Raw genomic sequence first — 144179 nt, 5'->3', positions numbered from 1 at the left:
TAATATAGATTATTGTATGTATTGAGGACTACTGTAGTAATATAGATTATTGTATGAATTGAGGTCTACTGTAGTCACATAGATTATTGTAAGTATTGAGGACTACTATAGTAATATAGATTATTGTATGTATTGAGGCCTACTGTAGTAACATATATTACTGTATGTATTGAGGACTACTGTAGTAATATAGATTATTGTATGTATTGAGGACTACTGTAGTAACATATATTATTGTATGTATTGAGGACTACTGTAGTAATATAGATTATTGTATGTATTGAGGTCTACTGTAGTAATATAGATTATTGTATGTATTGAGGCCTACTGTAGTAACATATGTTATTGTATGTATTGAGGCCTACTGTAGTAATATAGATTATTGTATGTATTGAGGCCTACTGTAGTAATATAGATTATTGTATGTATTGAGGCCTACTGTAGTAATATAGATTATTGTATATATTGAGGGGGTTATGGGTTGTTTAGTGTCAGTAGCAGCTGTGTCTTTGAACAGGAAATACTGAAACACACACACAGACACACACGACACACACACACACACACACACACACACACACACACACACACACACACACACACACACACACACACACACACACACACACACACACACACACACACACACACACACACAATCAAGGTGACAAACAGTGACACATTCAATTGGGAGATATAATTAAACAAGAGTTTGTATTGGACAAATTCAGGTAGGACCATCCCCGTTTCAATCCGTTTGCTTTCGTTTAAGAAACGTTTTACAGCAGAATCACCGGAATGAATACACCCCTGATCATCTGCTCACACAGTTCAATTTCGTAGCAGCCACATACAGCGTCATCACTTTGCTCGTTGTATAATTCCTTCTCGTATCTACGCACTACTCCTCTCATCTTTTCCCTTCGCTTGTGGACTTCAGTACACAATACAACAGCTGTCTGTGACCATGCAAAATAACCTCTCCAAGCCAAACCTTCATACCATAACCACTAACCGCTACACAGCCTACATTGTTGTCACCATATTAGCTAATGGCATAGTTAACATAGCTACTCAAACTAACCAAGAATCCATGTGTACAATCACACAGTATAGTGTACAGCAAGCAGTTAAGCAGTTACACTGGCGGGCCCCGGTGGTAAAACATTTTTTAAACTGAAAGCTTACCTTGACTTGGAAGAGTTGCAGTGTTGGATAGCTTTAGCCAGTTAGCTAAGATAAATAGCATTCATTTCTGTTTGAGTCAGGTAGGTTGAGTAGGCTAAATTAGCTGCATTAGCAAGCTAAGTAAGTGAAAGGTAAACTAAGAAGAAGGAAAAAATATATAACAAAATATAGCTATCTGAATATCTACAGTATTCTTTTGTCTGAAAGGGATAACTTTTCTAATGGTACACTCATTTAAAAAAAAGTTTTTATTCCCCCCCCACACACACAGATGCTCCACTGCCCCCCCATGATCTTTGATGGGGCTAGGAGCCTTAGAAGCCCTAGAAGAGGATGTCTACCACAACAATAGCAGAAATCGGTTGGGTTGTTCTGTAGTTCCGACCAGAGAAACCTCTTCAAGGGTAGAGGTTTGTATCTAATTGTAGTTTATACACATATGAAAGATTTAAACTTCTCTTTCAAGATCAAAAGTAAGTCTCACTACAGTTTTGCTATTCTTTTGCTTGAGAATTGAGATGTCCGTGTAGATTGGGCAGTGGGAGATAAAGAGGGAGAGCAGGGGAGGAGGTGGAGGAGGAGAAGAAAGAGGGGAGGAAGGAGAGGAAGAAGACCAAGAGGAAGAGGGGAAAAAGGAGAGGAGGAGGAGGAAAAGGGGAGGAAGGGTAGGAAGTTGGGGAGGGGGAGGAGGTGGAGGAGGGGGAGGAGGGGGTGGAAGGGGAGGAGGAAGAGGAGCAAGAGGGAGAGGGGGGGAAGATGAGGAGGAGGAGGTGGAAGAGGGGAGGAAGGGGATGAGGAGGAGGGGGGGTGAGGAGGGGGAGGAGGAGGAAGAGCGGAGGAGGAGGAAGAGGGGAGGAAGGGGAGGGGGTGGGGGGAGGAGGAGGAAGAGTGGAGGGGGAGGAGGAGGAGGAAAAAGACGAGGGGAGGAAGGGGAGGAGGAAGAGGAGCAAAGAGACAGACAGACAGACAGACAGACAGACAGACAGACAGACAGACAGACAGACAGACAGACAGACAGACAGACAGACAGACAGACAGACAGACAGACACACTGACATTCTTGGCTCTGATAGAGTGACTGCTAAGGGACAAAAAAGTCCTGAACAATGAAAGTCATCAACTTAATTCTCTATATCTTTCACCTATTACCAAGCTTTTACACTGCGTCTGCGTCTGCGTGTGTGTGTGTGTGTGTGTGTGTGTGTGTGTGTGTGTGTGTGTGTGTGTGTGTGTGTGTGTGTGTGTGTGTGTGTAGGGGGACTTTTCTAATTGTTTTTAGTTTGTCGGTCATCTGAGTCTAACTATAGCCTATGATGTGCTGCCCTGGCTGAGGGGGCGGGACACCCATTACACACACATGGACGCACATGTGTGTGTGTGCTGATAAACAGTTCTAGGTAAGGGCAGTGGAGTATCCCTGGCTAGCATATAGCCTAGCCACTCATGCTTATATGGTTCAATGGCTCCATCATGTGTCCAATAGGCAGAAACACAAGAAACAGCAGAGAGGAAATAGTTATGAATCAATGTATTAATAGTTCATCAAATAGTCAATTTATTGTTTGGTTCATTTATTGTCTTACTTTGAGCTTATTTACAACATGATGTTTAAACTCTATTGACAATTAACCACAATGTAAGAAATGCACATGTAAAATTGTCTTCAATGTATCTAAAATAGGTAATAATTACAAAAGTGATAATAAAACAAGCAATATCATGACACTGAACAATATGGTATTACATAATATAACATATTAATTGAGCAATAATGTCTGACAGCAATACAAAGTAAAACATCATTAAACACATCAGGAGAAACTTGGTCCAAGAGCAAAATATATTAAAAAGCTGTTATCAATATTATTCATATTAATCACTGAGAATGTGATCACAAATCATGAAATTGTTAAAATCACACAGAAAAAGAGCAGAAGCATAAACCAACCCATTTTTCACCAATATACATAATTATAATTACAAGTTAAGAGAATTCAACTAAAACGTTAAAGTCTGGAAAATATGAGCCTGGAAGGGATGAGAGAGCCAAGCCTATGGGTTCATCGCTTCAACCCCACAGCAAACACACACACACATGCACACACACACACACACACACACACACGTGCTGATTAATGGACTGCTAACAGATGCCCCTAACAGCCCCTAACAGATGATGTCACTCAAAACAACAGAATAACATTAAGATAACATTACTAAAACAGTTATGAATGAGACCTTACCTGCTACAGACCAGAGACCAACACACTTCCTGCTGTTCTCAAGGCCATTGTTGCATCTCCCACCCTGCAGTCTTAGAAACATAAACAACAACTCACTCAACAGCTGGTGAATAACTTTACATTGAAGTAGAAACTGTAAATGGGGTTCAGGGCCTCATTACTGAAAATGAACCAGGCTCATATTGTGTTGTGTTGTATTGTTCTATATGGTTGCCTATGTGAATACTGTTTACATTTACGTCATTTAGCAGACGCTCTTATCCAGAGCGACTTACAAATTGGTGCATTCACCTTATGATATCCAGTGGAACAACCACTTTACAATAGTACATCTATATCTTATTTGGGGGGGAGGGTAGGGGGGGGGGGTTAGAAGGATTACTTAATCCTATCCCAGGTATTCCTTAAAGAGGTGGGGTTTCAGGTGTCTCCGGAAGGTGGTGATTGACTCCGCTGTCCTGGCGTCGTAAGGGAGCTTGTTCCACCATTGGGGTGCCAGAGCAGCGAACAGTTTTGACTGGGCTGAGAGGGAACTGTGCTTCCGCAGAGGTAGGGAGGCGAGCAGGCCAGAGGTGGATGAACGCAGTGGCCTTCTTTGGGTGTAGGGACTGATCAGAGCCTGAAGGTACGGAGGTGCCGTTCCCCTCACAGCTCCATAGGCAAGCACCATGGTCTTGTAGCAGATGCGAGCTTCAACTGGAAGCCAGTGGAGTGTGCGGAGGAGCGGGGTGACGTGAGAGAACTTGGGAAGGTTGAACACCAGACGGGCTGCGGCGTTCTGGATGAGTTGTAGGGGTTTAATGGCACAGGCAGGGAGCCCCGCCAACAGCGAGTTGCAGTAATCCAGACGGGAGATGACAAGTGCCTGGATTAGGACCTGCGCCGCTTCCTGTGTGAGGCAGGGTCATACTCTGCGAATGTTGTAGAGCATGAACCTACAGGATCGGGTCACCGCCTTGATGTTAGCGGAGAACGACAGGGTGTTGTCCAGGGTCACACCAAGGCTCTTAGCACTCTGGGAGGAGGACACAATGGAGTTGTCAACCGTGATGGTGAGATCATGGAACGGGCAGTCCTTCCCCGGGAGGTAGAGCGGCTCCGTCTTGCCGAGGTTCAGCTTGAGGTGGTGATTCGTCATCCACACTGATATGTCTGCCAGACATGCAGAGATGCGATTCGCCACCTGGTTATCAGAAGGGGGAAAGGAGAAGATTAATTGTGTGTCGTCTGCGTAGCAATGATAGGAGAGACCATGTGAGGATATGACAGAGCCAAATGACTTGGTGTATAGCGAGAATAGGAGAGGGCCTAGAACTGAGCCCTGGGGGACACCAGTGGTGAGAGCACGTGGTGCGGAGATGGATTCTCGCCACGCCACCTGGTAGGAGCGACCTGTCAGTTAGGACGCAATCCAAGAGTGAGCCGCGCCGGACATGCCCAACTCGGATGAGTTGTTCAGTTCTTTGCACCCCATCACTGCGAGGTACTGTTTGTTTTGTGACACTTCTTTTGGAGCGCTGTTTTCCTGTGATTTACTCCTCCCGTTTATGATCGTTTTTGCCAGCCTCACTAACAATTCCTTTTGCCTACTCCCTGCCTGTACTTTAGCCTATCGGATTTCCTGTTACTACCTATTGCCTGATCTCCCGGACTACGTTGCTAGCCTTTTCCCTGCCTGTACTGTTGCCCTTTTGGACCCTCTGTGTATGACCTTCTGCCTGCCCCTGGACCCAGCTGCTGGACCTGCTGCGCCCTGCGCTTGAAACCAGCTCTCTGTCTCCCCTCATGTTCATTACAGTGCTTACATGTTTGTTGCAAGACTATCCAGAAGTTCACCTGGGCAGTCCCAAAGAAGGCAGAAAAGCCGGTCTTGTTCTCCCTCTACCCCAGCCAGGATGAATTTAATGGGGACACGCCTGTACGGGGTAAGAGAAACTGAAGAGTCAGTGGGAAACCTTTCACAGGGTAGCATAGATGGGATAATCATTATTGTATCAGGCATCTCTGTCTATCAGGATCATTATTCGCACGTGATATACACTACACATACATTTTCCTATCCAAATCCTTGCTTTTAAGTTGTCCTGATCCCACCCAAATAGTTTTTTTATTTGTGTTTCAGGGAAATTCAGGGATTCAGCTGGCTGTTCCAGATGCTCTCCTTTCCCATCTCACTTCACACACGGTGGGTCAAGAGTACAGCTTGCCAGACAAGCCGTACTCTTAATCTTAATCCGCTAACCGGTCAAGTCCTTAGGGTTTATTCATTGGTTTTGAATGTTGCAGAATCATCCAGGGCTTCTACTAACCAGTCCCACCTCCAGAGCAGAGACATTCTCCATATCCATCATGTTACTCCACCAGACAAGGTGAGAGCAGTTATCTAGTAACTAAAGAGCACACACAGACAACATGCACACGATGGGGACACGTTCGCATCAGTGCTAGTTTTCTTACAATGAGCAGAAATTATACACATTTTCAGTCTTGATAACCGAAAATGAAAACTATCCTTAAAATATGTATTGTGTGTAGGTTTACAAAAATCAAGTACTATTTATTTTTCTATTTACCTCTGGGTTGACACCGAGTTGGCTTTGAATTTTGTAGATTTTGAAGTTAACAGATAAAGAATGACAGACTAGAATGTAATATTTAAAGCAACATTTTATTTGTATTTGTCTTGAACTTTGAGCTCATTTACAACAAAATGCATAATTTACACTGAATTACACTATTGGAAATAATCATAAAAAATGTCACCATAAAACATGCGTGATTATGATATCAATATTCATAAATGCCATGGCACAATAATGTCTGACAGCAATACTAAGTACATCAATTAACGCATCAGGAGCAGCTACCGTAAATTCCGGACTATAAACCGCAACTTTTTTCCCACGCTTTGAACATCGCGGCTTAAACAATGACGCGGCTAATATATGGATTTCTCCCGCTTTAAAAAAAAATAAATAAACGAATTCTGTGACTTGCTCAGTTTTTTGGCGGCATGAAGCTTTCATTAGACCAATAAAATTGCCGAACGGGTTAAGGTCAAACAACTTTGTTTACTGTTTAGATTAAATTGAGTGCTCTCAAACTTCCCATTATTCTGATTACGGTAGTCATTTTGTCACCCTCATCATGGCAAAGACACGGAGAAATGCATATGATGCAGCTTTCAAGTTGAAGGCGATTGATCTGGCGTTGGAAAAGGAAATAGAGCTGCTGCACGGGCGCTTGGTCTTAATGAGTCGATGATAAGACGTTGGAAACAGCAGCGTGAGGAATTGACTCAGTGCAAAAAGAAAACTAAAGCTTACTGCTACATTTTTATTTTTTGTTACAAGCCGTGTTTTGTTAAAGCCTATTTATTTTTGTTACAAGCCGTGTTTCATTAAAGCCTATTTATTTTTGTTACAAGCCGTGTTTCGTTAAAGCCTATTTATTTTTGTTACAAGCCGTGTTTCGTTAAAGCCTATTTATTTTTGTTACAAGCCGTGTTTCGTTAAAGCCCATTTATTTTTGTTACAAGCCGTGTTTTGTTAAAGCCTATTTATTTTTGTTACAAGCCGTGTTTCGTTAAAGCCTATTTATTTTTGTTACAAGCCGTGTTTTGTTAAAGCCTATTTATTTTTGTTACAAGCCGTGTTTCGTTAAAGCCTATTTATTTTTGTTACAAGCCGTGTTTCGTTAAAGCCTGTGTAAAGTTAATTTGTTTCAATGTACCGGTAGGCACCTGCGGCTTATAGACATGTGCGGCTTATTTATGTTCAAAATTATTTTTTTATTTTTTTATTCAGTGGGTGCGGCTTATACTAGGTGCGCTTAATAGTCCGGAAATTACGGTAGGTCCGAAAGCAAAACATTAAAAGCTGTTTTCAAAATTATACATATTTTACAATGGGGAAATGTCCCATTGTAAAAGAGTAGAAGTATAATCCATCCAATTTATCTTCAATATATATTAACATTACAAGGAAAAAACATTCAACTTCAGTGTTTACGGAGAAGTTAAAGTTCATTCTCTGGAAAACCTTCTAGGTCCAGGTTCTGCATTGATTATTTTAATGCAAGTTTCTGTGGTGGTTTTCTTCAGTCCAGGTTCTGTGGTGGTTCTCTTCAGTCCAGGTTCTGTGGTGGTTCTCCTCAGTCCAGGTTCTGTGGTGGTTCTCCTCAGTCCAGGTTCTGTGGTGGTTCTCCTCAGTCCAGGTTCTGTGGTGGTTCTCCTCAGTCCAGGTTCTGTGGTGGTTCTCTTCAGTCCAGGTTCTGTGGTGGTTCACTATCTATATGAGGGGATGTGTCACTGGGTGAGTCTCTCACATTCTGAACAAAGACACACTGAATGAGCACTTCATACAACACTTCATAAAATGTTTACACACACACACAGGGTGTCACTCTGGTGACCTGGTATTCTTCTTCAGAGATGTGCACATGTCACTGTTAGGGTCAGGATGGACACTCTGTAGAGAGAAAAAGAGAGGGAGGGGAAATGCATGAGCACTTTGAGACACCTCTCTATCATTTTCTCTAAACAAACAATCAGATTCTTACTTCCAGAGTGTCGTAGTCAGGTGACCAGGTCTTCATGTTCAGACCTGTGTACGTGTCACTGTTAGGGTCCTGATGGACACTCTGTGTAGAGAGAGGGAAATAGAGAGAGAGAGAACATGGTAACAGTGAAAATAGTGTGAAAGAGACTGTTATGACACAGTAAATTAATGTCACCATGTGTGGAGGTGTAACTGATATAATCACCTGTGTGTCTGTTGTGGCATCACTTCCTCCTGTGGATCTCCTGTACAGAGGGACAGAGTGAGTTCAGATCTCTGCTGATCTCTAGTGGAGGTTTAAAATATGGTTATATTTAAATCTGTCTAGAAAATCCTCACCTCTTCATATAGTAGTAGATTGTGACTAGAAGAGCTCCAACAGTCAGGACAGCCCCCACCACCCCCACCAAAGGAACCCAGGGAAACACTGCTGCAGGATCATGGGTTGATAATACCAGTACCAGTCAAAAGTTTGAACACACCTACTCATTCAAGGGTTTTCCTTTATTTGTATTACATTTTCAACATTGTAGTATAATAGTGAAGATGTCCAAACTATGAAAAAACACATATGGAATCATGTAGTAACCAAAAGTGTTAAACAAATCAAAATATATTTTATATTTGAGATTGTTCAAAGTAGCCACCTTTGTCTAGATGAAGCTTTACACACTCTTGGCATTCTGCACTATTATTATTATTATCATACAATGTAGAAAATAGTAAAAAATAAAGGAAAAACCCTGGAATGAGTAGATGTGTCCAAACTTCTAACTGGTATGTATATCAGTCAAATCTGTCGTACCACAGAGCACCAGAAATAAGACACACCATGACATACTTACACATAACATTAATATGGACAGAGATGGAAGTCTTTGTCCCTTCAACGTTGCTAGCCTCACAGTAGTATTCTCCTCTGTCCTCAGAGCTGATGTTAGTGATGCTGTAACTCTGTCCTGATGCTTTTGGTGAGGCTACATTCTTCTTGTACCAGGTGTATTTGTCCACAGGTGGGTTGGCATCACTGCTGCAGGTCAGAGTCACTGAACTGCCCTCCACTATTTCACCAGAGGGACTGACTGACACGGAGGTGTTCCTTGGTCCATCTGGTGTAAGACAGTGGATTTAGTAAGAGTACAAATTAGGTCAGTTAAAAATATTATATTAACTTTCCACAAATGTAGTTGAAGTCGGAAGTTTACACACACCTTAGCCAAATACATTTAAACTCAGTTTTTCACAATTCCAAAAAGTACAGTCTTTGTCCTCATGTGCAGTTGCAAACCGTAGTGTGTCTTTTTTTAATGGTGGTTTTGGAGCAGTGGCTTCTTACTTGCTGAGCGGCCTTTCTGGTTATGTCGATATATGACTCGTTTTACTGTGGATATAGATACTTTTATGCCCGTTTCCTCCAGCATTTTCACATCACATTTTCACTTTGCTGTTGTTCTGGGATTGATTTGCACTTTTCGCACCAAAGTACATTCATCACTAGGAGACAGAACGCGTCTCCTTCCTGAGTGGTATGACGGCTGCGTGGTCCCATGGTGTTTATACTTGCGCACTATTGTTTGTAGAGATGAATGTGGTACCTTCAGGCGTTTGGAAATTGCACCAAAGGATGAACCAGGCTTGTGGAGGTTTACAATTTTTTCTCTGAGGTCTTGGCAGATTTCTTTAGATTTTCTCAGGATGTCAAGCAAAGAAGCACAGAGTTTGAAGGTAGGCCTTGAAATACATCCACAGGGACACCTCCAATTGACTCAAATGATGTCAATTAGCCTATCAGAAGCTTCTAAAGCCATGACATCATTTTCTGAAATTTTCCAAGCTGTTTAAAGGCACAGTGAACTTAGTGTATGTAAACTTCTGACCCACTGGAATTGTGATACAGTGAATTATAAGTGAAATAATCTGTCTGTAAACAATTGTTGGTTAGATGTCCTAACCACCTAGATGTCCTAACCAACTTGCCAAAACTATACAGTGCCTTGCAAAAGTATTCACCCCCCTTGGCATTTTCCTATTTTGTTGCATTACAACCTGTAATTTAAATTGATTTTAGTCAATAGTAGTCAAAATTGGTGAAGTGAAATGAAAAAAAATACTACTATAAATATTCAAAAAAATTAAAAACGTTAAAGTGGTGCGTGCATATGTATTCACTCCCTTTGCTATGAAGCCCCTAAATAATATTTGGTGCAACCAATTACCTTCAGAAGTCACATAATTAGTTAAATAAACTCCACCTGTGTGCAATCTAAGTGTCACATGATCTGTCACATGATCTCAGTATATATACACCTGTTCTGAAAGGCTCCAGAGTCTGAAACACCACAAAGCAAGCGGCACCACCAAGCAAGCAAGCGGCACCACCAAGCAAGCGGCACTATGAAGACCAAGGAGCTCTCCAAACCGGTCAGGGACAAAGTTGTGGAGAAGTACAGATCAGGATTGGGTTATAAAAAAACTTTGAACATCCCATGGAGCACCATTAAATCCATTATTAACAAATGGAAAGAATGTGGCACCACAACAAACCTGCCAAGAGCGGGCCGCCCACCAAAACTCACGGACTAGGCAAGGAGGGCATTAACCAGAGAGGCAACAAAGAGACCAAAGATAACCCTGAAGGAGCTGCAAAGCTCCACAATCGGAGATTGGAGTATCTGTCCATAGGACCACTTTAAACCGTACAATCCACAGAGCTGGGCTTTTGGGAAGAGTGGAGAGAAAAAAGCCTTTGCTTAAAGAAAAAAATAAGCAAACATGTTTGGTGTTCGCCAAAAGGCATGTGGAAGACTCCATAAACATATGGAAGAAGATTCTCTGGTCAGATGAGACTAAAATTGAGCTTTTTGGCCATCAAGGAAAACGCTATGTCTGGCGCTAACCCAACACCTCTCATCACCATGAGAACACCATCCCCAGAGTGAAGCATGGTGGTGGCAGCATCATGCTGTGGGGATGTTTTTCATCGGCAGGGACTGGGAAACTAGTCAGAATTTCAGGAATGATGGCGCTAAATCCATGGAAATTCTTGAGGGAAACCTGTTTCAGTCTTCCAGAGATTTGAGACTGGGACGGAGGTTCACCTTCCAGCAGGACAATGACCCTAATCTTACTGCTAAAGCAACACTCGAGTGGTTTAAGGGGAAACATTTAAATGTCTTGGAATGGCCTAGTAAAAGCCCAGACCTCAACCCAATTGAGAATCTGTGGTATGACTTAAAGATTGCTGTACACCAGCGGAACCCAACCAGCTTGAAGGAGCTGGAGCAGTTTTGCCTTGAAGAATGGGCAAGGATCCTAGTGGCTAGATGTGCCAAGCTTATAGAGACATATTCCAAGAGACTGCTGCAAAAGGTGGCTCTGCAAAGTATTGACTTTGGGGGGGTGAATAGTTATGCACGCTCAAGTTTTCAGTTTTTTTGTCTTATTTCTTGTTTGTTTCACAATACAAAATATTTTGCATCTTCAAAGTGGTAGGCATGTTGTGTAAATCAAATGATACAAACCCTGCAAAAATCTATTTTAATTCCAGGTTGTAAGGCAACAAAATGCCAAGGGGGGATGAATTATTTTGCAAGCCACTGTAGTTTGTTAACAAGAAATTTGTGGAGTGGTTGAAAAACAAGTTTTAATGACTCCAACCTAAGTGTAAGTAGACTTCTGACTCCAACTGTACTTCTCCACACAATGACTCTTAAATTCACACTTTTATTGAAGATGATCAATTCAAGTATCACGTGGAACTAATATCTGTCACTACAATGTTAAAATACCAAACTAAAGGTTTAAACTTACATCTGACCGTGAGAGTCTCTTCAGGAGAGGGGAGATCCTCATGGCCTTCTACAGCACAGGAGTATCTGCCTGTATCCTCACTTCTGACTGAGAATTGGCTATAGACAGGAGAGTAGGTTTTGCTGTTTGGTATAGGCTGTCCATTCTTATACCAAATAAATGCTTTGATTGGGTCCAGCGTACATTTGGTTCTACATGTCAGTGTGACACTCTCACTCTCTGACACAGATGTAGGATCCATCTCCAACACAACATCTAGAGTAAAAATAAAACAATTAATATACAGTGTATTCGAAAAACTATTCAGACCCCTTGACTTTTTCACATTTTGTTATGTTACAGACTTATTCTAAAATTGATCATCAATTCCCTCATCAATCTTCACACAATACCCCATAATGACAAAGCAAAAACAGGTTTTTAGATGTATTTATTTTTTACAAATTAATAAAAAAAATACTTTACTTACATAAGTATTCAAACCCTTTTCCATGAGACTCGAATTTGAGCTCAGGTGCATCCTGTTTCCATTGATCATCCTTGATATATATTTACAACTTCATTGGAGTACACCTGTGGTAAATTCAATTGACTGGACAGGATTTGGAAAGGCACACACCTGTCTATATAAGGTCCCACAGTTGACAGTGCATGTCAGAGCGAAAACCAAGACACAATGTCGACAGAATTGTACGTCGAGCTCCGAGACAGGATTGTGTCGAGGCACAGATCTGGGGAAGGGTACCAAAACATTTCTGCAGCGTTGAAGGTCCCCAAGAACACAATGGCCGCCATCATTCTTAAATGGAAGAAGTTTGGAACCACGAAGACTCTTCCTAGAGCTGGCCGCCCGGCCAAAGTGATCAATGTGATCAAGTGATCAAGAAGGGCCTTGGTTATGGAGGTGACCAAGAACCCAATGGTCACTCTGACAGAGCTCCAGAGTTCCTCTGTGGAGACGGGAGATCCTTCCAGAAGGACAACCATCTCTGCAGCACTCCACCAATAAGGCCTTTATGGTAGAGTGGCCAGACAGAAGCCACTCCTCAGTAAAAGGCACATGACAGCCCGCTTGGAGTTTTCCAAAAGGCACCTTCCGACAGGACAAGCACACAGCCAAGACAACGCAGAAGTGGCTTTGGGACAAGTCTCTGAATGTCCTTGAGTGGCCCACCCAGAGCCCGGACTTGAACCCGATCAAACATCTCTGGAGAGACCTGAAAATAGCTGTGCAGCGACTCTCCCCATCCAACCTGACAGAGCTTGAGAGGATCTGCAGAGAAGAATGGGAGAAACTCCCCAAATACAGGTGTGCTAAGCTTGTAGCACCATACCCAGGAAGACTCAAGGCTGTAATATGTGATAAATATATATATATTTTTTTATATATTTGCAAAAAAAAAGAAAAGTTTTTGTATTGTGTGTAGATTGATGGAGGGAAAAAACAACATAATCCATTATAGAATAAGGCTGTAATGTAACAAAATTTGGAAAAAGGTAAGGGGTCTGAATACTTTCCGCATGAATTGTATATTATGTCCTCTTATGTGCAATACTAAATTAGGTATTTTTCTGTGACATACCACTACCATGTCTGTAGGACTGCCCTGTTGGGGCTAGGGGGCAGTATTTGCACAGCCGGATAAAAAACTTACCCGATTTAAACTGGTTACTACTCTTGCCCAGAAATGAGAATATGCATATAATTAGTAGATTTGGATAGAGAACACTCTAAAGTTTCTAAAACTGTTTGAATGGTGTCTGTGAGTATAACAGAACTCATATGGTAGGCCAAAACCTGAGAAGATTCCATACAGGAAGTTCCCTGTCTGACAATTTGTTCTCCTTCTGTGGCATCTCTATCGAAAATACTGCATCTCTGCTGTAACGTGACATTTTCTAAGGCTTCCATTGGCTCTTGGAAGGCGCCAGAAAGTGGAATGATGTCTCTGCAGTCTCTGGGCGAAAAACAGCAGGAGTTTTTGTGAGTGGACAGGCAGGGAACAATGACACTGGAATGCGCGTCCACGAGACAACTCCATGTTTTTCTTTCAGTCTATGAATGAATATAACATCTACCAGTTGGAATATTATCTATATTTTACGAGAAAAATAGCATAAAAATAGATTTTCAACAGCGTTTGACATGCTTTGAAGTACGGTAATGGAATATTTTTAAATTTTTTGCCACGAAATGCACCCTTAGAATAGTGACCTCAACGCATGAACAAAACGGAGCTATTTCAATATAACTATGGATTATTTTGAACCAAAACAACATTTCTTGTTGAAGTAGAAGTCCTGGGAGTGCATTCTGACGAAGAACAGCAAAGGTAATCCAATTTTTTCTTATAGTAATTCTGAGTTTAGTGAGCACCAAACTTGGTGGGTGTCAAATTAGCTAGCCTGTGATGGCCGAGCTATCCACTCAGAATATTGCAAAATGTGCTTTCGCTGAAAAGCTATTTTAAAATCTGACACCGCGATTGCATAAAGGAGTTCTGTATCTATAATTCTTTAAATAATTGTTATGTTTTTTGTAAACGTTTATCGTGAGTAATTTAGTAAATTCACCGGAAGTTTGCAGTGGGTATGCTAGTTCTGAACATCACATGCTAATGTAAAAAGCTGTTTTTTGATATAAATATGAACTTGATTGAACAAAACATGCATTTATTGTATAACATAATGTCCTAGGAGTGTCATCTGATGAAGATCATCAAAGGTTAGTGCTACATTTAGCTGTGGTTTTGGTGACATATATGCTTGCTTTGAAAATGGCTGTGTGATTATTTTTGGCAGGGTACTCTCCAGACATAATCTAATGTTTTGCTTTCACTGTAAAGCCTTTTTGAAATTGGACAATGTGGTTAGATTAACAAGAGTCTTGTCTTTAAAATGGTGTAAAATAGTCATATGTTTGAGAAATTGAAGTTATAGCATTTTTAAGGTATTTGTATTTCGCGCCACGCTCCACCATTGGATATTGGTGAGGCATTCCACTAGCGGATCGTCTGTCCCTAACAGGTTTTAAGCAGGTCAACATTTACAAGGCCGCGGGGCAAGACAGATTACCAGGACATGTACTCAGAGCATGCGCTGACCAACTGTCTTAATTGATATTTTCAACCTCTCTGTAAAACCTACATGTTTCAAGCAGACCATATTAGTCCCTGTGCCCAAGAAAGCAAAAGTAACCTGCCTAAATGACTACCGCCCCATAGCACTCACGTCGGTAGCCATGAAGTGCTTTGAAAGACTGGTCATGGCTCACATCAACACAATAATCTTGGAAAACCTAGACCCACTCCAATTCACATACCGCCCCAACAGATTATGCAATCTCAATCGCACTCCGCACTGCTCTCCCACCTGGACAAAAGGAACACCTATGTGAGAATGCTGTTCATTGACTACAGCTCCCATTCAATACCATAGTGCCCACAAAGCTCATCACTAAGCTAAGAACTCTGGGACTACACACCTCCCCTTGCAACTAGATCCTGGACTTCCTGACTGGCTGCCCCCTGGTGGTAAGGGTAGGCAACAACACATCTGCCACGCTGATTCTCAACACTGGGGCCCATCAGGGGAGAATGCTTAGTCCCCTCCTGTACTCTTTGTTAACCTACAACTGTGTGGCCAAGCACGACTCCAACACCATCATTCAGTATGCTGACGACACAATGGTGGCAGGCTTGATCACCAACAACAATGAGACAGCGTATAGGGAGGAGGTCAGAGACCCGGCAGTGTGGTGTCTACAGGAAAAGGAGGGCCGAACACACCCACATTGACGGGGCTGTAGTGGAGCGTGTTGAGAGTTTCAAGTTCCTTGGTGTCCACATCACCAACAAACTAACCCCTTGGGTTGTGCCGTGGCTTAGATCTTTGTGGTCTATACTCGGCCTTGTCTCAGGATGGTAAGTTGGTGGTTGACGATATCCCTCTAGTGGTGTGGGGGCTGTGCTTTGGCAAAGTGGGTGGGGTTATATCCTGCCTGTTTGGACATGTCCGGGGGTATCGTCGGACAGGGCCACAGTGTCTCCCGACCGCTCCTGTCTCAGCCTCCAGTATTTATGCTGCAGTAGTTTATGTGTCTGGGGGCTAGGGTCAGTCTGTTATATCTGGAGTATTTCTCCTGTCTTATCCGGTGTGAATTTTAAGTTCTCTCTCTCTCTCTCTCTCTCTCTCTCTCTCTCTCTCTCTCTCTCTCTCAGGACCTGAGACCATGCCTCAGGACTACCTGGCCTGATGACTCCTTGCTGTCCACCTGGCCGTGCTACCTGTCCCAGACCTGCTGTTTTCAACTCTCTAGACACAGCAGGAGCGGTAGAGATACACTCAATGATCGGCTATGAAAAGCCAACTGACATTTACTCCTGAGGTGCTGACCTGTTGCACCCTAGACAACCACTGTAATTAGGTCATCTATGAACGTTGGTCATCTATGAACATTTGAACATCTTAGCCATGTTCTGTTATAATCTCTGGCACAGCCAGAAGAGGACTGGCCACACCTCATAGCCTGGTTCCTCTCTAGGTTTCTTCCTAGGTTCTGGCCTTTTTAGGGAGTTTTTTCTAGCCACCGTGCTTCTACACCTGCATTGCTTGCTGTTTGGGGTTTTAGGCTGGGTTTCTGTACAGCACTTTGTGACATCAGCTGATGTAAGAAGGGCTTTATAAATCCATTTGATTGATGTTTTCTGAACACACCAAGACAGTCGTGAAGAGGGTACAACAATGCCTTTTCTCCCTAAGGAGACTGAAAAGACTTGGCATGGGTCCCCAGATCCTCAAAAAGTTCTACAGCTGCACCATCGAGAGCATCCTGAACAGTTGCATCACCGCCTGCTATGGCAATTGCTCAGCATCTTAACCTCTCTAGGGTATGTGGGACGAAATCGTCCCACCTACTCAACAGCCAGTGGAATCCCGTGGCGCGTTATTCAAATACCTTAGAAATGCTATTACTTCAATTTCTCAAACATATGACTATTTTACACCATTTTAAAGACAAGACTCTCGTTAATCTAACCATACTGTCCGATTTCAAAAAGGCTTTACAACGAAAGCAAAACATTAGATTATGTCAGCAGAGTACCCAGCCAGAAATAATCAGACACCCATTTTTCAAGCTAGCATATAATGTCACAAAAAACAAAACCACAGCTAAATACAGCACTAACCTTTGATGATCTTCATCAGATGACACTCCTAGGACATTATGTTATACAATACATGCATGTTTTGTTCAATCAAGTTCATATTTATATCAAAAAACAGCTTTTTACATTGGCATGTGATGTTCAGAACTAGCATACTTCCGGTGAATTTACTAAATTACTCACGATAAACGTTCACAAAAAACATAACAATTGTTTTAAGAATTATAGATACAGAACTCCTTTATGCAATCGCTATGTCCGATTTTAAAATAGCTTTTCGGCAAAAGCACATTTTGCAATATTCTGAGTAGATAGCCTGGCCATCATGGCTAGCTATTTTGACACCCACCAAGTTTGGCCCTCACCAAACTACGATTTACTATTAGAAAAATGTGATTACCTTTGCTGTTCTTCATCAGAATGCACTCCCAGGACTTCTACTTCAATAACAAGTGTTGGTTTGGTTCAAAATAATCCATAGTTATGTTCAAATATCCTCTGTTTTGTTCGTGCGTTCAAGACACTATCCAAAGGGTGACGAAGGGTGACGCGCCCGATGCATTTCGTGACAAGAAAATTCTAAATATTCCATTACCGTACTTCGAAGCATGTCAACCGCTGTTTAAAATCAATTTTTATGCAATTTTTCTCGTAAAAAAGCGATAATATTCCGACCGGGAAACCCTGTTTTCGTTCAAAGACGAAAAAATAAAAACATGGTGTCGCCTCGTGCACGCGCCTCAGTCTCATTGTTCTCTGATCGACCACTATCCAAATGCTCTACTGTTTTTCAGCCAGGGCCTGCAAAGGCATCATTCAGCGTTTTGCCGCCTTCTGAGAGCCTATGGGAGCCGTAGGAAGTGTCACGTTACAGCAGAGATCCTCAGTTTTCAATAAAGAGAGTGTAGAAGCCCAAGAAATGGTCAGAGGGCACTTCCTGTAAGGAATCTTCTCAGGTTTTTGCCTGCCATATGAGTTCTGTTATACTCACAGACACCATTCAAACAGTTTTAGAAACTTTAGGGTATTTTCTATCCAAAGCCAATAATTATATGCATATTCTAGTTTCTGGGCAGTAGTAATAACCAGATTAAATCGGGTACGTTTTTTATCCGGCTGTGCAAATACTGCCCCCTACCCTAGAGAGGTTAAGGCACTACAGAGGGTAGTGCGTCACTGGGACCAAGGATCTATGTACTAGGCATGATCAGTGGAAGGCCCAAAAAGACCCCAGTCTCCCAAGTCATAGACTGTTCTCTCTGCTACCGCACGGCAAGCAGTGCCGTAGTGCCAAGTCTCAGTCCAAAAGACTCCTTAACAGCTTCTACCCCCAAGCCATAAGACTGCTGAACAGTTAATCAAATGGCCACCTAGACTATTTGCATTGACCCCCCCCCCCCCTTTGTTTTTGCGCTGCTGCTACTCGCTATTTATTATCTATGCACAGTGACTTTACCCCTAGCTATATGTACAAATTACCTTGATTAACCTGTACTCCCGCACATTGACTCGGTACCGGTACCACCTGTATATAACCTCGTTATTGTTATTTTATTGTGTTACTTTTTATTATCTATTTTCTTAAAACTGCAGTGATGGTTAAAAGGATCAAACCCTTTTCTTTTTTTTTCACCTAAAATGACATACCCAATTCTAACTGCCTGTAGCTCAGGACCTGAAGCAAGGATATGCATATTCTTGACACCATTTGAATACATCCAACTGTGGCTCAGTTGGTAGAGCATGGTGTGTGCCAGGGTTGTGGGTTCGATTCCCACGGGGGGCCAGTACAAAATTTCTTTTTTTTTAAATGCATGAAATGAAATGTATGCATTCACTACTGTAAGTCGCTCTGGATAAGAACGTCTGCTAAATGACTAAAATGTAAATCTAAACACTTTCAAGTTTGTGGAAATGTGAATATAACACGTTAGATCTGGTAAAAGATGCTTTTTACAATGTTTTTTTGTACCATCATCTTTGAAATGCAAGAGAAAAGCCAATATATGACGTAGGACTCTAGAAGCAATTTTGATTTTGGCCACTAGATGGCAGCAGTGTTTGGGCAAAGTTTTAGACTGATCCAATGAACCATTGTATTTCTGTTCAAAATGTTGCATCAAGTCTGGCCAAATGTGCCTAATTGGTTTATTGATCCATTTTCAAGTTCATAACTGTGCACTCTCCTCAAACAATAGCATGGTATTATTTCACTGTAGTAGATACTGTAAATTGGACAGTGCAGTTAGATTAACAAGAATTTAAGCTTTCATATCCCATATCAGATATGTCTATGTCCTGTGAAATGTTCTTGTTACTTACAACCCCATGCTAATCACATTTGACTAAGTTATCCTAACCGTCCCACGGGGCGGGACACCAATCCTGTAGAGGTTTTAAGGGCTTGTAAGTAAGCATTTCACGGTAAGGTCTACACCTGCTGTATTTGGCGCATGTGACAAATACAATTTTATTTGATCATGCACCTATCTAGAAATGTGGGCAGGGGAAGAAAATACATAATTTATGCACTTAAATAGCGAATGGAGGCCGCTTTTCCCATGGTTACTTTTCATGATAGCCAGGTAGGCTATACTCTTGCTGTAAAGGGCAGTAATGTGCTTGATATTTGGAAAGTTGAGAAATAAATATAGTAGGCCTAGCCTATAGAAAGCTGTTGGGATCCTTCTCTTTTTAATAGAGGCCATCACTCAGTTTTCTCACGCAATTGCATAGCCTATAGAAATGTTGCACAACATGAGCTCATGTTTGATTAGATTTTTGATTACATTTGCATTGATGTCAGAGTTATTAGAGGGGCAATAGATTGCTGAGTACCAGGCAGTTAGTACGTTTGGTAGGCTACTAATGACCATCAGCAGCATCTGAGCTTGGAGAAGGCTAATTACCGTGACTAAACAGTCACGTGGAATTTGACAGGCCTCATGACTCATGACTGGCTGTGTGGCGGTAAAATGGTCACCGTAACAGCCCTATGTGTGACAGATTACCTGTGACAGTCAGGGAGACAGGTGAGCCAGCAAACTTTTCTCCGGATGTTATCAATCTGAACCTGTACCCAGCAGAGTCACTCACTCTCAGGTCTGTGAGTCTCAGGGTACCCTCACTCTTCATATCTCCAAGGTACTCTATATGACCCTTATATCCTGGCACTGAGCTCAGATCTTCAGGATCCATATCTGACTCCCATTTAGTAAACCAGAAAGTATTTTTGATCTCATGATCACTAGGATATGTGTAAGAGCAGGATATGTCCACTGTTGACCCCTTCAAGGCGCAGATACTCTGATGGGTGTAAGTCACAATCCAACAGTTCCTACCTGAAATACAAAAAGACAACAGAACATCTTACATAAGTCTTTCATTGCAATACCTACCAGTATACACTTATGTTGTTAATAAAGTAGGAAAACAATAATTACAGTAGTGAAAACCATAATGATATGCTGTGAAAGTAACCAGGAAGTGACTACCCTCTCAGCGTTGTAGTTTCTAAACTTTAAAAATACATTAAAATGAATGGGTGTTCAATGTGCCAACATATTGAGCAAAGGTTTTCATAAAAGGAATCTGGTAGAAGTAAATTCACCCACAAACATGAATATAATTTAATATATCTTATGAATTTGATATACAATCTTGAAGCCCTTCCACACAGCGTGGGAAAAGATACGGAACTAAAGCAGAAGTGGACGGCACATTAACAAAAAATAAAATTATAATAATCTCACAAACTGAAACAACATTTTATTTGTATGAAAATTGTATTTAAAAAGTCCACACTCACACACTGCAAGAGAGTGGAGATCCTTGTGGCCTTTTACAGCACAGGAGTAACTGTCTGCATCACTAAAGTAGTCTGAGTACAGGCTGGAAGTGTCCTCCTTTACTTTGTGTCCGTTCTTGTACCAGATGTAGGTGGGGTTGTCAGTCAGAGTACAGGTGGTGCTACAGGTCAGTGTCTTACCAGTCACCTTCACCTGAAGACCTGGAGAAAAAACAGTATCACTGTACAGTCATGGCCAAACGTTTTGAGAATGACACAAATATTAGTTTTCACAAAGTCTCCTGCCTCAGTTTGTATGATGGCAATTTGCATATACTCCAGAATGTTATGAAGAGTGATCAGATGAATTGCAATTAATTGCAAAGTCCCTCTTGCCATGCAAATGAACTGAATCCCCCAAAAACATTTCCACTGCATTTCTGCAGAAGGCTTCAGGGCGCCCAAGAAAGTCCAGCAAGCGCCAGGACCGTCTCCTAAAGTTGATTCAGCTGCGGGATCGGGGCACCACCAGTACAGAGCTTGCTCAGGAATAGCAGCAGGCAGGTGTGAGTGCATCTGCACGCACAGTGAGGCAAAGACTTTTGGAGGATGACCTGGTGTCAAGAAGGGCAGCAAAGAAGCCACTTCTCTACAGGAAAAACATCAGGGACAGACTGATATTCTGCAAAACGTACAGGGATTGGACTGCTGAGGACTGGGGTAAAGTCATTTTCTCTGATGAATCACCTTTACGATTGTTTGGGGCATCCAGAAAAAAGTTTGTCCGGAGAAGACAAGGTGAGCACTACCATCAGTCCTGTGTCATGCTAACAGTAAAGCATCAAGAGACCATTCATGTGTGGGGTTGCTTCTCAGCCAAGGGAGTGGGCTCACTGACAATTTTGCCTAAGTACACAGCCATGAATAAAGAATGGTACCAACACATCCTCCGAGAGCAACTTCTCCCAACTGTCCAGGAACAGTTTGGTGACGAACAATGCCTTTTCCAGCATGATGGAGCACCTTGCCATAAGGCAAGTGATAACTAAGTGGCTCGGGGAACAAAACATCGATATTTTGGGTCCATGGCCAGGAAACTCCCCAGACCTTAATCCCATTGAGAACTTGTGCTCAAGCCTCAAGAGGTGGGTGAACAAACAAAAACCCACAAATTCTGACAAACTCCAAGCATTGATTATGCAAGAATGAGCTGCCATCATTCAGGATGTGGCCCAGAAGTTAATTGACAGCATGCCAGGGCGGATTGCAGAGGTCTTGAAAAAGAAGGGTCAACACTGCAAATATTAACTCTTTGAATCAACTTCATATAATTGTCAATAAAAGCCTTTGACGCTTATGAAATGCTTGTAATTATATTTAGTATTCCATAGTAACATCGGACAAAAATATCTAAAGACCCTGAAGCAGTAAACTTTGTGGAAATTAATATTTGTGTCATTCTCAAAACTTTTGGCCACGACTGTAAATCCCTTTATCACTGACGTATCACTCTAATACAAATATGGAAGAAATCCTGTTAAACAGACATAAATACAAACCAAGACAATTTTCCTGAACTAATTGGAATTTACAGTAACAGTTTAGCTATATTGAATGTAACTGTACCTGTGACAGACAGAGTGACTCCAGGACTGCCAATATATTTCCCTCCTGCCTGATCTGTTATTAATCTGATTTTGTACTCAGCAGAGTCACTCTCTCTCAGGTCTGTGATTTTCAGGATAGAGTCTTTCTTCTTATCTCCATGATACTCCAGACGACCTGCATACTCTGGGTCCTGACCTAGACTGTCAGGTTCTTTACCAGTCCCCAATTCAGTGAACCAGAAGGCTGTTGTAACTGTACCATTGGGATATGTGTACATGCAGGACAGCTCCACTGAAGACCCCTTCAAGACACAGATACTATTCTTGGTGTAAGTCACAGTCCAGCCATCCTGACCCAGTACCACTGAAAAAGTCACAACACAATTGTATCAAAATTAAGCCAAGGTCTGTTGGCACAGACTAAGGGACGGATCGAGAGACAACCGATCAAGGTGTGCCGTGCTACTATAGTTTGTGAGGCCTGGCCTACTGTAAAACTTCAATTAGTTTGGGCGTTTATTTGCTTACCTTTAAATAACGGAACACAACAGATGCTTTATTACAGACAGGCTTCTACTTGAGCCAGGCTTCTATTTCTTAATTTCCTTCACTAACGTGTTAGGGACAGATCACAATTTACTGGGGGGGTCCAAAATAGCAGAAAGAGTTGTCAAACTTTTTGTTGCTTTGGGGAGGGTTGTGTGTTTTTTTTATTGGCCACAGGGGAGGGTAGTGTGTTGTTTCTCTGGGTAAAATGCGTTATTTTTCAGGTTTACTATATAATGTCTTCTATGCTAGCCAAATGTCCTCCTCATCTTGTATGCGCCTCCACTATATCAAGGTGTTTTGGTACTTCCATTATGCACTACATTTTTACACGTGGTAACTTTTACTATACCACAGGTCAATATAGTCTACCTACCACAGGTCAGTATAGTCTACCAGTCTAACCATCTATCCTGCCCTCTGTTCACCATTCATAGTGACAATAGTGGAAGGTGGATTGTTAGTCCAAATCTGTAATAGGCTAATTAGCAATAATACCACAAATAACAATTTTCAAAGCTGCAGACATTTTCAATATGAATTCACATGAACAAATAGGAATAGCTGATATGCAGCAGAGAGACCAGGTGCATCATTGCGCAAGAAAGAACATGAGACACACAGTTTAAAAGCCCCCCTAATGATCTTGTTTAGGAACAATACAATGATCCTACATAGGCTAGACTACAAAACAACAATGCAATGAATAGTTTCAATATTGTTTTTAAGTGAGTACACAATTCTACTGTAGTGAAAATGTCATTTGAATAATGGCGCAAAAGCCCTGTGATTTGAATGTTTCCTTCCATTTGGATCAGCTGTGGGTCTACGACAGTTTATAAGGTCTAGTAAGGCACAGTAGCAGGCCAGTCTGACTGTGTTTCTGATACTGAGATCCGCTGTCTGTTTCAGAGCATCATTCTCCCATGTCCTCCTATAATAACGTGGCCATATATTCTCCCGGCAGGTCCAGTTATTCAGGAAATCTTAAAGCATGATCTGCCTCCTCTCCAATCCGAGTGGCTATTCCTCGCGTACCTAAGAAGTAAGGCTTCAATATAACCTAAATAATCATTTAAAATGTATTACCTTTTATATGTGGCATAAACACAACCAGTCACAATGTTGTAATCTGATTAGGCTACTTCAAAAGTCTCCTTTAGTCATGCGCACATTCGTCCAAAATATAATTCCAGGAACCTCAAAATGGCTCGACACTAACCCGGATCCAACCAACTTTTTTATGCAAATAAAGTACATGTTGGATAGAAAATGTCACAACATCATGGGAAAGCATTTATCAGGCTACCGATTAAATAAATGATGATGAACCTCACAAAGTGGTGAAAGTGCACGGTGATGAGCTTGATGCTCCTTTCAATAAATATCGAGGGTCTTATTCTGGTGACGTGTTGATTGATGCTTGGCTGCCGTTTGACAAATAAAAATAATTGTACACTTTTGTACATAATAATAGCATCATGTAGGCTACAGCTGCACTGTCTCTGCAAGCTGTTGGCTGGAGAGCACATGCCAATATCAGAGTTGGCACATTCACTATATAACTGATAATGGATAATGAATAATTAAGGTACTGAATGGTTAGTCCCATAAGGTCTAGTAGAGGCCCGGGACAAAATGTGTGTGTGTGTGTTTTAGTGGGCCTAAGAGAACAGTAGGCATCTGTTTTACCCGACCTAGAAACTTGGAGAGACTTTGGAGAAAACCGGGAGGTACCTCTCCAAGGTTTCTCTAATCTTGGGGGGGGGGGAGCACAGACAGCGCTGGGTTGTGAGAAATCCGAGGAGTGTTTCATATATCTAGTGTTTGTGAAGTTTGTATGTGCGTTAGCAGGGAGGGAACTATAAAATAAATGTCTTTGTTATTTGGACCTCAGAACGTTCTCTGAATAAAACTGTACAGATCTTTTGCAGAAAGTTGAGTCCTTGCCTAATTATTTAACCCATTGTCTTACAAAACCTGGGGATTAGTCAAGGCTTATTGATTGCTAATTATTATCATTAAGATAAAAAAAAATCCATTAACAATAACGCAACATGTTTTTGTGACAAAACCATCAGTAGGCCTGTAGTTTAAAATATTTATAGAGTTGAAAATGAGATGGAAACCCATTTAACTTGTATTTTTTATTTGGTACATGGGAAGTTAATCCCGAAAGTTATTTATATGTGCACTACGTATTTACACAGACTTTTATGCGCAAAAACTCAATTTGTTGGAAACACAACTCTGATGGGAAAATGTGCATGCTATTTCTATGCAGATTTTAAAATATTTGCTTCACCAGCAGCCCCAAACATCTAAAGAATAAGCTACAGACCAGCCAAAGGCTTGTAAGAATTGTACTTAAACTCCCCCTTCATACTCATCTGGAGGTCAAGCATTTTTGTCTGCATTTCTATAATGTGTCTGTATCTATGTAATTGTATATGCATTTATGTTAAAGATAGCGACCACAATGGAAATAAGTCCCTGACTGCATTGTGCAATACTGGTCACTTTTAAATAACTGTGTGTATATACATGTGTTTTTTTAACTGACAAATAAAATCAATCCATCAATCAATTTAAACTGTGAAGTGACCATTTGATGAATGGAAAGAGACATCCGTTACAAAACACCAAAAAGTTCAACGACATTCAGAGATTGTCAAGCCAAGCCTTCAATACTGGGTAAGACTACAAGATAAGGAGGGATGTAGTCTCTGTTTGTCCAGATTGAGATCGAGTATTGATTGTGGTGTTAAAAACGCAAACCATGATATTGAAGTGCTCGAAGTCATTATGCTTTTGCTTATTGGTTGTGTGGTGCATTGGCACAGAAACCTGTTGGTGGAAAATTTGTTGCATATATTTTATATACTGTATAAATAAATATGGCATCAAAATGTTGAAAATCTGATTTTCACCTAGCTGATCATTGTCTGCAGCAGGCTCAGATCGTAGTGTAAAGAAACAGGCAGGGAGAGTGATCTCGTCGGTGGTGATCGGCGAACCCTCAACCTTCTGGCCAGTAACTTGGCGTGGCATTAACTGTGACGCAAAATCATGCTGAAGTGGCGAAGTCAAATTTCACATTTATAAACATATAATGAAAATGAACTTGTCATGCCCTGATCTGTTTCACCTGTCCCTGTGATTGTCTCCACCCCCTTTAGGTGTCGCTAATTTTCCCCAGTGTATTTACCCCTGTGTTTCCTGTCTCTCGGTGCCAGTTCGTCTTGTATGTTTAAGTCAAGTCAACCAGCGGTTTTCCCGTTCTCCTGCTTTTTGCTATTCTCCTTTTTCTAGTCCTCCCGGTTTTGACCCTTGCCTGTTTCTGCACTATGTACCCCCCTGCCTGACCTTTCTGCCTGCCTTGACCACGAGCCTGTCTGCCACTCTGTGCCTCCTGGACTCTGATATGGTTTTGACCTTTTTGCCTGTCCACGACCATTCTCTTGCATACTCCTTTTGGATTAATAAACATTGTAAGACTCCAACCATCTGCCTCCTGTGTCTGCATCTGGTTCTCGCCTTGTGTCATGATATAACTGGGTGGGTTTGGACTAAATATAAAAGCACTAAAACTCTCTCTGAAAGCTTCACTTATACAAAAGTTTTACTTGAACCCAAAATGGTTCTCAAATAGATTACTAAGAAAAGCTCATCCCTTGTTTAAAAATTGCCTCTTTGTCTTTGTACAGATTGCCATGTCTAATTTTCAATTAATTGGAAATGAAACATTCTTCAAAGTATCTATTTTCCAAAAAAAGCATTGCAGAGCTGGTTTCAATTTCATCCCCCAGAAAAGACAGAACAAATATTACAACACATATTATGGCTGACCTCAAATGTGCTGGTTGATAAAAGACCTGTATTTATGGAACATATGTTTGAAAAGGGTATTTTGTTTTCAAATTATATTGTAAATTGGTAAGGTAGAATTATGTATTTCATGGAGTTATTGGAATTGTATGGGAGGGTCTGCTCAGTCCAAGATTACAACCAATTGATTACAGCATTACACAAATGGAGGCGGCAGGTGGCAGCGGCGGGAGGTAGGGATCTGGTGTGTCTGCCCAACATAAAGGATCAAAACTGCCGGAGGAACAAAAACAGCATAAATAGGAAAGTATACCTGTATGGTCAAAAAACTATACCGCTCCCGCGTCTAGCAAGGACTCCTCCCCCCAAAGGCCCAACTTCCTGCTTTTATCCTAACACACTTACTGCAGTACAATGAATGGGCAAGAGGGGGGGGACAAAACTAAGTTACACTAACAACAAATGAATACATCTCAAACAGGTAAATATAAATCATACAGGTACGTACCTAATATTTCATCATATACATTCATATTTACACAAATATACATGGAGCTCTGAATGTTCTGTCTTTTATACAAATATGTCCAAATCGGCTCTAACATACCGGCCCCTAATTGTTGACTGCACTGAATGGACAACAATTACTTAATATTCAAACGTAGAGCCAATACACAAAACATTCTATACCAGAGCACTATTACAGTTCATAGCTATATACAAATATACAAGGTGCCATATAGGAAAATAGTCTGTAGATCTCAGTCTGAGTTGAAGTGTTCAGGTGTTCAACTTCCAAAAATGTCAAGAGTATGACGTCCAAAAAATGTATGACTACGACATCAAAGAATGTAAGAGTACAACATCAACGAATCAGAGGTGCACGTGATTCAAAGATGGAGCACTGTGTGTGTGTGTGTGTGTCTCACTCCGCTGCCTCCAGGAGAAGACAGAGTTTATTGATAGGTCTCTGTAAGATATTGGTCTTGGTCTTAACCAAGACGCTCCGGACAAGACCTTTGGCCCCTGGCAAAGCCTCCACCACATGCCCCATTAGCCAAGAGTTCCTAGGGGCGGTGTCGTCGACGATGACCACAAGGTCACCAGGACTGAAGTTTCTCTTAGTTTTGTTCCACTTGTTCCGTTCCTGCATAAGTGGAAGATACTCCCTGATCCATCTCTTCCAGAAGAGGTCAGTAATATATTGTACTTGCTTCCATCTCCTTCGTGAGTATAGGTCGCTTCTCTGGAATAGTCCTGGTGGCAGGACTGGCTTTGCTTTCAGATGAAGCAGATGGTTCGGAGTCAGGGGTTCTAGATCATTAGGGTCATTTGTTACAGTTGTGATTGGTCTGTCGTTCATGATTGCCTCAACTTCACACAAGGCTGTCTGCAAAGCCTCATCATCCAGTACTTGCTCTTTAAGGACTGAATAGAGGATCTTTTTTACTAGTCTGATCAACCTCTCCCATACCCCGCCATGGTGGGCTCCAGAGGGAGGATTGAATGACCATGTCACTCCTTCCTTCAGTAATTCATTTTGAATCTTGTTGTGATCCAGCTCTTTCAGAGCTTCTCCGAGCTCTCTGTGTGTTCCAACAAAGTTGGTGCCATTGTCTGTTCTGATACTTGTGACTGGGCCCCTTCGACAGATGAACCTGCGCAGGGCATTGATGCAGGAATCAGTATCCAGATAACTAGCAACTTCTAGATGGACAGCTCGACTTACAAGGAAAGTAAAGATCACACCATACCGCTTCACATGAACGCGGCCTCGCTTCACCTATATGGGGCCGAAGTAATCTATGCCCACATGGGTGAAAGGCGGCAAATCAGGTGACACCCGATCTTGTGGAAGGTCGGCCATCTTCTGTTCTCCAGCTCTAGCTTGCATCCGCCTGCAGAAGACACAGCTCTTAAGGATCTTCCTTGCTAAGGAGTTGGCACAGGGTATCCAATATCGCTGGCGAAGTCTAGAAAGCATGTGCCCTCTCCCAGAGTGGCCAACCTGCTCATGGATGTGGAGTAAGATCAGTCTGGAGATGTAGGAGTCTTTGGGTAGGATCATAGGATTCTTTAGTTCCGTAGGCATAGCAGCTTTGCTTAACCTTCCTCCCACTCTCAGAATGCCATTGTCAACAATTGGATCAAGCTTACAGATTGAGCCATTTCTCTTGGCACATTGTTTTCCTTTCACAACTAGTGTAATTTCTTGTTTATAGTGCTGTAGTTGCTCAAATCGAATGATGGCCTTTTCTGCTTCATCTAGGTCATCCACAGACAGACTTTCTTTTCCAAATGTCAGTTTGAACTTGTCAATTTGTTCCTTCAGTGAGTTTGTCAGACTCTGATCTGAACCTGGATCAGTTTGTGTGAGAACTTTCCTTTTCTGGCTTAACTGTATAAGAAGTCTCTTCAGTTTCAGCATCCAGGCAACTGCTTTCTTCAAGCTGTTCCATGTTGAATAGTACTCGATCAGTTTGCTGGTCGGACTCTTTTCTTCCACACATGTACTGTTTACGATGACGTCTTTTCTCACCTCTGGATCATCTGAAGGGATGGAGCCAAGCTCCTCGGGGACTTCTGGCCATTGTGTTTCTGTTTTCTCCAGGAATTCTGGTCCTTTGCGCCATCTCTTTGAGTTCAGGAAAATTTCAACATGTAATCCTCTTGAAGCATCATCGGCTGGGTTGTGTTTGGAGTTCAAATACCTCCACTGTTTTGCTTTCGATAGGTCACGGATCATAGCAACCCTATTAGCCACAAAGGTATGGAATCTCTTGGTATCGTTGCGGATGTATTTTAGCACAGACTGGCTGTCTGTCCAGAAAGTTGACTCCTCAAGTTCAATCTGGAGCTCCAACCTTAACATCCTGTCCACTCTCACTGCCAATGTTGCTGCAGCAAGTTCCAGCCTGGGGATCGTCATCTGCTTGAGTGGAGTGACCCTTGATTTCCCCAGTATGAATGCAATGTGGACCTTTCCCATACCGTTTGTGAACCTAAGGTAGCTTGCCGTGCCATAACCTTGCTCACTTGCGTCACCGAAGTGATGCAGCTGTGCGGTCTTGACTTGACCAAAGTTCTCAGGCATCATACACCTGTCTATCTGGAATCTAGAAAGCTGGTCTAGCTCTGAGAGCCATCTCTTCCATGAAATAGAGTGTTCTTCGGGGATGACTTCGTCCCATCCACACTTTAGCTTGCAGAGCACTTGAAGAATTTGCTTTGCCTTTAATACGAATGGTGCGAGGAAACCTAATGGATCATAAACAGAGCTGACAGTAGAGAGAATACCTCTTCTTGTAAGGGGTCTGTTCTTGACAATGACTCGGAAGGTAAACACATCTCTTTCAATGTTCCATCGGATTCCAAGTGCCCTTTCAACAGGCAGCTTTTCTCTGTCCAGGTCCAGTTCTTTTATCTGCTTGGCTTTGTGTTCATCAGGGATAGAAGTCAGCACAGCACGGCTGTTGCCGACCCACTTGGTCAATTTGAACCCACCCTGAGAGCACACATCCCTGAGGTTTTTGTGAGAGCTATGGCTTGTTCTTCTGTGGCCACTGACTTGAGGCAGTCATCAACGTAGAAGTTGGACTTCACTGTTTGAATCACCTCTTCATCGTACCTCTCCCAGTTGTCTTCTGCAGTCTTTCGTAGTGCAAAATTTGCACAACTTGGAGAGGATATAGCACCGAAAAGATGTACTGTCATTCTGTACTCCTCCAATCTTTTGTTAGTGTCACCATCCGGCCACCATAGGAATCGCAGGAAGTCCAAGTCATCTTCGTGGACACGTACTTGATGGAACATTCCTTCGATGTCTGCCATCATGGCAATGTGCTCTTGCCGAAATCTTAGCAAGACTCCTATAAGCGTGTTTGCCAGGTCAGGGCCTTGAAGGAGTTCACTGTTAAGAGATGTACCTTTATAGGATGATGAACAGTCAAACACCACTCGTATTGTTCCTTTGCGCTTATGGTGAACGCCATGGTGTGGTATGTACCATACCTTGCCTTTCTCTCTGAGAAGCTGTTCTTGTGGTACCTTCTCGGCATAACCTTTTGTTATCATCTCTTCCATGAAGCCTTTGTACTCTGCAGCGTAACCTTCATCCTTCTTAAACTTCCTTATGATATTTAGAGCCCGCTGCTTTGCCATGTCACGATTGTTCGGCAGGACTACCTGTTTGTTGCGAAAGGGCAACGGTAAGTAATAGTGATGGTCTTTGAGGGTTATGGAGCTTGATACTATCTCCATAAACTTACGATCCTCAGCTGACATCTCACTCTTCTCTTCATACTCTCTCTCAGGGAAGTCATGGTTGTATTGATTTACAAGAAGAACCCCCAGGTCGGCCATTGAGATACGATTGGCCATCACCGTAGGACATCCAGATTCTTCTGCCATGGTACAATTGTTAAGAGGACCGTTCATCACCCATCCAAAGATGGTTTTCACTGCATACGGTCCGTTGCCTTGGCTATTTATGATTTGCCAGGGTTCCATTGCCTTTGGAGCATTTACGCCAATCAGGAGTTCGACGTCGGCATCAATTTCCTTCAACTGAACCCCTTTCAGGTATGGCCACCTTTTGAGATCTTTCTGAGTGGGAATGTTCTCTCTTGTCACTAGGATCTTATTTTGGGTGTAGACCTTTGGTAATGCAAGAAATGTGTTGCCTTCCACGTTGCCAATCTCTAATCCAGATATCTCAAAGCTCTTGGTAGGACTCTCCTGCCCCATTGTGCGTAGCAGAATTTCAGTCTCACTGCATTTAGCATTCAGCTGCCTCATGAGTCTCTCCGTACAAAATGTTGCCGAGCTACCAGAATCGAGAAACGCATAGGTTAACACAGACTTGCTTCCATTTGCCACCTTTACTTGAACTGGCACAATTGCAAGTGCACAATCTGTACCGGCCCCGGTATCGTCACCAGCTTCCAGTGAGACAAGAGCACTGCTGACAGTCTCCTCCCGCTTTACTGCTACACCACTCATATCTGCCTTTTGAGATCTAAATCTCTCTCTTCCTTCAATGTGCAGGATAGTGGGGTGCTTTCTTTGACAGCTCTGACAGGTCATCCTTCTTTTACATTCTTTGCTTAAGTGTCCTCTCATCAAACAGCCAAAACAAAGGCCTTTTGATCTCAGAAACTCAACCTTGGATTCGTGTGGCTGTGCCTTCACCTGTTGGCAGTCGACCAATAAATGCTCTCCAGCACAAAATACGCATGAGGTACTGGGAGCGTCAGAAGGATAGGTGCCTGGTCTCCTTACTTTTAATGTTTGTTCTTTTAGAGGTTTTTCAGAGTCACAATCTGCTGCTACAGCTACTGCAGTGGCAAAGCTGCTTCCCCTACTCTTGGACTTGAACTGCTGTTTAAAGTCAGCTTCTGTTCTGGTTTTTAAAAACTTTTTGTTGAACAGGGGATCTTGAATATCTCCATACAACGGATCCTGCAGTATTTTGGCCTGTTTTTCCATGAACGTCACAAGGTCACTGAACTGGGCCCTCAGGTGTCTTCTCTCTAAAATATCACATGCCGTAGACCTCCATTTTTCCCTTAGTTTGTAGGGAAGTTTTGACATGATCAACTTTATGTTGGAGGGAAGATTAAGCTCTTCCATGTTCTGTAGGTCTTGCATAGCATTACAGCAACCTCTAAGATAGAGTGCATAGCCACCCAGTCCCTTTCCATCATCCGGTTTGATGTTTGTCCAGTTCCAAGCTTTTTCCATGTAAGCAGTGGTGACTTTGATTTCATTGCCAAAGTGTTCCTTTAACAACCTCTTAGCCTCTGCATAGCCTCTTCTGGCTTCCATATGCAGACAACTACGTACCAGATCCTTGGGCTGACCAGTGGTGTACTGTTCCAGGTAATAGAGCCTATCCTGGTGACTGCTCGTCTTATCTTCTATACCATGTTCAAATGCACGCATGAATGGCCTAAAGTTTAGAGGATCACCGTCAAACATAGGTATCTCCCTAACAGGGAGTGTGGCCTGTTTGTGCTGTAGTACAAGGAGGTCAGCAATTTCATTCTGCCTTTGCATGACAGTAGAGAGGTTATCATGGCTGGCATTATCGCTGATACCTGCAGTGTTGATTCTGTGTTGATTGCTAGACCTTGCTGTTGGCTGCTGAAGGGTGTGGTTCATGACTGTTTTCTGAATAGGTTTTGATGGCTTTGTTGTCGGTTGTTGTAAAACCCTTTGTAGTGGGGTATTTGGAACTGCACCTAATGCAGCAAACTCAACAGGTGATGTTTCAGGTTCCACATAGACCTCAGGTACCTGGTTCTCAAAATAAGAGTTCATTCCATCTTCTTGGCTTAGTAAATGGGCTGCCACAGCATGGGATTGCGAAGTTGACTCAACACTCTCCAGGACCTTCAGTTTGGCATTATATGCTGCTATGTCCGTTTCCAGTGGCATTTTCTCCATCCTAACATTCAGTTGAGCTCTCTGTTGTTCCAGTTGAGCTTTCTGTTGTTCCAGTTGAGCTTTCTCCAGTTCCAGTGCATGCTTGTCCTGTAATGATGCTTGGCGAGCTAGTAGAGCTGCTCGTTCTGCCTCAGCTTTTAGGCGTGCAGACGACACTGAGGAAGCCGTCTTAGAATACTTTGTTTTACTTGATGTTTTTGACACATTGGAAATGCTGTCGTGTGGTTCAATGAGCGTTTGTGGCTCAACTTCAGCTTTTTTCCATATTTCCACCTCTTTCAGGAAATGTTCATAAGTTCTCATTCTTGGTTGATAATAGTTCATGCTCTCCTGTTCTTGTTCCTCCTCTGTGGCCAGCTCTAGCACAGATTCATGAGCATGCTTAAAGTCATTGAGAACAGCATCAAATGCTTCAAGACTCTCATTCACAGTTTCAATGTTTCCTCCATCAACAAGAAGGACTTTTATTTCATTAATTTTGCGTGTACACGCTCCAAGTTTGCCTCTCCGGGCTGCATATAGTGAATTTAAATGATCCTCTGCCCTCTCCAGTGGAGTCTTATTTGGGATTTCATCCTCCATCATTCACTTTTAGTTCACTCAATTTACAATGACACAGTTGTTGGTTTGATTGTTAAACGTAATGCCCCTTTAGACCTCCTTTAATGCTTTAAAACACAGTCATCCATTTCAGCATATTGACCCATTTTGAATTGAACATGTGCAAGTTCGGCATTTTAGTTGCGTTTTAAACATTTCATCCCTTTATACGTTTTGTCCCTTTAATGAAGTTTGAACACGCAGTATCATTCGTTGCGTGGATGCATTGCATTTCCACGTTAGGCCAAATATTAGACATATGATTAGGTTACATTGTGCATAGGATCTCAGTGTTTCCCAATCTTAAACATCTTAATTGTTTAATTGTCAAGCGAGCTGTCCTTATGGTACGAATGCAATTACAAATAGAATAATATCCAGTGTGTGTCCAAAACCGGAGATTTCCTTCCGATAGCAATCCTTCACGGAGTTTTTTGACTTGAATGTAGTGGCTTCTTTTCCTCTTTACCATAGCCACTGCCCAAGCCTGAAGCGGGGTTGTTTGGTACGCATACAGTCCACACTCAAGGTTTCCAAAAAGCCAAACATTCAATGTGATCCAGGGATATGGTGCAACAAAAATGTTTATTCTTCTTATATCTAACAGGAAAATGAATATCCAATCAACTTAAAACATAGGTTACTTGATATGGAAAATACACAATATGACCTGTCTGTATGTCTGTATGGTCAAAAAACTATACCGCTCCCGCGTCTAGCAAGGACTCCTCCCCCCAAAGGCCCAACTTCCTGCTTTTATCCTAACACACTTACTGCAGTACAATGAATGGGCAAGAGGGGGGGGACAAAACTAAGTTACACTAACAACAAATGAATACATCTCAAACAGGTAAATATAAATCATACAGGTACGTACCTAATATTTCATCATATACATTCATATTTACACAAATATACATGGAGCTCTGAATGTTCTGTCTTTTATACAAATATGTCCAAATCGGCTCTAACAATACCAGTTTCGTTTGAGGACCAGGATGTTGACAGCTGTGCCATACAGATTAAAAAAAACCTGGGAAGAGATTTTTTTTTGTACCAATTCCATGGTACAGGGTGTATGAGTTGATATATATACAGTTGAAGTCAGAAGTTTACATACACTTAGGTTGGAGTCACTAAAACTTGTTTTTCAACCACTCCACAAATGTCTTGTTAACAAACTAGTTTTAGTAAGTCGGTTAGGACATCTACTTTGTGCATGACACAAGTAATTTTTCCAACAATTGTTTACAGACAGATTATTTCACTTATAATTCACTGTATCACAATTCCAGTTGGTCAGAAGATTACATACACTAAGTTGACTGTGCCATTAACCTCCCTGGGCAAGGTGGGACATTTGTGTCCCACCTAGTCAACAGCCAGTGGAATCGCGTGACGCGAAATACAAATACTTCATAAATGCTATAATTTCAACTTCAATTTCTCAAACATATGACTACTTCTCCTGAATCGAACCACGTTGTCCGATTTCAAAAAGGCTTTACAGCGAAAGCAAAACATTAGATTATGTTAGGAGAGTCCATCGACAAAAACAACCACACAGCCATTTTCCTAGCAACTAGCATGCATCACAAATACCCAAAACACAGCTAAATGCAGCACTAACCTTTGACGATCTTCATCAGATGACACTAGGACATCATGTTACACAATACATGCATTTTCTGTTCGATAAAGTTCATATTTATATATAAAAACAGCATTTTACATTGGCGCGTGACGTTCAGAAAATATTTTCCCTCAAATACTGCCGGTGAATCAACGCCACAATTTACAAAAATACTTGTCATAAACATTGATACAAAATTAAACTATCATTCAAAGAATTATAGACGAACATCTCCTTTACGCAAACGCTATGAAAGATTTCAAAAAAGCTTCACGAGGAAAGCACTCTTTGCAATAATCTGAGTACTGAGCTCAGAAAAATACACCAGGCTATACAGATAGCCGCCATCTTGGAGTCATCTAAAATCAGACATTGCATTAGAAATATTCCCTTACCTTTGATCATCTTCATCAGAAGGCACTTCCAGGGATCCCAGGTCCACAACAAATGTTGTTTGTTCGATAAAGTCCATAATTTATGTCCAAATAACTCCTTGTTGTTCGTGCGTCCAGTAAGCTACTACAAGTGTAGAAAGCGCGTGGATGATGTCGCGACGAAAAGTAAAAAAAAGTTGTATTTACGTTCGTTCAAACATGTCAAACGTTGTAAAACATCAATCTTTAGGACCTTCAGAACATGAAGATTCAATAATATTTCAACCGGACGGTTCCTGTGTCTTGAAAAAGGTTTTGGAACGGGAGGATCCTCCCTCGTGAACGCGCTCCAAGAAGTGATGTCACCTCATGCCTCAACAACTTCCCCTCCTTGTCATTCGGGCTCTGTTCATCGTAGAAGCTTCAAACAACTTTGTAAAGACTGTCGACATCTTGAAGAAGCCGTAGGAAGTGCACAATTATTACTACGTCACCGTGTATTCAATAGGAAACGACTTGAAGAGAGCCCATGCATCCAGATTTCCACTTCCTGGTAGGATTTCTCTCAGGTTTTTGCTTGCCATATGAGTTCTGTTATACTCACAGACACCATTCAAACGGTTTTAGAAACTTCAGAGTGTTTTCTATCCAAATCTACTAATAACATGCATATCCTAGCTTCTGAGTTTGAGTAGGAGGCAGTTTAATATAGGCACATATTTTTTCCGAAATTGTCAATACTGCCCCCTAGCCCCAACAGGTTTTAAACAGCTTGGCAAATTCCAGAAAATGATGTCATGGCATTATAAGCTTCTGATTGGCTAATTGACATCATTTGAGTCAATTGGAGGTGTACCTGTGGATGTATTTCAAGGCCTACCTTCAAACTCTGTTCTTCTTTGCTTGACATCATGGGAAAATCAAAAATAAATCAGCCAAGACCTCAGAAAAAAAATTGGAGACATCCACAAGTGTGGTTTATCCTTGGGAGCAAAGGCCTGAAGGTACCACATTCATCGGTACAAACAATAGTATGCAAGTATAAACACCAAGGGACCACACAGCCGTCATACCGCTCAGGAAGGAGACGCATTCTGTCTCCTAGAGATGAACGTACTTTGGTATGAAAAGTGCAAATCAATCCCAGAACAGCAGCAAAGGACCCCGTGAAGATGCTGGAGGAAACAGGCACAAAATTATCTGTATCCACAGTAAAACAAGTCCTATATCGACATAACCTGACAAGCAGCTCAGCAAGGAAGAAGCCACTGCTCCAAAACCGCCATAAAAAAACAGACTATGGTTTGCAACTGCACATGGGGACAAAGATCGTACTTAAAGATCGAAATAAATAATTCTCTCTACTATTATTCTGACATTTCACATTCTTAAAATAAAGTGGTGATCCTAACTGACCTAAGACAGGAAATATTTACTAGGATTAAATGTCAGGAATTGTGAAAGACTGACTTTAAATGTATTTGGCGTATGGTGTATGTAAACTTCCGACTTTAACTGTATATTTAAAACGACTCAAGATTTCTTGCTTTTCAGCTAAAATGATTCTACAAAATTCTTGCCACCAACAAAGTGTTGAATATTTGGGGCATTCAGTTATCGTAGCTCTTCAGATTTTGTTGTGTGGATACAAAATCAATAGACCATTTGTTCTGTTATTGCCCTCGGGTAGCCTTTTGCAGGTCTCAGGTTCAGGAATGACCTGAAAAAGCATAACATTAATCTAAAACTGACCATATAAACAGCATCATTGGGAGATCTGGAGAGAACTGGTCAGTCAATTACTAATATACTAACACTCTTAGGAATCAACTCACAATCTGTGGATTCAATTTGATAACATATATTCAAATTGTATGTTAAACATCACAGCATAGTTGAAAGATACATGGTGTGTAGAAATCCAAAGAGTGTGGCCAGCAGAGATAGGTGGGATGGGCTGAAGGAAACTGAGAGTTGTGAGAGTAGAGATGTGGGAGTGGAGTTGCTGTGTAGGGGATTGAATGACAGTCAAAGATAAAAGTAAAAAATGATGTCAAAATAAACAAACAATACATTTTGAATGACACTGAGGGGCAATGCTGTTACATCCAATGCCTGTTTTGAGTGAGGTTGGTTGAGGGGCAGCTCTCGGGGAACTGTGGGAGGATCTTTGATGGTTGGTGGCCTGGCGGTTGGGAGCTTGGGCCGGTGGCCAAAAGGTTGTTGGTTTTGGGCCCATATTTGACATGGTCGGAGATCTGTCAACGTGCCCTTGGGCTTGGCGCTTGACTTCTGTTGCTCTGCATAGGATTGTCTGCTAGATGACTGACTGTAAATGTTTTGTTCACTTTGTTGAGTTGAGTGTGAATGGAAATCACAGATAAGCATCACTCAGTAAGGTGTGAAAGAAAACTATTTAACTGAAGTGGAGACTCCTAACAGAACACACCAAAATAACATTGTGATTCTTAACCTTTTAGAAATGTCTGTAGATTATTAAACAGAGCAAGTATAAGATAAGAATGAGACCATACCTGCTACAGACCAGAGAAAGACCACCAACAAACTTCCTGCTGTTCTCAAGGCCATTGTTGCATCTCCCACCCTGCAGTCTTAGAAACATAAACAACAACTCACTCTATAGCTGGTGAATAACTCCTCCTGATACATTGAAGTAGAAACTGTAAATGGGGTACAGGCCCTCATTACTGAAAATGAACCAGGCTCATATTGTGTTGTATTGTGCTATATTGTTGTCTATGTGAATACTGTCTGTCTGTAAGTCTATTGTACTATGTATGTAATGTGTGTGACGTGTTGCATGTCTGTCTACATCTGTCTATTTATGCTGACATGATGTATGATACAAAAATAAATTCTGAATGTATACAATAGTTGTCATCATTATCATCACCACCATTATAAACAACAACAATCACTTATTGAACAGATCTGTAGAACTGTAAACACATATTTCTACATTGATTGTTCTGAAGCTGTTTTGTTCTCAGAACCACAAATATAGGAGGATAAATGTTCAATCCTCTACGGTCCGTCAAGCTGTACAGCAGCCTAAAGACTGACCACCAGGTTCAATGACAGCTCCTATCCCCAAACTGTGAGGATAAACAGCAAGTGTCTCTCTCTCTCTCTCACACACACACACACACACACACACACACACACACACACACACACACACACACACACACACACACACACACACACACACACACACACACACACACACACACACACACACACACACACACACACACACACACACACAATCAGTAGTGAAGGCCCATGGGTTCTGTATCAAAGTCTAGAGAGCTGGTTGTTATGGATGTAGAAAAATTAAAACACACATCCTACACAGTATAGATGTAAACTTTACTCCCTATCAGTCTGGTCCTGAAGGGCCCTCAGATAAATCCACTGTTTCATTCACATACGCACAATGAGCAGAGATTCAAATCTTTGTTTGCATGTCTATTTTACCCTGGTTAATCATTTCTTCCCTATGCAGATCAACACTCCTACACTGAGACACTTTATAAATACTGGCCCTGATGTAACAACCAAAACACAGCTCAAAACATAACAAGAAGTAAAATGATAAATTACCCTCAAGTATATGACTAATAACTAAAAACAAATAACCAAATACTATATTTCAAGATATTGTCAAGAGTACCTACAGAGTGAAGTGAAGGGGAGAGGTCTTGAACAGTGAGTCAACTGGTTGATACATTTTTAAAGTAGTCGAGACACAAGTAGCTGATGCATAACTGTCCTTTCCTCTTTAAGTCATTAACATGCATGAGGACCAGAACAGCACGTCAGAAAAGGGAGGTTACTGTATTAAAATGGGCCCTACATTTCTAAAATGGACAAAATGTCCCACATTTCCACTTTTTATTAAATACAGAACCATGTTAACAATATGTTGACTATTCTATATGGAATGTTTATAATATCTTAGAATGTGTTGCCTTGTCCCTCTGAGTTCTACATGGAACAGGTCAAAGTTCCATTTACATTTGGTCAGTTCCATGATGTCATTCATTCTATTCTACAAACCCATTCAATTTGCACTCCTCATCAGCTTCATCATTGTGCTGCTGATGGTCCTAGAGCTCCTCCTACTGGCATCTCAACATTACTGCACCATCCAAATAATAATGTCCTCAATAATGTTGGGCTAATAACAACATTACAAACTGACAATACATCAGATAGAATGGTGAAACACATCACTGGCTATTACTTGATAAAGTCACATTTAATCACACAAACACTGATGTCTGTAGTATTACAACATACCACTATCATATTATGTTACACTGTTGACCCTTGTGTACAGTTCTGGTAGTAGCATTAGTTAGCAGAGGAATCAGTATCATCATCACCATAGCCTGCTGTATTGACTGCTGCTGTCCATATACTGTACAATCTAATGTAGCCTGTTATCCATATATAGTCTAATGTAGCCTGTTATCTATATATAGTCTAATGTAGCCTGTTATCTATATATAGTCTAATGTAGCCTGTTATCCATATCTAGACTAATGTAGCCTGTTATCATATATAGTCTAATGTAGCCTGTTATCCATATCTAGACTAATGTAGCCTGTTATCCATATATAGTCTAATGTAGCCTGATATCCATACTTAGACTAATGTAGCCTGTTATCCATATCTAGACTAATGTAGCCTGTTATCCACATCTAGGCTAATGTAGCCTGTTATCCATATATAGTCTAATGTAGTCAGATATCCATATCTAGACTAATGTAGCCTGTTATCCATATATAGTCTAATGTAGCCTGATATCCATATCTAGACTAATGTAGCCTGTTATCCATATCTAGACTAATGTAGCCTGTTATCCATATCTAGACTAATGTAGCCTGTTATCCATATCTAGGCTAATGTAGCAAGTTATCCATATATGTGACCAACCGGCTCAAATTGTTTTAACGTAGCAAAATTTGAAATTGTGTTTTTTTTTACATTGGATAAAAGTATAGACTACAAAATGGTACAGTTGAAGTCGACAGTTTATATACACCTTAGCCAAATACATTTAAACTCATTTTTTACAATTCCTAACATTTAATCCTAGCAAAAAGTCCCTGTCTTAGGTCAGTTAGAATCACCACTTTATTTTAAGAATGTGAAATGTCAGAATAATAGTAGAGAGAATGATTTATTCCAGCTTTTATGTCTTTCATCACATTCTCAGTGGGTCAGAAGTTTACATACATTGAATTAGTACTTGGTAGCATTACCTTGAAATTGTTTAACTGGGTCAAACGTTTCGGGTAGCCTTCCACAAGCTTCCCACAATAAGTTGGGTGAATTTTGGCATATTCCTCCTGACAGAGCTGGTGTAACTAAGTCAGGTTTGTAGGCCTCCTTGTCGCACACGCTTTTTCAGTTCTGCCCACAAATTTTCTATAGGATTGAGGTCAGGGCTTGTGTTGGCCACACCAATACCTTTCCTTTGTTGTTCTTAAACCATTTTGCCAAAACTTTGGAAGCATGCTTGGGGTCATTGTCCATTTGGAAGACCCATTTGCAACCAAACTTTAACTTCCTGACTGATGTCTTGAGATGTTGCTTCAATATATCCACGTAATTTTCCTCCCTCATGATGCCATGTATTTTGTGAAGTGCACCAGTCCCTCCTACAGCAAAGCACCCCCACAACATGATGTTGTCACCCCCGTGCTTCACGGTTGGGATGGTGTTCTACGGCTTGCAAGCCTCCCCCTTTTTCCTCCAAACATAACGATGGTCATTATAGCCAAACAGTTCTGTTTTTGTTTCATCAGACCAGAGGACTTTTCTCCAAAAAGTATGATCTTTGTCCCCATGTGCAGTTGCAAACCGTAGTCTGGATTTTTTATGGCTGTTTTGGAGCAGTGGCTTCTTCCTTGCTGAGCGGCCTTTCAGGATATGTCGATATAGGACTTGTTTTACTGTGAATATAGATACTTTTGTACCTGTTTCGTCCAGCATCTTCACAGGTTCCTTTGCTGTTGTTCTGCGATTGATTTGCACTTTTTGCACCAAAGTACGTTCATCTCTAGGAGACAGAACGCGTCTCCTTCCTGAGCGGTATGAAGGCTGCGTGGTCCCATGGTGTTCATACTTGCGTTCTATTGTTTGTACAGATTAACGTGGTACCTTCAGGCATTTGGGAATTGCTCCAAAGGATGAACCAGACTTGCAGAGGTCTACAATTTCTTTTCTGAGGTCTTGGCTGATTTCTTTTGATTTTCCCATGATGTCAAGCAAAGAGGCATTGCGTTTGAAAGTAGGCCTTGAAATACATCCACAGGTACACCTCCAATTGACTCAAATTATGTAATTTAGCCAATCAGAAGCTTCTAAAGCCATGACATCATTTTCTTGAATTTCCCAAGCTGTTTAATGGCACAGTCAACTTAGTGTATGTTAACTTCTGACCCACTGGAATTGTGATACAGTGAATTATAAGTGAAATAATCGGTCTCTAAACAATTGTTGGAAAAATTACTTGTGTCATGCACAAAGTAGATGTCCTAACCGACTTTCCAAAACTATAGTTTGTTAACATGAAATTTGTGGAGTTGTTGAAAAACTAGTTTTAATGACTCCAACCTAAGTGTATGTAAACTTCCGACTTCAACTGTACACCATGCCCTGCAGTTGAGGAACAATGGGAAAGTAATTTTGCTTTGAAGGTTGATAAACTTGTAAACTCATTTTTGAGTAAATGGCCTTTGAATAGTTTGGTGCCTACTGAAGAGCTCTTCTTTGTCTACACCAATTCAGCATCGGTCATGCCCTCTTAATTAAGCTTTAGCCCCACCCATCTCTGGGTTGAGCTGAGCGTTGTGTACTAACAACAGCAGTCATGCACCCAAGCTAACTAGCTAATATTGGCTAGCTTGCTAGCTACTTCCAGACACAAATGAGAGAACACCCCACTCTGACCATTTTACTCGCCCAAGCAGAGCTGGTTCGGCTGTTTTCATGCTATCCAGAGCGTTGGTGACTGTAACTGTGCTGCTGGCAACAATGTTTACTGACACCGGCCATATTCAACGGACATTGGGCGTTTGTAAATTCATCAATTATTCTGCGCTCTGGCACACTCAGACGAGAGTGCTCTGAAATCAGATTAGATGGCCAGACTGAATTTACGAATGCACCCAAAATGGTTACCTGCATAGTGGAGTCTTTTGTTAAGACATGTAGCTAGCTAGCTAGGTAACCAATGAACCATAATCCCAAGTCATGACTTTACTACCCTGCATGAATCTGCAGGTAGCTAACCAACCAGGTCCAATGTTAGCTAGCTAATATTCGGCTATAGCTGGCCAAGCAAATGTCTCAAATAATAAGATCATACACCTAAAGTTAGCTAGTGAGACAGGTTAAATGTTAGCTAGCTAATATCATTTCATTTAACCTGTTAGGGCTAGGGGGCAGTATTGACACGGCTGGAAAAAAAACGTACCCGATTTAATCTGGTTACTACTCCTGCCCAGTAACTAGAATATGCATATAATTATTGGCTTTGGATAGAAAACACCCTAAAGTTTCTAAAACTGTTTGAATGGTGTCTGTGAGTATAACAGAACTCCTATGGCAGGCCAAAACCTGAGAAGATTTCATGCAGGAAGTGGCCTGTCTGACAAGGTGTCGTTCTTCTTGTCTCTGTTTATTGAAGAGTGAGGATCTTAGCTGTCCCGTGACACTTCCTACGGCTGCCATAGGCTCTCAGAAGGCGGTAAAATGCTGAATCGTGGCTTTGCAGGCTCTGGCTGAAACAAAGTAGCGCGTTTGGGTAGTGGCTGGTTACAGTACTGTGAGACTCAGGCTCGTGCCCGCGTCGACCGAAAGCTTTCTTTTCTTTCCTCTGTTTAGCTAAATGGACATTCCCGGGCGGAATATCAGCGCTTTTTTACGAGAAAAATTGCATAAAAATGGATTTTAAACAGCGGTTGACATGCTTCGAAGTACGGTAATGGAATATTTAGATTTTTTTTGTCACGAATTGCGCCATGCGCAGGACCCTTATTTACCATTTAGGATAGTGTCTGGGACGCATGAACAAAACGCCGCTATTTGGATATAACGATGGATTATTTTGGACCAAACCAACATTTGTTATTGAAGTAGCAGTCCTGGGAGTGCATTCTAACGAAGACAACAAAAGGTAATCAAACTTTTGTAATAGTAAATCTGATATTGGTGAGTGCTAAACTTGCCGGGTGTCTAAATAGCTAGCCCGTGATGGCTGGGCTATGTACTTAGAATATTGCAAAATGTGCTTTCACCAAAAAGCTATTTTAAAATCGGACATATCGAGTGCATAGAGGAGTTCTGTATCTATAATTCTTAAAATAATTGTTATGTGTTTTGTCAACGTTTATGATGAGTAATTTTGTAAATTCACCGGAAGTTTTTTGTGGGAATACATGTTCTGAACATCACACGCCAATGTAAAAAGCTGTTTTTGGATATAAATATAAACTTGATTGGACAAATCATACATGTATTGTATAAAATAATGTCCAAGTAGTGTCATCTGATGAAGATCATCAAAGGTTAGTGCTGCATTTTGCTGTGGTTTGGGTTTTTGTGACATATATGCTTGCTTGGAAAATGGCTGTGTGATTATTTTGGTCTATGTACTCTCCTAACATAATCTAATGTTTAGCTTTCGCTGTTAAGCCTTTTTGAAATCGGACAATGTGGTTACATCAAGGACAAGTGTATCTATGAAATGGTGTAAAATAGTCGTATGTTTGAGAAATTGAAATTATTGTATTTTTGAGGTTATTGTATTTTGCGCCACGCTGTTCCATTGGATATTGGCTAGCGGAACGCCTAGATGCAACAGGCTAATGTAGCGTGTTGTTCATATACTATTCTGTGAATATAAAGTGGTAATGAAGTACAAACAGTATAATGTCCATGTAAAGAACTCTGATATGGTTCAGGCTGTAGAGGTCTATGGGTGACAGAATGGTGATGTTGGCAGTCCATAGAAACAAGAAGTAGCCTACTGTAAGTGTGAATTCTGTGGTTGATACATCTAAAAGTAGCCCAGTCAAGGCGTTAAGACATTAACATGCATAAACAACATGTCAGAAAATAGTTGCCTTTGAGGAGTGGGCCATACATTTTTTAGAGGCAAGATGTGACCAATTCCCATCACTCCTCATCAGCTGCTACTGAAGGTTCCAGTGTTGTTGAAGGCGCCGTGCTCTACCAACTAAGTTACAGAGGACCATACTCGCATAGTCTAATGTTTCACAATGTGTCTCATGTTAGTACTACTCCTAAACACAACCCACCATCACTGTTGTTCATGTTAATACTACTCCTAAACACAACCCACCATCACTCTCTCATGTTAATACTACTCCTAAACACAACCCACCATCACTGTCTCATGTTAATACTACTCCTAAACACAACCCACCATCACTGTGTCTCATGTTAATACTACTCCTAAACACAACCCCCCATCACTGTCTCATGTTAATACTACTCCTAAACACAACCCACCATCAATGTGTCTCATGTTAATACTACTCCTAAACACAACCCACCATCACTGTGTCTCATGTTAATACTACTCCTAAACACAACCCACCATCACTGTCTCATGTTAATACTACTCCTAAACACAACCCACCATCAATGTGTCTCATGTTAATACTACTCCTAAACACAACCCACCATCACTGTGTCTCATGTTAATACTACTCCTAAACACAACCCACCATCACTGTGTCTCATGTTAATACTACTCCTAAACACAACCCACCATCACTGTGTCTCATGTTAATACTACTCCTAAACACAACCCGCCATCACTGTGTCTCATGTTAAAACTACTCCTAAACACAACCCACATACACACACAAAAAAAACATGCACATGAATAAACTGAACTAAACTAAACACATCAACACAGTCCAGGGCCGGTATTCAGAAAGTGTATCAGTGTAGGAGTGCTGTTCTAGAATCACTTTTGCCTTTTAGATCATCATTATTTGGATGAGGTCAATCTGATCCTAGATCAGCACTCATATTCTGATACACTTTATGAATACTGGCCCTGATGTAACAACCAAACCACCAGCTCAAAACATTACAGAAAGTAAACGATACAGTAAGTCTTACCCTCAAATATATGATATATTTCAAGAAAAACATATGACAAACAATATTTCAAGATATTATCAAGAGTACTTACAGAGTGAAGTGAATGTGAGAGGTCTTGCACAGTGAGTCAACGCGTGGAAACAAGAAGTAGTCTACTGTAAGTATTAGTGGAAGTAGGCGTAGCCTAAGTGTGAGGTCTGTGGTTGATACATTTTAAAAGTAGCCTAGTCAGGATGTTAACATGTGTGAACAGCATGTCACTAAAGCGATGTTACTGTATCTAAATAGAAAATGGACAAAAGTCAGCATATTTGCATTTCTTTCTTTGAGGAGTGGGCCTACATTTTTAAAAGACCCATCATTCCCATCACTCCTCATCAGCTGCATCAATGTGCAACTGAAAGTTCCAGCACAAATGAAAGGTGAGTATGTTTGGCTCCAGTGGTCTAGACTAGACCGCACCCTACTGGCATCTCAACATTACTGCAGACTACAGTCTTCATATGTCTCTACTAGTCTAGGAAATCCCAGACCTAGTGAAACAGCAAGAACATTGTTAACATTGTGGGAGGCAACCTGTCTGCCTAGGGAGACTAATATATCCCAATCATATCCTCATTCACTTGGTTCAATGACAAAATAACAAACTGGCAATAAGGTGCCTGAGAGATCCCCATTCTCCACCCTTTCCCAAGTGTGCAAGTGCACACTTCCCATCTTGGAATTGGTGTGAACACTGGCTGGCTTGAGTTTCCATCTTTGTTGGCTAAATCCTTGCGAAAAAAGTATGAAAGTGCACGCTTCAGGAAGGGTGGAGAATCGGGATGCTGTCAGAAAGGGCTGTGGCCAGGGGGCAGAGAATAAGAGATGATGCTGAAATCTTTGCCAGGGAACAAGAAACAGGAAACCGGGTGAGGGATTCACATTTTCCAAAAAGTATTTCATCAATGCTGTTGTTTTTCCTCAATTGGTCCTCAATTAAAATTAATTCAAACAATCCAATCATAGAGCGACATATGCAAATCTATGCCGCTCATCCCGCCTATTTTTTATATCTGGCCAATCTGAGAAGAAATGAGCGGAGTCAGAGGATGCTGAGTAACGTGACCCTTATCGACCTCCCGGGGGCTGAGTTCTCCCTGCTGCTGAGGGATGAGGGTGGCTCCAAGACCCCCAAGGAGGCTGGAGGGGGGAGCAGATGGTGCTTCTTCCGCTCCTTCAACTTCCTCAAACACAAAGGTGAGAGGTCATCAACCAGAGGTGCACACACACACACATACACACACACACACACACACACACACACACACACACACACACACACACACACACACACACACACACACACACACACACACACACACACACACACACACACACACACACACACACACACACACACACACACACACACACACACACAAACCTCTTCTCAAGCACTGACACTTCCATGCTCACCTCAAAGTATCGGATACCCTCCTGCCCTTTTCACAATTTGATTTTCACAAACTTCACCCCAGAAAATCTAACACTGGCAAACAAAAAATCGATAGCATTGAATTTCACAGTTGATATCACTGGCACTGTCACACCATACCTATGACCAATGATACACATATTGAACTGTTTGTCTGCCTGCCTACCTGTCTGGGATTATTGTGTCAAATTGTGTGTGGATTGTATATGTGTGCCTTTCAGAGGGTGAATGGAAAAGTGTATCATGTTCCAAATATTTTCTACACTCAGTGTATATTATTATATCACTTAGTTTGAATATATGGGTCTATATAGAGCGTTTTTTTCAAACTTGTTGTGTTCAGGTGTTCTTGGTTCGTGGTTTGTTGTGTTCAGTTCTTCTTGGTTCTGGGTTTGTTGTGTTCAGGTCTTCTTGGTTCTGGTTTGTTGTGTTCAGGTCTTCTTGGTTCCGGGTTTGTTGTGTTCAGGTCTTCTTGGTTCCGGGTTTGTTGTGTTCAGGTCTTCTTGGTTCTGGGTTTGTTGTGTTCAGGTCTTCTTGTTTCTGGGTTTGTTGTGTTCAGGTCTTCTTGTTTCTGGGTTTGTTGTGTTCAGGTCTTCTTGTTTCTGGGTTTGTTGTGTTCAGGTCTTCTTGCACAGGATCGGTACATCCGAACATCACACCTGCGGGACAGGTACAGGATGGCAACAACAATTGCCCGAGTTACACCAAGAATGCACGATCCCTCCATCAGTGCTCAGACTGTCCGCAATAGGCTGAGAGAGGCTGGACAGAGGACTTGAAGGCCTGTGGTAAGGCAGGTCCTCACCAGACATTACCGGCAACAACATCACCTATGGGCACAAACGCACCGTCGCTGGACCAGACAGGACTGGAAAAAAGTGCCGTTCACTGACGAGTCACAGTTTTGTCTCACCAGGGGTGATGGTCGGATTCACGTTTATTGTCGAAGGAATGAGCATTACACCGAGGCCTGTACTCTGGAGCGGGATCGATTTGGAGGTAGAGGGTCCGTCATGGTCTGGGGCGGTGTGTCACAGCATCATCGGACTGAGCTTGTTATCATTGCAGGCAATCTCAACGCTGTGCGTTACAGGGAAGACATCCTCCTCCCTTCCTGCAGGCTCATCCTGACATGAGCCTCCAGCATGACAATGCCACCAGCTATACTGCTGGTTCTGTGCATGATTTACTGCAAGACAGGAATGTCAGTGTTCTGCCATGGCCAGCAAAGAGCCTGGATCTCAATCCCATTGAGCACGTCTGGGACCTGTTGGATCAGAGGGTGAGGGCTAGGGCCATTCCCCCCAGAAATGTCCGGGAACTTGCAGGTGCCTTGGTGGAAGAGTGGGGTAACATCTCACAGCAAGAACTGGCAAATCTGGTGCAGTCTGTGAGGAGGAGATGCACTGCAGTACTTAATGCAGCTGGTGGCCACACCAGAAACTGACTGTTACTTTTGATTTTGACCCCCCCTTTGTTCAGGAACACATTATTCTCTTTCTGTTCATCACATGTCTGTGGAACTTGTTCAGTTCATGTCTCAGCTGTTGTATCTTGTTATGTTCATACAAATATTTCCTTAAATATGTTAAGTTTGCTGAAAATAAACGCAGTTGACAATGAGAGGACGTTTCTTTTTTTGCCGAGTTGAAAAGCCTATGTGTAGTTATGTAAGATGTAACTTTACCTGCTACAATGATCATCAGAGCTGTAGAGTTCATAGATCCTCTTCCATTCTGGGCCTCACAGTAATATTCTCCTCTGTCCTCAGAGATGATGTTAGTGATGCTGTAACTCTGTCCTGATGCTTTTGGTGAGGTTACGTTCTTCTTGTACCAGGTGTATTTGTCAACAGGTGGGTTGGCATCACTGTTACATGTTTAGACAAGATGCAGTAGATGGTATAGAGTACAGTATATACATTTGAGATGAGTAGCGTAGGGTATGTAAACATTATATGAAGTGGCATAGTTTAACGTGACTAGTGATACATTTATTACATCCAATTTTTAATTATTAAAGTGGCTAGAGATTGAGTCAGTATGTTGGCAGCAGCCACTCAATGTTAGTGATGGCTGTTTAACAGTCTGATGGCCTTTCAGTCTCTCAGTCCCAGCTTTGATGCACCTGTACTGACCTCGCCTTCTGGATGATAGCGGGGTGAACAGGCAGCTGGTGAATAACTCCACCTGATACATTGAAGTAGAAACTGTAAATGGGGTACAGGGCCTCATTACTGAAAATGAACCAGGCTCATATTGTGTTGTGTTGTATTGTGCTATATGGTTGTCTATGTGAATACTGTCTGTCTGGAAGTCTATTGCACTATGTATGTAATGTGTGTGACGTGTTGCATGTCTGTCTACATCTGTCTATTTGACCCTCCTGCTGTGTTCCGGTCCAATTGGACCGATTTACAAGTTTTCTCTCTGAAAAATGAAGTTAATTTAATCTGATTGTCGTAATGTTCGATGACTTTGTCCACACAGGGCATCTGAAAACACAAAATACATTTTGGTGATTTTCATTACATTTTGGGTGTTTTATTTCACTTTTGTACACCTGTGGTGTTCCCGGTCAAAAATGACCAGTCATTAGAAATGAATGGGTGAGACTACAATTAGTGTATAAAATTGAGTTCAGGCACATAACCATTCATCAGATGGACACACTTCCTCTCCCGAACCCCCACATGCATGTGTGTTTGAGCACACACACACACACACACACACACACACACACACACACACACACACACACACACACACACACACACACACACACACACACACACACACACACACACACACACCTCACTCCCCTGGCAATCCCCATGGGAACCTTTCCCCACGGGAACACACCTATTGGCATTTTCACAAACAGTCGCAACATTGTTTCAATAATATATAGAACTTTTCTCGCAGCTCTGGTATATACAACTTTTTGGGGGCCTTGCTCACAATTCATTCAGTGGCAGCACAATGACCAAACGATATATATTGTGTGTGAGGCTCTTGATCATATCTTTGATCATAACACTGGTGAGGAGGAGGGAGTCCTTGTTAAACTTTGACACAAAGTAGTCTGTGATAAATAGCACAATATGTTTCATCTGATTATTTGTTATAGTCAAAATAATCCACACATTATGCTTTTTTACTCAAAAACAAGTTGTATGAGCTCAGGTCAATGAGCCCTACAGGCCATAAATAGCAAATAGAAGTTCAAAACTTGTAATGTTCACAAGAACTTAAGTTTATAAAAAGATCTAACACAACATTAGGTGATAATATATGTGTTATTATGGATTTATAATCAGCTATAATGGGTCGGTCATTTTGGACCGGGAACTCAGAATGAATTAACATGAAATGAACACAACAGGAGGGTTAAGATGACATGCTGTATGATGAAAAACTATTTCTGTCACATGTGCCGTAGTGGAGAGAAGACCAAGGCGCAGCGGGAATGTGGATACTCATCTTTTTAACCTGTTATGGCTAGGGGGCAGTATTTTCACGGCTGGATAAAAAACGTACCCGATTTAATCTGATTATTAGCCCAGAAACTAGAATATGCATATAATTATTAGCTTTGGATAGAAAACACACCAAAGTTTCGAAAACTGTTTGAATGGTGTCTGTGAGTATAACAGAACTCATTTGGCAGGCCAAAACGTGAGAAGATTCTGTACAGGAAGTACCCTGTCTGACCATTTCTTGAACTTCTTTGCCATCTCTATCCATTACAAAGGATCTCTGCTGTAACGTGACACTTCCTACGGCTCACATGGTCTCTCAGAAGGCGGCAAAAAGCTGAATGACGTAATTCAAAGCCCTGGCTGAAACACACGAGCGCTTTTGCTAAGTGGTCTATCAGAGGACAAAGGGCTTAGGCTCGTGCACTGGCCGCCCGTCTTTCTGTTTTTCCCTTTATTTGCCGAAACACAGATTCCTGGTCGGAATATTATCGCTTTTTTACGAGAAAAATGGCATAAAAATAGATTTTAAACAGCGGTTGACATGCTTCGAAGTACGGTAATGAAATATTTAGAAATCTTTTGTCACGAAATGCGCCATGCGCACGACCCTTATTTACCATTCGGATAGTGTCTAGAACGCACGAACAAAACGCCGCTATTTGGATATAACGATGGATTATTTTGGACCAAACCAACATTTGTTATTGAAGTAGAAGTCCTGGGAGTGCATTCTGATGAAGAACAGGAAAGGTAATCAAACTTTTCTAATAGTAAATCTGATATTGGTGAGTGCTAAACTTGGTGGGTGTCTAAATAGCTAGCCCTGTGATGCCGGGCTATCTACTGAGAATATTGTAAAATGTGCTTTCACCGAAAAGCTATTTTAAAATCGGACATATCGAGTGCATAAGGAGTTCTGTATCTATAATTCTTAAAATAATTGTTCTGCTTTTTGTGAACGTTTATCGTGAGTAATTTAGTAAATTCACCGGAGGTTTGCGGGGGGTATGCTAGTTCTGAACGTCACATGCTAATGTAAAAAAGCTGTTTTTTGATATAAATATGAACTTGATTGAACAAAACATGCATGCATTGTATAACATAATGTCCTAGGGTTGTCATCTGATGAAGATCATCAAAGGTTAGTGCTGCATTTAGCTGTGGTTTTGTTTTTTGTGACATTATATGCTAGCTTGAAAAATGGGTAGTCTGATTATTTCTGGCTGGGTACTCTGCTGACATAATCTAATGTTTTGCTTTCGCTGTAAAGCCTTTTTGAAATCGGACAGTGTGGTTAGATTAACGAGAGTCTTGTCTTTAAAATGCTGTAAAATAGTCTTATGTTTGAAAAATTGAAGTTTTCGGATTTTAGAGGAATTTGTATTTTGCGCCACGCCCATCATTGGATATTGGAGCAGGTGTTCCGCTAGCGGAACATCTAGATGTAAGAGGTTAATCAAAACACGAGAAAAGTATCCACAGGGGAAAAAAACAATAAACATTACTCACGACGGCAACAGTGTAGCAGGCTAACAAACGCAGTGCTCACAAACAATTACCCACAAACACACAGACAAACACACCCTACTAATATAGGACTCCCAATCAAAGGCAACTCAACACACCTGCCTTCAATTGGGAGTCCCACCCCAATTAACTATACATAGAAAACCATAGCTAGACAGAACGTAGACACACATACCAAAACACAAAAACCTCTGCCACGCCCTGACCAAAACTAATACAATTACTCCCTCTGCTGGTCAGGACGTGACAGTACCCCCCCCCTAACGGTGCATAAACCGGAATGCACCTTAAAAAAGAAAACACAAAAAATCCCCAATACCCCAACAAAACCAATAAACAATACCCCCTAAACAATAAGGGAGGGAAGGGAGGGTGGCTGCCGTCAACGACGGCACTGTGCTACACCCTCCCTCCCCAACCCACCTATCCTGGAGGTGGCTCAGGTGCGGGACGTGGACCTCGCTCCACCTTCGGCGTCGCCCACCTCGGTGGCGCCGATAGCTGCGCCGGGCAGGCGGGCCCCTCGCGCTGGGCCGGAGGGCAGCAGGGCCACTCGGGCTGGGCCGGAGGGCAGACGGGCCGCTCTGGCGGCTCCTGACTGGCCGCTCTGGCGGCTCCTGACTGGCGGGCGGCTCTGGCGGCTCCTGACTGGCGGGCTGCTCTGGCGACTCCTGACTGGCGGGCAGCTCTGGCGACTCCTGACTGGCGGGCAGCTCTGGCGACTCCTGACTGGCGGGCAGCTCTGGCGACTCCTGACTGGCGGGCAGCTCTGGCGACTCCTGACTGGCGGGCAGCTCTGGCGACTCCTGACTGGCGGGCAGCTCTGGCGACTCTTGACTGGCGGGCAGCTCTGGCGACTCTTGACTGGCGGGCAGCTCTGGCAGCTCCTGACTGGCGGGCAGCTCTGGCGACTCTTGACTGGCGGGCAGCTCTGGCGACTCTTGACTGGCGGGCAGCTCTGGCGACTCTTGACTGGCGGGCAGCTCTGGCGACTCTTGACTGGCGGGCAGCTCTGGCGACTCTTGACTGGCGGGCAGCTCTGGCGACTCTTGACTGGCGGGCAGCTCTGGCAGCTCCTGACTGGCGAGGCTGGGCTGACGCACTAGACGCCTGATGCGTGGGGCTGGTACTGGACGTGCCAGCCTGGAGACACGCACCTCCATGCTAGTGCGTATAGCAGGAAAGAGAGGCGCACTGGCGGTCTTGAGCGCAGGGTTGGCATCACCCCTTCAGGCTCGATGCTTACTTCGCCCTGGCACATGCGGGGCGCTGGTACTGTGCCTACCGGCCTGAAAATCCCAGGCCTCACCACAGCCCCAACCCCAAAGCACGGGACCTGTCCAGTCTGTCTCTGCCCTACAAGGGTACGGGGAGCTGGCCTGGGGCTCCAATCTCGCCCCGCCAAACAGCCCTTGTGCCCCCCCCAAAAAAAATTATTGGGGCTGCCTCTCGGGTTCCCTTAGCTCCCTTAACTTGTCCTCCCAGAATCTTCGCTCCTTCTGCCAAGTCCATCCATCAACGCTGTTCTCCTGTGGCTCCCTCCTCCTCCGCTGCTTGGTCCTTTTGTGGTGGGTAATTCTGTCACATTTGTCATAGTGGAGAGAAGACCAAGGCGCAGTGGGAATGTGGATACTCATCTTTTTAATCAAAACACGAGAAAAGCATCCACAGGGAAAAAAACAATAAACATTACTCACGACGGCAACAGTGTAGCAGGCTAACAAACGCAGTGCTCACAAACAATTACCCACAAACACACAGACAAACACACCCTACTAATATAGGACTCCCAATCAAAGGCAACTCAACACACCTGCCTTCAATTGGGAGTCCCACCCCAATTAACTATACATAGAAAACCATAGCTAGACAGAACGTAGACACACATACCAAAACACAAAAACCTCTGCCACGCCCTGACCAAAACTAATACAATTACTCCCTCTGCTGGTCAGGACGTGACAATTTCCCAATAGATAAAATGAAGTCATCATCATCATCACCATCATCACAATGAGAATAATCATCAACAACAGTCACTTATTGAACAGATCTGTAGAACTGTAAACACATATTTCTACATTGATTGTTCTGAAGCTGTTTTATTCTCAGAACCCCAAATATAGGAGCATAAATGTTCAATCCTCTACGGTCCATCAAGCTGTACAGCAGCCTAAAGACTGACCACCAGGTTCAATGATAACTCCTATCCCCAAGCTGTGAGTCTAAACAGCATGTGACACAGACAGACAGACAGACAGACAGACAGACAGACAGACAGACAGACAGACAGACAGACAGACAGACAGACAGACAGACAGACAGACAGACAGACAGACAGACAGACAGACAGACAGACAGACAGACAGACAGACAGACACACACACACACACACACACACACACACACACACACACACACACACACACACACACACACACACACACACACACAGGCTCACACACACACACACAGGCTCACACATGCACTGTATTGCGTCCAAAAATGCTGTAATAATGTTTATTTAGTGTATCTATGCATTTAACTAAAGTCATATGATGTACTAATGAGACTTGCTCCCTCTGCTAGAACACATCCCCTTTGTCTATGTGACTGACCTTTGGTTTTGGACTTACAGACAAAGTGCTGTTATTCCATATTTAGCAGTAGACTGAATTAAGCTGTACGAGACAAGCAGGACATATGGTTTCGGTTTCTTTTAGAACAGTGTAGAGACAATGAGCATTGAGAAATGGCGCAATATTTCTCAACAAGACCTCAGCACAGGCCAACGACAGTTTCTCAGTTCCATAGTCCTTTAACCTGTTGGGTCTAGGGGGCAGCATTTGCACGTCTGGATAAAAAAAATGTACCCGATTTAATCTGGTTACTAATCCTACCCAGTAACTAGAATATGCATATACTTATTATATATGGATAGAAAACACTCTAAAGTTTCCAAAACTGTTTGAATGGTGTCTGTGAGTATAACAGAACTCATTTGGCAGGCAAAACCCTGAGACATTTTCTGACAGGAAGTGGATACCTGATGTGTTGTATTGACTTTAAACCTATCCCATTGAAAAACACAGGGGTTTAGGAATATTTTGGCACTTCCTATTGCTTCCACTAGATGTCACCAGCCTTTACAAAGTGTTTTGAGTCTTCTGGAGGGAGATCTGACCGAACAAGAGCCATGGAACGATGATGGCCCATTAGACACCTGGCGCGCAAGTTCATGTTGGGTACCCTCGTTCCAATACGTTATAAAAGAGTATGCATTCGTCCACCTTGAATATTATTCATGTTCTGGTTAAAAAAGGCCCTAATGATTTATGCTATACAACGTTTGACATGTTTGAACGAACGGAAATATATTTTTCCCCTCGTTCATGACGAGAAGTCCGGCTGGCTTACATCATGTGCTAACGAGACGGAGATTTTTGGACATAAATGATGAGCTTTTTTGAACAAAACTACATTCGTTATGGACCTGTGATACCTGGAAGTGACATCTGATGAAGAGAATCAAAGGTAATGGATTATTTACATAGTATTTTCGATTTTAGATCTCCCCAACATGACGTCTAGTCTGTATCGCAACGCGTATTTTTCTGGGCGCAGTGCTCAGATTATTGCAAAGTGTGATTTCCCAGTAAGGTTATTTTTAAATCTGGCAAGTTGATTGCGTTCAAGAGATGTAAATCTATAATTCTTTAAATGACAATATAATATTTTACCAATGTTTTCTAATTTTAATTATTTAATTTGTTACGCTGACTTGACTGCCGGTTATTGGAGGGAAACGATTTCCTCAACATCAATGCCATAGTAAAACGCTGTTTTTGGATATAAATATGAACTTGATAGAACTAAAAATGCATGCATTGTCTAACATAATGTCCTAGGAGTGTCATCTGATGGAGATTGTAAAAGGTTAGTGCATCATTTTAGCTGGTTTTATGGTTTTGGTGACCCTGTCTTTGACTTGACAAAACATTACACACAACTCTTGTAAATGTACTGTCCTAACATACTCTAAATTTATGCTTTCGCCGTAAAACCTTTTTGAAATCGTAAAACGTGGTTAGATTAAGGAGATGTTTATCTTTCAAATGGTGTAACATAGTTGTATTTTTGAAAAATTTGAATTTTGACATTTATTTGGATTCAAATTTGCCTCTCTTGAAATGCACCTGCTGTTGATGGAGTGCACCACGGGTGGCACGCTAGCGTCCCACCTAGCCCCAAGAGGTTAAGGTCACCAACCAGTACTTCCTCATTGCTGTTGTTCTGTTTGTCACACCACCCAAAGGGAGGCTGTACTTTTCTTATATAAACTGACACCCATAAACTGACACCTTGTTCGTTGGGCTCTTAACCTATACAATTGATGTGTCTGTTAACCTGTTAGGGCTAGGAGGCAGTATTTACACGGCCGGATAAAAAACGTACCCGATTTAATCTGGTTATTACTACTGCCCAGAAACTAGAATATGCATATAATTATTGGCTTTGGATAGAAAACACCCTAAAGTTTCTAAAACTGTTTGAATGGTGTCTGTGAGTATAACAGAACTCATATGGCAGGCAACAACCTGAGAAGATTCTGTACAGGAAGTGCCCTCTCTGACCATTCCTTGAGCTTCTTGACTCTTTTTATTGAAAACTTAGGATCTTTGCTGTAACGTGACACTTCCTACGGCTCCCATAGGCTCTCAGAACCCGGGAAAAAGCTGAATGATGTCGAGGCAGCCCCTGGCTGAAAAACATTAGCGCGTTTGGATAGTCGGTCAGAGTACTATGAGATTGAGGCGCGTGCACAAGGCGACCCCATGTTTTTATTTTCTCTCTCTCTTTGTACTAAAACACAGATTCCCGGTCGGAATATTATTGCTTTTTTACGAGAAAAATGGCATAAAAATTGATTTTAAACAGCGGTTGACATGCTTCGAAGTACGGTAATGGAATATTTAGATTTTTTTTGTCATGAAATGCGTCGTGCGCATCACCCTTCTTTACACTTCGGATAGTGTCTTGAACGCACGAACAAAACAGAGGATATTTGAACATAACTATGGATTATTTTGAACCAAACCAACATTTGTTATTGAAGTAGAAGTCCTGGGAGTGCATTCTGACAAAGAACAGCAAAGGTGATATCATTTTTCTTATAGTAAATCTGACTTTGGTGAGGGCTAAACTTGGTGGGTGTCTAAATAGCTAGCCCTGTGATGCCGGGCTATCTACTTAGAATATTGCAAAATGTGCTTTCACCGAAAAGCTATTTTAAAATCGGACATAGCGAGTGCATAAAGGAGTTCTGTATCTATAATTCTTAAAATAATTGTTAAAAAAAGCTGGTTTTTGAAATAAATATGAACTTGATTGAACAAAACATGCATGTATTGTATAATATAATGTCCTAGGGTTGTCATCTGATGAAGATCATCAAAGGTTAGTGCTTCATTTAGCTGTGGTTTGGGTTTATGTGACATTATATGCTAGCTTGAAAAATGGGTGTCTGATTATTTCTGGCTGGGTACTCTGCTGACATAATCTAATGTTTTGCTTTCATTGTAAAGCCTTTTTGAAATCGGACAGTGTGGTTAGATTAACGAGAGTCTTGTCTTTAAAATGGTGTAAAATAGTCATATGTTTGAAAAATTGAAGTTTTTGCATTTCTAAGGTTTTTGAATAACGCGCCACAGGATTACACAGGCTGTTACGTAGGTGGGACGATTTGGTGCCACCTATCCTAGAGAGGTTAAGGAGTTAGATCTGTGGAAAGACAGAGTGGCTGTGGAATGTGCTGGCTGGACGGGTGGAGATCAGAGGATTGCTATAGGGGAGACAGATGGACATCTGTGGATTAGGTGAAGGAGGGGTTGAGGTCAGGAGGTGAGGTCAGATCCCCTGAAGGGAGTAATAAGGGTTTAGTATCCTGTTACCTTCTTCCTGTAGAACCATAAGATGTAAGGATTGGAGAGGAGGAGTGTCTTAAGTGGGATGTATATAACTGTGATGTGAAAAATGTTGGGTTGTCTGAATACAGCTGTACAGAACCTTTGGGCAGAAAAAAACGTTGTTAAAGCTTCTCTAGTGTCCGTGAGTTATTCACTCTGAAAAATAAGAACCTAACAATTGTTTGAAGAAACAACAAAGTCTCCCACACTTGATTAGAATTTCCACAACAACACACACAATCGCATCCTACACAGTATAGATGTCAACCCTACTCCCTATCAGTCTGATCCTGAAAGGCACTCAGATAAATCCACTGTCACACACACACACACACACACACACACACACACACACACACACACACACACACACACACACACACACACACACACACACACACACACACACACACACACACACACACACACACACGTAGGGAAGGCAAATAAGCCCATGGAGTCTGTATCAAAGTCTAGAGAGCTGGTTGTTATGGATGTAGAAAAGTTAAAACACACATCCTACACAGTATAGATGTCAACTCTACTCCCTATCAGTCTGGTCCTGAAGGGCCCTCAGATAAATCCACTGTGTCACACACATTTTAAATACTTTATTTGAATCCATCAATAAAATTGAACATTTCAAAAGTCCTTGTCTACATTGCAAAAAAGCACCTCCTTCTCCAAACACATAGGCTGCCCACGACAGCTGAAACAGAGCAGTATCTAGCCAGTTTCTTTGCCCTAGTTTTTGTCAGGCCCTCAATCTGGACCAACCACTGCAAGCCTGTGTCAGTGGCCGAGACAGAGAAATATCAGCTCCACCAGCTTGCACCTCCACCCAGGCTGTCCAAGCACCACGAGGGGCTGGTATTAAATCAGTTTCTCTGTAAAGGCCTGCTCCATGTAGCCATCAAATGAGCAGCCCACTTCCAAAATTAGCACCCCCCCCACCATGTATGCTGTTGGTGAGACTACTTGTCTCACCTCGCTGGCTATCAGGTCAACAAGGTGGTCTTGTCTGGCAATGTACTGCACTCTTCCAATGGTTAACACACATACCACTAATAAATAGAACCCTCTGTTCAGGAGAAAAGTTATTAGAAGTCATGAACCATGATCACACCGCGTACGACTGGTCCAATACTTAGAGTACTTCCGTCGTGAGGTTAGCTCCTCCATGAATAACATAGCTACGAAGTAGACTTCTTCATACCTACCGCCACTACAATAGTGGAAGACAGTGACTGGTAGTAAAACTACTACAGACTCCCTCGACACCAATTCTGACTGACCCCCAGGCATTAACCTGAAAATTACCTGACTACGTCAGACCCATTCTGAACAAGTTGTAATCTGCCAGGATACTTGGTTTCCTTCCCTTGACATGTGCGCTTGTGTAAGCATAAACGCACATGCACAACGGAACATCCAATTAGGATTTATGCTAGGATCACATAAGGGTCCGAGCAAAATACCAGCCTTAGTTAGTAGTTGAACATTTATTTTCAGAATATATCTATTCTACCCTGACTTTCTAAGGTCTTTGAAAGCCAAGTTAACAAACAGATTACCGACCATTTCGAATCTCACCGTACCTTCTCCTCTATGCAATCTGGTTTCAGAGCTGGTCTTGGGTGCACATCACCCACGCTCAAGGTCCTAAACGATATCATAACCACCATCGATAAGAGACATTACTGTGCAGGCGTATTCATCGACCTGGCTAAGGCTTTCGACTCTGTCAATCACAACATTCTTATTGGCAGACTCAACAGCCTTGGTTTCTCAAATTATTGCCTCGCTTGGTTCACCAACTACTTCTCCGATAGAGTTCAGTATGTCAAATCGGAGGGCCTGCTGTCCGGACCTCTGGCAGTCTCTATGGGGGTGCCACAGGGTTCAATTCTCAGGCCAACTCTTCTCTGTATACATCAATGATGTCGCTCTCGCCGGTGATTCCTTGATCCACCTCTACGCAGACGACACCATTCTGTATACCTCTGGCCCTTCGTTGGACACTGTGTTAACTAACCTCCAGGTGAGCTTCAGTGCCATACAACTCTCCTTCCGTGGCCTCCAACTGCTCTTAAATGCAAGTAACACTAAATGCATGCTCTTCAACCGATCGCTGCCTGCACCTGCCCGCCCGTCCAGCATCACTACTCTGGGCGGTTCTGACTTAGCATATGTGGACAACTACAAATACCTACAGTGGGGGAAAAAAGTATTTGATCCCCTGCTGATTTTGTACGTTTGCCCACTGACAAAGAAAGGATCAGTCTATAATTTTAATGGTAGGTTTATTTGAAGAGTGAGAGACAGAATAACAACAAAAATATCCAGAAAAACCCATGTCAGAAATGTTATAAATTGATTTGCATTTTAATGAGGGAAATATCTCCAATCCAAAATTAAATCTAGAATCGGCTTCCTATTTCGCAAAAAAAACATACCCTCATAAAACTGACCATCCTACCGATCCTCGACATAGGCGATGTCATTTACAAAATAGCCTTCAACACTCTATTCAACAAATTGGATGCAGTCTATCACAGTGACATCCCTTTTGTTACCAAAGCCCCATATACTACCCACCACTGCGACCTGTATGATCTCGATGGCTGGCCCTCGCTTCATACTCGTCGCCAAACCCATTGGCTCCAGGTCATCGACAAGTCTCTGCTAGGTAAAGCCCCACCTTATCCCAGCTCACTGGTCACCATAGCAGCACCCACCCGTAGCACGCGCTCCAGCAGGTATACCTCACTGGTCACCCCCAAAGCCAATTCTTCCTTTGGCCGCCTCTCCTTCAGGTCTCTGCTGCCAATGACTGGAACAAACTGCAAAAATCTCTGAAGCTGGAGACTCTTACCTCCCTCACTAGCTTAAACCTGTTTGGGATAGGGGGCAGTATTTTCACGTCCGGATAAAAAACGTACCCGATTTAATCTGGTTACCACTCCTACCCAGTAACTAGAATATGCATATACTTATTACATATGGATAGAAAACATCCTAAAGTTTCTAAAACTGTTTGAATGGTGTCTGTGAGTATAACAGAACTCATTTGGCAGGCAAAAATCTGTGAAGGTTTCATGCAGGAAGTGGCCTGTCTGACAAGGTGTTGTTGTTCTTGCTTCTGTTTATTGAAGAGTCAGGATCTTAGCTGTAACGTGACATTTCCCACGGCTCCAATAGGCTCTCAGAGCCCGGGAAAAACCTGAACGATGACGAGGCAGCCTCAGGCTGAAACACATTATCGCCTTTTCCAAGTGGCCCATCAGAGGACAATGGAATTAGGCGCGTGCCCGATTCGACCCAGTGATATATTTTCCTTCGGCTGTTTATCTAATTGCAGATCCCGGTCGGAATATTATCGCTTTTTTACGAGAAAAATGGCATAAAAATTGATTTTAAACAGCGGTTGACATGCTTCGAAGTACGGTAATGAAATATTTAGAAATCTTTTGTCACGAAATGCGCCGTGCGCACGACCGTTATTTACCATTGGGATAGTGTCTGGGACGCACGAACAAAACGTCGCTGTTGGAACATAACTATGGATTATTTTGGATAAAACCTACATTTGTTATTGAAGTAGAAGTCCTGGGAGTGCATTCTGACGAAGAACAGGAAAGGTAAGACCATTTTTCTTATAGTAAATCTGATATTGGTGAGTGCTAAACCTGCTGGGTGTCTAAATAGCTATCCCTGTGATGCCGGGCTATGTACTTAGAATATTGCAAAATGTGCTTTCACCGAAAAGCTATTTTAAAATCGGACATATCGAGTGCATAGAGGAGTAATGTATCTATAATTCTTAAAATAATTGTTATGCTTTTTGTGAACGTTTATCGTGAGTAATTTAGTAAATTGTTAGTAAATTCGCCGGAAGTTTGCGGAAGTATGCTAGTTCTGAACGTCACATGCTAATGTAAAAAGTTGTTTTTTGATATAAATATGAACTTGATTGAACAAAACATGCATGTATTGTATAACATAATGTCCTAGGTGTGTCATCTGATGAAGATCATAAAAGGTTAGTGCTGCATTTAGCTGTCTTCTGGGTTTTTGTGACATTATATGCTAGCTTGAAAAATGGGTGTCTGATTATTTCTGGCTTGGTACTCTGCTGACATAATCTAATGTTTTGCTTTCGTTGTAAAGCCTTTTTGAAATCGGACAGTGTGGTTAGATTAACCTCTATGTGACCGGCGGGACGAATTCGTCCCACCTACGTAACATCCACTGCCAGCCTGTGGCGCGATTTTCAAAATCTTCAAAATCCTATTACTTCAATTTCTCAAACATATGACTATTTTACAGCCATTTAAAGATAAGACTCTCGTTAATCTAACCACACTGTCCGATTTCAAAAAGGCTTTACAACGAAAGCAAAACATTAGATTATGTCAGCAGAGTACCAAGCCAGAAATAATCAGACACCCATTTTTCAAGCCAGCATATAATGTCACCAAAACCCAGAAGACAGCTAAATGCAGCACTCACCTTTGATGATCTTCATCAGATGACAACCCTAGGACATTATGTTATACAATACATGCATGTTTTGTTCAATCAAGTTCATATTTATATCAAAAACCAGCTTTTACATTAGCATGTGACGTTCAGAACTAGCATACCCCCGCAAACTTACGGGGAATTCGCTAACATTTTACTAAATTACTCACGATAAACGTTCACAAAAAGCATAACAATTATTTTAAGAATTATAGATACAGACCTCCTCTATGCACTCGATATGTCCGATTTTAAAATAGCTTTTTGGTGAAAGCACATTTTGCAATATTCTAAGTATATAGCCCAGGCATCACGGGCTCGCTTATTTAGACACCCGGCAAGTTTAGCACTCACCATAATCATATTTACTATTATAAAAATGTCATTACCTTTTGTTGTCTTCGTCAGAATGCACACCCAGGACGTCTACTTCAATAACAAATGTTGGTTTGGTCCAAAATAATCCATCGTTATATCCGAATAGCGGCGTTTTGTTCGATGCGTTCCAGACACTATCCGAAATAGTAAAGAAGTGTCGCGCTTGGCGCAATTCCTGACAATAAAATTCAAAGTATTCAATTGCCGTATGTCGAAGCATGTCAACCGCTGTTTAAAATCAATTTTTACGTCATTTTTCTCGTAGAAAAGCGGTAAAATTCCGACAGGGAATCTCCTTTTCGGCAAACAGAGGAAAAAAATCCCAAAGGCGGGGGCGGTCGGGGTCACGCGCATAAGCTAGTGTCTCTTGATGGGCCACTTGAGAAAGGCGATAATGTGTTTCAGCCTGGGGCTGGAATGACGACATTCTCTTTTTTCCCGGGCTATGAGAGCCTATGGACGACGTGGGAAGTGTCACGTTAGAGCAGAGATCCTTAGTAAATGATAGAGATGGCAAAGAAGTTCCAGAAATGGTCAGACAGGCCACTTCCTGTAAAGGAATCTCTCAGGTTTTGACCTGCCATTTGAGTTCTGTTATACTCACAGACACCATTCAAACAGTTTTAGAAAATTTAGGGTGTTTTCTATCCATATGTAATAAGTATATGCATATTCTAGTTACTGAGTAGGAGTGGTAACCAGATTAAATCGGGTATGTTTTTTATCCAGCCGTGTCAATGCTGCCCCCTAGCCCTAACAGGTTTTAAGCACCAGCTGTCAGAGCAGCTCTCAGATCACTGCACCTGTACATAGCTTTATGTAATTGCTATATTGTAATTCCTTTGCCACCACGGCCTTTTTATTGCCTTACCTCTCTTATCCTACCTCATTTGCACATGCTGTATACAGATTTTTCTACTGTATTATTGATTGTATGTGTAACTCTGTTGTTGTATGTGTCGAACTGCTTTGCTTTATCTTGGCCAGGTCGCAGTTGCAAATGAGAACTTGTTCTCAACTAGCCTACCTGGTTAAATAAAGGTGAAATAAAATTAAAAAATACAAACGTCTATAAATTCAGCTTTTTAAGATTTTCAAGTTAACAGATAATAAAGAATGACAGACTAGGCTGTAATATTTCACGCAACATTTTTTTTGTATTTATTGTCTTAAACTTTGAGCTCGTTTACAACAAAATGCATAATTTACACTGAATCACACTGTTTCGGAAGTACATAATCATGAATAATTTCATCATCAAACAAGCGTGATTATGAAATTCCTTTTCATAAATGCCATGGCACAATAATGACTGACAGCACTACAAAGTACATCAATTAACACATCAGGAGCAACAAAGTCAGAGAGCGAAAAATATTAAAAGCTGTTTTCAATATTATCCATATTAGTTGCTGAGAAAAGTACATTATGTCATTCTTTTGGCGGGAAATGTCCCATTGTAAAAGAGTAAAAGTATAATCCATCCTATTTATCTTCAATATATACAATTAACATTACAAGGAAAAAACATTGGTGGTTCTCTTCTCTTCGGACCAGGTTCTGTTATGGTTCTCCACAGTCCAGGTTCTGTGTTGGTTCTCTTCAGTCCAGGTTCTGTGGTGGTTCTCTTCAGTCCAGGTTCTGTGGTGGTTCTCTTCAGTCCCGAATCTGTGGTGGTTCTCTTCAGTCCCGAATCTGTGGTGGTTCTCTTCATTTCTCATAATCTGAGGGGCTCTGTCACTGGGGGAGTCCCTCACATTCTGAAAGAAGACACATTGAATGAGCACTTTACACACCACTTCATGAAGTGTTTATGGACACACACACACACACACACACACACACACACACACACACACACACACACACACACACACACACACACACACACACACACACACACACACACACACACACACACACACACACACACACACACACACACACACACACACCTACTGCCAGGGTGTCACTCTGGTGACCTGGTCTTCTTCTTCATAGCTGTGCACATGTCACTGTTAGGGTCAGGATGGACACTCTGTGGAGAGAACGAGAGAGTGAGAGAGAGGCAAAGAGAGAGTGTGAGAGGGAGGGAGGGATGGAGGAGAGAGAGAAATGCATGAGCACTTTGTGACACCACTCTCTATCATTTTCTCTAAACACATTCAAATACTGTATAAAACACAAACACATAATAAGAGACTTACTTCCAGAGTGTCGTAGTCAGGTGACCAGGTCTTCATGTTCAGACCTGTGTACGTGTCACTGTTAGGGTCCTGATGGACACTCTGTGCAGAGAGAGGGAAATAGAGAGAGAGAGAGAACATGGTAATAGTGAAAATAGTGTGAAAAAGACTATCGTGATATAGTAGATTAATGTCACCAGATGTGGAGGTGGAGGTGTAACTGATATAATCACCTGTGTGTCTGTTGTGGCATCACTTCCTCCTGTGGATCTCCTGTACAGAGGAACAGAGTGAGTTTTCTACTGACCTCTAGTGGAGGTTTATATACATTTTATATTTAACCCTGGCTAGAAAATCCTCACCTCTTCACATAGCAGTAGATGGTGAGTAGAAGAGCTCCAACAGTCAGGACAGCCCCCACCACCACCACAGGAACCCAGGGAAACACTGCTGCAGTATCATGGGTTTAAGTGTTAAGAGGTTAGAACATATATCTGTTTGTAGTTGTATTTATTATGGATACCCATTAGCAAAATTAAGGCAGTAAAATTAAGGCAGTTATTCCATTTTTAAAAACATTACAATACATTCACTACAGATTGCACAACACATTAAGTATATGACCTTAGACCCCTACTCTACTACCACATATCTACAACACAAAACCCATGTGTACATGTGTTTATTGTGCGTATCTGTTAAAACAGACATATCACAGAGCACCAGAAATAGACAGAACATGACATACTTACACATGACATTAATATGGACAGGGATGGAAGTCTCTGTCCCTTTAATGTTGCTAGCTTCGCAATAGTATTCTCCTCTGTCCTCAGAGATGATGTTAGTGATGCTGTAACTCTGTCCTGATGCTTTTGGTGAGGTTACGTTCTTCTTGTACCACGTGTATTTGTCCACAGGTGGGTTGGCATCACTGCTGCAGGTCAGAGTCACTGAACTGCCCTCCACTATTTCACCAGAGGGACTGACTGACACTGAGGTGTTCCTTGGACCATCTGGTGTAAAATACAGTGGATTTAAAAATAGTAAAAATGAGGTACTTTTCCACAAAATGACTTTTAGATTCACCCTCTTACTGAAGATGATCTATTAAAGTATCATGTGGAGCTAATATCTGTCACTACAATATTAATATACCAAACTAAAGATTTAAACCCCATGTACTTACATCTGACACTGAGAGTCTCTTCAGCAGAGGGGAGATCCTCATGGCCTTCTACAGCACAGGAGTATCTGCCTGTATCCTCACTGCTGACTGAGAATAGGATATAGACAGGAGAGTAGGTGTTGCTGTTTGGTATAGGCTGTCCATTCTTATACCAGCTGTAGGCTTTGATGGGGTCCAGTGTACATTTGGTTCTACATGTCAGTGTGACATTCTCCCTCTCTGACACAGATGTAGGATCCATCTCCAACACAACATCTAGAATAAAAGGAAACAAATCATTATTATCCTCCTATATATTTCCTCTTATATTAATTACTAGGTTTCTGTCACATACCACCACGGTGTCTGTATGACTGCCCTTAAGAAGGTAATTAGAGTAATAGATGTGAGATGAGTGACAGATTACTTGTGACAGTCAGGGAGACAGGTGAGCCAGCAAACTTTTCTCCGGATGTTATCAATCTGAACCTGTACCCAGCAGAGTCATTCAATCTCAGGTCTGTGATTCTCAGGGTACAGTCACTCTTCTTATCCCCAAGGTACTCTATATGACCCTCATACCCTGGCACCGAGCTCAGATCTTCAGCATCCATACCGGACCATTTAGTAAACCAGAAAGCTGTTTTGATCTGATGATAACTGGGATATGTGTAAGAGCAGGATATGTCCACTGTTGACCCCTTCAAGGCACAGATACTCTGAGGGGTGAAAGTCACACTCCAACAGTTCTTACCTGAAATACAAGAAGACAACAGAACACCTTGCATAAATCTTTAATTACAATACCTACCAGTATACACGTATGTTGTTAATAAAGTAGGAAAATAATAATTACTGCTAAACTGTTTGGTAAACCATAATTATATGCTGTAAATGTAACGAGGAAGTGACCACCCCTTCAGCTTTGTAGTTTTTCAATGTTTGTAGTCTTCACTTTTTGAAAATTGAATGGGTGTTCTATGTGCAAAACGTAGCGCAAAGGTCTTCATGAAAGGCATCTGGTAGAAGTAAATTCTCCCAGTGACATGAATATAATTGTATGTATCTTGTGGTATCCCTGAAGGTCTACCCCGGGGGAGGGTAATGGAGGGGAGGTACGTGCCGCAACGTTGGCGCCCTCTGCTGGGAGTACCCGAGCTGGGCACACCGACACGGATGGCTCCCAAGTGGAGGTAATTAGGGGAAAGTGCCAACCAGCCATGGAGGCTACAAAAAAAGGAGCACTGTGGCACACCGCGGAAAAGCACTGGGAGAGACCGACACAAAGCCAAAGCTGAGAAGAAGGGCTGAGCCAAACCTACGTAATTTTCTTTATGTGTATTTTATGGCCTAGTAAAGTCGTGTTTGCTGACTAAAACCTCCTGGTCTCTGTGTTAATCTCTGCAAGCTCAACCAAACACCCTAAGGATTACCACAATCTTAAATGACCGCATTTTCATGAATTTGATTATATAATCTTGAAGCCCACTCAACACAGCTTGGGAAAAGATAAGGAACTAAAGCAGAAGTGGATGTCACATTCACAGCAAATACAAATGATTGTCCCACAACTTGAGAACATTTTTGTATTTGAAAGCACTTAATTAACATTTGTATGAAATTTTGTATGAAATGTTGTTTACAAAGTCAACACTAACACACTGCAGGAGAGTGGAGATCCTCATGCCCTTTTACAGCACAGGAGTAACTGTCTGCATCATTAAAGTAGTCTGAGTACAGGCTGGAAGTGTCCTCCTTTACTTTGTGTCCGTTCTTGTACCAGATATAGGTGGGGTTGTCAGTCAGAGTACAGGTGGTGTTACAGGTCAGTGTCTTATCCTGATGTCTACCAGTCACCTTCACCTGAAGACCTGGAGAAAAAACAATATCACTGTAAATCCCTTTATCACTGACTAATCACTCTAATACAAAGATGGAAGAAATCTTATGTTATACAGACATAAATAAAAAACTAAGACAATTTTCCTGAACTAAATGGAATTCAACAGTTTAACTATATAGAATGTTACTGTACCTGTGACAGACAGAGTGACTCCAGGATCACCAGTATATAGAATGTTACTGTACCTGTTACAGACAGAGTAACTCCAGGATCACCAGTATATAGAATGTAACTGTACCTGTGACAGACAGAGTGACTCCAGGATCACCAGTATATAGAATGTTACTGTACCTTTTACAGACAGAGTGACTCCAGGATCACCAGTATATAGAATGTTACTGTACCTGTGACAGACAGAGTGACTCCAGGATCACCAGTATATAGAATGTTACTGTACCTTTTACAGACAGAGTGACTCCAGGATCACCAGTATATAGAATGTTACTGTACCTGTGACAGACAGAGAGACTCCAGGATCACCAGTATATAGAATGTTACTGTACCTGTGACAGACAGAGAGACTCCAGGATCACCAGTATATAGAATGTTACTGTACCTGTTACAGACAGAGTGACTCCAGGATCCCCAGTATATAGAATGTTACTGTACCTGTTACAGACAGAGAGACTCCAGGATCACCAGTATATAGAATGTTACTGTACCTGTGACAGACAGAGAGACTCCAGGATCACCAGTATATAGAATGTTACTGTACCTGTTACAGACAGAGAGACTCCAGGATCACCAGTATATAGAATGTTACTGTACCTGTGACAGACAGAGAGACTCCAGGATCACCAGTATATAGAATGTTACTGTACCTGTTACAGACAGAGAGACTCCAGGATCACCAGTATATAGAATATTACTGTACCTGTGACAGACAGAGAGACTCCAGGATCACCAGTATATAGAATGTTACTGTACCTGTTACAGACAGAGTGACTCCAGGATCACCAGTATATAGAATGTTACTGTACCTGTGACAGACACAGAGACTCCAGGATTGCCAGTATATCTCCATCCTCCAGTCTGATCTTTAAATCTGAACATGTACATAGCTGAGTCACTCTCTCTCAGGTCTGTGATTGTCAGGGTGTGTCCATTTACTTCATCCTTACGATACGTCACACGTTCTTTGTAGTCTGAGTCATCACTCAGACTCACATAATTCTCCACAGCATACATTTTAGTGAACCAGAAGGTTGTTGTGATTGTATAACCTCTGGGATATGTGTAAGAGCAGGACAGCTCCACTGTTGACCCTTTCAAGGTACAGATACTCTGAGTGGTGTAAGTCACACTCCAGCCATTCTGACCCAGTACCACTGAAACACAGTCACACAACACAATGGTATCAGAATTAAGCCAAGGTCTATTGACTCACACTGACAGTAAAGTTTTTCCGTACTTTGTTGCCGTAGATGCTGAGTGTGAATAGAAACCACAGATAAGTGTCACTCAGTGAGGTGTGAAAGATAACTATTTAAAGTGAAGTGGAGACTCCAAACAGAACACACCAGAATAACATTATGATTATTATCCTTTTAGAAATGTCTGTAGATTATTAAACAGAGCAACTAAAAGATAAGAATGAGACCATACCTGCTACAGACCAGAGAAAGACCACCAACACACTTACTGCTGTTCTCAAGGCCATTGTTGCATCTCCCACCCTGCAGTCTTAGAAACATAAACAACAACTCACTCTATAGCTGGTGAGTAACTGCACCTGATACATTGAAGTAGAAACTGTAAATGGGGTACCGGGCCTCATTACTGAAAATGAACCAGGCTCATATTGTGTTGTGTTGTATTGTGCTATATGGTTGTCTATGTGAATACTGTCTGTCTGGAAGTCTATTGCACTATGTATGTAATGTGTGTGACGTGTTGCATGTCTGTCTACGTCTGTCTATTTAATCTGACATGAAGTATGATACAAAAATACATTCTTAATGTATAAAATAGTCATCATCATTATCATCTCCATTAGAAACAACAACAATCAATCACTTATTGAACAGATGTGTAGTACTGCAAACACATATTTATACACTGATTGTTCTGAAGCTGTTTTATTATCAGAACCCCAAATATGGAAGGATAAATGTTCAAACCTCTACGGTCCGTCAAGCTGCACAGCAGCCTAAAGACTGACCACCAGGTTCAATGATAACTCCTATCCCCAAACTGTGAGACCAAACAGCAAGTGACTCTCTCTCTCTCACACACACACACACACACACACACACACACACACGTAGGGAAGGCAAATAAGCCCATGGAGTCTGTATCAAAGTCTAGAGAGCTGGTTGTTATGGATGTAGAAAAGTTAAAACACATATCCTACACAGTATAGATGTCAACTCTACTCCCTATCAGTCTAGTCCTGAAGGGCCCTCAGATAAATCCACTGTTTCATTCACACATGCACACTGAGCAGAGATTCAAATGTTTGTTTGTATGTCTTTTTTACCCTGGTTAATCATCTCATAACTATGTAGATCAACACTCCTACACTGAGACACTTCATGAATACTGACCCTGATGGAACAACCATAACACAGCTCAAAACATAACAAGAAGTAAAATGATACAGTAACGGCCGTCTGAAGGAGTAGACCAAGGCACAGCGTGTATCGTGCTCATCTTCTTTATTATATTAAGAGAACACTTAAACAACGGGAAAAAACAAACGACAGCCAAACAGTTCTGTCAGGTATACTCATAAAACAGAAAATAACTACCCACAAACCCCAAAGGAAAACAGGCTGCCTAAGTATGACTCCCAATCAGCGACAACGATGTACAGCTGTCCCTGATTGAGAGCCATACCAGGCCAAAACAAAGAAATACAAAGCATGGAAAAAAGGAAATAGAATGCCCACCTAAATCACACCCTGACCAAACCTAAATAGAGACATAAAAAAGGCTCTCTCAGGTCAGGGCGTGAGAGATACATTACCCTCAAGTATATGACTAATAACTAAAAACAAATAACCAAAAACTATATTTCAAGATATTGTCAAGAGTACCTACAGAGTGAAGTGAAGGAGAGAGGTTTTGTACAATGAGTCAACTTGCTGATACATATTTAAAGTAGTCGGGACACAAGTAGCTGATGCATAACTGTCCTTTCCTCTTTAAGTCATTAACATGCATGACGATCAGAACAACATGTCAGAGAAGGGAGGTTACTGTATTAGAGTGGGCCCTACATTTCTATAATGGACAAAATGTCCCCCATTTCCACTTTTATATAAATACAGAACCATGTTAACAATATGTTGACTATTCTATATGGAATGTTTATAATATCTTAGAATGTGCCTTGTCCCTCTGAGTTCTACATGGAACAGGTCAAAGTTCCATTTACATTTGGTCAGTTCCATGTCAATCATTCTATTCTACAAACCCATTCAATTTGCACTCCTCATTGGCTGTATCAAAGTGCTGCTGATGGTTCTAGAGCTCTCCCTACTGGCATCTCAACATTGCTGCACCATCCAAATAATAATATCCTCAATCATGTTGGGCTAATAACAACATTACAAACTGACAATATATCAGATAGAATGGTGAGACACATCACTGGCTACGACCTGATAAAGTCACATTTAAGCGCACAAACACTGATGTCTGTAGTATTACAACATGCCACTATCATATATGTTACACTGTTGGCACTTGTCTACAGTACTGGTAGTAGCATTAGCTAACAGAGACATCATTATCATCATCACCATAGCCTGCTGTATTGACTGCTGCTGTCCATATACTGTATAGTCTAATGTAGCCTGAAATCCATATATAGTCTAATGTAGCCTGATATCCATATATAGTCTAATGTAGACTGTTATCCATATCTAGACTAATGTAGACTGTTATCCATATCTAGACTAATGTAGCCTGTTATCCATATCTAGACTAATGTAGCATGTATCCATATATGTGACCGCCCGGCTTTTTTACATTGGATAAAAGTATAGACTCAGAGCTACAAAATGGTACAGTTGAGGTCGATAGTTTACATACATCTTAACCAAATACATTTAAACTCAGTTTTTACAATTCCTGACATTTAATCCTAGCAAAAATCCCCTGTCTTTGGTCAGTTAGGATCACCACTTTATTTTAAGAATGTGAAATGTCAGAATAATAGTTGAGAGAATGATTTATTTCAGGTTTTATTTCTTTCATCACATTCTCAGTGGGTCAGAAGTTTACATACACTCAATTAGTATTTGGTAGCATTGCCTTTAAATTGTTTAACTTGGGTCAAACGTTTCGGGTAGCCTTCCACAAGCTTCCCACAATAAGTTGGCTGAGTTTTGGCCCATTCCTCCTGACAGAGCTGGTGTAATGGAGTCAGGTTTGTAGGCCTCCTTGCTCGCACACGCTTTTTCACTTCTGCCCACAAAGTTTCTATAGGATTGAGGTCAGGGCTTTGTGATGGCCACACCAATACCTTTCCTTTGTTGTCCTTAATTAATGTGCTTCTTCTTGAGCCACTCCTTTGCTGCCTTGGCCGTGTGTTTTGGGTCATTGTTATGCTGTAATACCCATCCACGAGCCATTTTCAATGCCCTGGCTGAGGGAAGGAGGTTCTCACCCAAGATGTACGCTACATAGCCCCATCCATCGTCCTTTTGATGCGGTGAAGTTGTCCTGTCCCCTTAGCAGAAAAACACCCCCAAAGCATAATGTTTCCACCTCCATGTTTTACGGTGGGGATGGTGTTCTTGGGGTCATAGGCAGCATTCCTCCTCCTCCAAACACGGTGAGTTGAGTTGATGTCAAAGAGCTCCATTTTGGTCTCATCTGACCACAACACTTTCACCCAGTTGTCTTCTGAATCATTCAGATGTTCATTGGCAAACTTCAGACGGGCAGGTATATGTGCTTTCTTGAGCAGGGGGACCTTGCATGCGCTGCAGGATTTCAGTCCTTCACGGGGTAGTGTGTTACCAATTGTTTTCTTGGTGACTATAGTCCCAGCTGCCTTGAGATCATTGACAAGATCCTCCCGTGTAGTTCTGGGCTGATTCCTCACTGTTCTCATGATCATTGCAACTCCACGAGGTGAGATCTTGCATGGAGCCCCAGGCCGAGGGAGATTGACAGTTATTTTGTGTTTCATCCATTTGCGAATAATCGCACCAACTGTTGTCACCTTCTCACCAAGCTGCTTGGCGATGCTCTTGTAGCCCATTCCAGCCTTGTGTAGGTCTACAATCTTGTCCCTGACATCCTTGGAGAGCTCTTTGGTCTTGGCCATGGTGGAGAGTTTGGAATCTGATTGATTGCTTCTGTGGACAGGTGTCTTTTATACAGGTAACAAGCTGAGATTAGGAGCCCTCCCTTTAAGAGTGTGATCCTAATCTCAGCTCGTTACCTGTATAAAAGACACCTGGGAGCCAGAAATCTTTCTGATTGAGAGGGGGTCAAATACTTATTTCCCCTCATTAAAATTCAAATAAATGTATAATTTCTAACATTTTTTACATGCGTTTTTCTGGATTTGTTTGTTGTTATACTGTCTCTCACTGTTCAAATAAACCTACCATTAAAATTATAGACTGATCATTTCTTTGTCAGTGGGCAAGCGTACAAAATCAGCAGGGGATCAAATACTTTTTTCCCTCACTGTAAGCTTTAGCCCCACCCATCTCTGGGTTGAGCTGAGCGTTCTGTACTAACAACAGCAGTCAAGCACCCAAGCTAACTAGCTAACATTGGCTAGCTTGCTAGCTACTTCCAGACACAAATGAGAGAACACCCCACTCTGTCCATTGTACTCGCCCAAGCAGTGCTGGTTAGACTGTTTTCATGCTATCCAGAGCGTTGGTGATTGTAACTGTGCTGCTGGCAACAACTGAATTATAATTTTTTGCCGATGATTACTGACAACGGCAATATTCAACGGACATTGAGCGTTTGTAAATTCTTCAGTTATTCTGCACTCTGGCACACTTAGACGAGAGGCCTCTAAAATCGGATCAGATGGCCAGACTGAATTTACGAACGCACCCAAATTGCATAGTGGAGTCTTTTGTTAACCTGTTGGGGGTAGGGGGCAGTATTTGCACGGCCGGATAAAAACGTACCCGATTTAATCTGGTTATTACTACTGCCCAGAAACTAGAATATGCATATAATTATTGGCTTTGGATAGAAAACACCCTAAAGTTTCTAAAACTGTTTGAATGGTGTCTGTGAGTATAACAGAACTCATATGGCAGGCAAAAACCGGAGAAGATTCCTTACAGGAAGTGACCTGTCTGACAAGTTCTTGTTCTTCTTGGCTCTCTTTAATGAAAACTGAGGATCTTTGCTGTAACGTGACACTTCCTACGGCTCCCATAGGCTCTCAGAAGGCGGGAAAAAGCTGAATGATGTAATTCCAGCCACTGGCTGAAAAACATTAGCGCTTTTGGTAAGTGCTCTATCAGAGGACAATGGGACTGAGGCGCGTGCACGAGTTGACCCCATGTTTTTATTTTCTCTCCCTTTGAACCTAAACACGCTTTCCCGGTCGGAATATTATCGCTTTTTTACGAGAAAAATGGCATAAAAATGTATTTTAAACAGCGGTTGACATGCTTCGAGGTACGGTAATGAAATATTTAGAATTTTTTTGTCACGAAATGCGTTGTGCGCGTCACCCTTCTTTACCATTCGGATAGTGTCTTGAACGCACGAACAAAACAGAGGATATTTGAACATAACTATGGATTATTTTGAACCAAACCAACATTTGTTATTGAAGTAGAAGTCCTGGGAGTGCATTCTGACGAAGAACAGCAAAGGTAATAACATTTTTCTTATAGTAAATCTGACTTTGGTGAGGGCTAAACTTGGTGGATGTCTAAATAGCTAGCCCTGTGATGCCGGGCTATCTACTTAGAATATTGCAAAATGTGCTTTCACCGAAAAGCTATTTTAAAATCGGACATAGCGAGTGCATATAGGAGTTCTGTATCTATAATTCTTAAAATAATTGTTATGTTTTTTGTGAACGTTTATCGTGAGTATGCTAGTTCTGAATGTGACATGCTAATGTAAAAAGCTGTTTTTTGATATAAATATGAACTTAATTGAACAAAACATGCATGTATTGTATAACATAATGTCCTAGGTGTGTCATCTGATGAAGATCATCAAAGGTTAGTGCTGCATTTAGCTGTGGTTTGGGTTTATGTGACATTATATGCTAGCTTGAAAAATGGGTGTCTGATTATTTCTGGCTGGGTACTCTGCTGACATAATCTAATGTTTTGTTTTCGTTGTAAAGCCTTTTTGAAATCGGACAGTGTGGTTAGATTAACGAGAGTCTTGTCTTTAAAATGGTGTAAAATAGTCATATGTTTGAGAAATTGAAGTAATAGCATTTCTAAGGTATTTGAATAACGTGCCACAGGATTCAACTGGCTGTTGAGTAGATGGGACGATTTCGTCCCGCCGACCCTAGAGAGGTTAAGATATGTAGCTAGCTAGCTAGGTAACCAATGAACCATAATCCCAACTCATGACTTTACTACCCTGCATGAATCTTCAGGTAGCTAACCAACCAGGTCCAATGTTAGCTAGCTAACATTCGGCTATAGCTGGCCAAGCAAATGTCTCTGAGATACAAATAATAAGATCATACACCTAAAGTTAGCTAGCGAGCCAGGTTCAATGTTAGCTAGCTAATATTATTTTATTTAATCTTCATTTAATTAGGCAAGTCAGTTAAGAACAAATTCTTATTTTACAATGACGACCTACCCCTTCCAAACCCTCCCCAGACCAATTGTGCGCCGACCTATGGGGCCCCCGATCATAACCTGTTGTGATACAGCCTGGGATCGAACCAGGGTCTGTAGTGATGCCTCTAGCACTGAGATGCAGTGCCTTAGACCCCTGCACCACTCAGGAGATTAGGCTATAGCTAGCCAAGCAAATAGCTCTGAGATACAGATAATAAAATCGTTCACGTAACGTTAGCTAGCGAGCCAACCAGCTAATGTTAGCTAGCTAGCTAACAGTACACTAACTTGAAATGAAACCCCTTCCTGTCAAAATAAAAAATGTAACATCTGAAATTGTAGCGAGCTAGATTATCTTACTACATCATTCATGGATGGACATGTCTCCTGTCAGATGCCATGGTTGCCCTTAGTTTGAAGATTTAATCCGCTTACCTTGCGGTAGCAAAGAAAACAGTCTATGACTTGGGTGACTGGAGTCTCTGACAATTTTATGGGCTTTCCTCTGACACCACCTATTATATAGGTCCTGGATTGCAGGAAGCTTGGTCCCAGTGATGAACTGGGCCGTACGCACTACCCTATGTAGCCCCTTACGGTAAAATGCTGAGCAGTTGCCATACCAGGCGGTGATGCAACCGGTCAGGATGTTCTAGACAGGATTACCACGTTAGACAGGATTACCTACACATACTGACCAGCTCAAATAGACAGAAGAGGGCTCTATGGCAGACCAATCAAAACTCATCTCTCGGCATGTCCAGCCCACTCATTATCTCAGCCAATCATGGCTAGTGGGAAGGTTGCTGGCATTTTCTGTGGCTAAACCAACTAGGCTAGTAATTTAACCATTTTATTCGTATTTACAGTTGGCATACAAGTTTGTTATTAAGGCACATGAAAGTTCACATGTTCGAGAAGGCATTTCTACCAAAAAACTCATTTTGATAAAAAACATTTACCTTCAAATGGCTCTCCTGTGAAGTAGTGACCCGCGCCACAGGTCTAGTTTCCTGAAATGGGTCACATATAGTCCAATGTAGCATGTTGTTCATATACAATTCTGTGAATATAAAGTGCTAATGAAGTACATACAGTATAATGTCCATTTAAAGAACTCTGATATGGTTCAGGCTGTAGAGGTCTATGGGTGACAGGAAGATGATGCTGGCAGTACATAGAAACAAGAAGTAGCCTACTGTAAGTGTGAATTCTGTGGTTGACACATTTTAGAAGTAGCCCAGTCAAGGCGTTAAGACATTAACATGCATGAACAACATGTCAGAAAATAGTTGCCTTTGAGGAGTAGGCCATACATTTTTTAGAGGCAAAATGTGACTAAATCCCATCACTCCTCATCAGCTGCTACTGAAGGTTCCAGTGTTGTTGAAGGTGCCGTGCTCTACCAACTAAGTTACAGAGGACCATACTCGCATAGTCTAATGTTTCACAATGTGTCTCATGTTAGTACTACTCCTAAACACAACCCACCATCACTGTTGTTCATGTTAATACTACTCCTAAACACAACCCACCATCACTCTCTCATGTTAATACTACTCCTAAACACAACCCACCATCACTGTCTCATGTTAATACTACTCCTAAACACAACCCACCATCACTGTGTCTCATGTTAATACTACTCCTAAACACAACCCCCCATCACTGTCTCATGTTAATACTACTCCTAAACACAACCCACCATCACTGTGTCTCATGTTAATACTACTCCTAAACACAACCCCCCATCACTGTCTCATGTTAATACTACTCCTAAACACAACCCACCATCACTGTCTCATGTTAATACTACTCCTAAACACAACCCACCATCACTCTCTCATGTTAATACTACTCCTAAACACAACCCACCATCACTCTCTCATGTTAATACTACTCCAAAACACAACCCACCATCACTGTTGTTCATGTTAATACTACTCCTAAACACAACCCACCATCACTCTCTCATGTTAATACTACTCCAAAACACAACCCATCATCACTATGTCTCATGTTAATACCACTCCTAAACACAACCCACCATCACTGTGTCTCATGTTAATACTACTCCTAAACACAACCCACCGTCACTGTGTCTCATGTTAATACTACTCCTAAACACAACCCAACATCACTGTGTCTCATATTAATACTACTCCTAAACACAACCCACCATCACTATGTCTCATGTTAATACTACTCCTAAACACAACCCACCATCACTGTGCCTCATGTTAAAACTACTCCTAAACACAACCCACATATACACACACAAAAAAACATGCACATGAATAAACTGAACTAAACTAAACACATCAACATAGTCCAGGGCCGGTATTCAGAAAGTGTATCAGAGTAGTAGTGCTGTTCTAGGATCAGTTTAGCCTTTTAGATCATAATTATTTGGATGAGGTGAACCTGATCCTAGATCAGCACTCATATTCTGATACACTTATGAATACTGACCCTGATGTAACAACCAAACCACCAGCTCAAAACATTACAAAAAGTAAAAGATACAGTACGTCTTACCCTGAAATATATGATATATTACAAGAAAAACATATGACATAAACAATATTTCAAGATATTGTCAAGAGTACTTACAGAGTGAAGTGAAGGGGAAGGTCTTGTACAGTGAGTCAACTTACTGTCACTGCGTGGAAACAAGAAGTAGTCTACTGTAAGTATTAGTAGAAGCAGGCGTAGCCGAAGTGTGAGTTCTGTGGGTGACACATTTTAAAAGTAGCCTAGTCAGGATTTTAACATGTGTGAACAACATGTCACTAAAGCGATGTTATTGTATCTAAATAGAAAATGAACAAAAGACAGCATACCGTAGTTGCATTTCTTTATTTGAGGAGTGGGCCTACATTTTTAAAAGACGTAAAATGTGATTTCCATATAAATATATCTATCAAAAGATATTTTCGGGTGCAACATCTGCTCCCCTGAATTTGTATTACCATAATGTCATCATTCTTTTTAATGATTCTGTTTCTGATTGTCTTTTACTCTGAATTACATGATGAAGATCATCAAAGGTTAGTGATTTCAAAAAGGCTTTACAACGAAAGCAAAACATTAGATTATGTCAGCAGAGTACCCAGCCAGAAATATTCAGACACCCATTTTTCAAGCTAGCATATAATGTCACATAAACCCAAACCACAGCTAAATGCAGCACTAACCTTTGATGATCTTCATCAGATGACAACCCTAGGACATTATGTTATACAATACATGCATGTTTTGTTCAATCAAGTTCATATTTATATCAAAAACCAGCTTTTTACATTAGCATGTGACTAGCATGTGACTAGCATTCCCACCGAACACTGCCGGTGAATTTACTAAATTACTCACGATAAACGTTCACAAAAAGCATAACAATTATTTTAAGAATTATAGATACAGAACTCCTCTATGCACTCGATATGTCCGATTTTAAAATAGCTTTTCGGTGAAAGCACATTTTGCAATATTCTCAGTAGATAGCCCAGCATCACAGGGCTAGCTATTTAGACACCCAGCAAGTTTAGCACTCAGCAAAGTCACATTTACTATAAGAAAAATGTTATTACCTTTGCTGTCTTCGTCAGAATGCACTCCCAGGTCTTCTACTTCAATAACAAATGTTGGTTTGGTTCAAAATAATCCATAGTTATATCCAAACAGCGGCGTTTTGTTCGTGCGTTCAAGACACTATCCGAAAGGGTAAATAAGGGTGACGAGCATGGCGCAATTCGTGACAATTTTTTTTTAAATATTCCATTACCGTACTTCGAAGCATGTCAACCGCTGTTTAAAATAAATTTTTATGCCATTTTTCTCATAAAAAAGCGATAATATTCCGACCGGGAATCTGCGTTTAGGTAAACAGAAAAAGAAAATAAAAAATTCGGTCGACTCGGGCACGCGCCTAAGCCCATAGTACTCTGATCGGCCACTTGCCAAAAGCGATAATGTGTTTCAGCCAGAGGCTGCCTCGATATCGTTCAGCTTTTTCCTGGGCTCTGAGAGCCTATGGGAGCCGTAGGAAGTGTCACGTTAGAGCAAAGATCCTCAGTCTTCAATAAAAAGAGCCAAGATGAAACACAGCTTGTCAGACAGGCCACATCCTGCATGGAATCTTCTCAGGTTTTGGCCTGCCATTTGAGTCCCTCCGCTCTCCCTTTCCTCCACTGACACTGACCATAAAGGGACAACGTCTTCCAGCTGATGGTGAACCTCGAGTCGCACCGTATTACTTCTGCCTCATGCACAAATTCATGTTGTTACTCCTATGAACAGAGAAAGTGAAATATTCCTCAATATTAAAAAATACCCAAGCCGCTAATAATAACAACGCAAGCCTATAGAGACACTTTCCTACTCATTCTGCTTGTTGTACCTCTGAGTGGAAATAGGAAGAAAGTGCATTTTATTGCTTATAAAAATGTTGAGTACAAAGTGTTGACAGTGCTGAGTAAGAACTTAAACATGAAGTCACTTGTAAAAACAGCAGCTCTTTGCTGTATTCGTTGACAATCTCTCTCTAATCATGGTTTTAAACATTTTGAAATCTCACAGTATACATTTTACCGTAGCTTTCTTTGGTGCCTGCTACGTCATTGCGGACTTGGTCATCTGAACAATCTGATTGGCCAGCAGGTAAGCTTATAGTGCACTTGATTTCCTCTCCAGGCCCACCGGGAAGGCAGAGTTTGTACCTTCAGAAACATGAAATGGCAACAGTCTGCCTACTCGGTGTGCAGGGCAGTTGAATTGGCTGCACCTACCACCAACAGCCCAAGACTAATACAAAAAATAGGAACACATGGCTTTATCGTTGTTTTTTTAACGGAAATGTAAAAAAATGCCTTGGAGATCGACAAGTCGAATGCAATCGACTGGTTGGTGACCACTGGTTGGCTAATAACAAGGCCCAAAATATTTTTATTTTCAAACATTTTTTTTCAATCTATTTTTTAATACTTCGAGGTTTCTTTTAACTTTGTTAATCAAAGAGCTAAATGATCCTTGGGCTCCCGGGCTCCCGAGTGACGCAGCGGTCCAAGGCACTGCATCTCAGACCTCAAAGCATCAATACAGACACCCTGGTTTGAATCCAGGTTGTATCACAACTGGCTGTGATTGGGAGTCCCATAGGGTGGCACACAATTGGCCCAGCGTCGTCTGGGTTTGGCCAGTGTATGCCGTCATTGTAAATAATACATGAATAATAATAAATTCCATATAGGAGACACTCTTTCCTCTTGTCTAAAAAATAATAACCCCTAGAAGAAACACTCGTCACCATTGATCGGGCTCTGGGAAAGAGAGACACACAAACAGTATGAAAACACAAGCACCTGCATGCCTGTGCTCTATTTGTTTGTCCATTGTACATTTCAAAAGTTGATATGAGTTGATTGGTAACACTTTAGAATAACTCATAATTAACCCGTTACAAATGCTTGTATATGTTTATAAATGATAGCTGATGTTTTGACTGATGTACTTACCCTGTGGAGGCGTACTGGGAGGCTGAGGAGGTGTTGAGGCCTATAGGGTTGGTCCACTGAGAAGAGGGAGGGGTTCTCTGCATCCAGCAGTCTGGGTACCTGATCACCAGCCTGGTGCTCTCCAGCTCCACCCCCTGGACAGGAGGACAAACAGCAGGCACCAATGTTTTGGAGGAAACACTGTCGAAATGACAAACGAAGTCAGCTTGCAGGCGCCAGGCCCGCGACAAGGAGTTGCTAGAGCATGATGAGACAAGGACATCCCGGCCTGCAAAACCCTCCCCCAAGCCGGACGACCCTGGGCACAATGCCGCCTCATGGGTCTCCCTGTCACAGCCGCGCTGTAACACAGCCTGGGATCAAACCCGGGGCTGAAGTGGCACCTTAGCACTCATTGTTGAATTTGCGATTTCCAGCTTGTTGTGTAATGTTTATGTCCAATGGCCGATGAGCACCGATACGTTGTATCTCTAATTTCTCATCATATGACAAGGTTTGAGAAGGATTTGCCAGTAGATTGCCGATTTGATGCATGATGATGACTGCTTGTCTAGCTTGCTAGCTAAGATTTTAAAAGTATGATGTTGACATGAACAGTCCAATCAGAGATACGCTAGATATAATGTGATTTGACGTAATTTTGTCTGTGGCCTATGACCTTGAACCTTGGATGGGCACTTCTAATGTAACTCTATGGCAGCACCCAAGGGGCTTGAATTTTTGAGCTCTCTCCGTAGATTTTGCAGTGACGTAGTGTCCCCATGAGTGACAGAACACTGAGCCAATCACGGCGCAACTAGAGAACATTACCAACCCCTACGCTCTGTATTTTCCGCTGGCTGCCCCACCACCACAGAAAGCACTGAGCTAGGCTGAAACACCTGCATTTTGGAGCTACTTTACTCAAGAAAGGATAAAAGAGACCATGTTGGTATGTGACTTTATTAACTCAATGCTTTATTTATTTTTTTACATTGTTTGCAAACCGATATGTGTCATGTATTAATACCAAAATAACATTAAAAAAGCAACTAAAAAAAGCTAAACAGGTGGGGCTCAAAACAGATGGCGCTCTGCCACACCTGCCATGAATGATGTGTCGCGGCTGCACGCATCTAGAAATTATGGACAAGTTGACGAACAAATTGCCCACCAAAATGTCTGAAATGATAATCAGAAACATGTCTAAATCAGGCAAAAAATAAATCCTGCCCCCCTTGTCAAAAAATCCTTCACAGTCTTTGACTGTAGCCTGTAGCGAATTTTCTATATTTGCAGGTTAGTGAGGGCCTCAGATTTTCACTTTATCACATAGTCGTGAGGTTGCAGATGGGTTATTAGCAGTTACGGGCGGTTGCGGGTTAACAAACAGCTGACTGGTGCACCACTAGTGTGTGTGCGTGCATGTAGTTTGTGAGGAACAGTGCTGGGTGTTGATCTGTTCAATGGTGACATCATGTGTCCAATAGGCAGAAATACAAGAAACAACAGCAGAGTGGAAAAAGTTATGAATCAATGTATTAATAGTTGATCAAATAATCTATGTATTTCTTAGCTTGAACTTTGAGCTTATTTACAACATGGCGCTTATACTGTATTGACACTAAACCAAATTGTAAAAACTGCAAAGGTAAACATATTTAATGTATCTAAAATAGGTAATAATTAATAATTTGATAATAAAATAAGTGATATCATGATTCTGAACAATATGCTATTACCTAATATAAAATAATAATGAATATAAAAAGTGCAATAATACAAAGTAAATAATTAGGAGAAACCTGGTCCAAGAGCTAGAAGTAATAAAAAGCTGTTATCAATATTATCCACATTAGTCACTGAGAAATGTAGACCTATTTTTGTTATAAAAATCTGGAAAAGGCAAATCCCATAGAAAAAGAGCAGAAACATAATATTAATCTACTGAGAGTAAACAGAAAAGTGGGCTTTTTGTGTTACAGAAAATCTACAAATGGTCAAATCTCATAGAAAAAGAGCAGAAGCATAATCTATCTTATTTATCATCGATATACATAATTATCATTACAAGGAAAGAGAATTCAACTCCAGCATTTACTCAGAAGTTAAAGCTTAGGAAAAACTTCTTGACATGTCACCAATAAGCATAATTACATAAATCTATCGTTCTGCCCCTGAGCAAGGCAGTTAACCCACTATTCACCAGGCACCGAAGATGAGGATGTCGATTATGCCAGCCCCCCGCATCGCTCTGATTCAGAGGTGTTGGGTTAAATGCGGAAGACACATTTAAGTTGAATGCCTTCAGTTGTAAAATTGACTAGGTATCCCCGTTTCCCTTTCCTTAACAAGAAAATAAAATAATGACATCATTTTCTAAAACGTTAGAGCTCATTATCTGGAAAGCCGTTTAGATATGATAGCAATATGATAGCAGGAGAATAGAGGTGTAAATCCTAGCTTTGGTTTGGTGCTGAAGCTCTTCATCCAGGTTCTGTGGTGGTTCTCTTCAGTCCAGGTTCTGTGGTGGATCTCTTCAGTCCAGGTTCTGTGGTGGTTCTCTTTAGTTCTCATAATCTGAGGGCTCAGCATCTATCTGTGGGACTGTGTCACTAGAGGAGTCCCTCACATTCTGAAAGAAAACACAATGAACACATTACACACAACTCTATAACATTTTTATGGATACAAACACACACACAAACACAAACACACACACAAACACACACACTTACTGCCAGGGTGTCATACTCTGGTGACCTGGTCTTCATGTTCAGAGCTGTGTACGTGTCACTGTTAGGGTCAGGATGGACACTCTGTGCAGGGAGAAAGCGAGAGAGAGAGCGTTGTCACGGTAACAGTGAAAATAGTATGAGAGAGACTGTTGTGACATAGTAAATTCATGTCACCAGGTGTGGAGGTGGAGGCATAGCTGATATCATCACCTGTGTGTCTGCTGTGACATCACTTCCTCCTATGGATCTCCTGTAATGAGGGAAAGAGTGAGTTCTGCTCTCTACTGACCTCCAGTGGAAGTTGACATGTTACAAATCAAGTTTTGCACATTAATGAATGAATGAATATATTAATGCATTCATAACAAATCAGGGTGCTAAGGTGAAAAAAAATGTATGTCACCTGAACCACATGAAGCAAGGGAGACAGAGGATGAGAACCAGAACAACCACTGTGATTCCTACAGCTGCAGTCAGAACTGAGGTCTGTTTCTCTATAATAAAATATGGATGATATGAGTACATGGCATGATATAATAAACTAAAAACAAATATAATTTGGTAAAACCTGTCTCCTCCCCTTCATCCACACTGATTGAAGAGGATTTAACAAGTGACATCAATATGGGATCAAAGCTTCACCTGGATTCACCTGGTCAGCCTGTCTATGTCATGGAAAGAACAGGTGTTCTTAGTGTTTTGTATACTCAGTGTTTAATTATAAACCAAAGTAAAATAAGCCAAATTCAAAGTATTAACATTAGATTGAACCATGTAGTTTTGTATTGAAGTATTGAAGATGTAACTATACCTGCTACAATGATCATCAGAGCTGTAGAGTTCATAGATCCTCTTCCATTCTGGGCCTCACAGTAATATTCTCCTCTGTCCTCAGAGATGATGTTAGTGATGCTGTAACTCTGTCCTGATGCTTTTGGTGAGGCTACATTCTTCTTGTACCAGGTGTATTTGTCCACAGGTGGGTTGGCATCACTGCTGCAGGTCAGAGTCACTGAACTGCCCTCCACTATTTCACCAGAGGGACTGACTGACACTGAGGTGTTCTTTGGGCCATCTGGTGGACAATATGTAACACATTGTTCATACATAGAGCTTTACATGAGGTGCATCATATAACTTACTTATTATTAAAATAAAATAAATATTAATATAAATATGTGTAACTTACACATTAATGTAACAATACAGTGTTTGTGAAGTACTTGTAGTTCCCTACAGTAGTGAGATGAGTACAATCATGGAACTTGGACATAGATTGAAATAATAGATAGAAAGAATAGATAAGATGTTACTAAAAGAATACAACTGGAGGTGTATCACACATACTCACATGTGACAGTGAGAGTCTCTTCAGGAGAGTAGAGATCCTCATGGCCTTCTACAGCACAGGAGTATCTGCCTGCATCCTCACTGCTGACTGGCTTAAGGAACAGACTGTTAGATTGGGTGGTTACATGTCCATTCTTGTACCAGATGTAGGTGGGGTTGGGGTTGTCAGTCAGAGTACAGGTGGTGCTACAGGTCAGTATCACCGTCTGTCCCTCTGTCACAGTGGCAGGAGTCACCTTCACTTGAAGACCTAAATGAAAGAGGATTAAAACACTGAGTATATCACTAAGTAATCGTTTTCAGTATTGATAAGATGTGTCATGTAGTGTTACCTGTGACAGTCAGAGTTGTTCCAGGGAAGGTGGGCTCCCAGTTTGTCTGATCTGTTCTGAATCTAATCTTATACTCAGCTGAATCCTCCTCTCTCAGGTCTGTGATTCTCAGGGTGGAGTCACTCTGCATATTTCCAAGGTACTCCACACGACCTCCATAACCCAGGCTCAGGATTTGAGGGGCCTCATGAAGTTTTCCTTTTATATACCAGTTTGTTTCAGAGACTGTATGACCACTGGGATATGTATAAAAGCAGGATATGTTCACTGATGACCCCTTCAAGGTACAGATCCTCTGATGGGTGTAAGTCACATGGAAATAACTCTGAGCCCTAACAGCTGAAACACAAGTACATTTTTCAAACAGTGTACGTATTTAGAACTGTAAAATCAACAACCATTAATCTAAATGAAATAGTAGCCCTATTTGATGTCTGTTTCACTAAACATCAATACTGAACAATGATGTATCGGATGATTTTGACAGACTTTAAATAGTGTATTAGTCACACTCACACACTGCAGGAGAATTGATGCCTTTTACAGCACAGTAGAAACTGTCTTCAGTTTTGAAGTAGACTGAGTACGAGGGGGAGGAGGCCGCTTGTACAATCTTACTGTTCCTGTACCAGATGTAGGTGGAGTTACCAGTCAGAGTACAGGTGGTGCTACAGGTCAGTGTCGTTGACCACCATGTAGTGGTCACCTTCACCTGCAGGTCTGGAGTAGATAACAACATTAAACCCTCAATGACCTGTTATCTAGTTGAAATGAGGCAGGAGCGGACGTTCTCAAATCATCAATTCAGACATTCCTATTTTACATTTACATTACATTTACATTTAAGTCATTTAGCAGACGCTCTTATCCAGAGCGACTTACAAATTGGTGCATTCACCTTATGATATCCAGTGGAACAACCACTTTACAATAGTGCATCTAAATCTTTTAAGGGGGGGGTTAGAAGGATTACTTTATCCTATCCTAGGTATTCCTTAAAGAGGTGGGGTTTCAGGTGTCTCCGGAAGGTGGTGATTGACTCCGCTGTCCTGGCATCGTGAGGGAGCTTGTTCCACCATTGGGGTGCCAGAGCAGCGAACAGTTTTGACTGGGCTGAGCGGGAACTGTGCTTCCTCAGAGGTAGGGGGGCCAGCAGGCCAGAGGTGGATGAACGCAGTGCCCTTGTTTGGGTGTAGGGCCTGATCAGAGCCTGAAGGTATGGAGGTGCCGTTCCCTTCACAGCTCCGTAGGCAATCACCATGGTCTTGTAGCGGATGCGAGCTTCAACTGGAAGCCAGTGGAGAGAGCGGAGGAGCGGGGTGACGTGAGAGAACTTGGGAAGGTTGAACACCAGACGGGCTGCGGCGTTCTGGATGAGTTGTAGGGGTTTAATGGCACAGGCAGGGAGCCCAGCCAACAGCGAGTTTCAGTAATCCAGACGGGAGATGACAAGTGCCTGGATTAGGACCTGCGTCGCTTCCTGTGTGAGGCAGGGTCGTACTCTGCGAATGTTGTAGAGCATGAACCTACAGGATCGGGTCACCGCCTTGATGTTAGTGGAGAATGACAGGGTGTTGTCCAGGATCACGCCAAGGTTCTTAGCACTCTGGGAGGAGGACACAAGGGAGTTGTCAACCGTGATGGCGAGATCATGGAACGGGCAGTCCTTCCCCGGGAGGAAGAGCAGCTCCATCTTGCCGAGGTTCAGCTTGAGCTGGTGATCCGTCATCCACACTGATATGTCTGACAGACATGCAGAGATGCGATTCGCCGCCTGGTTATCAGAAGGGGGAAAGGAGAAGATTAATTGTGTGTCGTCTGCATAGCAATGATAGGAGAGACCATGTGAGGATATGACAGAGCCAAGTGACTTGGTGTATAGCGAGAATAGTAGAGGGCCTAGAACAGAGCCCTGGGGGACACCAGTGGTGAGAGCGCATGGTGCGGAGACAGATTCTCGCCACGCCACCTGGTAGGAGCGACCTGTCAGGTAGGACGCAATCCAAGCGTGGGCCGCGCCGGAGATGCCCAACTCGGAGAGGGTGGAAAGGAGGATCTGATGGTTCACAGTATCAAAGGCAGCAGATAGGTCTAGAAGGATGAGAGCAGAGGAGAGAGAGTTAACTTTAGCAGTGTGGAGAGCCTCCGTGACACAGAGAAGAGCAGTCTCAGTTGAATGCCCAGTCTTGAAACCTGACTGATTAGGATCAAGAAGGTCATTCTGAGAGAGATAGCAGGAGAGCTGGCCAAGGACGGCACGTTCAAGAGTTTTGGAGAGAAAAGAAAGAAGGGATACTGGTCTGTAGTTGTTGACATCGGAGGGATCGAGTGTAGGTTTTTTCAGAAGGGGTGCAACTCTCGCTCTCTTGAAGACGGAAGGGACGTAGCCAGCGGTCAAGGATGAGTTGATGAGCGAGGTGAGGAAGGGGAGAAGGTCTCCGGAAATGGTCTGGAGAAGAGAGGAGGGGATAGGGTCAAGTGGGCAGGTTGTTGGGTGGCCGGCCGTCACAAGACGCGAGATTTCATCTGGAGAGAGAGGGGAGAAAGAGGTCAAAGCACAGGGTAGGGCAGTGTGAGCAGGACCAGCGGTGTCGTTTGACTTAGCAAACGAGGATCGGATATCGTCAACCTTCTTTTCAAAATGGTTGACGAAGTCATCCGCAGAGAGGGAGGAGGGGGGGGGGGGGAGGAGGATTCAGCAGGGAGGAGAAGGTAGCAAAGAGCTTCCCTAGGGTTAGAGGCAGATGCTTGGAATTTAGAGTGGTAGAAAGTGGCTTTAGCAGCAGAGACAGAAGAGGAGAATGTAGAGAGGAGGGAGTGAAAGGATGCCAGGTCCGCAGGGAGGCGAGTTTTCCTCCATTTCCGCTCGGCTGCCCGGAGCCCTGTTCTGTGAGCTCGTAGTGAGTCGTCGAGCCACGGAGCAGGAGGGGAGGACCGAGCCGGCCTGGAGGATAAGGGACAGAGAAAATCAAAGGATGCAGAAAGGGGAGGAGAGGAGGGTTGAGGAGGCAGAATCAGGAGATAGGTTGGAGAAGGTTTGAGCAGAGGGAAGAGATGATAGGATGGAAGAGGAGAGAGTAGCGGGAGAGAGAGAGCGAAGGTTGGGACGGCGCAATACCATCCGAGTAGGGGCAGAGTGAGAAGTGTTGGATGAGAGCAAGAGGGAAAAGGATACAAGGTAGTGGTCGGAGATTTGGAGGGGAGTTGCAATAAGATTAGTGGAAGAACAGCATCTAGTAAAGATGAGGTCAAGCGTATTGCCTGCCTTGTGAGTAGGGGGGGAAGGTGAGAGGGTGAGGTCAAAAGAGGAGAGGAGTGGAAAGAAGGAGGCAGAGAGGAATGAGTCAAAGGTAGACGTGGGGAGGTTAAAGTCACCCAGAACTGTGAGAGGTGAGCCATCCTCAGGAAAGGAACTTATCAAGGCGTCAAGCTCATTGATGAACTCTCCAAGGGAACCTGGAGGGCGATAAATGATAAGGATGTTAAGCTTGAAAGGGCTGGTAACTGTGACAGCATGGAATTCAAATGAGGAGATAGACAGATGGGTCAGGGGAGAAAGAGAGAATGTCCACTTGGGAGAGATGAGGATTCCAGTGCCACCACCCCGCTGGCTCGATGCTCTAGGGGTATGCGAGAACACGTGGGCAGACGAAGAGAGAGCAGTAGGAGTAGCAGTGTTATCTGTGGTAATCCATGTTTCCGTCAGTGCCAGGAAGTCTAGGGACTGGAGGGTAGCATAGGCTGAGATGAACTCAGCCTTGTTGGCTGTAGACCGGCAGTTCCAGAGGCTGCCGGAGACCTGGAACTCCACGTGGGTCGTGCGCGCTGGGACCACCAGGTTAGAGTGGCAGCGGCCACGCGGTGTGAAGCGTTTGTATGGCCTGTGCAGAGAGGAGAGAACAGGGATAGACAGACACATAGTTGACAAGCTACAGAAGTGTTGTTTCTTGTATTATTGTCTCTTGTGTCTTTAGAGAACTGTTTCACTTTGATATCCTTTTTCTTCTGTCCTGATTTTCTTTTTCTTTTCTTCTGTTAACTAGATATTCTTTGTTGTTCTTCGTTAGCTAGCTAGCTTCTTCCAAAAAAACCATACTTTCATATTTATATTATTTAAATACAAATCAAGACAATTATCCTGAACCAATTAAAGAGATCAACACTATATATAATATCACTGTACCTGTAACAGACAGAGTGATTAAACAGATCAACACTATATATAATATCACTGTACCTGTAACAGACAGTGTGATTAAACAGATCAACACTATATATAATATCACTGAACCTGTAACAGACAGAGTGATTAAACAGATCAACACTATATATAATATCACTGTACCTGTAACAGACAGAGTGACTCCAGGATAGCCAGAATATTTCCCTCCTTCCTGATCTGTTATGAATCTGAAAGTGTACTCAGCTGAGTAACTCAATCTCAGGTCTGTGATTTTCAGGGTGCAGTCTTTATTCTTATCGCTACGGTACGTCACATGACCTTTGTAGTCTGGGTCATCTCTCAGATTTACATCATTTTCCAAAGCATCAATTTTAGTGAACCAGAAGGTTGTTGTGACTTTATGACCTCTGGGATATGTGTAAGAGCAGGACAGATCCACTGTTGACCCCTTCAAGGCACAGATACTCTGAGTGGTGTAAGTCACACTCCAGCCATACTGACCCAGTACCACTGAAACACAGTCACACAACACAATGGTATCAGAATTAGGACAAGATCTATTGGTTCACACTAACAGTAGGGTTTGTCTCCACTTTGTTGCTATAGTTGAGTGTGAATGGAAACCACAGAAAACTATTTAAGTGGAGATGCCTAACAGAACACACCAGAATAATATTATGAGTATTAACCTTTTAGAAATGTTTGTAGATTATTAAAAAGAACAACTAAAAGATAAGAATGAGACCATACCTGCTACAGACCAGAGAAAGACCACCAACACACTTCCTGCTGTTCTCAAGGCCATTGTTGCATCTCCCACCCTGCAGTCTTAGAAACATAAACAACAACTCACTCTATAGCTGGTGAATAACTCCACCTGATACATTGAAGGAGAAACTGTAAATGGGGTACAGGGCCTCATTACTGAAAATGAACCAGGCTCATATTGTGTTGCGCTATTTTGTGCTACAGATGTAGGATCTTAATTTGATCACTCTAGAAAATGTTCCTGCTTCCTGGAAATGCAAACTTGCAGTGTATTCAAGATTTAAAAAGGCCTCCAACTGTCAAAGATCCATCCAGTACAGCTGTTTATTCCGTGCACCAGTTCTTTAAGTCTACATCACCGGCTTTCTAGGCGTCACTGAACTGTCTAATTACGCACACCTGGTTTCCATTTCCCCTGATTAGTAATTTTATAAATCTGCCCTCTGTTCACTATTGTCTTGGTCAGTTGTTGTTCCCATGTCCGTTGGTCTTGTGAGTACCTGTGCTTTGTTGTTTCGGCTTTCGTGTATTGTGCACTTGTAGTACGCGTCTTAAAACCTCCTATTACGTATTCCTGCACCCGTCTCCTGTCATTTATACAACGTGACGCTAATGTTTGTAATATAAAATGTCAGACTTGATTTTACCTAATGAAAAGTGTCAACCACCACATTAATTATAATCCACAGAATTCACTTTTCCTGTTGATGCAAGATAATGTAAGATCCTACCTCTGTATATGGTTGTGTGTGTGAATACTCTATTGCACTATGGATCAACATCTACAGATGTGCTGTAAATACATATTTCTACATTGCTTGTTCTGAAGCTGTTCTATCTCAGAACCCTAAATATAGGTAGATAAATGCTCAACCATCTATGGTCTGTCAAGCTGTACAGCAGCCTAAAGACTGACCACCAGGTTCAATGATAGCTCCTGTCCCCAAGCTGTGAGGCTAAACAGCAAGTGGCTCATACACATGCACACAGTCTTGTACAACTATCCTTGTGGGGACACAAAATTCAGTCCTGTTCACAATCCTATTTTCCATTACATTAACCCCAAAACCTACTAACCCTAGCTCCTAAACCTTATTTAACATGAATTCAAATCTTAACCCTAAACCCCCTAGAAATAGCATTTGATCGAATGGGGACTAACAACATTTATTGTCCGTTTACTATTTTATAGTAAACGGACAAAGAGTAGTTAAAACGTCCCACACAGTCTTGCGCATTCCACCTTGTGGGGACATACAATTCAGTCCCTTTCAAATCCTATTTTCCCTAACTCCTAAACCTAATTCTAACTTCTTATCCTCAGCACTTTATCAATAATTGTCTTCCTCCTGTTGAACTTGGGCCTTTCGTGTTCTCCCGCCGTCTCCAGAAGGGTTGGATGTACAATATAGAAACAGGGCGGAAAGTTGAATTAGGCCCATGCAACACAAGGGTTGATACCAGCATAAATAGAAACGCTCTTAAACCTAACACTGATTCTAACCTTAACCCTAAACTCCCTAAAAATAGTATTTGACCTTGTGGGGACCAACAATGTCCCCAGTTTGTCAAATTGTTGTTGGTTTAATGTTCCTGTGGGGAAACTATATATAGAAAATAATGTGGACACCTCCTCAAATGAGTGGATTCAGCTGTTTAATCCACTGCCGTTGCTGACTGGTGTATAACATCAAGCACACAGCCATGCCATCTCCATAGACAAACATTGTCAGTAGAATGGCCTTACTGAAGACTTCAGTGACTTTCAATGTGGCACCTTCAAAGGATGACACCTTTCCAGTTTGAGACATTTCTGCCCTGCTAGAACAGGGTTAACATGGCGGATCAGCCGGACACAAGCCTAAGATCACCATGCGCAATGCCAACCGTCAGCTGGAGTGGTGTAAAACTCGTCGCCATTGGACTCTGGAGCAGTGGAAACGTGTTCTCTGGAGTGATGAATCACGATTCACCATCTGGCAGTTCGACGGACGATTCTGGGTTTGGTGGATGACAGGAGAACACTACCAGCCCCCCCAAAAAGTGTCAACTCTAAAGTTTGGTGGAGGAGGAATAATGGTCTGGGGCTGTTTTTCATGGTTCGGGCCAGGCCCCTTAGTTCCAGTGATAGGAAATCTTAACGATACAGTATACAATGACATTCTAGACAATTATCTGCTTCCAAGTTTGTGGCAACAGTTTTGGGGAAGGCACTTTCCTGTTACAGCACGGCAATGCCCCCGTGGATAAAGCGAGGTCCATACAGAAATGGTTTGTCGAGGAGGAAGAACTGACAGAGCCCTGACCTCAACCACATTGAACACCTTTGTGATGAATTGGAACGCCGACTGCAAGCCAACCCAATTCCCCAAACATCAGTGCCCAACCTCACTAATTCTCTTGTGGCTGAATGGAAGCAAGTCCAAGCAGCAATGTTTGAACATCTAGTGGAAAGCCTTCCCAAAATAGTGTAGGCTGTTATAGCAGGGACCAACTCCATATTAATGCCCATGATTTTTTAATTAGTTGTTTGATGAGCAGTTGTCCACATACTTTTGGTCATGTAGTGTAGCTACCCTGCATCTGTAGTGAAGATCCATTAGGCCAATGGAGTCTGTATCAAAGTCTAGAGAGATGATTGTTATGGATGTAGAAAAGTTAAAACACACATCCTACACAGTATAGATGTCAACTCTACTCCCTATCAGTCTGGTCTTGAAGAGCTCTCAGATAAACCCACTGTGTCACACGCAGACACACACACAGGCCCACGTGCAGTGTTACAATGTTTGTTTGCATGTCTTTTTTACCCTAGTTAATCATCTCATCCCTGTGTAGATCAGCACTCCGACACTGAGACACTTTATGAATACTTGCCCTGGTGTAACAACCAAAACACAGCTCAAAACATAACAATAAGTAAAATGATACATTACCCTCAAGAATATGACTAATGACTAAAATCCAATAACCCAAAACTATATTTCAAGATATTGTCAAGAGTACTTAGAGTGAAGGGGAGAGGTCTTGTACAGTGAGTCAGTGTGAATTCTGTGGTTGACACACATTTAACTGTCCTCTCCTTCCTCTTTAAGTCATTAACACGCATGATAACCAAACCAGCATGTCAGAAAAGGGATGTTACTGCATTTCAATAGAAATTGTGCAACAGACTGCATATCTAGTTGCCTTTCTTCATTTGAGGAGTGGGACTACATTTTTTAAATAAGCTAAATGTGTCATTTTTTCAATGTGATATTTTGACTACACAGAGAATCATTTAAACAATGTGTCGACTACAGAGGGCTTGGTGTGGTTTCTAGGTGATTTCTGACACAACGGTAAGCCCTCTTTACTATTTAGAATGTTAACCATTTCTTAGAATGTGCTGCCTTGCCCTTCTGAGTTCTGTATATACAGGTCAAAGTTCCATGATGTCATTCAATTAGAACCCATTCCATTTAAAACCCATGACCATCACTCCTCATCAGATGAATCAAAGTAGTACTGAAGGTTCCAGTGTTCTAGACTAGAGATCTCCCTACTGGCATCTCAACATTACTACAATCTCCTAAAAAAATGTTCTAAGTAATGATGGGCTAATAAAACATAACAAACTGACAATAAATCTGAATAGTGAAACAGAACACTGTCTACTACTTGACACATTCACATTTAAGCAAAAAAACACTGTACAACATGGCACTGTCATATTCTGTTACATTGTTGACCCTTGTGTAAATTGCAGCAGTAGCCTTAGCTAGCAGTATTGAATGCTGCTGTTCATATTGTATAGTCTAATGTAGCCTGTTATCCATATATAGTCTAATGTAGCCTGTTATCCATATATAGTCTAATGTAGCCTGTTATCCATATATAGTCTAATGTAGCCTGTTATCCATATATAGTCTAATGTAGCCTGTTATCTATATATAGTCTAATGTAGCCTGTTATCCATATATAGTCTAATGTAGCCTGTTGTCAATATATAGTCTAATGTAGCCTGTTGTCCATATATAGTCTAATGTAGCCTGTTGTCCATATATAGTCTAATGTAGCCTGTTATCCATATATAGTCTAATGTAGCCTGTTATCCATATATAGTCTAATGTAGCCTGTTGTCCATATATAGTCTAATGTAGCCTGTTATCCATATATAGTCTAATGTAGCCTGTTGTCCATATATAGTCTAATGTAGCCTGTTGTCCATATATAGTCTAATGTAGCCTGTTGTCCATATATAGTCTAATGTAGCCTGTTGTCCATATATAGTCTAATGTAGCCTGTTGTCCATATATAGTCTAATGTAGCCTGTTGTCCATATACACAGTGCATTTGGAAAGTATTCAGACCCCTTGACTTTTTCCACATTTTGCCTTATTCTAAAATGGATTAAATAGTTTTTTTCCCTCATCAATCTGCACACAATACCCTATAATAACAAACTGAAATATCACTTTTACATAAATATTCAGACCCTTTACTCAGTACTTTGTTGAAGCACCTTTGGCAGCAATTACAGCCTTGAGTCTTCTTGGGTATGACACTACAAGCTTGGCATACCTGTATTTGGGCAGTTTCTCACATTCTTCTCTGCAAATGTTTTATTTTACCTTTATTTAACTAGGCACGTGAGTTAAGAACAAATTTTTATATACAATGACAACTTAAGAACAGTGGGTTAACTGCCTTGTTCAGGAGCAAAACGACAGATTTTTACCTTGGCAGCCTTGACAGCTCGGGGATTCAATCTAGCAACCTTTCGGTTACTGGCCTAGCGCTCTAACCACTAGGCTACCTGCCGCCCCAGCAGGTAGCCACTGAAAACAAACCACTAGGCTACCTGCCACATGATGCTGCCACAACGATGCTTCACCGTAGAGATGATGCCAGGTTTCCTTCAGACTTGGTTTCATCAGACCAGAGAATTGTGATCCTCATAGTCTGAGAGTCCTTTAGGTGCCTTTTGGCAAACTACAAGTGGGCTGTCATGTGCCTTTCATGGAGGAGTGACTTCTGTCTGGCCACTCTACCATGAAAGCCTGATTGGTGGACTGCAGAGATGGATGTCCTTCTGAAAGGTTCTCCAATCTCCACAGAGGAACTCTGAAGCTCTGTCAGAGTGAACATCGGGTTCTTGGTCACCTACCTGACCAAGGCCCTTCTCCCCTGATTGCTCAGTTTGGCCGGGCGGCCAGCTCTAGGAAGAAACTTGGTGGTTCCAAACTTGCCTTTCTAAATCATGTCCAATCAATTGAATTTACCACAGGTGGACTCCAATTAAGTTGTAAAAACATCTCAAGCATGATCAATGGAAAGAGGATGCACCTGAGCTAAATTTCGAGTCTCATAGCAAAGGGTCTTAATACTTATGTTAAATAAGGTATTTCTGTTTTTTAATACATTTCTAAAAACCAGTTTTTGCTTTGTCAATATGGGGTATTGAGTGTAGATTGACGAGGAAAACAAATAATATAATCAATTTTGGAATAAGGCTGTAACTTAATAAAATGTGGAAAAAGTCAAGCGGTCTGAATACCTTCCGAATGCACTGTAGTCTAATGTAGCCTGTTGTCCATATATAGTCTAATGTAGCCTGTTGTCCAAATACTATTCTGTGAATGTAAAGTGGTAATGAAGTATAATGTCCATATAAATAACTCTGATATGGTTCAGGCTGTAGAGGTCTATGGATGACAGGAAGGTGATGCTGAGTCAGTTCATCTAAACCAACAACACTTACTGGTAGTGCAGAGAAACAAGAAGTAGCCTACTGTAAGTGTGAGTTCTGTGGTTGATACATCTAAAAGTAGTCTAGTCAGGGTTTTAAGAAATGTAAGACTTCGGCGATCTCATTTACAAAATAATCTCTAATGCCCTACTCAATAAATTAGATGCAGTCTCTCACTGTGCCATCCGTTTTGTCACCAAAGCCCCATATACTACCCACCACTGCGACCTGTACGCTCTCGTTGGCTGGCCCTCGCTTCATACTCGTCGCCAAACCCATTGGCTCCAGGTCATCTACAAGACCCTGCAAGGTAAAGTCCCCCTTATCTCAGCTCGCTGGTCACCATAGCAGCACCCACCTGTAGCACGCGCTCCAGCAGGGATATCTCTCTGGTCACCCCCAAAGCCAATTCCTCCTTCGGCCGCCTCTCCTTCTAGTTCTCTGCTGCCAATGACTGGAACGAACTACAAAAATCTCTGAAACTGGAAACACTTATCTCCCTCACTAGCTTTAAGCACCAGCTGTCAGATCAGCTCACAAATCACTGCACCTGTACATAGCCCATCTATAATTTAGCCCAAACAACTACCTCTTCCCCTACTGTATTTATTTATTTATTTATTTTGCTCTTTTGCACCCCATTATTTCTATTTCTACTTTGTACTTTCTTCCACTGCAAATCTACCATTCCAGTGTTTTACTTGCTATATTGTATTTACTTCGCCACCATGGCCTTTTTTGCCCTTATCTCACCTCATTTGCTCACTTTGTATATAGATGTATTTTCCTACTATATTATTGACTGTATGTTTGTGTTACTCCATGTGTAACTCTGGTGTTGTATGTGTGAAACTGCTTGCTTTATCTTGGCCAGGTCGCAATTGTAAATGAGAACTTGTTCTCAACTTGCCTACCTGGTTAAATAAAGGTGAAATAAAAAAATGAACATGCATGAACAACATGTCAGAAAATATATTTTTAAAAGAGGCAAGATATGACCCATTCCCATTACTCCTGGTACTGAAGGTTCTAGTGTTCTAGACTAGAGCTCTCCCTACTGGCATCTCAACATTACTGCACTCTCTAGTCCTCATATGAGGTCCTCATTCATTTGTGCAGTAATGGGAACAAAATGAAATGGAGGGTGTTCCTTCGTTCCAGCCAATACAATGAGTCCATCCTCCTATTTATCCGCTCACCAGCCTCCTCTGTTGCACAGTACTGGTAGTAGCTATATCTAGCAGAGGCATCAATGAACATCACCATAGTCTGCTGTATTGACTTACAGCCATGTGCATATATTTTACATATGGGTGGTCCTGGGAATAAAACGCATAACGTTGCATGTGCCACGTTCTACCAACTGAGCTACAGAGAACCATATTCTGTATAGTCTAATGATGATATACAGATTTCAGATATAATTCAGGAGGCCTGTCAGAGGACAGACAGGAAAGTAGAACAGGGAATTGACACTGAGTGTGTGCATCTAAACCAACAAAACACAACCCACCATCACTGTGTCTCATGTTATATATCCTAAACACAACCCACCATCACTGTGTTAATAATCTAAACACAACCAATATGTGTCTATGTTAATATATCCTAAACACAACCCACCATCACTGTGTCATGTTAATACTACTCCTAAACACAACCCACCATCACTGTGTCTCATGTTAATACTACTCCTAAACACAACCCACCATCACTGTGTCATGTTAATACTACTCCTAAACACAACCCACCATCACTGTCTCATGTTAACACTACTCCTAAACACAACCCACCATCACTGTGTCTCATGTTAATACTACTCCTAAACACAACCCACCATCACTGTCTCATGTTAATACTACTCCTAAACAAACAAACCAAAAAATAAATGCACATGAATAAACTAAACTAAACGCATCAACAGAGGCCAGGGCCATATTCAGGAAGTGTCTTAGAGTAGGAGTGCTGTTCCAGGATCAGATTTGCTTTTTAGATCATAATTTTATGGATCCTAGATCACCTCTCCTACTGAGGTTGTTCATGAATATGAACCCTGAAGTAACAGGCAAAACACAGGTCAAATTAAAACAAAAAGTTAAACGATACATTACCCTGAAATACTTGATGTATGACTAAAAACAAATTACCAAAAACAATATTTCAAGATATCTTCAAGTGTACTTACAGAGTGAAGTGAAGGGGAGAGGTCTTGAACAGTAGGTCAACTTCTTGGTAATGGTTGGAAACAAGAAGTAGTCTACTGTAAGTATTAGTAGAAGCAGGCGTAGCCTGTGTGAGTTCTGTGGTTGACACATTTTAAAAGTAGCCTAGTCAGGGCATTAACATGCAGCAACAGCATGTCACATAAGGGATGTTACTGTATCTAAATAGAAAATGGTCTAAAGTCAGCATACTGTAGTTGCATTTCTTTATTTGAGGAGTGGGCCTACATGTTTTACAAGAGACAAAATGTGACCCATTCCCATCACTCTTCATCAGCTGCATCAATGTGCTACTGAAGGTTCCATCACAAATTAACCCTTGTGTAGTCTTAACATTCTGTATACTCCCCTTGTCCTAAGGGTACAAAATTACCTGCCTTCACTAATCCCCTAAAATAAAGCAGCTTAATTGAATTTTAAACCCCAAATCTATTTTGCATTAACCTGTTATGGCTAGGGGGCAGTATTTTCACGGCTGGATAAAAAACGTACCCGATTTAATCTGATTATTAGTCCTGCCCAGAAACTAGAATATGCATATAATTATTAGCTTTGGATAGAAAACACTCCAAAGTTTCTAAAACTGTTTGAATGGTGTCTGTGAGTTTAACAGAACTCATTTGGCAGGCCAAAACGTGAGAAGATTCTGTACAGGAAGTACCCTGTCTGACCATTTCTTGAACTTCTTTGCCATCTCTATCCATTAAAGGATCTCTGCTCTAACGTGACACTTCCTACGTCTTCCATAGGCTCTCAGTGCCCGGGAAAAACCTGAATGTCGTCATTCCAGCCCCAGGCTGAAACACATTATCGCCTTTCTCAAGTGGCCGATCAAGGGACTGTGGGCTTAGGCGCGTGCACTGGCCGCCCCCGTCTTTGTGTTTTTTCCTCTGTTTACCGAAAAGGAGATTCCCGGTCGGAATATTATCGCTTTTTTACGAGAGAAATTGCATAAAAATAGATTTTAGACAGCGGTTGACATGCTTCGAAGTACGGTAAGGGAATATTTAGCGCGCGACCCTGATTTACCATTTCGGATAGTTTCTGGAACGCACGAACAAAACGCCGCTATTCGGATATAACGATGGATTTTTTTGGACCAAACCAACATTTGTTATTGAAGTAGCAGTCCTGGGAGTGCATTCTGACGAAGACAACAAAAGGTAATCAAACTTTTGTAATAGTAAATCTGATTTTGTTGAAGGCTAAACTTGCCGGGTGTCTAAATAGCTAGCCCGTGATGGCTGGGCTATGTACTTAGAATATTGCAAAATGTGCTTTCACCAAAAAGCTATTTTAAAATCGGACATATCGAGTGCATAGAGGAGTTCTGTATCTATAATTCTTAAAATAATTGGTATGCTTTTTGTGAACGTTTATCGTGAGTAATTTAGTAAATTGTTAGTAAATTCCCTGGAAGTTTGCGGGGGGTATGCTAGTTCTGAACGTCACATGCTAATGTAAAAAGCTGTTTTTTGATATAAATATGAACTTGATTGAACAAAACATGCATGTATTGTATAAAATAATGTCCTAGGTGTGTCATCTGATGAAGATCATCAAAGGTTAGTGCTGCATTTAGCTGTCTTCTGGGTTTTTGTGACATTATATGCTAGCTTGAAAAATGGGTGTCTGATTATTTCTGGCTGGGTACTCTGCTGACATAATCTAATGTTTTGCTTTCGCTGTAAAGCCTTTTTGAAATCGGACAGTGTGGTTAGATAAAGGAGAGTCTTGTCTTTAAAATGGTGTAAAATAGTCATATGTTTGAAAAATTGAAGTTTTTGCATTTTTGAGGTATTTGTAATTCGCGCCACTCTATACCATTGGATATTGGTGAGGCGTTCCGCTAGCGGATTACTTTGTTGATAGACCTTTGGCAGCGATTACAGCCTCAAGTCATCTTGGGTATGACATTATAAGCTAGGCACACCTGTATTTGGGGAGTTTCTTCACTGCAGATCCCCTCAAGCTGTGTCAGGTTGAATGGGGAGCATTGCTGCGCAGCTGTCTCTCCAGAGATGTTCGATCGGGTTCATGTCCGGGCTCTGGCTGGGCCACTCAAGGACATTCAGAGACTTGTCTTGAAGCCAATTCTGCATTGTCTTGGCTGTGTGCTTAGGGTCGTTGACTTGTTGGAAGGTTAACCTTCGCCCCAGTCTGAGGTCCTGAGCTCTCCCGGAGCTGGTTTTCATCAAGGATCTTTCTGTACTTTGCTCCATTCATCTTTGCCTCGATCCTTCCTAAACTCCCAGTCCCTGCGACTGAAAAACATCCCACAGGATGATGCTGCCACCACCATGCTTCACCGTAGGGATGGTGCCAGGTTTCCTCCAGACGTGACGCTTGGCATTCAAGGCCAAAGAGTTCAATCTTGGTTTAAACAGACCAGAGAATCTTGTTTCTCATGGTCTGAGAGTCCTTTAGGTGCCGTTTGGCAATCACCAAGCGGGCTTTCATGTGCCTTTTACTGAGGAGTGGCTTCTGTCTGGCCACTCAACCATAAAGGCCTGATCTGTGGAGTGCTGCAGAGATGGTTGTCCTTCGGGAAGGTTCTTGGTCACCTCCCTGAGGTGCTCCCCCGATTGCTCAGTTTGGCTCAGGGCGGCCAGCTCTAGGAAGAGTCTTGGTGGTTCCAAACTTCTTCCATTTAATAATGATAGATACCACTGTGTTCTGCGGGACCTTCAATGCTGCAGAATGTTTTGGTACCATTCCCCAGATCTGTGCCTCAACACAATCCTGTCTCTAAGCTCTATGGACAATTCCTTCGACTCCTGTCTTGGATTTTGCTCTGACATGCACTGTCAACTGTGGGATCATATATAGACAGATGTGTGTCTTTCCAAATCATGTCCAATCAATTGTATTCACCACAGGTGGACTCCAATCAAGTTGTATAAACATCTCAAGGACGATCAATGGAAACAGGATGCAACTGAGCTCAATTTCAAGTCCGATAGCAAAGGCCCTGAACACTTATGTAAATAAGGTATTTCTGTATTTGTTTTTTATAATTGACAAAACATTTCGCTTTGTGAATATGGGGTATTGTGTGTAAATTGATGAGGGAAATAATCAATTTAATCCGTTTTAGAATGAGTCTGTAATGTAACAAAATTTGGAAAAAGTCCAGAGGTCTGAATACTTTCCGAATGCACTGTAAATGGTTAAACATATTTCTATGTGGTGTTTTCTTTCTGAAATTAAGCGGAGCCAGTTCAGAAAATTAACCTGAGTGCCCGTCTCAGCTGACGCATCAGCAGAGATTGCACCAATTAGAGGCTAGTATCATTTACGTCCACCATATTTGGTGGTCTATTTAGGCTGACCAGGTCTGCTCACTCATCCTGCTGCCACTTGCTGCTACTATGAGCTGGCTTCTAGCTCCTCCCACCACCCCAGCCTCCACCAGTTAGGTTCTGTGTTCCTGCTGGGGGAGTGGTATAGCTTACTGCTACCCTGAAGGAGCAGAGCTAATGAATGGTTCAACATATTTCTACGTGAAATGTAATCAAATCTGGAAATGGCAAAATCTTATAGAAAAAGAGCAGAAGCATAATCTATCCCATTTATCATCTATATACATACTGTATTGATCATCTATATACATACTGTATTTATCATTAGGAGAACAATCTAAATTCCAGCATTTACTCAAAAGTTAAAGCTCATTGTCTGGTAAACCTAATAGATAAGAAAGTATTATGATAGTAAGAGAATAGTATTGTGAAGCCTCGCTTTGGTTTGATGCTGTAGCTCTTCAGGTTATGTGGTGGTTCTCTTCAATCCAGGTAATGTGGTGGTTCTCTTCAATCCAGGTTCTGTGATGGTTCTCTTAAGTTATCATAATCAGAGGGCTAAGTGTCTATCTGAGGGGCTGTGTCACTGGGGAGTCCCTCACATTCTGAAAGAAGACACATTGAATGAGAACTTGATGAACCAGTCCCTCTAACATTTTTATGTACACGGACACACAAACACACAAACTGCATTATAACAGACTTACTGCCAGGGTGTCATACTCTTCATGTCCAGAGCTGTGTACGTCTCACTGTTAGGATCAGGATGGAGACACTGTCGAGAGAGAGAGAGAGAGACACAGAAACAGAGAGAGACACAGAAACACAAATACTCATACATACATGTATTTGCTTCCTGCCTGTGTCTGCTGCATTGGTATTGAAATAACTTTGGTTGTTGACATTATTACCTGTGTGTCTGCTGTGGCATCACTTCCTCCTGTGTGTCTCCTGTAATGAGGGACAGAGTGAGCTCTGCTCTCTACTGACCTCTAGTGGAGGTTGATGTGTAACTAACAGTATATCTCAATGAAAGACTCACCTCTTCAGAGTACAGTAGATGGTGAGTAGAAGAGCTCCAGCAGTCAGGACAGCCCCCACCCCCACCACAGGAACCCAGGGAAACACTGCTGCAGTATCATGGGTTTATAAATGCATGATGTCAGAATGAAATCTGTAAAATTACAGAGCACCAACAATGGACAGAATGTGACATACTTACATATAACATTAACATGGACAGGGATAGTATCTCTCCCTATAATGTTCAGAGCCTCACAGTAGTATCCCTCTCTGTCCTCAGAGCTGATGTTAGTGATGCTGTAACTCTGTCCTGATGGTTTTGGTGAGGTTACATTCTTCTTGTACCAGGTGTATTTGTCCACAGGTGGGTTGGCATCACTGCTGCAGGTCAGAGTCACTGAACTGCCCTCCACTATTTCACAGGAGGGACTGACTGACACTGAGGTGCTCTTTGGGCCGTCTGGTGGACAGTATGTAGCAAAACGGTGTTTTAAAACAGTGTTTAACATGAGGAACATCATGACATTTGGACTTATGATTGTATGAGTGAAATAAAATATAAAATGTGTCAATCTCAGATCAAAAGAGAAGGATTGGTGTACTTACAATGAACATCTACATGCACAGAAGTAGAGTTGAGACGTCCATATTTATTCTCAGCCTCACAGTAGTATTCTCCTCTGTCCTCGGAGATGATGTTAGTGATGCTGTAACTCTGTCCTGATGCTTTTGGTGAGGCTGCATTCTTCTTGTACCAGGTGTATTTGTCCACAAGTGGGTTGGCATCACTGCTGCAGGTCAGAGTCACTGAACTGCCCTCCACTATTTCACCAGAGAGGCTGACTGATGCTGAAGTGTTCTTTGGGCCATCTGATGAAGGACCATTAAAAATACATTTACATCTTGGTTGTATTATATATTATCTTGGCTTTCTGGAGACATTAGATTTAGCAAATAAAGTACATCGGGGCATTTTACAAGATAGATTAAAATAATTACATTGAGAAAAATGAAAAGCACATGCTCTGAGGTTCCAACATGATGTCACTTAATAAAGAATACAACTGGAGATAGATCAAAAATAATTACAATGTTAATGTACCAAACTAATGATTTAAACCCCATGTACTTACATCTGACACAGAGTCTCTTCAGCAGAGGAGAGATCCTCATGGCTTTCTACAGCACAGGAGTATCTGCCTGTATGCTCACTGCTGACTGAGAATAGGATATAGACAGGAGAGTAGGTGTTGCTGTTTGGTATAGGCTGTCCATTCTTATACCAACTGTAGGCTGTGATGGGGTCCAGTGTACATATGGTTCTATATGTCAGTGTGACATTCTCCCTCTCTGACACAGATGTAGGATCCATCTCCAACACAACATCTGGAGTAAAAGGAAACAAGGCATTAATATACTCCGGAATATACAATATATACGAAGGTATGTGGTCACCCCTTCAAATGAGTGGATCCAGCTATTTCAGCCACACCTGTTTCTGACAGGTGTATAAAATCAACCACACCGCCATGCAATCTCCATAGACAAACATTGGAAGTAGAATGGCCTTACTGAGGAGCTCAGTGACTTTCAACATGGCACCGTCATAGGATGCCACCTTTACAACAAGTCAGTTTGTCAAAGTTTTGCCCTGCTAGAGCTGCCCGGTCAACTGTAAGTGCTGTTATTGTGAAGTGGAAACGTCTAGGCGCAACAACGGCTCAGCCGCGAAGTGGTAGGCCACACAAGCTCACAGAACGGGACCGCCGAGTGCTTAAGCGCGTAAAATTTGTCTGTCCTCGGCTGCAACACTCCCTACCGAGTTCCGAACTACCTCTGGAAGCAACATCAACACAACAACTGTTCGTCGGGAGCTTCATGAAATGGTTCCCATGACAGAGCAGCCAAGAGTCGGCTGGAGTGGTGTAAAGCTCGCCACCATTGGACTCTGGAGCGGTGTAAACACGTTTTCTGAAGGGATGAATCACGCGTCACCATCTTTCAGTCTGAAGGACGAATCTGGGTTTGGCAGATGCCAGGTGAACGCTACCTGCCCAAATGCATAGTGCCAACTGTAATGTTTGGTGGAGGAGGAATAATGGTCTTGGACTGTTTTTTATGGTTCGGGCTAGGCCCCTTAGTTCCAGTGAAGGGAAAACTTAACACTACAGTGCACAATGACATTCTAGATGATTCTATGCTTCCAACTTTGTGCTAACAGTTTGGGGAAGGCCCTTTCCTGTTTCAGCCTGACAATGCCCCTGTGCACAAAGCGAAGTCCATACAGAAATGGTTTGTCGAAGTTTGTGGAAGAATTTAACTGGCCTGCACAGATTCCTGACCTCAATCTCACCTTTGGGATGAATTGGAACGCACACTGCGAGCCAGGCCTAATTGCCCAACAACAGTGCCGACCTCACTAATGCTGTTGTGGCTGAATGGAAGCAATGTTCCAACATCTAGTGGAAAGTCTTCCCAGAAGACAACCCGTCCTGGCTGGATGGAACTAGTAGCCCTGCACGAGCGGGGTGCTTGTACAGGGCGGACTAGGCTGTGCAGGGGCCTGATGGTAGCCGTGCGTAGAGCGGGAGTTGGGTAGCCTGGTCCTCGGAGGCGTACCGGCGACCAGATGCGCTGCGCAGGCATCCTCCTACCAGGCTGGATGCCCGCTCTAGCACGGCACCTGCGAGGGGCATGTTGTCCATATACTATTCTGTGAATATAAAGTGCTAATGAAGGACATACAGTATAATGTCCATATAAATAACTCTGATATGGTTCAGTCTGTAGAGGTCTATGGATGACAGGAAGGTGATGCTGAGTTAGTTCATCTAAACCAACAACACTTACTGGTAGTGCAGAGAAACAATAAGTTGCTTACTGTAAGTGTGAGTTCTGTGGTTGACACATTTTAAAAGTAGCCTAGTCAAGGCATAAAGACATTAACATACATTAACAGTATGTCAGAACAGGGTTGCCTTTCTTATTCTTCTGAGGAGTGGGCCCTACATTTTTAAAAGAGGCAAAATATGACCCATTCCCATCACTCCTCATCAGCTGCTTCAAAGTGTAACTGAACGTTCCAGTATCTAGACTAGAGTTCTCCCTACTGGCATCTCAACAATTACTGCAGCGTCTCTTCATACGATGGCCAGTTATATAATGCCACTTTCATATTCAGTTACACTGACTGTGTCCCAAATGGCACCCTATGTGCCCTGGTCAATAGCAGTACACTATTAAGGGAAAAGGGTGCCATTTGGGACACAGACACTGTTGGCCATTATGTATAGTACCGGTACCTAATAATAATGTCCTCAATAATGTTGGGCTAATAACAACATAATAACAACATAACAAACTAATGAAACGTGACACTGGCTTGAAAAAGTCACATTTAATAAGCACACAAACATTGATGTCTGTACCTCAGAACATGCCACTATCATATTATGTTACAGTGTTGGCCCTTGTGAACAGCAGATGGAGCTGCAGTGGATGGCAGCTGAATTACAGGCTTTTGACCTACTCTGCTGTTTTGTGTATTTTTTACGCTAATCTTAATAACTTTCCTCTGACCGAAAACATCTTCCGGACATCAGCACAGTGATCACTTATCTTGATATGGACAAACATTTCTACTTCAACGAGATGGCAATTATTGACGTTCTGCTTACTCCGGACCAGGCCCTAATCCCCCGGGACTCGAAAGAGGAGATGGGGGCGATAGAGAGGCAAGCGAGCAGGCATCCTGATGAGATTATTCGGCGATCAAATAGAACGCCATTGCCCTCTGTTGTATTGTAAATAAGAATTAGGTTAAAACTGACTTGCCAAGTTAAATAAAGGTTAAATAGAAAATAAATAAATATTGGCAAACGTGCAATCACTGGAGAACAAACTGGATGAGCTATGTTCTATCCTATCACCGGGACCTGGAAAACTGTAATATCATACGTTTTTCTTGAGTTATACATCTTGCTGGTTTGTCTACACAATAAAATTCTGCTTTCTAGAAACTTAAAGGGTTATTTGTCTGCCGCCATCGGAGAACCCTTTCAAGAAACCTTTTGGTTCCAGGAAGAACCTTTTTGAATTACAGGTAGAACCTTTTGGGGTTCCATGTAGAACCCTTTCCACAGAGTGTTCTACATGTAACTGAAAGGGGTTCTACCTGGAACCAAAGAGGGTTCTATCTAGAACTTAAAAGGAACCCTTTTGGAACCCTTTTCTCTAAGAGTGTATGCATCTTCAAGAATGGATGGTAGACTCTGGTAAGTCGAAGGGAGGAGGGGTGTGTCTCTTTGTTAAGGAAGTCTCAAGGTTTTGCTTGCCTGAGTTAGAATACCTTGTGATAAACAGTAGAAAATTCTGTTTACCAAGAGAGTTGTCATCTACACTGAAAAAAACAACAACATTTTACTGACTTACAGTTCATATAAGGAAATCAGTCAATTGAAATGAATGTATTAGGCCCTAATCTATCGATTTCACATGACTGGGAATACACATATGCATCTGTTGGTCACAGATACCATTAAAAATAAGTAGGGGTGTGGATCAGAAAACTAGTGTGACCACCATTTGTCTCATGCAGTGCGACACATCTCCTTCGCATAGAGTTGATCAGGCTGTTGACTGTGGCCTGTCGAATGTTGTCCAACTAATCTATAATGGCTGTGCGAAGTTGCTGAATATTGGCAGGAACTGGAACACGCTGTCGTACTCATCGATCCAGAGCATCCAAAGCATTCTCAAAAGGAGACTGGTGAGTATGCAGGCCATAGAAGAACTGGGACATTTTCAGCTTCCAGGAATTGTTTACAATCCTTGCGACATGGGGCCATGCATTATGATACTGAAACATGAGGTGACAGTGGCGGATGAATAGCACAACAATGAGCCTCAGGATCTCATCACAGTATCTCTCTGTATTCAAATTGACATCGATTGTTGTCTGTAGCTTATGCCTGCCCATACCATAACCCCACCGCAACCATGGGACACTCTGTTCACATGTTGGCATCAGCAAAACGCTTGCCCAGACTACGCCATACACGCTGTCTGCCATCTGCCCAGTACAGTTGAAACCGGAATTAATCCATGAAGAGCACTCTTCTCCAGCATGCCAGTGGCCATCGAAGGTGAGTATTTGCCCACTGAAGTCGATTACGATGCCAAACAGCTGTCAGGTCAAGACCCTAGTGAGGACGAAGAGCATGCAGATGAACTTCCCTGAGACAGTTTATGACAGTTTATGCAGATATTCTTCAGTTGAGGAAAGCAACAGTTAAATCAGCAGTCCAGGTGGCTCTTCTCAGCCCATCCTGCAGGTGAAGAAGCTGAATGTGGAGGTCTTGGGCTGGTGAGGTTTCACGTGGTCTGCGGTTCTGAGGCCGGTTGGACGCACTGCCAAATTCTCTAAAACGGCGTTGGTGGCGGCATATGGTAGAGAAATTAACATTCAATTATCTGGCAACAGTTCTGGTTTACATTCCTAAAGTCAGCATGCCAATTGCACGCTCCCTCAAAACTTGAGACATCTTTGGCATTGTGTTTTGTGACAAAACTGCACAATGTAGAGTGGCCTTTTAATTGTCCCCAGCACAAGTTGCACCTGTGTAATGATCATACTGTTTAATCAGCTTCTTGATATGCCACACCCATCAGGTGGATGGAATATCTTAGCAAAGGAAAAATGCTCACGAACAGGGATGTAAACAAATTTGTGCGGAAATGTTTTTAAGAAATAAGCTTGTTGTGTTTATGGAACATTTCTGGGATCTTTTATTTCAGTTCATGAAACATTGGATCAAAACTTTACATGCTCCGTTTATATTTTTGCTCAGAATATATTTTTCATAATTTTCTATTTACCATCACAAATCCATGCTGTCACTAAGACCTCACTCAACAAGCTATGAAGAGCCATAAGCAAACAAAAAATTACACATTTAGAGGCAGAGTTTCTCATGGAAGGTGATTTTAATGCAGGAAAACTGAAAACACTTTTACATAATTTTTACCAGCATGTCACCTGTGAAACTAGGGGCGACAAAACTCTGGATCACTTTTACTCCACACACGTATAAAAGGCCCTCCCTTGCCCTCCCTTTGGCAAAACCGCTTTCAAGTAGTGGGACACTAATCCGGACACTTATACGAAATCTCGCTGCGACCTAGGTTAAGCAATCAAACCGTTAAAGCGTCAATACAGGACTAAGGTTGAATCCTACTATGCTGGCTCTGAAGCTTGAAGGATGTGGCAGGGCTTGCAAACTATCACGGATTCCAAAGGGATATCCAGCCGCGAGCTGCCCAGTTACACAAGCTTATCAGACGAGCTACAGTAAATGCCTTCTATGCTCGCTTCGACGCAAGCAACACTGAACCACGCATGAGAGTACCAGATGTTCCAGACGACTGTGTGATACAATCAGACATATGCCAACACACACATAACATGAGCACACATGTATACTGATACTAACACCACACACACAAAAACACACAGACACACGCACACACACACACACACTTTCACCACATATGCTGCTGCTACTACTCCACATAAGCTGCTGCTACATCTTAATCTATTATCTGTCCTGATGCCTAGCCACTTTGCTCCTACCTATGGGGTGGCAGGTAGCCTAGAGGTTAAGAGCGCTGGTTCGAATCCCTGAACAGGCTAGTTGGAAAAATATGCAGTTCTGTCCTTGAGCAAGGCAGTTAACCCCCAACAACAACTGATCCCTGGCGCCGATGACGTCGATTAAGGCAGCCCCCCCCGTGCTGCTCTGTTTCAGAGGGGTTGGGTTAAATGTAGAAGACACATTTCAGTTGAATGCCTTCAGTGGTGCCTTCAGTCATGCAACTGACTAGGTATCCCCCTTGCCCTTATATGTATGTACATAAACACCTCAATTACCTCATATCCCTGCACATCAACTAGGTACTTGATTTGATTTGGTAAATAGACATGTTATTTTTACTTGTTATTCACTGAGTATTTATTCCTTGTGTCACTATTTACATTGTTTTACTCTGCATTGTTGGAAATATACCCATTAGTAAGCATTTCAATCCAGCTTCACAGTAATATTCTCCAATGTCTTCAGATCTGATGTTGGTGTTGCTGTAACTTTGTCCTGATACTATTGGTGAGGCTACATTCTTCTTGTACCAGGTGTATTTGTCTACAGGTGGGTTGGCATCACTGCTGCAGGTCAGAGTCACTGAACTGCCCTCCACTATTTCACCAGAGGGACTGACTGACACTATGGTCTTTGGTTTATCTGATGTAAAATACAGTGGATTTAGTCAACATAATATTAACAATGAGGAAAATAAATATATTTTTTATCTATAATGATGATTGGTAAGTAAGACCTGTCTCTTTTGCTTGAATGTAGAATACTGAACTATTGTACTGTATATCCCCACAGTGTATATACTCACACACTGCAGGAGAGCTGAGATCCTCATGGCGTTTTACAGCACAGGAGTAACTGTCTTCATCCTCACTGCTGATGGAGTACATGGAGTTGCATCTACAGATGTACTATCCAGACCATCCAATTAAAGTGTGACCAAAAAACAATTTCACTGTAAATCCCTTTATCACTGAGTTATCACTGTAATACACAGATGGAATCAAATCAAATCAAATCAAATTTATTTTTATATAGCCCTTCGTACATCAGCTGATATTCTCAAAGTGCTGTACAGAAACCCAGCCTAAAACCCCAAACAGCAAGCAAAGCATGTGAAAGAAGCACGGTGGCTAGGAAAAACTCCCTAGGAAAAACTCCCTAGAAAGGCCAAAAACCTAGGAAGAAACCTAGAGAGGAACCAGGCTATGAGGGGTGGCCAGTCCTCTTCTGGCTGTGCAGGGTGGATATTATAACAGAACATGGTCAAAATGTTAAAATGTTAAAATGTTCATAAATGACCAGCATGGTCAAATAATAATAATCATAGTAGTTGTCGAGGGTGCAACAAGCACGTCCGGTGAACAGGTCAGGGTTCCATAGCCGCAGGCAGAACAGTTGAAACTGGAGCAGCAGCACGGCCAGGTGGACTGGGGACAGCAAGGAGTCATCATATCAGGTAGTCCTGAGGCATGGTCCTAGGGCTCAGGTCCTCCGAGAGAAAGACAGAAAGAGAGAAAGAGAGAATTAGAGAGAGCATATTTAAATACACACAGGACACCGGATAAGACAAGAGAAATACTCCAGATGTAACAGACTGACCCTAGCCCCCGACACATAAACTACTGCAGCATAAATACTGGAGGCTGAGACAGGAGGGATCAGAAGACACTGTGGCCCCATCCGATGATACCCCCGGACAGGGCCAAACAGGCAGGATATAACCCCACCCACTTTGCCAAAGCACAGCCCCCACACCACTAGAGGGATGTCTCCAACCACCAACTTACCGTCCTAAGACAAGGCCGAGTATAGCCCACAACGATCTCCGCCATGGCACAACCCAAGGGGGGGGGGCGCCAACCCAGACAGGAAGACCACGTCAGTGACTCAACCCACTCAAGTGACGCACCCCTCCCATGGACGGCATGGAAGAACACCAGTAGGCCAGTGACTCAGCCTCTGTAAAAGGGTTAGAGGCAGAGAATCCCAGTGGAAAGAGGGGAACCGGCAAGGCAGAGACAGCAAGGGCGGTTCGTTGCTCCAGCCTTTCCGTTCACCTTCACACTCCTGGGCCAGACTATACTTAATCATAGGACCTACTGAAGAGATAAGTCTTCAGTAAAGACTTAAAGGTTGAGACTGAGTCTGCGTCTCTCACATTGGTAGGCAGACCATTCCATAAAAATGGAGCTCTATAGGAGAAAGCCCTACCTCCAGCCGTTTGCTTAGAAATTCTAGGGACAATTAGGAGGCCTGCGTCTTGTGACCGTAGCGTACGTGTAGGTATGTACGGCAGGACCAAATCGGAAAGATAGGTAGGAGCAAGCCCATGTAATGCTTTGTAGGTTAGCAGTAAAACCTTGAAATCAGCCCTTGCCTTAACAGGAAGCCAGTGTAGGGAGGCTAACACTGGAGTAATATGATCAAATTTTTTGGTTCTAGTCAGGATTCTAGCAGCCGTATTTAGCACTAACTGAAGTTTATTTAGTGCTTTATCCGGGTAGCCGGAAAGTAGAGCATTGCAGTAGTCCAGCCTAGAAGTAACAAAAGCATGGATTAATTTTTCTGCGTCATTTTTGGACAGAAAATTTCAGATTTTTGCAATGTTACGTAGATGGAAAAAAGCTGTCCTTGAAACAGTCTTGATATGTTCTTCAAAAGAGAGATCAGGGTCCAGAGTAACGCCGAGGTCCTTCACAGTTTTATTTGAGACGACTGTACAACCATCCAGATTAATTGTCAGATTCAACAGAAGATCTCTTTGTTTCTTGGGACCTAGAACAAGCATCTCTGTTTTGTCCGAGTTTAAAAGTAGAAAGTTTGCAGCCATCCACTTCTTTATGTCTGAAACACAGGCTTCTAGCGAGGGCAATTTTGGGGCTTCACCATGTTTCATTGAAATGTACAGCTGTGTGTCGTCTGCATAGCAGTGAAATTTAACATTATGTTTTCGAATGACATCCCCAAGAGGTAAAATATATAGTGAAAACAATAGTGGTCCTAAAACGGAACCTTGAGGAACACCGAAATTTACAATTGATTTGTCAGAGGACAAACCATTCACAGAGACAAACTGATATCTTTCCGACAGATAAGATCTAAACCAGGCCAGAACTTGTCCATGTAGACCAATTTGGGTTTCCAATCTCTCCAAAAGAATGTGGTGATCGATGGTATCAAAAGCGGCACTAAGATCTAGGAGCACGAGGACAGATGCAGAGCCTCGGTCTGACGTCATTAAAAGGTCATTTACCACCTTCACAAGTGCAGTCTCAGTGCTATGATGGGGTCTAAAACCAGACTGAAGCGTTTCGTATACATTGTTTGTCTTCAGGAAGGCAGTGAGTTGCTGTGCAACAGCTTTTTCTAAAATTTTGGAGAGGAATGGAAGATTCGATATAGGCCGATAGTTTTTTATAATTTCTGGATCAAGATTCGGCTTTTTCAAGAGAGGCTTTATTACTGCCACTTTTAGTGAGCTTGGTACACATCCGGTGGATAGAGAGCCGTTTATTATGTTCAACATAGGAGGGCCAAGCACAGGAAGCAGCTCTTTCAGTAGTTTAGTTGGAATAGGGTCCAGTATGCAGCTTGAGGGTTTGGAGGCCATGATTATTTTCATCATTGCGTCAAGAGATATAGTACTAAAACACTTTAGTATCTCCCTTGATCCTAGGTCCTGGCAGAGTTGTGCAGACTCAGGACAATGGAGCTTTGGAGGAATACCCAGATTTAAAGAGGAGTCTGTAATTTGCTTTCTAATGATCATGATCTTTTCCTCAAAGAAGTTCATAAATTTATTACTGCTGAAGATGGAAGACATCCTACGTTATACAGACTATACAAACCAAGACAATTCTCCATAACTAAATGTAATTCGACGGTTTAGCTATATTGAATGTAACTGTCCCTGTGACAGACAGAGAGACTCCAGGATCACCAGTATATAGAATGTAACTGTACCTGTGACAGACAGAGAGACTCCAGGATCACCAGTATATAGAATGTTACTGTACCTGTGACAGACAGAGAGACTCCAGGATCACCAGTATATAGAATGTTACTGTACCTGTGACAGACAGAGTGACTCCAGGATCACCAGTATATAGAATGTTACTGTACCTGTTACAGACAGAGAGACTCCAGGATCACCAGTATATAGAATGTTACTGTACCTGTTACAGACAGAGAGACTCCAGGATCACCAGTATATAGAATGTTACTGTACCTGTGACAGACAGAGTGACTCCAGGATCACCAGTATATAGAATGTTACTGTACCTGTTACAGACAGAGAGACTCCAGGATCACCAGTATATAGAATGTTACTGTACCTGTGACAGACAGAGTGACTCCAGGATCACCAGTATATAGAATGTTACTGTACCAGTAACAGACAGAGTAACTCCAGGATCACCAGTATATAGAATGTTACTGTACCTGTGACAGACAGAGTGACTCCAGGATCACCAGTATATAGAATGTTACTGTACCTGTGACAGACAGAGTGACTCCAGGATCACCAGTATATAGAATGTTACTGTACCTGTTACAGACAGAGAGACTCCAGGATCACCAGTATATAGAATGTTACTGTACCTGTGACAGACAGAGTGACTCCAGGATCACCAGTATATAGAATGTTACTGTACCTGTGACAGACAGAGTAACTCCAGGATCACCAGTATATAGAATGTTACTGTACCTGTAACAGACAGAGTGACTCCAGGATCACCAGTATATTTCCCTCCAGTCTGATCTGTTATAAATCTTTAGAGTCTTTCTCTCTCAGGTCTGTGATTGTCAGAGTGTGACCATTCTTATTATCTCTATGGTAAATCACACAACCTTTGTGGTCTGGGTCATCACTCAGAGTCACGGTATAAAGTTTGGTAAACCAGAATTTTTTGTGACTGTATAACCTCTGGGATATGTGTAAGAGCAGGACAGCTCCACTGTTGAGCCCTTCAAGGTACAGATAGTCTGAGTGGTGTAAGTCACACTCCAGACATACTGACCCAGTACCACTGAAACACAGTCACACATTATAGTGATTATACATTACAGACCCATTTGCTCACACTAACAGCGTTTGTCCATACTTTGTTGCCGTACAGTAGTTGTTGAGTTGAGTGTGAATGGAAACCACAGAAAGGGCCTAAGCATCACTCAGTGAGGTGTGAAAGACAACTATTCCAGAAAAGAAGAAGCCCCTAACAGATGATGTCACTGAACACACCAGAATAACATTAAGATAACATTACTAAAACAGTTATGAATGAGACCTTACCTGCTACAGACCAGAGAAAGACCACCAACACACTTCCTGCTGTTCTCAAGGCCATTGTTGCATCTCCCACCCTGCAGTCTTAGAAACATAAACAACAACTCACTCTATAGCTGGTGAATAACTCCACCTGATACATTAAAACAGTCCAGGGTCCATATTCTCAGAGTAGACTAGGAGAGCTGATCTAGGATCAGTTTAGCCTTTTAGATCATTATTATATGAACCGGTAGGACCTGATCCTACATCAGCACTCCTACTCTTAGACACTTAATGAATACTGGCCCTGATGTAACAACCAAAACAGAGGTAAAAAATGTAAGTAAAAATAAAATGATACAGTACGTATACACAAGTATATGATTTAGTGATTTTAGTGATTGATTGACACGTTGTGAAAGTAGTCAGGGATTTAAGACAATCACATGCATCAACAGCATGTCAGAAAGGGATGTACTGCTAAAGACTGCATAGCTATTTGCATTTCTTCATTTGAGGAGTGGGTCTACATTTTTTTAAAGAGGCTAAATGCAGCCCATTTTCAATGTAGTGTTTTCTTTCAATACAGATCCATAACAAAGTGTTGACTGTTCTATATGGTCTCTTAATGTGTTTACTCACATAATGTGTGTCACGTCCTGACCAGTAAAGGGGTTATTTGTTCTTATTAGTTTGGTCAGGACGTGGCAGGGGGTATTTGTTTTATGTGGTTCAGGGTGTGTTTGAGTAAGTGTTCATGTAGAGGGGTATTTGATTTATTAGTCCGGGGTTTTTTGGTTAGTTCTATGTTGTTAGTTCTATGTCTGTGCTAGGGTATTGTATTTCTATGTTTAGGTATGGGGATTGGGGCCTTCAATTGGAGGCAGCTGTCTATCGTTGCCTCTGATTGAAGGTCCTATATTTAGGAGTGTGTTTGTTTTGGGAATTGTGGGAGATTGTTTCTTGTTTTGCTGTATGCCTGACGAGACTGTCTAGTTCGTTTGTTTTTGTATACCTTGTTTGTGTTTTCCTTCTTCACTAATAAAAAGAAGATGAGTATACATTTACCCGCTGCGTTTTGGTCTACACCCTACGACACCCATGACAATGTGACCCATCCCTCATCATCTCCATCAAAGTGCAACTGAAGGTTCCTGTGTTCTAGACTAGAGCTCTCCGTACTGGCATCTCAACATTACTGCAGCCTCCTGTCTCTCTTCATATGTCCCAATCATGTCCTCATCCATTTGGATCAAAAACAGAATAACAAACTGGTAATAAGGTCCCTGAGACTGAGGTCCCGATTCCCAACCCTTTCCCAAGTGTGTTCTAACATGCAGATAGAAACATAGATACTGAACTAAAACAGATAGAAATGGGGCATGATGGTCATACGTTTTGAAGAGGTCCAACATGTGTTTCTCAGTGAGGTCCATGGTGACGTTCCCTACCCAGAGACAGGGACAGGGGTCCCCCTGAGGATGAGAGGAAGGGAGGGGACCATGGTCAGAATAAATCCACGACAGCAACCTTACAACAACAGAACATTATGAATGTGACCTAAATGGCACCCTATCCCCTACACAGTGCACTGTTTGACCAAGACCATGAGGCTCTGGTTGAAAGTAGTGCACTATGTAGGAATAGGGTGCTATTCTGGACAGTCTATAGAACCTATAACTGTAGGTATATATACACTCACGTTAAATTATGTATAATTTAGATATGGAATAACCAAACAACAGACTCGGTGTGATTTCAGTGAACTTAGCCGGTCTGTAATGATGAGAACCTTGTCTTAGACCTGGAGATTCATGTTAGCTCCTGGAGCTAATGCCTAGACTTTAGCTCAGTGGGATAACATGGTCTAGAGTCTCACTAACAACCCAGGTATGACACCCAGAGATAAACATACACACCCAGTAGAGTCCCGAGGGGAGGAGAAGTCCACCACTGGAGTCCCGAGGGGAGGAGAGGTCCACCACTGGAGTCCCGAGGGGAGGAGAGGTCCACCACTGGAGTCCCGAGGGGAGGAGAGGTCCACCACTGAAGTCCCGAGGGGAGGAGAGATCCACCACTGGAGTCCCGAGGGGGAGGAGAGGTCCACCACTGGAGTCCTGAGGGGAGGAGAGGTCCACCACTGGAGTACCGAGGGGAGGAGAGATCCACAACTGGAGTTCTGAGGGGAGGAGGGGTCCACCACTGGAGTCCTGAGGGGAGGAGAGGTCCACCACTGGAGTACCGAGGGGAGGAGGGGTCCACAACTGGAGTTCTGAGGGGAGGAGGGGTCCACAACTGGAGTCCTGAGAGGGGAGCCGAGAGCAGCCTGCACCGTGGTAAACTTCTCCAGCAGCAACTATCTCTGCACCTCCTCAAAACCCAGATCCTACAGGAGAAAGAGAGAGACAGAAAACCAAACCTCAGCTTCAGACACATTGCGTTATCCAACTCTACTACCACCAACTCCATTACGCTGGAGTCTGACCCCTGTCTCCCCTCACCATGAGCTGCAGGACCTTGCAGTTGAAGACCTCAGTGGAGGACTCATCTCAGTCCTGATCCAGCTTTAACTCCTGATCCATGGCCTGTTCTGCCTCACCATACAGCTGGAGAGAGAAGATGGGAGGGATGGGAGGAGGGGTGAGTGAGAGGAGGTAGAGGGGAGGGAGAGAGGATGGGGGAGAGAGGGGAGATGAAGCGAGAGAGAGCAGGGGGGAAGAGAGGGGAGATAAAATGAAGGAAAAGAGATTGAGAGTCAGATTTCACCGACAGACACACACACTGTCAGCAATTTCCACTTTCACAGTAGAGAGCTCAGACACTGACCTTTAACCCCATCAGTGCACTTCCCTTGAGGAAGTATCCCTTTGGCCAATCAGGGGCGAGCTGGATGGACTTCTGAGCGTCTGATAGGGCAGAGGGGTAGAGCTCCAGACACCATTAGGAGTACAAACCATTCCCAAAGAAATAAGATCAAAGTAGAAATAGTCCATCCAGATCTTTACCACCCAGGAAATCTGTTTGACAACTTACATTAGAGTACTCCTGCAGTAGTCTAGGGAGCAACATACCCGTACCACACGAATCTGGCAAGGTCTAGACTGGTGTGTGTGTGTGTGTGTGTGTGTGTGTGTGTGTGTGTGTGTGTGTGTGTGTGTGTGTGTGTGTGTGTGTGTGTGTGTGTGTGTGTGTGTGTGTGTGTGTGTGTAGCCACTCATGGTTATTTGGTTCAATGGCACCATCATGTGTCCAACAGGCAGAAATACAAGAAACAAGCTGAATGGATAGTTATGATTCAATGTAAATTAACAAAAGAATCAATTATTTGTTGTCTATATTTGAGCTTATTTACAACATGTAGTCAATATATCTAAAATACGTAATAATTAATAATATTATGACACTGAACAATATGGTATTACATAATATAAAATATAAAATGCCCAATAATATCTGACAGCAATACGAAGTAAAACGTATTTAACACATCAGGAGCAACTCGAGAGCTACAAATATTTAAAATCTCCTGTCAATATAATTCCTTTTTGTGTCACTAAGACAAGCCAAAACTTTATATGTTATAAAAATCTGGAATTGATAAAATCCCATGAAAAAAGATAAGCAATACAATCTATAGACAGTAAACAGATAAGTTGACATTTTGAGCCTGTAATCGAACCTACAAATGCTGATGCTCCAGATACTCAACTAGTCTAAAGAAGGCCAGTTTCATTGCTTCTTTAATCAGACAACAGTTTTCAGCTGTGCTAACATAATTGCAATATGGTTTTCTAATGATTAATTAGCCTTTTACAATTTTAAACTTGGATTAGCTAACACAACGTGCCATTGGAACACAGGAGTGATGGTTGCTGATAATGGGCCTCTGTGCACCTATGTAGATATTCCATAAAACATCTGCCATTTCCAGGTACAATATTAATTTACCACATTAACAGTGTCTACACTGCATTTCTGATCAATTTGATGCTATTTTAATGGACAACATTTTTTGCTTTTCTTTCAAAAACAAGTACATTTTAAGTGACCCCAAACTTTTGAACGGTAGTGCACATACTGTATTTATCATTAGGAGAACAATCTAAATTCCATCATTTACTCAAAAGTTAAAGCTCATTGTCTTAAACATTCTAGATTAGAAAGCAATATGATAGTAATAGAATAGCATTGTGAGGCCTAGCTTTGGTTTGATGCTGGAGCTCTTCAGTCCAGGTTCTGTGGTGGTTCTCTTCAGTCCAGGTTCTGTGGTGGTTCTCTTCATTTCTCATAATCGGAGAGCTCAGTATCTATCTGAGGGGCTGTGTCACTGGGGAGTCCCCTCACATTCTGAAAGAAGACACATTGAATGAGCACTTTACACAGCACTCCCTCTAACACTGTTATGTACATGGACACACAAACTGCATTATAAGCGACTTACTACAAGGGTGTCATACTCTGATGACCTGGTCTTCATGTTCAGAGCTGTGTACGTCTCACTGTTAGGATCAGGATGGACACTCTGTTGAGAGAGACACAGAAACACAAACACTCAATACGGCATAAAACACAAATACATGAATCCATTCACTTACTGTCTATGTCTGTGGTATTATAGGATTGAAATAACTTAGGTTTTTGACATTATTACCTGTGTGTCTGCTGTGGCATCACTTCCTCCTGTGGATCTCCTGTAATGAGGGACAGAGTGAGTTCTGCTCTCTACTGACCTCTTGTGGAGTTTGATATGTTACTAATACAGTATATGTAGATGGCTGTCTCACCTCTTCATATAGCAGTAGATGGTGACTAGAAGAGCTCCAGCAGTCAGGACAGCCCCCACCACCACCACCACCACAGGAACCCAGGGAAACACTGCTGTAGTATCATGAGATTATAAATGCATGGTGGAGATACGACAGAGGAAACCAGGGAAACACTGCTGTAGTATCATGAGATTATAAATGCATGGTGGAGATATGACAGAGGAAACCAGGGAAACACTGCTGTAGTATCATGAGATTATAAATGCATGGTGGAGATATGACATAGAGGAAACCAGGGAAACACTACTGTAGTATCATGAGATTATAAATGCATGGTGGAGATATGACATAGAGGAAACCAGGGAAACACTGCTGCAGTATCATGAGATTATAAATGCATGGTGGAGATATGACATAGAGGAAACCAGGGAAACACTGCTGTAGTATCATGAGATTATAAATGCATGGTGGAGATATAAGGGAAACCAGGGAATAACAAAATGAAACAATATTTATTTAATTCTATGTCATATGGTCTGATAAGTGTGTAATATTACTAATTATATGCCTATTCATTCTATGTCATATGGTCTGATAAGTGTGTAATATTACTAATTATATGCCTATTAATTATATGTCATATAGTATGGTAAGTGTGTAATATTACTAATGATATGCCAATTCATTCTATGTCATATGGTCTGATAAGTGTGTAATATTACTAATTATATGCCTACTAATTATATGTCATATGGTCTGATAAGTGTCTAACATTGCTAACTATTATTTATTGTTGTTAACCTGTGTGATAACCAATGAAGAGATGAAGATTAGGTGTACTCACAGTGAACGTCCACAAACACAGAAGAAGAGTTGAGACGTCCATATTTATTCTCAACCTCACAGTAATATTCTCCTCTGTCCTCAGAGATGATATTAGTGATGCAGTAACTCTGTCCTGATGCTTTTGGTGAGGTTACATTCTTCTTGTACCAGGTGTATTTGTCCACAGGTGGGTTGGCATCACTGATGCAGGTCAGAGTCACTGAACTGCCCTCCACTATTTCACCAGAGGGACTGACTGATATTGAGGTGGTCTTTGGTTTATCTGATAGAAAAGTGTGTCACAATACTTTCCTTTTGAGTTCAGAAGATATTTCTGTAAAATCACAATTAAAGTAAAATAGAGTAGAAAATGGAGATGATATGCAATACTTACACAAAACATTTACAGGAACAAGCTTTGATATTTTTGCTCCAACTTCATTCTGGGCCTCACAGTAGTATTCTCCACTGTCCTCAGAGCTGATGTTAGTGATGCTGTAACTCTGTCCTGATGCTTTTGGTGAGGTTACATTCTTCTTGTACCAGGTGTATTTGTCCACAGGTGGGTTGGCATAACTGCTGCAGGTCAGAGTAACTGAACTGCCCTCCACTATTTCACCAGAGGGACTGACTGACACCGAGGTGTTCCTTTGGCCATCTGGTAAAGAGGATGACAGAAAGGTAAGAGTACACATAGTATAATGCAACAATGTGTACTCTTACCTTGCTCAGAAAACTTGTGGGGGGCCAAATAAAACCACCCGCAAAACCAAATTCGGCCTGTGGACCGCCAGTTGTGGACAACTGGTCTATGTCAAGGAAAAAGCAGGTGTTCTTAATGTTTTGTATACTCAGTGTATAGTTCTAGAATTATATCCCACATACTCACATGTGACAGTGAGAGACTCTTCAGGAGAGTGGAGATCCTCATGGTTTGCTACAGCACAGGAGTATCTGCCTGTATCCTCACTGCTGACCGGCTTTAAGTACAGGTACTTAGTCTCATGACCGATCAGACGTTGTCTGTTCTTGTACCAGATGTAAGAGAGGTTGTCCTGCAGAAAGCATATGGACTCACAGAACAGACAAAGATCCTTTCCCTCTATGATGTTGGTTGGATCCTTAATCCGCACCTGAAGACCTGGAATAAAAAACATCATTAAAACCCTGACTCACCTGATCTCTATTACAATAAACAAATACTTTCCTACGCAGATGGTTCCTATTGTATCAATGTAAAATAAGACATTAATTAACACCCACTGCTGCATTGTCACTGTAGCAGGAACAGGGTTAAACAATTATGGTAACTCTCCCAAAATCCCCATGTTTTCCAGAATATTCCCAGAATCAGAAGGAATTAATCCTCCAACCAGGATTTCTGGAATTTGGGGAAAGTTCCCAAAGTGTTGCATCATCAGTGTCATGACGTTGCAATCTTTGGGTACATCGAGCACTATACCCCCGCTCCCTCTGCACCAGCCCTTTGCTATGCACCATCCCCCTACCTCTGTCTCCCACACCCAGGCTGCTGTGGTCAGAAGAGGTCGTAAATTCCTATGAGGAGACCCTCTCCTCATGGCCACATTATAGAGAGAGAGTGAGTTTTCATAGAGAGGACAAAGGAATTTCTTCCACCTCATAGAACTGGAGAACCTGTAACGATCGTCGTCGGGTGACGAGGAAGCGGACCAAAACGCAGCTGGGAGCGAACACATGTTTATTCTTTACACTGAAAATAAACTCGTACACAAAACCAAGACAATGCCGATACGTTACTTGCTCAAACACAAAGAGACAACACCCCACAAACAGCGTGGGGGAAAGAGGAACTTAACCTCTTAGGGCTAGGGGACAGTATTTACACCGCCGGATAAAAAACGTACCCGATTTAATCTGGTTACTACTCCTACCCAGTAACTAGAATATGCATATACTTATTAGATATGGATAGAAAACACCCTAACGTTTCTAAAACTGTTTGAATGGTGTCTGTGAGTATAACAGAACTCATATGGCAGGCAAAAACCCGAGAGATTCCTTTACAGGAAGTGGCCTGTCTGACCATTTATTGGCTTTCTTTGACATTACTTTCCAAAACAAAGGATCTCTGCGGTAACGTGACACTTCCCACGGCTCCAATAGGCTCTCAGAGCCCGGGAAAAAGCTGAATGTCGTCATTCCAGCCCCAGGCTGAAACACATTATCGCCTTTCTCAAGTGGCCGATCAGGGGACAGTGGGCTTAGGCGCGTGCACTGGTCGCCCCCGTCTTTCTGTTTTTTCCTCTGTTTACCGAAACGCAGATTCCCAGTCGGAATATTATCGCTTTTTTACGAGATAAATTTCATAAAAATAGATTTTAAACAGCGGTTGACATACTTCGAAGTACGGTAATGGAATATTTAGATTTTTTTGTCACGAATTGCGCCATGCTCGTAACCCTGATTTACCATTTCGGATAGTGTCTAGAACGCACGAACAAAACGCCGCTATTTGGATATAACGATGGATTATTTGGGACCAAACCAACATTTCTTATTGAAGTAGAATTCCTGGGAGTGCATTCTGATGAAGAACACCAAAGGTAATAACATTTTTGTTATAGTAAATCTGATTTTGGTGAAGGCTAAACTTGCTGGGTGTCTAAATAGCTAGCCCGTGATGGCTGGGCTATGTACTTAGAAAATTGCAAAATGTGCTTTCACCAAAAAGCTATTTTAAAATCGGACATATCGAGTGCATAGAGGAGTTCTGTATCTATAATTCTTAAAATAATTGTTATGCTTTTTGTGAACGTTTATCGTGAGTAATTTAGTAAATTGTTAGTAAATTCCCCGGAAGTTTGCGGGGGGTATGCTAGTTCTGAACGTCACATGCTAATGTAAAAAGCTGTTTTTTGATATAAATATGAACTTGATTGAACAAAACATGCATGTATTGTATAACATAATGTCCTAGGGTTGTCACTCTGATGAAGATCATCAAAGGTTAGTGCTGCATTTAGCTGTGGTTTGGGTTTATGTGACATTATATGCTAGCTTGAAAAATGGGTGTCTGATTATTTCTGGCTTGGTACTCTGCTGACATAATCTAATGTTTTGCTTTCGTTGTAAAGCCTTTTTGAAATCGGACAGTGTGGTTAGATTAACGAGAGTATTGTCTTTAAATAGCTGTAAAATAGTCAAATGTTTGAGAAATTGAAGTAATAGCATTTCTAAGGTATTTGAAAATCGCGCCACAGGATTCAACTGGCTGTTACGTAGGTGGGACGATTTGGTGCCACCTAGCCCAGAGAGGTTAAATGTGATCCCAATCAGAGACAACTAGCGACAGCTGTCTCTGATTGGGAATCGACAGAACCCAACATAGAAATAAACCCCATAGAGCTAACACAAGGCTATAATGCAAACATCGAAAACAAACCAAGGAAAAATACCCAACATGACACACCCTGACCCAAAATACCCGAGTTCACCTGGTCAGGGCGTGACAGAACCGAACAACATTTATGTTCTGGAGAAGGTATAAAAGATCGGTGAAGAATCCAGCTACAAACTGGTCCATTTGGTACAATTTGTGAAACTCATGAGAGACAATACCGCCACATTACCATAACCATGTTTATAGAAGAGTCTCAGGTATGAGACTGGTTGTATAAAATGAATGAAAAAGGATGAAGCTATTTGTGAGATGATGGGATGCTATGTAATGATAATGTGAGAGAATTGTATTTCTGTTTAACCTGTTAGGGCTAGGGGGCAGTATTGACACGGCTGGATAAAAAACATACCCGATTTAATCTGGTTACCACTCCTACCCAGTAACTAGAATATGCATATACTTATTACATATGGATAGAAAACACCCTAAATTTTCTAAAACTGTTTGAATGGTGTCTGTGAGTATAACAGAACTCAAATGGCAGGTCAAAACCTGAGAGATTCCTTTACAGGAAGTGGCCTGTCTGACCATTTCTGGAACTTCTTTGCCATCTCTATCATTTACTAAGGATCTCTGCTCTAACGTGACACTTCCCACGTCGTCCATAGGCGCTCAGAGCCCGGGAAAAAACAGAAAGTCGTCATTCCAGCCCCAGGCTGAAACACATTATCGCCTTTCTCAAGTGGCCCATCAAGGGACACTGGGCTTATGCTCGTGACCCCGACCGCCCCCGCCTTTGGGATTTTTTCCTCTGTTTGCCGAAAAGGAGATTCCCTGTCGGAATATTATCGCTTTTCTACGAGAAAAATGTCGTAAAAATTGATTTTAAACAGCGGTTGACATGCTTCGAAGTACGGTAATGGAATACTTAGAATTTTATTGTCACGAATTGCGCCATGCGCGCGACACTTCTTTACTATTTCGGATAGTGTCTGGAACGCACGAACAAAACGCCGCTATTCGGATATAACGATGGATTATTTTGGACCAAACCAACATTTGTTATTGAAGTAGCAGTCCTGGGTGTGCATTCTGACGAAGACAACAAAAGGTAATCAAACTTTTATAATAGTAAATATGATTATGGTGAGTGCTAAACTTGCCGGGTGTCTAAATAGCGAGCCCGTGATGCCTGGGCTATGTACTTAGAATATTGCAAAATGTGCTTTCACCAAAAAGCTATTTTAAAATCGGACATATCGAGTGCATAGAGGAGGTCTGTATCTATAATTCTTAAAATAATTGTTATGCTTTTTGTGAACGTTTATCGTGAGTAATTTAGTAAAATGTTAGCGAATTCCCCGGAAGTTTGCGGGGGGTATGCTAGTTCTGAACGTCACATGCTAATGTAAAAAGCTGGTTTTTGATATAAATATGAACTTGATTGAACAAAACATGCATGTATTGTATAACATAATGTCCTAGGGTTGTCATCTGATGAAGATCATCAAAGGTGAGTGCTGCATTTAGCTGTCTTCTGGGTTTTGGTGACATTATATGCTGGCTTGAAAAATGGGTGTCTGATTATTTCTGGCTTGGTACTCTGCTGACATAATCTAATGTTTTGCTTTCGTTGTAAAGCCTTTTTGAAATCGGACAGTGTGGTTAGATTAACGAGAGTCTTGTCTTTAAATGGCTGTAAAATAGTCATATGTTTGAGAAATTGAAGTAATAGGATTTTTAAGGTTTTGAAAATCGCGCCACAGGCTGGCAGTGGCTGTTACGTAGGTGGGACGAATTCGTCCCGCCTAGCCTAGAAAGGTTAAAGTTTCACTAAGTCCTTGGCATGCCCCCAGGGGCACAGACAGGACCTGGCGTCATGAGACAGCCTTTTCGATGTTCCGAATAAAACCCTCACCAAGGTTTTCTATCACCAGACCAGCTTACCTCGATAACGAGAGGGCCAAGGTTTGAGAGCAGACCAGCTTACCTCGATAACGAGATGGCCAAGGTTTGAGAGGAGACCAGCTTACCTCGATAACGAGGGGGCCAAGGTTTGAGACCATGCATTTCTCTTGATGAACTTTTAACCATACCACGTGGTTAAACTCTTAGACTAATGATACCGACAGAATAAGAACAAGTCTTTGATATTAATTACTAGTCTGCAGCTAGGAATTCGGTATCATTGAACGCGAAGACCGACAACCGCCGAAACAGCTATTCTATAACGACATGAATGTTACTCTGAACTATCCATTCTAACCACGACAGAGAGAGAGAGAGAGAGAGAGGGCGGACAGACTCTCCAACAGAAACAAACTTTTCAACAGAGATGCCGACGACACACTGAGCGTAAATATATATATTGATAGCAATTGTTCCCGAATGAGTGAGCGTTCATGTGCAAAGGCTTAGCATTTCAATTGTTATAATATTCAACTTTGTAGTGTCTCCTCAGTTGACCCCCCCACTCCCCTTTCGTCTAACAAGCCACCATGCCGGTTTAGCCCACTAGGGCACATTCTCCTATCATTTCCTTGTAAACATATCTACTGTTTGTTATGCATTTCTGTGAATTACCTAGTTCGTAAATAAATGATTTTAAGACAATTGATGTATGGATGACTCATAGTGAAGACTGGGTTTGTGCAGATAACCAACAATTTAGGATGTTTGGAATGAGACTAACGTGACGTAAATAATAATTCATTAATTTGAAGACTAATTGATCAGATATTAAAATATCTGAAAGTTATATTAGGAAAATTATAACTTTGTAATCTGAATATTTTCCTTGATGCCCCGACTTCCTAGTTAATTACAGTTACAAGATTAATCAGTTTAATCGCGTAATAATAATTACAGAGAGTTATTTGATAAATAGGTCTTCAGTTTTAATGATGCCAAAGACACGACACCAGACAGGAGTCACATTCACCTGTAGATTGTGAGTTCACTGTTACCTGTGACAGTCAGAGTTGTTCCAGGGAAGCTGTACCCCCATCCTGAGGTTTCTGTGTTGAATATGAACTTGTACTCAGCAGAGTCCTCCTCTCTCAGATCTGTGATTCTCAGGGTGGAGCGACCGCTCTCCTTCTCTCCAGCATACTCCACACGACCTGCATACCCTGGGTCTGTGGCTAGGTCCTCAGGGATCAACTTATCACTCCAGCTGGCATTATGTTTAGGACTAAACCAGAGTGATGATGTGATCGTATCATAACCACTGTCATACGTGGAGGATATATCCACTGATGACCCCTTCAAGGCACAGACTCCCTGATGGGGGTAAGTCACACTCCAACAGTTCTGACCACGAACACCTTAAAATAACATGACAATATAGTGTTTTCTGTATTCTTTTCAGATCTTTGTGTGATGTGTGTTTCAGATGTGTAATTCACCAACTGAATGAATATAGCCTAATGAGGAGGAATACTGTAATTGAATCTGCACTCACACACTGCAGGAGAGTGGAGATTCTCATGGCCTTTTACAGCACAGGAGTAACTGTCTGCATCACTAATGTAGTCTGAGTACAGGCTGGATGTGTCCTCTTTTACTTTGTATCCGTTCCTATACCAGATGTAGGTGGGGTTGTCAGTCAGAGTACACGTGCCACAGTTCAGGGTCACCCATCTTGAAAACAGTAAAGTTGTAATCTTTACCTGAAGATCTGGAGAGAAATACAACACATGAAAATACTGTATGAATTTACTGAGTTCTCTTCTGAAGAAATGATGCAAGCCATTCCTATTACAGTCTGTACAGACTATCATCCTGATCTTAGTACTGAATAAACACAAATCAAGATATGTGTTGAACTAGCCTACAATACCTAGACTATTCATTTTCTTTGAATTCAAATTACGTTAGTCCGTAGATTGATGAGGCACATTTATATCGAATCTTGATCTAGTATTTAACACGGTATTACCTGTGACAGACAGAGTAACTCCATGTCATACTGCCCTCCTGGATCTGAATAAACTATTTTAGAGACAATAATGACAGTCATTCTCTATCTCGGGTCTCTGTTTCAACTACACCAAAAAGAAATATAAACACAACATGTAAAGTGTTGGTTCCATTTTTCATGAGCTGAAATAAATCCCAGAAATGTTCCATATGAACAAAAAGCATATTTGCCTCATGCAGCGTGATACATCTCATTCACATAGAGTTGATCGTGCTGTTGATTGTGGCCTTACACGTGGTCTGCGGTTGTGAGGCCAGTTGGACGTACTGCCAAATTCTCTAAAATGACGTTGGAGGCGGCTTACGGTAGATAAATTAACATTAAAATATCTGGTAACAGCTCTGGTTGACATTCCTGCAGTCAGCATGCCAATTGCACACTCCCTCAAAACTTGAGACATCCGTGGCATTGTCTTGTGTGACAGAACTGCACAATTTATAGTGGCCTTTTATTGTCCCCAGCACAAGGTGCACCTGTGTAATAATAAGGCTGTTTAATCAGCTTCATAATATCCCACACCTGTCAAGTGGATGGGTTATCTTGGCAAAGGAGAAATTCTCACAAACAGGGATGTAAACAAATTTGTGCACATCATTTGAGAGATGTACATTTTTTGTACATATGGAACATTTCTGGGATCTTTTATTTCAGCTCGTGAAACAAACACATTACATGTTGCATTTATATTTTTGTTCAGTGTCCAGTATGTCCTCTTATGTGAAATAGTACATTTGGTATCACATACCACTACTGTGTCTGTATGACTGCTGTTTGGGATGTATATCCCTGTTTGGGATAGGGGGCAGTATTTTCACGGCTGGATAAAAACGTACCCGATTTAATCTGGTTACTACTCCTGCCCAGAAACTAGAATATGCATATAATTAGTAGATTTAGATAGAAAACACTCAAAAGTTTCAAAAACTGTTTGAATGGTGTCTGTGAGTATAACAGAACTCATATGGCAGGCCAAAACCTGAGAAGATTCCATACAGGAAGTGCCCTGTCTGACAATTTGTTGTCCTTCTGTTGCATCTCTATCGAAAATACAGCATCTGTGCTGTAACGTGACATTTTCTAAGGCTTCCATTGGCTCTATAAAGCCGCCAGAAAGTGGAATGGGGTGTCTGCTGTCTCTGGGCAAAGAACAGCAGCAGGATTTGTGAGTGGTCAGCCTGGGGACAGTTAGACTGAGATGCGCGTTCACGAGACTACTCCATTTTTTTCTTTCAGCCTTTGAATGAATACAACGTTGCCTGGTTGGAATATTATCGCTATTTTACGAGAAAAGTAGCATAAAAATTGATTTTAAACAGCGTTTGAAATGCTTCTAAGTACGGTAATGGAATATTTAGACATTTTTGGTCACGAAATGCGCTCGCGCATCACCCTTTGGATAGTGACCTCAACGCACGAACAAAACGGAGCTATTTCAATATAACTATGGATTATTTCAAACCAAAACAACATTTGTTGTTGAAATAGAAGTCCTGGGAGTGCATTCTGACGAAGAACAGCAAAGGTAATCCAATTTTTCTTATAGTAATTCTGAGTTTAGTGAGCACCAAACTTGGTGGGTGTCAAATTAGCTAGCCTGTGATGGCCGAGCTATCTACTCAGAATATTGCAAAATGTGCTTTCGCCGAAAAGCTATTTTAAAATCTGACACCGCGATTGCATAAAGGAGTTCTGTAACTATAATTCTTAAAATAATTGTTATGTTTTTGTGAACGTTTATCGTGAGTAATTTAGTAAATTCACCGGAAGTTTGCGGTGGGTATGCTAGTTCTGAACATCACATGCCAATGTAAAAAGCTGTTTTTTGATATAAATATGAACTTGATTGAACAAAACATGCATGTATTGTATAACATAATGTCCTAGGAGTGTCATCTGATGAAGATCATCAAAGGTTAGTGCTGCATTTAGCTGTGGTTTTGGTTTTTGTGACATATATGCTTGCTTTGAAAATGGCTGTGTGATTATGTTTGGCAGGGTACTCTCCTGACATAATCTAATGTTTTGCTTTCGCTGTAAAGCCTTTTTGAAATCGAACAATGTGGTTAGATTAACCTCTTACATCTAGACGTTCCGCTAGCGGAACACCTGCTCCAATATCCAATGATAGGCGTGGCGCGAATTACAAATTCCTCAAAAATACAAAAACTTCAATTTTTCAAACATATGACTATTTCACAGCATTTTAAAGACAAGACTCTCCTTTATCTAACCACACTGTCCGATTTCAAAAAGGCTTTACAGCGAAAGCAAAACATTAGATTATGTCAGCAGAGTACCAAGCCAGAAATAATCAGACACCCATTTTTCAAGCTAGCATATAATGTCACAAAAACCCAGAAGACAGCTAAATGCAGCACTAACCTTTGATGATCTTCATCAGATGACACACCTAGGACATTATGTTATACAATACATGCATGTTTTGTTCAATCAAGTTCATATTTATATAAAAAAACAGCTTTTTACATTAGCATGTGACGTTCAGAACTAGCATACTTCTGGGGAATTTGCTAACAATTTACTAAATTACTCACGATAAACGTTCACAAAAAGCATAACAATTATTTGAAGAATTATAGATACAGAACTCCTCTATGCACTTGATATGTCCGATTTTAAAATAGCTTTTTGGTGAAAGCACATTTTGCAATATTCTAAGTACATAGCCCAGCCATCACGGGCTAGCTATTTAGACACCCGGCAAGTTTAGCACTCAACAATATCAGATTTACTATTATAAAAGTTTCATTACCTTTTGTTGTCTTCGTCAGAATGCACTCCCAGGACTGCTACTTCAATAACAAATGTTGGTTTGGTCCAAAATAATCCATCGTTATATCCGAATAGCGGCGTTTTGTTCGTGCGTCCCAGACACTATCCGAAATGGTAAATCAGGGTCTTGCGCATGGCGCAATTCGTGACAAAAAAAATCTAAATATTCCATTACCGTACTTCGAAGCATGTCAACCGCTGTTTAAAATCCATTTTTATGTCATTTTTCTCGTAAAAAAGCGATAATATTCCGACCGGGAATGTCCATTTAGCTAAACAGAGGAAAGAAAACAAAGCTTTCGGTCGTCGCGGGCACGAGCCTGAGTCTCACAGTACTGTAACCAGCCACTACCCAAACGCGCTACTTTTTTTCAGCCAGAGCCTGCAAAGCCACGATTCAGCATTTTGCCGCCTTCTGAGAGCGTATGGCAGCATTAGGAAGTGTCACGGGACAGCTAAGATCCTCACTCTTCAATAAACAGAGACAAGAAGAACGTCACCTTGTCAGACAGGCCACTTCTTGCATGAAATCTTCTCAGGTTTTTGCCTGCCATATGAGTTCTGTTATACTCACAGACACCATTCAAACAGTTTTAGAAACTTTAGGGTGTTTTCTATCCAAAGCCAATAATTGTATGCATATTCTAGTTACTGGGCAGGAGTAGTAACCAGATTAAATCGGGTACGTTTTTTATCCAGCCGTGAAAATACTGCCCCCTAGCCATAACAGGTTAACGAGAGTCTTGTCTTTAAAATGGTGTAAAATAGTCACATGTTTGAGAAATTTAAGTTATTGCATTTTTAAGGTATTTGTATTTCGCGCCACGCTCTACCATTGGATATTGGTGAGGCGTTCCGCTAGCGGAATGTCTGTCCCTAAAAGGTTAATAAGGTAATTACAATAATAGATGTGAGATGTGTGACAGATTACCTGTGACAGTCAGGGAGACAGGTGAGCCAGAAAACTTTTCTCCAGATGTTATCAATCTGAACCTGTACACAGCAGAGTCACTCACTCTCAGGTCTGTGATTCTCAGGGTACAGTCACTCTTCTTATCCCCAAGGTACTCTGTATGACCCTCATGCCCTGGCACTGAGCTCAGATCTTCAGCATCCATACCAGACCATTTAGTAAACCAGAAAGCTGTTTTGATCTCATGATAACTGGGATATGTGTAAGAGCAGGATATGTCCACTGTTGACCCCGTCAAGGCACAGATACTCTGATGGGAGTAAGTCACACTCCAACACTTCTTACCTGAAACACAAAAAGAAAATAGAACACCTTTATATTACCAATACACTTATGTTGTTATGTTCACCTGCAAGAAAACCAAAAGTCACTCAAACAGAAGGGGAAAATACCAAAGAGTCACTAACAAAGACCAAAATGAGACCGGTTTCTAGGAAAGGTTGTGCAAGACACTCATGGGGGTGTTCATTGAAAGTTGACTAGCAACAACAACTGGAACCAGAGACATGAGCGCCCACAATATTTGCCCGATAAGAAAAAAGTAAAAACCTACACCAAACGTGAAGACAGGAAGCAAACCAAAAAGTGGAGCAAAACAAAAGCAGAGAAGATAAAGAATTGTTTTTCCAGAAATCAGTAAGGGAGAATCAATTAAAGGTGTTGACTCTCCACATTTCTTAAACAAACTTCATCATCGGCCCAGCCACTCTTAACCTGTTGGGGATAGGGGGCAATATTGACACGGCTGGATAAAAAACGTACCCGATTTAATCTGGTTACTACTTCTGCCCAGTAACTAGAATATGCATATAATTATTGGCTTTGGATAGAAAACACCATAAAGTTTCTAAAACTGTTTGAATGGTGTCTGTGAGTATAACAGAACTCCTATGGCAGGCCAAAACCTGAGAAGATTTCAAGCAGGAAGTGGCCTGTCTGAGAAGTAGTGTTTCATCTTGGCTCTTTTTATTGAAGACTCAGGATCTGTGCAATAACGTGACACTTCCTACGTCTTCCATAGGGTCTCAGAGCCCGGGAAAACGTTGAACGATATCGAGGCAGGCTCTGGCTGAAACACTTTATCGCTTTTGGCAAGTGGCCACTCAGAGTACTATGGGCTTAGGTGCATGCCCGCTTCGACCGAATGCTTTGTTTTCCTTTGTCTGTTTACCTAAACGCAGATTCCCGGTCGGAATATTATCGCTTTTTTATGAGAAAAATGGCATAAAAATTGATTTTAACCTGTTAGGGCTAGGGGGCAGCATTTGCACGTCTGGATAAAAAAAATGTACCCGATTTAATCTGGTTACTAATCCTACCCAGTAACTAGAATATGCATATACTTATTATATATGGATAGAAAACACTCTAAAGTTTCTAAAACTGTTTGAATGGTGTCTGTGAGTATAACAGAACTCATTTGGCAGGCAAAACCCTGAGACATTTTCTGACAGGAAGTGGATACCTGATGTGTTGTATTGACTTTAAACCTATCCCATTGAAAAACACAGGGGCTGAGGAATATTTTGGCACTTCCTATTGCTTCCACTAGATGTCACCAGTCTTTACAAAGTGTTTTGAGTCTTCTGGAGGGAGATCTGACCGAACAAGAGCCATGGAACGATGATGTCCCATTAGACACCTGGCGCGCGAGTTCATGTTGGGTACCCTCGTTCCAATACGTTATAAAAGAGTATGCATTCGTCCACCTTGAATATTATTCATGTTCTGGTAAAAAAGGCCCTAATGATTTATGCTATACAACGTTTGACATGTTTGAACGAACGGAAATATATTTTTTCCCCTCGTTCATGACGAGAAGTCCGGCTGGCTTAGATCATGTGCTAACAAGACGGAGATTTTTGGACATAAATGATGAGCTTTTTTGAACAAAACTACATTCGTTATGGACCTGTGATACCTGGAAGTGACATCTGATGAAGAGAATCAAAGGTAATGGATTATTTACATAGTATTTTCGATTTTAGATCTCCCCAACATGACGTCTAGTCTGTATCGCAACGCGTATTTTTCTGGGCGCAGTGCTCAGATTATTGCAAAGTGTGATTTCCCAGTAAGGTTATTTTTAAATCTGGCAAGTTGATTGCGTTCAAGAGATGTAAATCTATAATTCTTTAAATGACAATATAATATTTTACCAATGTTTTCTAATTTTAATTATTTAATTTGTGACGCTGACTTGACTGCCGGTTATTGGAGGGAAACGATTTCCTCAACATCAATGCCATAGTAAAACGCTGTTTTTGGATATAAATATGAACTTGATAGAACTAAAAATGCATGCATTGTCTAACATAATGTCCTAGGAGTGTCATCTGATGGAGATTGTAAAAGGTTAGTGCATCATTTTAGCTGGTTTTATGGTTTTGGTGACCCTGTCTTTGACTTGACAAAACATTACACACAACTCTTGTAAATGTACTGTCCTAACATACTCTAAATTTATGCTTTCGCCGTAAAACCTTTTTGAAATCGTAAAACGTGGTTAGATTAAGGAGATGTTTATCTTTCAAAGGGTGTAAAATAGTTGTATGTTTGAAAAATTTGAATTTTGACATTTATTTGGATTCAAATTTGCCGCTCTTGAAATGCACCTGCTGTTGATGGAGTGCACCACGGGTGGCACGCTAGCGTCCCACCTAGCCCATAGAGGTTAACCTGTTAGGGCTAGGGGGGCAGCATTGACACGGCTGGATAAAAAACATACCCGATTTAATCTGGTTACCACTCCTACTCAGTAACTAGAATATGCATATACTTATTACATATGGATAGAAAACACCCTAAATTTTCTAAAACTGTTTGAATGGTGTCTGTGAGTATAACAGAACTCAAATGGCAGGTCAAAACCTGAGAGATTCCTTTACAGGAAGTGGCCTGTCTGACCATTTCTGGAACTTCTTTGCCATCTCTATCATTTACTAAGGATCTCTGCTCTAACGTGACACTTCCCACGTCTTCCATAGGCTCTCAGAGCCCGGGAAAAAACAGAATGTCGTCATTCCAGCCCCAGGCTGAAACACATTATCGGCTTTCTCAAGTGGCCCATCAAGAGACACTAGCTTATGCGCGTGACCCCGACCGCCCCCGCCTTTGGGATTTTTTCCTCTGTTTGCCGAAAAGGAGATTCCCTGTCGGAATATTATCGCTTTTCTACGAAAAAATGACGTAAAAATAGATTTTAAACAGCGGTTGACATGCTTCGACGTACGGCAATGGAATACTTTGAATTTATTGTCACGAATTGCGCCATGCGCGTCACACTTATTTACTATTTCGGATAGTGTCTTGAACGCACAAACAAAACGCCGCTGTTTGGATATAACTATGGATTATTTTGAACCAAACCAACATTTTTTATTGAAGTAGAAGTCCTGGGAGTGCATTCTGACGAAGACAGCAAAGGTAATAACATTTTTCTTATAGTAAAGCTGACTTTGGTGAGTGCTAAACTTGCTGGGTGTCTAAATAGCTAGCCCTGTGATGCCGGGCTATCTACTGAGAATATTGCAAAATGTGCTTTCACCGAAAAGCTATTTTAAAATCGGACATATCGAGTGTATATAGGAGTTCTGTATCTATAATTGTTAAAATAATTGTTATGCTTTTTGTGAACGTTTATCGTGAGTAATTTAGTAAATTCACTGGCAGTGTTCGGTGGGAATGCTAGTCACATGCTAGTCACATGCTAATGTAAAAAGCTGTTTTTTTATATGAATATGAACTTGATTGAACAAAACATGCATGTATTGTATAACATAATGTCCTAGGGTTGTCATCTGATGAAGATCATCAAAGGTTAGTGCTACATTTAGCTGTGGTTTGGGTTTATGTGACATTATATGCTAGCTTGAAAAATGGGTGTCTGATTATTTCTGGCTCGGTACTCTGCTGACATAATCTAATGTTTTGCTTTCGTTGTAAAGCCTTTTTGAAATCGGACAGTGTGGTTAGATTAACGAGAGTCTTATCTTTAAAATGGTGTAAAATAGTCATATTTTTGAAAAATTGAAGTAATAGCATATCTAAGGATTTGAATAACGCGCCACAGGATTCAACTGGCTGTTGAGTAGGTGGCAAGCGTCCCACCTAGCCCATAGAGGTTAAATATCACCTGGGCCAACACCTTCCCACTAACCAGATGGACAAGCGAGCACCTGGGTAACACATACTGACTAACGAGGTGATCCCATCTCGAAAAATAAACAAAGTCAACACTGTTGATTAAGTAGGAAAACTAGTTTTCACCAGTTAAAATCTGTCACGACTTCCGCCGAAGTTGGTGCCTCTCCTTGTTCGGGCGGTGTTCGGCGGTAGACATCACCGGCTTTCTAGCTACCACTGATCTTCCTGAAGGGGGGACCGGTGCGACTGCAGTGGTCAGCTGGGGCGGACGGGGCTTTTGGTCACCTGAAGGTTCTGTTTACCTCGGCTCCCGTGCTGGCTCATCCTGATCCTTCCTTGGCATTTATAGTAGAGGTGGACGCGTCCGAGGCTGGGATAGGAGCTGTGCTGTCTCAGCGCTCGGGTACGCCACCAAAGCTCCGCCCCTGTGCTTTCTTTTCGAAGAAGCTCAGCCCGGCAGAGCGAAACTATGATGTGGGGGACCGGGAGCTGTTGGCTGTTGTCAAGGCTCTGAAGGCCTGGAGGCATTGGCTTGAGGGGGCTAAACACCCTTTCCTCATTTGGACTGACCACCGCAATCTGGAGTAATTCCGGGCGGCGAGGAGACTGAACCCTCGCCAGGCAAGGTGGGCCATGTTTTTCACTTGTTTTGTTTTCAGCCTATCCTACAGACCAGGTTCCCAGAACGCTACGGCAGACGCACTGTCCCAGATGTATGACAGAGGAGCGGTCCACGGATCCCACTCCCATACTTCCGGCTTCTTGCCTGGTGGTACCGGTGGTATGGGAGGTTGACGCGGACATCGAGTGGGCGTTGCGTACGGAGCCCACTCCCACCCAGTGTCCAGTTGGGCATCTGTACGTTCCGTCTGATGTCCGCAATCGATTGATCTGTTGGGCCCATACGTCACCCTCCTCTGGTCATCCTGGCATCGGTCAGACAGTGCGCTGTCTTAATGGGAAGTACTGGTGGCCCACTTTAGCTAAGGACGTGAGGGTTTATGTTTCCTCCTGCTCGGTGTGCGCCCAGCGCAAGGCACCTAGACACCTGCCCAGAGGGAAATTACAACCCCTACCTGTTCCACAACGGCCGTGGTCACACCTATCGGTGGATTTCGTGACGGATCTTCCTCCGTCACAAGGAAACACCACGATCCTGGTCGTTGTGGATCGGTTTTCTAAGTCCTGCCGTCTCCTTCCTTTGCCCGGTCTCCATACGGCCCTACAGACTGCGGAGGCCCTGTTTACACACGTCTTCCGGCACTACGGGGTGCCTGAGGATATAGTGTCTGATTGGGGTCCCCACTTCACATGGGACGTCTGGGGGTCTCGGTCAGCCTGACCTCAGGGTTTCATCCTGAGAGTAATGGGCAGGTGGAGAGAGTTAACCAGGATGTGGGTAGGTTTCTGCGGTCCTATTGCCAGGACTAGCCGGGGGAGTGGGCGGCTTTCATCCCCTGGGCAGAGATGGCCCAAAACTCCCTCCGCCACTCCTCCACTAACCTGTCTCCATTTCAGTGTGTACTAGGTTATCAGCCGGTCCTGGCAAAGTGGCATCAGAGCCAGATCGAGGCACCTGCGGTGGATGAATGGTTTCGGCGCCTGCAACGGGCCATCAGGCGACAGAAGGCGAGCGCCGACCGCCACCGCAGTGAGGCCCCGGTGTATGCACCGGGGGACCGGGTCTGGCTCTCGACCCGAAACCTGCCCCTTCGCCTGCCCTGCCGGAAGCTGTTTGTGGGGCCATTTAAAGTCCTGAGGAGACTGAACGAGGTATGTTATAGGTTACAGCTTCCCCCTGATTACCGTATTAACCCCTCATTCCATGTGTCTCTCCTCAGTCCGGTGGTGGCTGGTCCGCTCCAGCAGTCCGAGGTGTGGGAGGTTCCTCCGCCCCCTCTGGACATCGAGGGGAACCCGGCGTATACTCTGCGAGCCATCATGGACTCAAGGCGTTGGGCGAGGGGCCTTCAGTACCTCGTGGAGTGGGAGGGGTACGGTCCGGAGGAGAGATGCTGGGTGCCGCTGGAAGACATCCGGGACCCTTCCTTACTGCAGGAATTTCACTGTCTCCACCCGGATCGCCCTGCGCCTCATCCTCCGGGTCGTCCCCGAGGCACTTGTCGGCGCGCTGCTAGAGCCGCGCGTCAAGGGGCGGTACTATCACGACTTCCGCCGAAGTTGGTGCCTCTCCTTGTTCGGGCGGCGTTTGGCGGTCGATGTCACCGGCTTTCTAGCTACCACCGATCTATGTTTCTTTTTCCATTTGTTTTGTCTTGATTGTACACCTGGTTCCCATTACATTATAATTTATTCCCTATTTAACCCTCTGGTTCCCACATGGTTTTGTGCATGTTTGTTCTTTGTTTAGTGTTCTAGACTTCTGTGCGCTGGTGTGTTTTTCCCTGCGTGGAAATTATTGTTGTTTCTTTTCGAGTAAAGTACGTCTTTTACTCAGTTCTGTGTCCTGCGCCTGACTCCATCCTACCACTGCACACTGACACCTGGCAAAATCATATGCTGTGAAAGTAACAAGGATGTGACTACTTGTCACGCCCTGACCAGGTGAACTCGGGTATTTTGGTCAAGGTGTGTCATGTTGGGTATTTTTCCTTGGTTTGTTTTCTATGTTTGCGTTATAGCCTTGTGTTAGCTCTATGTGGGTTATTTCTATGTTGGGTTCTGTCGATTCCCAATCAGAGACAGCTGTCGCTAGTTGTCTCTGATTGGGATCACATTTAAGTTCCTTTTTCCCCCACGCTGTTGGTGGGGTGTTGCCTCTTTGTGTTTTGAGCAGTTAACGTATCGGCATTTTCTTGGTTTTGTGTACGTGTTTATTTCAGTGTGAAGAATAAACATGTGTTCGCTCCCAGCTGCGCTTTGGTCCGCTTCCTCATCACCCGACGACGATCGTTACACTACTCCCTCAGCTTTGTAGTTTTTTTCATTTTTCATTTTTTTCATTAGTTAAAAAAGTAGTGCAAGTGTATACAAGTGCAAAAACATAATGAAAGGTATCTGGTAGAAGTAAATTCATCCATTGACTGCATTTTCATGAATTTGATTATATATCTTGTAGCCCATTCAACACTGCGTGGCAAAGCATACGGACCTAAAGCAGAAGTGAACATCACATTCACAGAAAATTAAATAATGATCGTCTGACAACCTGAAGCAAATTTTTGATAAAAAAGTCCACACTTACACACTGCAGGAGTGCGGAGATCCTCACGGCCTTTTACAGCACAGGAGTAACTGTCTGCATCACTAAAGTAGTCTGAGTACAGGCTGGAAGTGTCCTCCTTTACTTTGTGTCCGTTCTTGTACCAGATATAGGTGGGGTTGTCAGTCAGAGTACAGGTGGTGATACAGGTCAGTGTCTTATCCTGATGTCTACCAGTCACCTTCACCTGAAGACCTGGAGAAAAAACAATATCACTGTAAATCCCTTTATCAGAGACTTATCACTCTAACACAAAGATGGAAGAAATCCAATGTTATAGCGACATAAATCCAAACCAAGACAATTTTCCCGATGTAAATGGAATTCAACAGTTTAACTATAATGAATGTTACTGTACCTGTGACAGACACAGAGACTCCAGGAGTGCCAGTATATCTCCATCCTCCAGTCTGATCTTTAAATCTGAATTTGTACTCAGCTGAGTCACTCTCTCTCAGGTCTGTGATTGTCAGGGTGTGACCATTCTCTTTATCCTTACGGTATGTCACACGTCCTTTGTAGTCTGGGTCATCACTCAGACTAACAGGACCCGCAGCATCATTTTTAGTGAACCAGAAGGTTGTTGTGATTGTATGAACACTGGGATATGTGTAAGAGCAGGACAGCTCCACTGTTGACCCATTTAAGGTACAGAAACTCTTCTTGGTGTAAGTCACACTCCAGCCAGTCTGACCCAGTACCACTGAAACATTCACACAACACAAGGGCATTACCTATTGGTTTACACTAACAGTAGGGTTTGTCCACACTTTGTGTCTGTAGTTGCTGAGTTAACTGTAAATGGTAACCACAGCTACACTTATTGAGGTGTGAAATGCAGCTATAAAAGTGAAGTGGAGATTCCTAACAGACAACACCACTGAACACACCAGAATAATATTAAGATCTGTATGCTTTTAGAAATGTCTAAGGATGCTATAATACAATTATGAATGATAACATACCTGTCACAGACCAGAGAAAGACCACCAACACACTTCCTACTGTTCTCAAGGCCATTGTTGCATCTCCCACCCTGCAGTCTTAGAAACATAAACAACAACTCACTCTATAGCTGGTGAAAAACTCTACCTGATACATTGAAGTAGAAACTGTAAATGGGGTACAGGGCCTCATTACTGAAAATGAACCAGGCTCATATTGTGTTGTGTTGAATTGTGCTATATGGTTGTCTATGTGAATACTGTCTGTCTGGAAGTCTATTGCACTATGTATGTAATGTGTGTGACGTGTTGCATGTCTGTCTTCGTCTGTCTATTTAAGCTGACATGATGTATGATGCAACAATTATTTCCTCATGAATTCAATAAAGTCATGATCATCACCATCATCAACAACAACTTATTGAACAGATCTGTAAACACATATTTCTACATTGATTGTTCTGAAGCTGTTTTATCCTCAGAACCCCAAATATAGGAGGATAAATGTTCATTTCTCTACGGTCCGTCAAGCTGTACAGCTGACTGACCACCAGGTTCAATGACAGCTCCTATCCCCAAGCTGTTAGGATAAACAGCAAGTGACACACACACACACACACACACACACACACACACACACACACACACACACACACACACACACACACACACACACACACACACACACACACACACACACACACACACACACACACACACACACACACACACCATCAGAAGTGAAGGCCCATAAGGCCCATGGAGTCTGTATCAAAGTCTAGAGAGCTGGTTGTTATGGATGTAGAAAAGTTAAAACACATATCCTACACAGTATAGATGTCAACTCTACTCCCTATCAGTCTGGTCCTGAAGGGCCCTCAGAAAAATCTGCTGTGTCATTCACACCCACACACAGGCCAGTACACGGAGCAGGGATTCAAACGTTTGTTTGCATGTCTTTTTACCCTGGTTAATCATCTCATCCCTATGTAGATCAACACTCCTACACTGAGACACTTTATGAATACTGACTCTGATGTAACAACCAAAACACAGCTCAAAACATAACAAGAAGTAAAATGATACATTACCCTCAAGAATATGACTTATGACTAAAATCAAATAACCCAAAACTATATTTCAAGATATTGTCAAGAGTACTTACAGAGTGAAGTGAAGAGGAGAGGTCTTGTACAGTGAGTCAACTGACTGGTAGTGAGTGGGAACTGCTAGTAAGTGTCAGTTCTGTGGTTGCGTATGGGTTTGGTTAAATGCGGAAGACACATTTCAGTTGAAGCATTCAGTTGTACAACTGACTAGGTATCCCCATTTCCTTTCCCTTTGATGCATATTTAACCCTCCTGCTGTGTTCCGGTGGAATTGAACCGATTTTCTCTCTGAAAAATGTTGTTCATTTAATCTGATTGTCATAAGGTTCCATGACTTTGTCCACACAGGGCATCTGAACACACAAAATACATTTAGGTGATTTTCATAACATTTTGTGTGTTTTTTTAAACTTTTGGACACCTGCGGTGTTTCCGGTCAAAAATGACCGGTCAGTAGCAATGAATGGGTGAGACCACAATTAGTGTATTAAAATGAGTTAAGACACTCGTCCATTCATCAGATGTACAGACTTCCTATCCCAGACCCCCAAATGCATGTGTTTGAGTGCGCTCGCGCACACACACACACACACACACACACACACACACACACACACACACACACACACACACACACACACACACACACACACACACACACACACACACACACACCTCACTCCCCTTCTTGGCTTCCATGGCAATCCCCACGGGAACATTTCCCCAATAGAATCTTTCCCCCACGGGAACCACACCTGTTGGCATTTTCACAAACAATCACAACATTGTTTCAATAATATATAGAACTTTTTACATTGCTCTGGTATATAAATCTTTTTGAGGCCTTGCTCACAATTCATACTGTGGCAGCACAATGACCAAACGATATACTGTATGTGAGGCTCGTGATCATATCTTTGATCATGACACTGGTGAGGAGGAGAGAGTCCTTGTTAAACTTTGACACAAAGTAGTCTGTGATAAACAACACAATATGTTTCATCTGAGTATTTGTTATAGTCAAAATAATCCATACATTATGCTTTTTTACTCAAAAACGAGTTGTATGAGCTCAGGTCAATGAGGCCTACAGGCTATAAATAGCAAATAGAAGTTCAAAACTTGTAATGTTCACAATAATTTAAGTTGATAAAAGATCTATCACAACATTAGGTGATAATATATGTGTTATTATGGATTTATAATCAGCTATAATGGGGCGGTCATTTTGGACCGGGAACACAGAATGAATTAACATGAAACGAACACAACAGGAAGCTTAAAGTAGTCAGAACAAAAGTAGCTGAAACAGAACTGTCCTTTCCTTCCTCTTTAAGACATTAACATGCATGACGATCAGAACAACATGTCAGAAAAGGGAGGTTACTGTATTAGAGTGGGCCCTACATTTCTAAAATGGACAAAATGTCCCCCATATCCACTTTTATATAAATACAGAACCATGTTAACAATATGTTGACTATTCTATATGGAATGTTTATAATATATTAGAATGTGTTGCCTTGTCCCTCTGAGTTCTACATGGAACAGGTCAAAGTTCCATTTACATTTGGTCAGTTCCATGATGTCATTCATTCTATTCTACAAACCCATTCAATTTACACTCCTCATCAGCAGTATCAAAGTGGTACTGAAGGTTCCAGTGTTCTAGACTAGAGATCTCCCTACTGGCCTCTCAACATTACTGCAGCCTCCTGTCCTGATGTCCCTATTCATTTGTACAGTAATATGAATAAAATGTACGGATAGTGTTCCATTCATTCCAGCCATTCCTCCTATATCTCTGCCCACCAGCCTCCTCTGTTGTACAGTACTGGTATTAGCTTTATCTAGCAGAGGCATCAATGAACATCACCATAGTCTGCTGTATTGACTGTGTAGTCTATTGTAGTCTGCTGTCCATAAATTATGCCATTTAGCAGATGCCTTTATCCAAAGCGACTTACAGTTAGTTATATGTGCATATATTTTACATATGGGTGGTCCAGGGAACCAAACCCATCACGATGCAGGTGCCATGTTCTACCATATGAGTTACAGAGAACCATATTCTGTATAGTCTAATGTGCATTTATACATTTCTAATATGATTCAGGTGGCCTGTCAGAGGATAGACAGGAAAAGAGAACAGGAAAGTGATTGTGTTTATCTAAACAAACAAATTCACTGTTGTGTTAATACTACTCCTAAACACAACCCCCCATCACTGTCATGTTAATTATACTCCTAAACACAACCCCCCATCACTGTGTCTCATGTTAATACTACTCCTAAACACAACCCACCATCACTGTGTCTCATGTTAATACTACTCCTAAACACAACCCCCCATCACTGTCATGTTAATACTACTCCTAAACACAACCCCCCATCACTGTCATGTTAATTATACTCCTAAACACAACCCCCCATCACTGTCATGTTAATACTACTCCTAAACACAACCCACCATCACTGTGTCTCATGTTAATACTACTCCTAAACACAACCCACCATCACTGTCATGTTAATACTACTCCTAAACACAACCCACCATCACTGTCTCATGTTAATACTACTCCTAAACACAACCCACCATCACTGTGTCTCATGTTAATACTACTCCTAAACACAACCCACCATCAC

At 42.0% G+C, this 144179-nt stretch overlaps 5 protein-coding genes and 1 long non-coding RNA gene across 9 annotated transcripts; all 6 read right to left on the bottom strand.

Annotated features, from left to right (window-relative positions):
• Window positions 1-7650: 7650 nt before the first annotated feature.
• LOC106591373 (B-cell receptor CD22-like) lies at window positions 7651-38396 on the bottom strand. 2 transcript variants are annotated; one of them, XM_045690946.1, is made up of 11 exons: window positions 38325-38396; window positions 22382-22726; window positions 20777-20977; window positions 19980-20309; window positions 11801-12055; window positions 8836-9099; window positions 8330-8420; window positions 8196-8235; window positions 7992-8072; window positions 7845-7900; window positions 7651-7720 (listed from the first exon to the last, which is right to left on the bottom strand). In XM_045690946.1, the coding sequence occupies exons 1-11, from the start codon at window positions 38377-38379 to the stop codon at window positions 7717-7719; spliced, it is 1722 nt and encodes a 573-aa protein (XP_045546902.1). In that variant the 5' UTR covers window positions 38380-38396; the 3' UTR covers window positions 7651-7716. The 2 variants fall into 2 exon arrangements, with proteins under 2 accessions (XP_045546902.1, XP_045546901.1); XM_045690945.1 differs by having other exon boundaries at window positions 7656-7760.
• A 26092-nt stretch (window positions 38397-64488) lies between these two features.
• LOC106572572 (B-cell receptor CD22-like) lies at window positions 64489-70627 on the bottom strand. 2 transcript variants are annotated; one of them, XM_045690947.1, is made up of 10 exons: window positions 69557-70627; window positions 68332-68544; window positions 67101-67427; window positions 66695-66949; window positions 66258-66521; window positions 65868-65955; window positions 65739-65778; window positions 65527-65607; window positions 65275-65357; window positions 64489-65079 (listed from the first exon to the last, which is right to left on the bottom strand). In XM_045690947.1, exons 1-9 carry the CDS (start codon window positions 69762-69764, stop codon window positions 65289-65291), a joined length of 1545 nt encoding a protein of 514 aa, XP_045546903.1. In that variant the 5' UTR covers window positions 69765-70627; the 3' UTR covers window positions 64489-65079; window positions 65275-65288. The 2 variants fall into 2 exon arrangements, with proteins under 2 accessions (XP_045546903.1, XP_045546904.1); XM_045690948.1 differs by having other exon boundaries at window positions 65279-65357.
• A 12150-nt stretch (window positions 70628-82777) lies between these two features.
• LOC123725439 (sialoadhesin) lies at window positions 82778-99144 on the bottom strand. 2 transcript variants are annotated; one of them, XM_045690944.1, is made up of 11 exons: window positions 99110-99144; window positions 91176-91253; window positions 90588-90935; window positions 86759-86962; window positions 86243-86581; window positions 85912-86160; window positions 85372-85635; window positions 84964-85054; window positions 84771-84810; window positions 84561-84641; window positions 82778-84457 (listed from the first exon to the last, which is right to left on the bottom strand). In XM_045690944.1, the coding sequence occupies exons 2-11, from the start codon at window positions 91228-91230 to the stop codon at window positions 84389-84391; spliced, it is 1740 nt and encodes a 579-aa protein (XP_045546900.1). In that variant the 5' UTR covers window positions 91231-91253; window positions 99110-99144; the 3' UTR covers window positions 82778-84388. The 2 variants fall into 2 exon arrangements, with proteins under 2 accessions (XP_045546900.1, XP_045546899.1); XM_045690943.1 differs by lacking the exon at window positions 99110-99144 and adding an exon at window positions 94130-94236.
• A 3862-nt stretch (window positions 99145-103006) lies between these two features.
• On the bottom strand, window positions 103007-111189 carry LOC123725613 (B-cell receptor CD22-like). Its single transcript, XM_045692066.1, has 6 exons — window positions 110930-111189; window positions 110731-110766; window positions 104078-104302; window positions 103491-103578; window positions 103195-103223; window positions 103007-103053 (listed from the first exon to the last, which is right to left on the bottom strand). The coding sequence occupies exons 1-6, from the start codon at window positions 111009-111011 to the stop codon at window positions 103007-103009; spliced, it is 507 nt and encodes a 168-aa protein (XP_045548022.1). The 5' UTR covers window positions 111012-111189.
• Window positions 111190-118853: 7664 nt separating this feature from the next.
• On the bottom strand, window positions 118854-120268 carry LOC123725441 (uncharacterized). Its single transcript, XR_006757906.1, has 4 exons — window positions 120175-120268; window positions 120042-120081; window positions 119832-119912; window positions 118854-119737 (listed from the first exon to the last, which is right to left on the bottom strand). It is a non-coding gene; the product is annotated as an uncharacterized lncRNA (long non-coding RNA).
• A 718-nt stretch (window positions 120269-120986) lies between these two features.
• Window positions 120987-141674, bottom strand: LOC106601699 (sialoadhesin-like). The gene is made up of 10 exons (XM_045692065.1): window positions 141590-141674; window positions 140446-140523; window positions 139839-140183; window positions 139463-139675; window positions 132070-132396; window positions 127827-128042; window positions 127330-127689; window positions 121871-122122; window positions 121376-121639; window positions 120987-121264 (listed from the first exon to the last, which is right to left on the bottom strand). Exons 2-10 carry the CDS (start codon window positions 140498-140500, stop codon window positions 120987-120989), a joined length of 2310 nt encoding a protein of 769 aa, XP_045548021.1. The 5' UTR covers window positions 140501-140523; window positions 141590-141674.
• Window positions 141675-144179: the final 2505 nt, after the last annotated feature.

The sequence above is a fragment of the Salmo salar genome, chromosome ssa12, assembly GCF_905237065.1.
Source record: "Salmo salar chromosome ssa12, Ssal_v3.1, whole genome shotgun sequence".
NCBI classification, from domain to species: Eukaryota; Metazoa; Chordata; class Actinopteri; order Salmoniformes; family Salmonidae; genus Salmo; species Salmo salar.
The sequence above is the reverse complement of the archived record's forward strand: the minus strand, read 5'-3'. Positions and strand labels throughout refer to the sequence as shown.

What these genes read in the sequence shown, in the direction of transcription:
- LOC106572572 (XM_045690947.1), bottom strand. Translation starts at nt 69,764, where the DNA reads ATGTATGCTGTGGAGAATTATGTGAGTCTGAGTGATGACTCAGACTAC. An exon ending in TCTCCACTCTCCTGCAGTGT is followed by an intron (nt 67,428 to 68,331) that starts GTTAGTGTTGAC and finishes CTTGTATTTCAG; the next exon opens with GTAAGAACTGTTGGAGTGTG. An exon ending in TGTCTCCCTGACTGTCACAA is followed by an intron (nt 66,950 to 67,100) that starts GTAATCTGTCAC and finishes CTTTTATTCTAG; the next exon opens with ATGTTGTGTTGGAGATGGAT.
- LOC123725613 (XM_045692066.1), bottom strand. Translation starts at nt 111,011, where the DNA reads ATGTACTCCATCAGCAGTGAGGATGAAGACAGTTACTCCTGTGCTGTA. An exon ending in TCTCAGCTCTCCTGCAGTGT is followed by an intron (nt 110,767 to 110,929) that starts GTGAGTATATAC and finishes ATTTTACATCAG; the next exon opens with ATAAACCAAAGACCATAGTG. An exon ending in TGTGCATGTAGATGTTCATT is followed by an intron (nt 103,579 to 104,077) that starts GTAAGTACACCA and finishes ATGATACTGCAG; the next exon opens with CAGTGTTTCCCTGGGTTCCT.
- LOC106601699 (XM_045692065.1), bottom strand. Translation starts at nt 140,500, where the DNA reads ATGGCCTTGAGAACAGTAGGAAGTGTGTTGGTGGTCTTTCTCTGGTCT. An exon ending in AACAACTCTGACTGTCACAG is followed by an intron (nt 122,123 to 127,329) that starts GTAACAGTGAAC and finishes TTTTTATTCCAG; the next exon opens with GTCTTCAGGTGCGGATTAAG. An exon ending in TGTTCCTGTAAATGTTTTGT is followed by an intron (nt 121,265 to 121,375) that starts GTAAGTATTGCA and finishes CTTTTCTATCAG; the next exon opens with ATAAACCAAAGACCACCTCA.
- LOC106591373 (XM_045690945.1), bottom strand. Translation starts at nt 38,379, where the DNA reads ATGGCCTTGAGAACAGCAGGAAGTTTGTTGGTGGTCTTTCTCTGGTCT. An exon ending in AGAGACTCTCACGGTCAGAT is followed by an intron (nt 9,100 to 11,800) that starts GTAAGTTTAAAC and finishes GTCTTACACCAG; the next exon opens with ATGGACCAAGGAACACCTCC. An exon ending in TGTCCATATTAATGTTATGT is followed by an intron (nt 8,421 to 8,835) that starts GTAAGTATGTCA and finishes ATGATCCTGCAG; the next exon opens with CAGTGTTTCCCTGGGTTCCT.
- LOC123725439 (XM_045690944.1), bottom strand. Translation starts at nt 91,230, where the DNA reads ATGGCCTTGAGAACAGCAGGAAGTGTGTTGGTGGTCTTTCTCTGGTCT. An exon ending in AGAGACTCTCACTGTCACAT is followed by an intron (nt 85,636 to 85,911) that starts GTGAGTATGTGT and finishes ATTGTCCACCAG; the next exon opens with ATGGCCCAAAGAACACCTCA. An exon ending in CCTTGCTTCATGTGGTTCAG is followed by an intron (nt 84,811 to 84,963) that starts GTGACATACATT and finishes CCCTCATTACAG; the next exon opens with GAGATCCATAGGAGGAAGTG.